Genomic DNA, 144,179 nt, shown 5'->3' on the forward strand with positions numbered 1-144,179 from the left:
CCTTTGGGCGTGTGTTTACGTCGTCTGCGTCAGTGGATCTCCGTGGGTGCGGTTGCGTCCTGTGATAATTCGTTTTACCTGTGGCTCGTCTCGTCATCACGTGGGGTTTATGTAGTTTGTCTATTTAATGTGCGTTCGCGCAGTGTCTTGTGCTCGTCGTTGTTTGAGTCTACGTGTCTCTATATGAGTGTTAAACGTGCAGTCTGCGCTATATGTGTAAAGACAAATAAAGTAACGTCTGTAGCGAACAGGATTCTGTGTCTCGTCCTTCACCCAGTCGCCAGCGTTACAGTATGATGTATACAAATATTCTTCCTGCCAGTACATTATCAGCCTCTTTAATTTTATTTAATTTCACAGAATGCAGAAGACAGATTTGACTTTTTAATTCATTTTTTATGGATGGTTTGTACATTTTTAAAGAAATAAATTGGGGTTTTTATTATTTACATCATGTTTAAATAAATTTTAATTTTGTGCATTGGATGGTAGCCCTCTTCACTCCATAATCTCAGTGCTCTCTGGAATTCCTCACAACTGTCGAAGGAGTATCCTTCACAAATGTTCTTTAGCTTTTCTTCCTTCTTGGGAGAAAACACAAATATTAGCTTATATAAAATAGTCATTACATTATAAGTCTGGCATATTGACTCTGTCATGCAAAAACCTTAATTCAAAAGGACTGTACATCTTTTGTTATACACATTCATGTCCTTTGTGTGTACTGAAACTAGAGGTCTGCGCGGGACTGCTTTTTTAATCCCGCTCCCGCCCGCTCCCGCTTGTTTTAGACCCGCTCCCGCCCGCTCCCGCCAAAAAATCGCTTGTTTTAATCCCGCTCCCGCCCGCACCTGCTTGTTTTAATCCCGCTCCCGCCCGCACCGGCCAAAAAATCGCTTGTTTTAATCCCGCACCCGCCCACCACATACACATTTCTGTCGCCCCCGCCCGCAATCCTAATATGAATTGAATTAATTAGATTTAGTACTTGAAATTTTCTTATGTATTTATTAAAACAGCAATATAGCGATGGATCGCGCTGTCCCATTTCTTACCACAGTCCAAACACATCCCGTTAGGTGACGTACACCAACACTTTCTGACATGTATCACAACAAGCCGATTTACCTCTCCATTAATTACAATGGAATATGACTTCCATACATCAGACTTTCCTGTAGTTGGCTTAATTGTGGTGTATTCGCCTGTTTTAATAGAATTTTCCACAGCTGAAACTGGTTGACCGTCTACAGCAGGGGTCGGCAACCTATGGCACGCGTGCCACCATTGGCACACCGAGGCATAGTCACTGGCACGCGACACGCTGGACCAGCATCAGCAAATATATATATTTTAATATAAATTATTATATTAATGGATTAGACTTTCGCGAGTGACCGTAGCGCGCGACTCCGCACGCACACCTCGCGCGAACGGCGGAGGCGTTTAAACTTGGCGATCGATTGCGATATAATACTTTTTGTGTCGATTTACACCTCCCCCCTCCTCGGTCAACAATTTAAACTCGCCGCCATAGTGGCACACTCATTGACTGGACATGTTAAAGTTGGCACTCCATGTCTCAAAGGTTGCCGACCCCTGGTCTACAGTCTCTGCCATTTCTGTATCAAAATGACAAAATGACGCACACTTCATGTTCACGTGATCACTTGCTTAGCCAATATTTTGAATTAGTTTATTGCTTACTTACTGAATGATTAGTTGTTTTCGTCCTGTTCCTTATGCATGGAAATCATTGCGTTGTTATTATTATAATTTTCTAGACTATTAATTTGCGGGATTTTTCTACATGTATATGTGGTCCCGTGCTCTTGTTATTCATGCTCTTTGGTCGTGTTGTGCTCTTGTTATTCATGCTCTTTGTTCAGTGTTCTACGCTTCCTGGTCTGTGAGTTCTACTCATTTCGTTGCTCAGTCGTCTGTGTTTTCTGTAGCCTGATTTTCTAGTTTGTATGCGTTTACCCCGTGTTTGGTTTAAAGTGTTCGTTCGGTGTCTTAGTTTAATTCTTAGTATCGTCATGCCTGTTTATTTGTCAAACCTGGATGGCTCGCCCGTTATGACCCCTGCCTGTTTGAACGACTTTGATCATGATCATTCCTCTTAATAAATCTCGCTCTCCTCAGCGTTTGTGTCCGCCTCCAAGCTCTGTAGCGCCAGTTAGTGTTGCCACCTGTCCCGGTTTTCACGTCGCTGTCCCGGTTTGTCCCGGTTTTCCTTCTTTTTAATATTCGGTCCCGGCAAAAAATAAAAATCATTTAATGTCCCGGTTTTCACTAGGTTAGTTCAAACGACCATTTAGACTGTTTCTGCACACTTGAAATCTGTCTTTTTTTCTCGCTGTGTCCATTTTACACCCCCCACCCGGTAACACTTTACGTTCGCCACTATTATGCTCCTATTAGCTCAAAAATATATCAGTGTTCGTTGGATAATAATTCTCACACTATTTCTTAAATATATATCTTAAAATGTAAAGTTAAATTGAGTGATGGTCCTTTATACATAACTATTAACCAAATTCTGCTTACCGTTTCCTACTGTCTCCGTTTCGGTTCCTTTGAATTTGCGCCTTTTCGCTCCCGCGCATTCATTGGTAGACATGCGCAGATGGGTTCGCTTTCTTTTTTTTAAATTAAGGGGTGAAAATAGCCTCGCTGTGTGGCAAATGCTACTTGTACCCGGGTGCAAATAGACACTCCGTTATAGGCAAAGGCTCTTCCCCCTGCTGTTACCTTGTTAATTTGTGGAACTAATAACAGACCAGCACCCTGTGATCTTAGTTGACGTGGGGGTTCATAGTAGGAAATAAGTTCCTGGAGGTATTCAGGAGCAAGCCCGTGTAGTGCTTTATATGCTAATAATAGAATTTTTAAATCAATACGAAATTTAACTGGGAGCCAATGCAGGGCTGATAGGACTGGTCTAATATGCTGAAATTTTGTAGTTCTGGTCAGAACTCTAGCTGCGGCATTTTGAACTACTTGAAGTTTATTTAGATTCCTATTTGAACATCCTGACAGTAGTGAATTGCAGTAGTCTAGTCTAGAGCTAACAAAGGCGTGCACCAATTTTTCTGCATCATCCTGTGATAATGCATTTCTTAATTTGGCAATGTTGCGGAGATGTAGAAAAGCTATCCTAGTAGTATTATCTATATATTTATCAAATGATAGGTCGGAGTCGAGTATGACGCCTAGGTTTTTGGCTACTGTGCCAGGTGCAATGGGATAGTCTGCAAGATTAAGCATTAAATTTGGAATTTTCTGTCTTGCGGCCTTAGGGCCCACAAGGAGAACTTCTGTTTTGTCCTCATTTAATTGTAGGAAGTTTAGAGACATCCAGCATTTAATATCTCTTACACAGGCCTCAATTTTTCCTAAACTGAGTTTGTCATCGGGTTTGGCTGATATGTAAAGTTGAGTGTCATCCGCATAGCAGTGAAAATTGACACCATGTTTGTTTATAACTGTGCCCAATGGTAGCATATATAATGTAAATAATAGTGGTCCTAAGATGGAGCCTTGCGGGACCCCATATTTAACCATTGTACGTTTGGATGAAATTGAGCTCTACAAACTGATAGCGATTTGTTAAGTAAGACTGAAACCATGAAAGGGCTGTGCCTGAGACTCCAACCCAGCGTTCTAACCTTTCTAGCAAGATCCTATGATCAATTGTGTCGAAAGCTGCACTAAGATCAAGAAGCACTAACAGTGATACATAGCCTTGATCTGATGCAAGGAGGAGATCATTTGTTACTTTAACTAATGCTGTTTCAGTACTGTGATGGGGCCTAAAACCAGATTGGAACTTTTCAAATGTGTTATTCCTATGCAGATATAGGCATAATTGCTGGGCAACAGCTTTTTCTATGATCTTAGATATAAATGATGTGTTTGAAATGGGTCTATAATTAGATACAGTTGTGGTCAAAAGTTTACATACACTTGTAAAAAACATAATGTTATGGCTGTCTTGAGTTTTCAATAAGTTCTACAACTCTTATTTTTCTGTGATAGAGTGATCGGAACACATACATGTTTGTCACAAAAAATAGTCATAAAATTTGGTTCTTTCATAAATTTATTATGGGTCTGCTGAAAATGTCACCAAATCTGCTGGGTCAAAAATATACATACAGCAACAAAATTTGTCAATTTTGGTGATGTAGCGAGTTGTGTCAATCAAATTAGCTTCATGTCATGGCCTCTTCACTTCTTGTAAGTGATTCTGATTGACTACAGCTGTTGACTTCTCATGAGCCCATTTAAATAGGGCTCATTTGACCCAGTGACTCAGCTACAAAAGCTACAATGGGAAAGTCAAAGGAACTCAGTGTGGATCTGAAAAAGCGAATTATTGACTTGAACAAGTCAGGGAAGTCACTTGGAGCCATTTCAAAGCAGCTACAGGTCCCAAGAGCAACTGTGCAGACAATTATACGCAAGTACAAAGTGCATGGAACAGTTGTGTCACTGCCACGATCAGGAAGAAAACGCAAGCTATCACATGCTGCCGAGAGGAGATTGGTCAGGATGGTCAAGAGTCAACCAAGAATCACCAAGAAGCAGGTCTGCAAGGATTTGGAAGCTGATGGAACACAGGTGTCAGTCTCCACAGTCAAGCGTGTTTTACATCGCCATGGACTGAGAGGCTGCCGTGCAAGAAAGAAGCCCTTGCTCCAGAAAAGGCACCTTAAGACTCGGCTGAAGTTTGCTGCTGATCACATGGACAAAGATAAAACCTTCTGGAGGAAAGTTCTCTGGTCAGACGAAACAAAAATTGAGCTGTTTGGCCACAACACCCAGCAATATGTTTAGAGGAGAAAAGGTGAGGCCTTTAATCCCAGGAACACCATGCCTACTGTCAAGCATGGTGGTGGTAGTATTATGCTCTGGGGATGTTTTGCTGCCAGTGGAACTGGTTCTTTGCAGAAAGTAAATGGGATAATGAAGAAGGAGGATTACCTCCAAATTCTGCAGGAAAACTTAAAACCATCAGCCCGAAGGTTGGGTCTTGGGCGCAGTTGGGTGTTCCAACAAGACAATGACCCAAAATACACATCAAAAGTGGTAAAGGAATGGCTAAACCAGGCTAGAATTAAGGTTTTAGAATGGCCTTCCCAAAGTCCTGACTTAAACCCCATTGAGAACATGTGGACAGTGCTAAAGAAACAGGTTCATGCAAGAAAACCATCACATTTAGCTGAACTGCACCAATTCTGTCAAGAAGAATGGTCAAACATTCGACCTGAAGCTTGCCAGGAGCTTGTGGATGGCTACCAAAAGCACATAGTTGCCGTGAAAATGGCCAAGGGACATGTAACCAAATACTAATGTTGCTGTATGTATATTTTTGACCCAGCAGATTTGGTGACATTTTCAGCAGACCCATAATAAATTTATGAAAGAACCAAATTTTATGACTGTTTTTTGTGACAAACATGTATGTGTTCCGATCACTCTATCACAGAAAAATAAGAGTTGTAGAACTTATTGAAAACTCAAGACAGCCATAACATTATGTTTTTTACAAGTGTATGTAAACTTTTGACCACAACTGTAGCACAGTCGGATCAAGATTTGGTTTCTTGATCAGAGGTTTGATAATTGCTAATTTACATGATTTGGGCATGTGACCTATTGTAATGGATGAGTTAACTATAGTTAGAAGATGTTCAGTTACAGCTGGTAATACCTCTTTTAATAACTTTGAGGGAACTGAGTCTAGTGTGCAGGTAGTACAATTTAAGGAAGAAATTATTTTCTCTAATTCTGATTTTGGGAGTGGATGAAAAGCATCAAGTTTTTCTCCCGGTATGTAATTTAAATCAATATCAACCAAACCAGATGACATACCAGTTGTATTGCTAATAAAGGGTTTTATATTTTGTCTAATATTCTCTATTTTATTATCAAAGAAATCTATAAATACATTACTAGTGAGGTTTACTGGAATCTGAGGTTCTGTGCCTGCTTGATTTTTTGTAAGTTTAGAAATAGTATTAAAAAGAAATCTAGGATTGTTTTTATTTTTCTCTATCAGTGAGGCTAAGTATGCTGAGCGTGCTTTAGTGAGTGCCCGTTTGTATTCAGTAATGCTATCCTTCCAGGCACAGTGGAATACTTCCAATTTAGTAGATCGCCATTTCCCCTCTAATTTACGTGCTATTTGTTTTAAGTTTCTAGTTTGGTCAGTGTACCACGGGGCGAGCTTTTTGGATCTAGCTTTTTTATATTTTAGTGGAGCTACTATATCTAGAGCTGATCTGCAGGTATTCTCTAAGTAGTCGGTTAGACTATCTAACTCTCCTGGATCGGATGGCGAGTGGGCTAAAGCAGTTAAGTCAGGGAGGGTTTCAATGTTGCTGTTGATGAATTTATCGAGCGCTTTATACACTGCCGAGGAGACGGGCGGGTATTTATGTTAAGGTGAAAATCGAATTTTACTAAAGAATGATCGGAGATTGCTACGGTTTGCGGGAGTATGTTTATATTATCTACGTCGATACCCAGCGTTAATATTAGATCTAGGGTATGATTTCGATAATGTGTAGGTCCTACTACGTTTTGTTTAATGCAGACAGAGTTCAATATAGAAGTAAAAGCCCTTGTCAGTGGATCCTCCGCATTATCAAAGTGTATGTTAAAGTCTCCTACCATTATTATTTTGTCACTACATACTGCTAAATTTGCTGCAAAATCGGTGAAATCGTTTAAGAAATCTGAGTAAGGCCCTGGTAGTCTGTATATTAGTTAGGGAGAATGTAGGCTACTTTTATTTTCAGATGGACTAATTACATTAATAGACTGCATCTCAAATGAGTTTGAGACAGGGCCGGAGTGGGACACTTTTTCAGCCCGGGAGTTATATGCCCAAATACTGCCCAATATTATTTTTCCCTCCCAATCGGCCCAAACTAGAGACTGACATGAGCCGGCCCATCGGGAATCCTCCCGAATCTCCCGATTAGCCACTCCGGCTCTGGTTTGAGATATCAAAGTATTTCTGATGAATTTCTAAACAATCATGATAGATTATACATATTCCACCTCCTCTGCCTGACAGTCTAGGTCTATGTATATAACTATATCCCACAGGAGTGGCTTCGTTTAGAGTTAAATAATCACCAGATTGAACCCACGTTTCAGTTAGACAAAGAATATCAATTTTCTGGTCTGTTATAAGTTCATTTACAAAAACTGCTTTTGAGTTGAGCGATCGAATATTGATTAATCCAATTTTCAGATCGGTCATATTGTAATAATTTGATGTGAAGTCTGAATATTAGTTAAAAACTTCGGGCGGACTATTTTCTTATGATTTAATTTAACCCGGGGCACAGACACAGTCTCAATCCTATGGGAACTTGGTGATGCCTCTAAGCAGCTCGCAGACAGGTTTAACCCGTTAGTCTGCGGCCTGGTCGCGACCCTGGACAGTCAGCAGCTCCTAGTGCTACTCTGCCGACTAGCTAACAGGCTATGGGCTATGCTGCAGGATAACAAGGGGGGGCCATCCCGGGTGGGGTGGACACCGTCCCTGCCTAAAAGACCAGGCTTGCCCTCGAACTCTTCCCAATTATTAATAAAGCCCACTTGATTTTCTGAACACCACTTGGACATCCAGCGGTTTAGCGACGTGAGCCTGCTGTATTGCTCATCACCGCGCCGCATTGGGATGGGGCCAGAGCAGATTACGGCATCGGACATCGTCTGGGCTAATTTAACCACCTCTTTAACATTAGCCTTAGTCACCTCTGACTGCCGCAGACGTATATCGTTGGCCCCTACATGAATCACTATCCTAGAAAACCTCCTATGAGCTAACAATCTAAGGTTGCCACTAATGTCCGGCGCTCTGGCTCCCGGTAAACAGCTAACTGTAACCGCTGGTGCCCCTACAGCTACAGCTACTTTCACGTGTCGGACTATAGAGTCTCCTATGACCAGAGTCTCCTCAGAGGGTGTAGCACTGAGCGGGGCAAACCTGTTTGACACGTGAACCGGGGAGTGGTGCTCTGGTGGGCTAGCGCTGGCGTTAGCGGTAGCTGCAGCCCTCGCTCTCCGACTACGCCGCCGAGACGTCACCCATTCACCCCGCTGTGAGGGCTCTATCGCCGGAGTCGCGGAGGGACTAGTTCTCCCTGGCGCGTCCACACCTACTACAGACCCTGTCCCTGTCTCTCTATCCCTCAATAATGAGTGGACGCGTCGCTCTAAGCTTTCCACTTTCGCCACGAGAGAATTTACTAGTTTGCACCTCTCACAAATACTACCACTATTACTGTCAGTGGCGAAAGGGTCTAGACTGAACATGCCACACTCCGAACACAGGAACAAACCAACACCAGCCATGAATGGATCAAAAACACTTACCGTGTCTAGCCGATATATAAACTTACGCTAGCTGATTTGTGAAGGCAGAAAGTTGGTCAGCGGCCGGAATAAAACCTGTAAAATGTATCTAGGAAGGCAAAAGGTAAAGATTAGCACGTAAATAGATTATTATACTTTAGAAAACAATTTCAAAATTCGCTTCGCAACAGCATCGGCAGGAAGCAGCGTCGGCAGGAAGCAGCATCGGCAGGAAGCACCTATCAAAGCCTCGAATTAGTTAATAGAGGTGGTTGGTTTTACAGTAAAACCTATATCTGTGTCATATATTGTGGCTACTCCACCTCCACGCCCTGTGATACGGGGCTGATGAACATAACTGTATCCAGGAGGAGCTGCTTCATTAAAACTTACATATTCGTCTACTCTAGCCCATGTTTCTGTTAAACAGAGTGCATTTAGTTATCTGAGATTATTTTGTTTACTATCACAGCTTTTGATGCAAGCGATCTAATGTGTAAAAGTCCTAGCCTTAGCTTAATATTGCTGCTCACTTCATGTTGATTATTTAATTTAATTTTAATTAGATTTTTAAAACATATCGCCCTGTTATTCTTATACCTGCTACGGCTAACAGACATAGTCTCAATGGTTTGGTAGTTATGGAAGTAAGTTCTACTTAGCTGATTTGCGTGGTTTGTTGTGGCAGGTCAGGCCCAGCGTAGCACGTCCTCGATGTTCCTGGAGAGGACTGCAGTGCCTAGGCGACTGGGGTAAAGTCCATCTCGGCGGTAGAGTGATGGACGCTCTCGGAAACTCTCCCAGTTGACGATGTAGTCCACGCTGGCGCTGCTACAGGTGCTACAGGTGTACAGCACAGGACACTGTAGCCCTGGCAACATGTAGGTGTTTTGATGACATCTACAGCACAGGACACTGTAGCCCTGGCAACATGTAGGTGTTTTGATGACGCCTACAGCACAGGACACTGTACCCCTGGCAACATGTAGGTGTGGTGATGGCACCTACAGCACAGGACACTGTAGCTCTGGCAACATGTAGGTGTTTTGATGACGCCTACAGCACAGGACACTGTAGTCCTGGCAACATGTAGGTGTTTTGATGACGCCTACAGCACAGGACACTGAAGTTTGCTAGAGAGCATTTGGATGTTCCAGAAGAGTATTGGGAGAATGTCATATGGTCAGATGAAACTGATTGGTAAAGACACAACTCGTCGTGTTTGGAGCACAGTGAATGCTGAGTTGCATCCAAAGAACACCATACCAACTGTCAAGCATGGGGGTGGCAACATCATGCTTTGGGGCTGTTTCTCTGCAAAGGGACCAGGACGACTGGTCCGTGTACATGAAAGAATGAATGGGGCCATGTATTGTGAGATTTTGGGTGCAAACCTCCTTCCATCAGCAAGGGCAATGAAGATGAAACGTGGCTGGGTCTTTCAGCATGACAATGATCCCAAGCACACTGCCAGGGCAACAAAGGACAAAGGAGTGGCTTCGTAAGAAACATTTCAAAGTCCTGGAGTGGCCTAGCCAGTCTCCTGATCTCAACCCCATCGAAAACTTTGGAGGGAGTTAAAAGTCTGTGTTGCCCGCCGACAGCCCCAAAACATCACTGCTCTAGAGGAGATTTGCATGGAGGAATGGGCCAACATACCAGCAAGTGTGTGCCAACCTTGTGAAGACTTACAGAAAACGTTTGGCCTCTGTCATTGCCAACAGAAGATATACAACAAAGTATTGAGATGAACTTTTGTTATTGACCAAATACTTATTTTCCACCATTATTTGCAAATAAATTCTTTAAAAGTCAGACAAAATGATTTTTTCTATTTTTTTTCACATTTTGTCTCTCATAGTTGAGGTCTACCTATGATGTCAATTACCGGCCTCTCTCATCTTTTTAAGTGGGAGAACTTGCACAATTGGTGACTGACTAAATACTTATTTTCCCCCACTGTATATATATATATATATATATATATATATATATATATATATATATGTACACAACACATTTGCCCCTCCACAACATGTAGGTGTTTTGATGACGCCTACAGCACAGGACACTGTAGCCCTGGCAACATGTAGGTGTTTTGATGACGCCTACAGCCCTATCCGGACGGGATTAGTTTTTCAGGGGGACGTCTGTGAAAAATATTTCACCCTTGTACTCAGTGATAAAACTCTTGCATCCGGACAGCAATTGAAAAAACAGGAGGACCCGCGAGTTTTTGGCTTTCTCGGTCACATGACATCGCCTTGTCACGTGATAGCATGTTTAATAATGTCACACTGCCAACTCTGATGATTCCTTTTTAACTTTTAACTTTACTACTGTTCAGTTGAGCATTTAAGATCTCCGTTTAAGTTAAGCTATTTTGTTAAACCAATACAGAAAACACATTATAAAAAATCGCTAATGAATGTAAATAGCTAAATAAATCCGTTAAATAAAATAAAATAAATCCATTAAAAAATCCAGTAAATCCATTTTCGCTCGCCGCTGTCTTTACGTGGATCTCCGTGAAAACGCGCGCCCAACGTGTAACTACGGTGCGTGGCAGTGGACATATAGCTGTTTTATTAAACGCGAGGTGATGTCTGCATGTATAAACTCAGACATGTGGATCCGGACGGGACAAAAATTACCAGACGACCACGGAGTACAGCGAAAAACAGTAGGTAATTCCGCCTGTAATTTTCTCTGAGGACGTCTGAGAAAAACACGGACATGCTCGTTCCGGACGGGATTAAAATCACAGAGGACCCCCCGTAAAAGAGAAAATTACCCCAGGACCCCCTGAGAAACTAATCCCGTCCGGATAGGGCTTACAGCACAGGACACTGTTTGTGAAATTCACCTCTGACTCCTAGTGCTACAACCACATATAGCACAATTTTTGAAAACACTAACCCTTGTAGCCCATCTAGGGATCTGGCCCCATACGATTGTAAAGCTGCTTTGTGACAACATGTGTTGTAAAAAATGCTATACAAATAAATTTTACTTTGACTTTGACTATCTATTGACCTGGCTAGGGTAGAGAGTGAGGAGGAGATGGAGACGGCGACTGGCGAGGCGTCGGCGTCCTCGGGAGTGCGAAGAGGTTCTGGTATAGCCAGCGGTTCAAAGCGGGCGTTCAGCGCGCCCTTGGAGACGAGGCGGACCCCAGCCAGTGCGCGGCAGAAAGCCAGGACTCCGGTGGCGCCCAGAAGAAGGGCAGACGCTCCCCGAGGGAAGCCATCGGGAGCAAAGCAAGCGGGAGCCCCGAGCAGCGCAACGCGCGCACGGAGTCAAGCCCCGCAGACCGGAGGGACTCCGCCGCCTGTACCGCCCGCTGCGTCTGTGCCCCTAGGACAGACCGCACCTCCGCTTGCGCTTTGGCAGGCAGCCGAAGCGCTGTCATGGCTGCCTATACCTGTCTGTTTGTCTGTCCCATTGTTATTCCCTAATCTCCTTTTCCCTCTTGTGCCTCTTGTGTTTCATGTTCCTGTGTGCGTGTTTGTGCTTGTGCCCGTGTTTAATGTTTTCTCCCCTGTCTTCCCAGGGAGGGTGTGCTAGGGCTGTTCGCGGCGGTTCCCGCCGTCGGGGGTGACTGCTCTCGGAGGCTCGTGATCCCGGCGGCTCCGGACCTGCCCGTCGGTGTTGGTTCGGGGCTTTCCAGCTGCGCGGGACGCTCCGGGAGTAGCGAGCCCCTGGTGGGGGGGTTCTGTTACGGAACAGCTCCGGACCCTTCCCTGTGGGCGTGCCGTTACATTGTCTGCGTGTTATGTCCATGTTTGTACTTCCGTGGGTGTGGGTTGTCTGTGAGCGTGTTCGTTAGTTACACCTGTGCCTTGTCTCGAGGTCACGTGGGTCTGTGTAAATCACCTATTTAATGTGCGTTCGCGCGGTGTCGTGTGCTCGTCTTTGTCTAAAGTTTCGTGTCAGCGTGAGTGTGTCTGTTGGGCTTGCGCTCCGCACGGAGCTTTCACGTCAAGAAGTGTTTAATAAACGTCTTGTGTTGCACCGTTCTCGCTCGTCGTGTCTCCTCCATCGAGCGTGACAGCGAGATGGGGTGCACTCAGATATTGTGGGGCAAGACCATTTAATGCCTTATAGGTTAACAGAAGAATTTTAAATTCAATTCGATATTTAATTGGAACCCAGTGTAATGCTGCTTCTTTAGGTTTAGAGCATCCAATTAGAAGACTATTACAGTAGTCCAATCTCAACGAGACAAAAGCATGGACCAGCTTCTCTGCATCAGCTAATGAAATTAAGTGTCTCAGCTTGGCGATATTACGTAAATGGAAAAAGGTAGCCCTAGTGACATTGCATATATGTGTGTCAAATGAAAGATCCGAATCAAAAGTAACACTTAAGCTTTTCGTGGTAGATTTAGGTGTTACTGAAAAACCATCTAGGGCAGTGGTTCTCAAACTTTTTCTATCATTCCCCACCTCAGAAGAAGGTGAAATTTCACGCCCCACGAACGGATGGCGAATGTAATTTGTTGACCGGGGGGTGGCGAACGTGATTTGTAGACGGGGGGGGGGGGGGGGTGGCGAACGTGATTTGTTGACAGGGGGCGAACGTTTTAAACATCCGGGGCTTATGAAAACTGAACAGGCTTTAAAAGCCTTGACACGTCGCGAGCAAAAATGACGTAATCGCTGTAGCTCCGCCCGTGTGCGAGGGCCTCGCGCGTTGTAGATTCGCGAGGTCGTGCACCTCTCGAATTTTGTTACTTCGCGCGCGCTGTGCCTCAGCGCAATGAACAAAATCACGTTTGCAGGCATCATACACCTTTATAAGGTGGAATTAAAGCACTTGTACGTCACTTTCAAGGTCCATTTCAATATTTCCCAGCATGTTAAACTTAAATAAGTTAAATATTTATAAATATACACAAAATGATTCGAAATTATTCGATTTTTTATCACATTATTTAATGGTTGTTTATTTTCAAAATGCCCGATCTTAACTTCTTCACATTCTCTCATGTTTCGTCCTGGAATTACAAGAACGTAATACAAGAGAACTGTTCAGTGAGATACTGTAGCTATTTGTTGTGAAACGAAGTAGTTACAATTTCAAGCATTTTCAAGTACTTTAGCCTAAATTTCAGCACATTCAAACCTGAAACACAAAGCAACATTAAAATTCATCAGGTAAATGTTCCTTCCCCTGTTGTTGAGGGGTGTTTCTTTATATTACCACATATCGTTTTCGTAACACTGCACGCGGTAAGTAGAAATGCTTCCACCGTTCGCGCAGGGTCGCGCGAGGTGGGCGGAGTGATGCGCTACGGTCACTCGTGAAAGTATAAACCAGGCTTTAGAAAGGTTCATTTCTTCCAATTGCTTGCGCCCCACCTGCGCCCCAAACTTTGAGAAACGCTGATCTAGGGTAAGGGGAATATCGGCCTAATTGCTTCTAGCAGCTTTAGGCCCAAGAATCAGCACCTCAGTCTTATCGGAATTTAGTTGAAGAAAATTAGACGCCATGCAGTTTTTAATGTCCTCGACGCAGTTCTCAATCTTGAGAGTAGTAGTGATATCATCCGGATTCTAAGATATATATCTGGTGTGTGTGCAGGGTCCTTGTCCTCTGATGGTCACCTGTCTTAGTAACGACCACATAAACTGGATTACTTGGCTATCTGTATTTTTACCACATATATGGCTCTTTCCCAATATGATCACAGTTTAACCCCCCCCCCCCCCCCCCCCCCCCCCCCACTCACCAAGGTTTCTCACTAGCAATTGGTCTTCTTCCGGTCATAGTAGGATTTACCCCTATCGCTGGACTGCTTGCTGTTCTCCTCTGCTATCTTGTATGCTTCAGTCATCTTGTGTAATCATTGTTTGTATAACCCTTGTGTGTGACTGAATCTTCCTCCCTAGTAAGTCTGAACAGCAAGTCGACAGGTTACCGAGGGTGGCGGCCATACAGTAGAAAGTAGGGGGAGTATCCGGTGGATTTGTGCTGTGTTAAATTTATGCATGAATCACTTGGGGCATGTGGTCTTTCAATCTTTCCTTTTCCTTCTCCTCCAGAGTGTGCAGCATCTGTAGTAGGGTCCGGTTAAACCTTTCAACAGGGTTGCTCTGGAGGTGGTAAGGGGATTTTCTGGAGTGGCCTATCCCCGACAGTCATCACAGTGTTTTAAAAAGCTCATTCTCAAACTCTCTGCCCTGGTCATGGTGTAGCTTGGAGGAGTATCCAATACGAGGGAAGAAATAATTAAAAATCCGTTCCGCTGACGTCTGACCAGACTTGTTTTTTGTCGCATAGGTCTGAGCGAATCTCGTAGTGGTCCACCACCATCAAGATATACCCGTACCCTCCCCAGCTGCTCTCAAGATGCATGTAATCAATACAGACAAGCTCAAAGGGTGAACTTGAGGTGATGCTACCCAGCAGGGCATGTACATGGGTCACTGGCTGCTTCTTTGCAATACATGGACACCGTCGACTGACATAGGCCTCAACATCTTTCTTCATGTATGGCCAGTAAAACCTCTCTCTCACTAGGTGAAGAACTCGCTCAGTGCCGACGTGGACCATATCATCATGGAGGTGTTTCATCACGACCTGTCTGTACTTGGCAGGGAGTACAAGTTGTCTCCGTTCCCTTGTCCGCCTATTGAGAATGTTGTCCTCTAGCCTTCTCCACTCATGCAGGAGTTTGCTGGTCACCGCACTCGCTCTGTTCCTTAAGTCCTTCGTGAGGATGGCGTTTGTCTCCTTCAGTGCTATCACATGCCTGATTAAGTCATCTTCCTTCTGTGCTTTCATTAGCTTGTCATTACTGATTACTGAGTCATGCCCAGTGACGGATGGGCATCCTTGGAAGACATGGCCAGAGCCGCGATCAATACAACATCCCTTTGCTCAGCTGCTTTACTTCCTCGACAAGTCGCATGTAGCACACCTGAAGATAATTCCTCTGTGGATTCCTGCATATAACGTCAGTCAATGTCAAGAGGGGTGAATGACGATGAGTGTGATGAGTGTGTCTGCATCACTGTTTGCCTTCCCAAGTCTGTATTTCACCTCAAACCAAAATCTGCCAGTTCCCCCACCCAGTGGTGGCCCACCGCATTGAGTTTGGCAGTGCTCATTATATAAGTCAAAGGATTATTATCTGTAAACACTGTGAAATTGGTAGCATAGAACAAGTAATCCCAAAATTTTTCACACACGGCCAACTTCAGCGCCAAGAACTCCAGTTTGCCACTGTGCAGGTTTTTTTCTGCTGGTGTCAATGTCCTTGACCCGTACCCTATGACCCTCAAATTCCCACCTTGATGCTGGTACAGGACCGCCCCTACGCCTTCCTCCTTCCTTCCTTCCTAGGGTCTAACTTTACTCCTTCCGCAGACACCAGGCGACTGACATACCTGACCTCTTGATGGAAAAGATCACACTTTTCTGGTCTGAGCTTTACTCTATGACGCAGGAATACCCTCAGGACTTTTTGGACCCCATCCAAATGCTCTTCAAAGGATTTGGCATAACAGAGGACATCATCAAGATAAGGGATGCAATGCTCATCTCTGAGAGTGTCTAACATCCCCTCCATACTCCGTTGGAATGCTGCTGGGGCATTTGATAGTCCAAAGAGGATCCGGACCCATTCATAAAGGCCCCAGGGTGTGATGAATGCGGTGTAATGCCTTAAGCCCTCCGCGATTAACCCCTGGTGGTATGCCTTTTCTTGGTCCAGAATACTGAACCATGTATAATCCCCGAGTGTGTTGAGAAGATACGAGGCAGTGGGTGCCTGTCTGCAAGGCTTCTGATTGAGGAGCCGATAGTCGACACAGAGGCACAGCATCACATCCTTCTTCCGGACACAAACGATGGGAGCGGAGGATGGTGATTTTGATTTTACTATCCACCCCTTAGCTAAAAGATCCTGAATATACTCCTTTACTTCCCAGAAGAGAGGTTTTGGTATTGCTGAATATGCCTGCTGCACTGGTATGCTATCTTTGAGATTTATGGACATTTGTAGATTTGGAATACAGCCTATGTCAGCATCAACCCTTGCAAAAGCTGCCTACTCCTCGTGTAACATCTGCCTGATGACCTCTTGGTGTGGAGTGGCCCTTCTGTTCATGCTTAGAGTTTGTTTACCCTGGGCATGTTTCTCCTAGCATTTTTCTGTCTCTTCCTGTTGTGATGCGACTCCATTGAGCCAATCATTGGTGGCCCCTTTCCAATGACCGGCACCGTTTCCCTGACACTTCTGTTTGTTTTGTACAGCCTCCTCTCCACAGATGAAGCAGTGTGTACACCGAGCCATGCCTTGTTCGACACATTTTGGACATTTAAATGTTTTCTCCCTTTTAGTCATAGGTGGGTTTTTTTCACTGTACTTACAGGTGTGCTCAGAGTTCTGGGTGGACTGCCGCATTGAGTTCACAATACTGGTTATGGCGTCTTTTTTAGCAGTTAGCTCTTTCAGTATATCCTTCTTTCTTTTAACCCCAAGAACTTCTTGGGAGTAGACACAGTCTGTTAGACCTTCCCTTCAAGTTGAGCACTGTTTACTGCCGGCTGTCTGAAGCGGGGAGTCGCCTCTAATCTGCGCTGCCTCTCATTCTCATTGCTAGTGATCTTTATCTGCCTCAAGATGGCCTCATCGGTGACTGAATTGTGTGACAGAAGTGGCTTCAGCTCACTACAAATATTGTTATATTTATGGCCCAACCCTGGATGAACAGTATGTAGGAAGACACCTTGAACAGTTTGAGGGCCATACCTTATGTCTGCATTGGCTTGTTTTGATGTGAAAAGAACCCTTTCCTTCAGCCCTATTACTCTGTAAAGGAACTGCTGTGGTGTCTCTGATTCACTCTGTTTTGTGCACATTAGTTCTTGGAGTAGTTCAGTACTGTTTTTCTCTCCTAAATGTGACTGGAGGAACATCTTCAGCTCTGCTATTGTCATATCTTCCTTGTTCATCAGCATGTCCTTGAAGTTTCCCGGTTTCGTGACCCTCAACACACTTCGGAAGATTTCAGCCTCACTAAAACCCTCTCTGACACCTTCTTCAATCTGTTTGCATATGTTATTATAAATGATGTCTAACCCCTGATCACCAATTTGACCCCCCTATATTTTGAACACTCTTCTATGTAAGTAAGAGAGGTCCCTTAAGGAGACCCTATCCTCATGTGTTGTATGAATAACTTTTCCAGATTGGGTTTTGATGTGTGAAATTTGACCGGTAGATGTCATTGACTGAACGTGATCAGGTGGGTGGATTTTTCACCAATACACTGATGAAGCCTTCTACCTAGCTCCTCATAGTCCGATAACATCTTCTGTAAGCTTATGTATAAAGTGTCATGAGTGCTGGTAGCAATGTGGGGTGGGCTGACCTGTGCCATGCTGGCAGGGCCGGCGCCAGGACATATACTGTGGGGGGGGCGTCAGAAAATTTCGAGGTGGCAAATACCTTTACCTTTATAGGAGTGTTCGTCGTGGAGGCGGATGGAGTTGAGCACGGTCTGTGATGAAGCAGCAACATTGGAGTAGCGATGCACACTATGGAGGAGTGCGCAGTAAACCGAGCACTTGTTTATTTAAGTGATCCTGGCCAGGTCGCTTTTTGGACATCGTGAGTTGTATTATCGATGGGGTTTTTTTTCCCCTTCCTTGTGTGTGTTTCCCGTGTTTTAGTGTTGTTTATAAAAAGGGGGCGTGTCAAGGAAGGGTTGGGGGACTGATATCAGGTCCAGCGGTTCTTATTGTGTGGTTTTACTTTTGTGTGTGGTGATATTAAGGTGTTTTTATATATTTAATAAGATGCAGATTGCAGTGATGTGTTACTGTTTAGCTGGTTAGAGCAGTTAGAGGTTTGGGGTGAGGAAAATCAGTTGGCTTGAGAAATCTCCAAACCCTTTCTCCTTGTTAGTGATGCATTTCCCTTTTTCTTAGGCATACTATGTGACACGGGGTCTCTGTAAAATTCCCTTAATAAAATCAGGTCATACTCAGTTGGGGTGTTGTGTGTCTTAGAGAGATCTAAACTAAATTTAAAGATCTTGACATCGGCCTAGTGGGCACGACATATACATCTCTATACTTCCACCCATATACATATATACACTTATACATATATTGTATGAAAAAGTGTATTGCCATCTATAGCACATGCTTGTCTTGGTAATGAAACCCCATTCCGCATGAGCAGAACAACATGCTAACCTGCTAACAGGCTAATCATTATTAGCATCGCTCGGACCGCACGCAAGTGGAGAACACTGCGCACTCTCGGTTAAATACCAGAATATTGATTAAAAAATAATAAACCAACACGTTAAACAGTTCCAGAGCACGAAATGTCGAACATCCTTTTATTCACAGAAATGCTGCGCTGCATGTCGGCCATTACATGATTCCTGTGCTGCACATACACGAACATAAATTCGGACTTCTGCTGACCCAATCTCGAACTACGCACGACAGTAAGCATTACCTACAGTTCCCAAATTACTTTAACAATAATATGTAAATATTTATATTGTGTTTGACCACATTACCCACCTGGGGCAGTCATGGTCCTGTTGTAGGGTCTGGTCTTGTGACTGGAAGGTCGTGGGAGCCATGACTGAGGTGCCTTTGAGCAAGGCACCTAACCCCAACAGCTCTCCGGGTGCCGGGCTAGGGCTGCCCACCGCTCTGGGCATGTGTGCACCACAGCCTCCTAGTAATCACTAGTGCGTGTGTGTGTGTGTGTGTGTGTGTGTTCTAACCACACAGATGGGTAAATGGAAAATCACAATTGACAAATATGGCACATTTCACATTTTTCATTTTCGAACAGGATAAAAATGGATGAGACACAGGAACTGTACTCGATAGCTGCAGATGCCTCTGAGGGGCGAGCCAATCGCTGCAGCTACCAGCTCGCCCCTCAGAGGCATCTGCAGCTATCGAGTACAGTTCCTGTGTCTCATCCATTTTTATCCTGTTCGAAAATGAAAAATGTGAAATGTGCCATATTTGTCAATTATTAATATTTGTCAGGCCCCAGCTCCGCCCCTGTCCATGTCATGACAGCAGCCAGAGGACCCAGGTTTTGCTAGCAGAAGTCCATAACAATTTCTCAATATCCCAATCAAATACATACCACAAATGTGACAACAATTTGAGGCTGTCATATTTATCCACCTCTGTTCTCTTTAAATGCAATATTTAGTTACATTTGCTTGCCATTGCTCTGTGGTTATCCTGAAGATATGTCAACTGTTTTAATATATTTATACTAGGGCTGGGACTTTAACGCCTTAATTTTGATTAATTAATTACAGGGAAAATAACGAACTAAAAAAAATTACGCATTTTAACGCATTTAACGCATGAGACACTTTTGCACCGTGGAATGTTTCTCAGTGCACGAGTTCTGGGCAGACAGATTATATGGACGCACAATAAGATCATGATGGAGATACGCTGGTGGATGGGAAATTTAAATATAAGAAACTTCCAGATGGAAGTACAAACACAAATAGTGTTATTTACACTTTATGTAGGAAGGAGTTCGTTTATCACAGGAGCACTTCCACCCTTCATTACCACCTCAACGCAAAACATGTTGGGGCTAACGCGCAGGTCAGTAATGATAACTTAGCTGCTAAATGTATTCCTAGTACGATAGGGTTACCAAACGTCCGTATTTCCTGGGACATGTCCGTATTTCACATCCTGTCCAGGGCTTCTTTGGACCATTAAGACTGATTAAACTTAATCAAGACTGGATTAAACTTTCGCGAGTGGCCGTAGCGCGCGACTCTACACACCTCGCGCGAGCGGCGGAGGCGTTTATACTTGACGCGTCACATTATTTGCAGTGTTGTTCGCTCTCTGTGGTCGAAGATAAAGGCTTACAAGAAGTGCTGCAAATTGCGTCAACTGATGCAAGTTACGAACTGCCATCCAGAAAGACAATGTCGAAGAAAATCCAGCAGCTGTATGATGAGGAAAGGGAAGTAAAACAGGTCATTGTGAAGAGTGCCACAAATGTGGCTCTGACTGGGGATCACTGGACCTCTGTTAGCAACAAGAATTATCTTGGTGATGATGAATGGAAGATCCCGTCATTTGCAGAGTCCTGGGAAATTAAAGAAAAAGTCTACCATCTAAAATGGTATTAAAAACATCTTCTGATTTATTTCAGTTCTTTTTATTCCTCCAATATCCTGAGCAAATCTCCCAAAATTAAACATTTTTGGTCAGAATTTCCAGTGTTCTGAAAACTGTTTGCTCTGTTTTCTGCACTCATCTATTGGTCTGTGTAGAAGACTGGTGGAAAAATAAACAAGATGTTGAAGTTTATGCTTATGCTCATTGATTCATTCATCATTCAAACTTAAATTAATATTTCTCATGTTAAATACTGAAATGTGATTAAAATGCGATTAATTTAGATTAATTAATTACAAAGATTCTAATTAATTAGATTAATTTTTTAATCGCCTGACAGCACAAATTTATACATAATTTATATATTTATTATATTTGTAGGTTTGCAGTTTCCAGTGCACGTAATGTCCTGTGCCTTGCCTGGGTTGTGATGCTGAATGCGAGGCGCATAGTCCTATTACCGTTGGCACAAACGTTATTTTATTACATACGAAAGTGCACAGACCGCGCACGTGGAACATAAACATTCACTCACTCAACGACTCTTGACAAAGACGAGCACGGGACACTGCGCAAATGCACATTAAATAGACAGACAACATAAACCCCGAGTGATGACGAGACGAGACACAGGTGAGAGCGATGAACACACTCAGACACAACCACACCCACGAAGATCCATAGACGCAGACGTCTAGACGTAGACGACATAAACACACGCCCCAAAGGGGAGGGGTCAGGGGCTGTAACATGACATGTTTTGCGGTGTGGCAGTTTGATTCTGTTCAGAAAGGGTGTGTTGGAGACAGGACCTGCCTAAGATTCATCTGGAGAAGAGTGTCCACTATCTCTTCCATAAGTGCTATGGCTTTCAGAGGCTTTCAGGAGCGCTTTGCCATTACTGTGCCACAATATCAATAGACCATCTTATCAAACCAACCTGACATATGATCTAGACTTAAAATAACATGCCAAACTCAAAGCACTGATGTCTAATGCACATTTGGGCATTCATTAGATTTGCTGATTGGCTAATTGCTAATGCACATTCGTTCTGACCCACACATGGTTAACAGAGAAGTCAATACTGTTAGCCACGCCTCTAATATAACCCACCGCACTTGCAAGGCAGTTTCTGGATTGTCACGGTTACCATGGTAATGAGTGGGCATGAGTTGCGTAGATGTACACAGTGAGAATGTGCGGCGCATCGTGAACCTGCTGGGACTGTTGTTGGTATCCGCCTACACAGTCGAAACGTCCCTTCACAAACGGTACTGGATGTTATCACTTCACGCCACTGCTGTGTGACTGTTCAGCTCAAGACTTGAGCTATTATTATATCTTTAGTGGAACAAGGTCATTGAAGCCTCCTCTCCATTAGAGGCTGTTTCCCCTGTTTCTGCCACACTCAATAGGATATAAACTGGCTGAATCACATCCCTTAAGAGCTTAGCCAAGCACGTTGGCGTGCTAATGTTTTAAACATTTACCAATGAATCCATTATGTTCAGTAAAATGAGCTGCAGATATTAAGCACGCCAAACTCTTGCAGAATAAAATAAACACTCTGTTTGGGGTGGAGTGTGTTATTATTCCTCCTTACAAACTCTTCAACATAATGAAGCCAAACTCACTGCAGCGTGACACATGGCCACAGCCCAGCAATATGCTGCAGAGATGGCTTCCCTGTGTGGTTTGGACTCCAGAAGAAATCCTGCTGTGCGTTCAAGCAGCAACGTAACGGGAGTCCAGGTACACGTCAGCACATTAGTACATCTGGGCGTCGCCCACCAGGAGCTACCTCATTGGTCCCAGCTTGGTAATGCTGTATGTTTAGGTGTATGGCAATGAAATCAGTAAACAGCAGCTGATTGGCTGTGGGAGGCTTCACTAGGACCGCCTGTTAACCCCCCCCCATCTCCCCAAGAGGTTTGTTGTGTTCATTCCTTGGGAGTGGGAGAATGAAGGATGCTTAGAACAGCTGTGAATGTGTGCGCGTATGTGTGTGTGTGTGTGTGTGTGTGTGTGGGGGGGGGGGGGGGTGTGTATATGACCTCTCACCTCAGCATGTCAGATTTAAATCCATATATATATTAAATCCATATATATTAAATCCATATATATATTAAATCCATCTCTCTGTCACCCACTAATCCTGGCGGTGGGACTTTTTACAACTGCTACTGCATGTACAGAGGGCAGGAGTGTACAATTCACAGTGATGGGGGACTCATTTGTGAAATTAATGGATCTTGAGCTGTACAAAAAGATAACATAATACATTGTGAACTAATACATCAGTTCACACAGCAAATTAAAATGAGCTAACATACTATATGAGATATTCAAATGCATGCACACGTGCACACACACACACACACACACACACACACACACACACACACACACACAAACAGAACAAAGGCAGCTGAACTCACAGTTGTGATGGCATGTGATCTCTGGAGCTTGGGGTTCTATTATTGTTCCATTGCTGGAGTGAAAAAAGTTCTGACTGACAGACCCACTCACACACAAGTTCAACCTCATGCATACACCCCTGTATGCGAGTGCATAAATATATCTTTACCTGTTAGTATGAGAGCATTTAAATAGTTTCAAAATATCCAGAAGCACTTTGTAAAGCCAGTCATGGCAAACTAACATCAGTCAACAACCTTTAACATTCAGATATGTGGATTAAGACTCAGCAAACCCTATAGCACAACATGCTTAACACTCACACTCATTCTGAGAAATGATCGGAGGTTTGCAGCCACCTTATACCACAGTACAGTCACATGGTGATTAGTCTATTTGCTACTGCGTATTATATGGTCGCCCAAAAACCCAGAAAAAGAAACCCAAATACATTTTGCTCAATGACTGCATCATTAATGCCATTCTTAGCTTCCTCACTGCAAACAATGTGAGTGTGAATTTGCATGTAACCAACATGTGAACTGGAGTACCAAACTGTGAACTCTTTATACAAAATAAATGCCCCATAGCTTATCCCAACTTAATACAAGTAACAGAAGTGTCCAGAAGTACAAATAAACAGATTCAATAAAAGTGAATTTTCAGAAAAAATACATATTTCAGGAGCTATGAACTCACCACACTTTTCCAACTCTGTGTGGCCCACAGTGACCCCTCTGGTGAGGAGAGCTTCTGGTGGAGGTGGTAGTTTGATTGAAAATGGAAATCCAGGGTTCATTATCTTAGAGAATGGTTAAAGCAGGGACAACACTAAACTTTTGTTTGCATTACCTGTGGAATTAGAGTTTAAGGATCCTTAACTAGATATACATCTTAACACGTTTGAGTTTTAAAGACCCTTAATTAGATCTGTATGAAAACACATATTTGAGTTTAAGGTTCCTTAACTAATTTAAGGTCCTTTATATTTGAGATTAATATATGTACTTGAGTATTAATGACCCTTAACTAGACCTGTATTTCAAAGCATAACTGAATTTAAGCACCTGCTAGACCTGAGTGTAAACGTATTTGTATTCAAAATTTTGAATCATTATGACATCACCACATTCATGAGCCGCATCACCATTTAGTCTTAGACCAAGATGAGAGGTTTTGGTTTAGATCAGTTGATGTTAATGATGAACTGAGTGAATACAGGACATTGAAACCAATGAAGAATCCAAAGAATGTTGAAGCTGTTATAAATGGAGAAAGGATAGAAGATGTCATTAAAGCTACGCCCATATTTCCATACATGAGTGTCACACAGTGCCACAGTGAACAAGAGTGGGTATGACAACTTAAGAGGTTCTGAATGGTTTTACACCAGTCTACAGAGACTCGCAGGGCAAGAGGGGAAAACCAGCACAGGCTATGATGGAGGAGTCAGGAAACCATGTGATTTTATCAGTGGGTGTCTTATCATCACCCTCTCACGTCCCACGGGACATCAAAACCTGGTTGTACCTATCAGGGCCAGAGCTGCTGAGTTTGACTGCTCACTCCAACCAGAACTGTTCCAGGCATCAATGTCACTATGGTAACGATGGCTTTTTGGGGGGGGGTTTGCATCTGGGTTCACTCATATCGGCTTTGCTTGTAGTAGCCTGCTATTTATTATTTTTATACTAGATATAAAAATTATAAAACCTTAGCAATTAACGCAATACATATAATACCATTATATGCATATAAGTTACTGAATCCAGCAGAAGATATTTTTAGGACTGTGAGCATTCTCGCTTATGAGTAGATCAGCATGTTTTTAAGTTCCTAGCTTCCTGCACAACCCGTTTCTCTCATTTAAATATTTACGTTATTACCATTTCCAAATTAGCTTAAATTTAAGTTACTATTAAATGGTGATTAGTCAAATAGTGGTGATCCAACCCCCCTTGCTAATGTACATATTCATACACACAGACACATAAACATTTGATCAGTTATTGATATTACAAGACTTCAGGTTCTTTTCAAGTCCTAGAAGTATCATCAAACCAGCTTAGCAAGGCTGATACTAACAGTAAATGCAGTCCTTAATATGTCCTTACCCAACAGACCATAGACTGGTGCACAGACTCATTTATATGGCCACCTTGTTGCTTTGATCTTGTCATTTGTGTCAGTGCTGCAGCAAGTGCTCAGATCTGTCCCAAAGTGATTTTGAAGAAGCTGTCCCTTAGATAAACAACAGAGCGACCCCGAGGACGTCACAAGCTCTCACAGACCACAGGGGCAATTATATAAATACAGCCGGCAAATCTGTAAGGCAATATGGCCAAACATTTACACTAAAGCCACAGCTGAAAGGGAACACGCAGGAGAGCAGAGTCTTCGGGAGGAGGTTGGATCACGTGCCAGTCCAGAGGGGAAGAAAACCGCTGTGTTCGTCAAACACAGGAACTGCGGTTGCTGTGGCAACAGGGGAATAAGGTAGCCGCTCGGGAAGAGAGCCCTAACTGGGAGGAAATGAAACTAGGTGGCTGATCTAGACATCCTCGAAGTTTTGGACTGTTCATCTTTTTACAACCATTTAACACCAGCTCCTACTTAAAGCTGCACTACTTTGTATTATTCAGTGTTTATCATCATCTGATCACTTGGGGCGACACACCCCCCTGACAGCAGAGATATTCCCAACAGCCTATTGTACGTACTGTAGATACTGTAGGTACTGTAGGTACTGTAGGTACTGTAGATATTGTAGGTACTGTAGGTATTGTAGATACTGTAGGTACTGTAGATATTGTAGGTACTGTAGGTACTGTAGATATTGTAGGTACTGTAGGTACTGTACATACTGTAGGTACTGTAGATATTGTAGGTACTGTAGGTACTGTAGATACTGTAGGTACTGTAGATATTGTAGGTACTGTAGGTACTGTAGATATTGTAGGTACTGTAGGTATTGTAGATACTGTAGGTACTGTAGATATTGTAGGTACTGTAGGTATTGTAGATACTGTAGGTACTGTAGATACTGTAGGTACTGTAGGTACTGTAGATACTGTAGGTACTGTAGGTACTGTAGGTATTGTAGATACTGTAGGTGCTGTAGATACTGTAGGTACTGTAGGTACTGTAGATACTGTAGGTACTGTAGGTACTGTAGATATTGTAGGTACTTTAGGTACTGTAGATATTGTAGGTACTGTAGGTACTGTAGATACTGTAGGTACTGTAGATACTGTAGGTACTGTAGGTATTGTAGATACTGTAGGTACTGTAGATATTGTAGGTATTGTAGGTACTGTAGGTACTGTAGGTATTGTAGATACTGTAGGTACTGTAGATACTGTAAGTACTGTAGGTATTGTAGATACTGTAGGTACTGTAGATACTGTAGGTACTGTAGGTACTGTAGGTATTGTAGATACTGTAGGTACTGTAGATATTGTAGGTATTGTAGGTACTGTAGGTACTGTAGATACTGTAGGTACTGTAGATACTGTAGGTACTGTAGGTATTGTAGATACTGTAGGTACTGTAGATACTGTAGGTACTGTAGATATTGTAGGTATTGTAGGTACTGTAGGTACTGTAGGTACTGTAGATACTGTAGGTACTGTAGGTATTGTAGATACTGTAGGTACTGTAGATACTGTAGGTACTGTAGGTATTGTAGATACTGTAGGTACTGTAGATATTGTAGGTACTGTAGGTACTGTAGGTACTGTAGATACTGTAGGTACTGTAGGTACTGTAGATACTGTAGGTACTGTAGGTACTGTAGATATTGTAGGTATTGTAGGTACTGTAGGTACTGTAGATACTGTAGGTACTGTAGGTATTGTAGATACTGTAGGTACTGTAGATACTGTAGGTACTGTAGGTACTGTAGGTACTGTAGATACTGTAGGTACTGTAGGTACTGTAGGTATTGTAGGTACTGTAGGTACTGTAGGTATTGTAGATACTGTAGGTATTGTAGGTATTGTAGGTACTGTAGGTACTGTAGGTATTGTAGATACTGTAGGTACTGTAGGTACTGTAGGTACTGTAGATACTGTAGGTACTGTAGGTACTGTAGATATTGTAGGTACTGTAGATATTGTAGGTACTGTAGGTATCAGTGGGGAACCGTCAGGGCCCTCTACGCCCTCTCAGAGGGCCTAAAATATTCTTAAAGCATTATATATATAATTATCCAATTTTATTTTATCTACTTACAGTTTGACATTCGACATCTAAACAATTACAAAAATATAAGCAAATAAAATATTTACCCGTGTCTATTCAATCTGTGTTGGAAGGTGAGGGGTTAAGTGGAAGCCTGTGAGCCTGTGTCTCCCCCTATCAGGACTGTGATGCCCGCTGTTCGTTTACAGAGGGACTGGCAGTTATAATTCAACGCAATACCAGTTTCAAATGACAGCAAAATTGACCAATCATATCTTCTCTCTTAATGGGCGGGCTTAACTGTATGATAATTTCCGCCCGCTGTGGCGACGCTAGCTGTCGTTAGCACCACCGCTAGCTAGTTTTGATTCATCCCTTTGATGTCCTCGTGCCCGTTGTTTATATATTCCGCTTCCGAGAACCACGGAGCTGTTATTTTGTTTGGAAACTTATTTTGCTTAAGACGTTATCTAGTACAGATATTATTGTTTATTGCGTTTTTAAAGCTGTACTGTCGTCTCAGTTTTTCTTTATTGCAGTTTATTAAGAAAGGAAAAAAAAAATTCGGGGGGGGGGGGTTGCGGGCCCAGGTTTAAAGGTCACGGTTCGCTACTGGTAGGTATTGTAGGTACTGTAGGTACTGTAGATATTGTAGGTACTGTAGGTATTGTAGATACTGTAGGTACTGTAGATACTGTAGATATTGTAGGTATTGTAGGTACTGTAGGTACTGTAGGTACTGTAGATACTGTATGCACTGGAGGTACTGTAGGTATTGTAGGTACTGTAGGTACTGTAGGTATTGTAGATACTGTAGGTACTGTAGATACTGTAGGTACTGTAGGTATTGTAGATACTGTAGGTACTGTAGATACTGTAGGTACTGTATGTATTGTAGGTATTGTATGCACTGGAGGTACTGTAGGTATTGTAGGTACTGTCGGTATTGTAGGTACTGTAGGTACTGTAGGTATTGTAGGTACTGTAGGTATTGTAGGTACTGTAGATACTGTAGGTACTGTAGGTACTGTAGATACTGTAGGTACTGTATGTATTGTAGGTATTGTATGCACTGGAGGTACTGTAGGTATTGTAGGTACTGTCGGTATTGTAGGTACTGTAGGTACTGTAGGTATTGTAGATACTGTAGGTACTGTAGATACTGTAGGTACTGTATGTATTGTAGGTATTGTATGCACTGGAGGTACTGTAGGTATTGTAGGTACTGTCGGTATTGTAGGTACTGTAGGTACTGTAGGTATTGTAGGTACTGTAGGTATTGTAGGTACTGTAGATACTGTAGGTATTGTAGGTACTGTAGGTACTGTAGGTACTGTAGATATTGTAGGTACTGTAGGTATTGTAGGTACTGTAGGTACTGTAGACATTGTAGGTACTGTAGGTACTGTAGATACTGTAGGTATTGTAGGTACTGTAGGTACTGTAGATATTGTAGGTACTGTAGGTACTGTAGGTACTGTAGGTATTGTAGGTACTGTAGATACTGTAGGTACTGTAGGTACTGTAGATACTGTAGGTACTGTATGTATTGTAGGTATTGTATGCACTGGAGGTACTGTAGGTATTGTAGGTACTGTCGGTATTGTAGGTACTGTAGGTACTGTAGGTATTGTAGATACTGTAGGTACTGTAGATACTGTAGGTACTGTAGGTATTGTAGATACTGTAGGTACTGTAGATACTGTAGGTACTGTATGTATTGTAGGTATTGTATGCACTGGAGGTACTGTAGGTATTGTAGGTACTGTCGGTATTGTAGGTACTGTAGGTATTGTAGGTACTGTAGATACTGTAGGTATTGTAGGTACTGTAGGTACTGTAGGTACTGTAGATATTGTAGGTACTGTAGGTATTGTAGGTACTGTAGGTACTGTAGACATTGTAGGTACTGTAGATACTGTAGGTATTGTAGGTACTGTAGGTACTGTAGATATTGTAGGTACTGTAGGTACTGTAGGTACTGTAGGTATTGTAGGTACTGTAGATACTGTAGGTACTGTAGGTACTGTAGGTACTGTAGATATTGTAGGTACTGTAGGTATTGTAGGTACTGTAGGTACTGTAGACATTGTAGGTACTGTAGGTACTGTAGATACTGTAGGTATTGTAGGTACTGTAGGTACTGTAGATATTGTAGGTACTGTAGGTATTGTAGGTACTGTAGGTACTGTAGGTATTGTAGGTACTGTAGATACTGTAGATACTGTAGGTACTGTAGGTATTGTAGATACTGTAGGTACTGTAGGTATTGTAGATACTGTATGTACTGTATGTATTGTAGGTACTGTATTGTAGGTATTGTATGTACTGTATGTATTGTAGGTACTGTAGGTACTGTAGGTATTGTATGTACTGTATGTATTGTAGGTACTGTAGGTACTGTAGGTATTGTAGATACTGTAGGTACTGTAGGTATTGTAGGTATTGTATGTACTGTATGTATTGTAGGTACTGTAGGTACTGTAGGTATTGTAGATACTGTAGATATTGTAGGTATTGTAGGTATTGTAGGTACTGACCCCCACTGATCTGACCCCCGCTGTGTTTGGATTTTGGACTTGAACCTTCTGTCTGGCCCAAAAATCATGGTTTACTTTCGTCATTTACAGCATGCCCCCACAAACAATAACACACACACACACACACACACACACACACACACACACACACACACACACACACACACACATACACACTTACAAACCTTAGCTTGCCAAGAGCTGATTCATGTTCTGAGTGCACTGGAATCCATTACCGTAAGTTTGCTCTCTCTAGACACCCTGGGAAGCTGATAGATGGTCCAGAGTGGAGGTTAATAAACGCCCCTAAGAACTGAGAGCTTCCATCAAGAAGGTTGGAGAGGACCACTCTTCCATGCTCGGCTGGAACCTTTCACTTCCACTTCTGCCTGTTAATCAAGCATTACGGATAACATCCCTTTACCCTTTTGACTCATTTCCTTGCCAAGGTTTGTTCAGAGGTTTGTTCAAGGATCGATTGCGAGCACATAAGCATCACTGTTACTGGGGGAGTGGTGCTCATGAGTACTAGAATTTTTATCAGTCATTATGCTTCAAGGAAGCCATTTCACCATTATCCACATTATCAAATCCATACTCACTTAAAACAGTAAATACTTAGTCACCTTTTACATATGAATGATAGAAACAGGTAAGAAAGCACCCTGCATTTAAGAACTGCTCGAAAGAAGCTATATCTCCCCAGAACACACAGCCAGGTACAAGAGACAACAATGTGTCCTGTGCCAAAACACTTTTTACCAAGACAGTGGAGCCGGACACACAGCTGTGGAAATTCCCAAAAAGCCAAAACACACAGCCAAGATGGAAAAGCCCTTCGTCATCTACCAGGCTGCACTACATATGTCATAGTAAGCAAATACTTTGCATGGGTATAAGCGGGAACTGCTCGATTTATCTGCTCCTCCAATGTTTACCTTTAGAGATGGCACATTTGGCAGTGTGCACTAAGGTTAGAGTGGTGAGATACAAGAGTAAGTGGTTTTGGCAGGACTCTATACAGTCAAAATCAGATCTGCTGTATGTGATGTATGTTCTCGTGGCTAATTCCTAATATAAGAAAACCACATAAAAATAAAAAGTTAACAATAATTATATATATATATATATATATATATATATATATATATATATATATATATATATATATATATATAATATATTTATATTTATTTATATATATTATATATATATATATATATATATATATATATATATATATATATATATATATATATATATATATATATATATATATATATAAAGTTAATGTGTAAATGAAACGGTGACAGCTTACGTGTTTATGTGAAATGTAGTGTTACAGATTACTGGGAACTGGGTGGCAGTAATACCTGTTAGGTGTTCAGTAGCATTCGTCGTTACTGTATCATTATTTCCCTCTGATGCACATACATAGTTGATGTTGACATTATACTGCAGATCCGGGGATGACGTCGTTGTAGTCTCGCGAGATAATGTAAAAGGAGCCAGGCGCTGTTCCAGAGGCCCCGCCCCCGCCCCGGTGCGCTGTGGGATAGTGGCGGTATAAGTGTATCTCCGTGGACGGGCGAGTGAGACGCTCACGGCAGGAGGGCATGAAGATGGCGGACGCCAAGCAGAAGCGGAACGAGCAGCTGAAGCGGTGGCTGGGCTCGGAGACGGACCTGGAGCCGCCCGTGCTCAAGAAGAAGAAGACCAAGGTGAAGTTCGACGACGGCGCCGTGTTTTTGGCCGCCTGCTCCAGCGGCGACACGGACGAGGTGCTGCGGCTGCTGGAGCGCGGCGCCGACATCAACTACGCCAATGTGGACGGACTGACGGCGCTGCACCAGGTCTGTCCGCCCGGGGGTCGCGAGGGAACACGGGGACTGTCCACACCTCCGCACCGCACACCACAAACACCCACCACTGGGTGTGTTGACCGGGCTACCTGGCCTAGCCGCGTTAGCTCCGTTAGCCGCGTTAGCTCCGTTAGCCGCGTTAGCTCCGTTAGCCGCGTTAGCTCCGTTAGCCGCGTTAGCTGGTTGGGCCCGTGTGGTGTATCTGGTGTTAGCACAGCTAGCTGTGATAGAATATCACAAACACACTCGTAGGAGGTAACACTGTGGGGTTGTGTGTGTGTGTGTGTGTGTGTGTGTGTGTGTGTGTGTGGGGTTGTGGGGGGGGGTTGTTGTGTGGTTCTGTGTTGTGGGAGGGTTGTTTGTTTGTGGGGTTGTGGGGGGGTTGTTGTGTGGTTCTGTTTGTGTGTGTGTGGGGTTGTGTGTGTGTGGGGGGGTTGTTGTGTGGTTCTGTTTGTGTGTGTGTGTGGGGTTGTGTGTGTGTGGGGGGGGTTGTTGTGTGGTTCTGTTTGTGTGTGTGTGTGGGGTTGTGTGTGTGTGTGGGGGTGTGTGTGTGTGGGGGTGTGTGTGTGTGGGGGTGTGTGTGTGTGGGGGTGTGTGTGTGTGGGGGTGTGTGTGTGTGGGGGTGTGTGTGTGTGGGGGTGTGTGTGTGTGTGGGGGTGTGTGTGTGTGGGGGGGTGTGTGTGTGGGGGGGTGTGTGTGTGTGGGGGTGTGTGTGTGTGGGGGGGTGTGTGTGTGTGGGGGTGTGTGTGTGTGTGTGTGTGTGTGTGTGTGTGTGTGTGTGTGTGTGTGTGTGTGTGTGTGTGTGGGGTTGTGTGTGGGGTTGTGTGTGTGTGTGTGGGGTTGTGTGTGTGTGTGTGTGTGTGTGTGGGGTTGTGTGTGTGTGTGTGTGTGTGGGGTTGTGTGTGTGTGTGTGTGTGTGGGGTTGTGTGTGTGTGTGTGTGTGTGGGGTTGTGTGTGTGTGTGTGTGGGGTTGTGTGTGTGTGTGTGTGGGGTTGTGTGTGTGGGGTTGTGTGTGTGTGTGTGTGGGGTTGTGTGTGTGTGTGTGTGGGGTTGTGTGTGTGTGTGTGTGGGGTTGTGTGTGTGTGTGTGTGGGGTTGTGTGTGTGTGTGTGTGGGGTTGTGTGTGTGTGTGTGGGGTTGTGTGTGTGTGTGTGGGGTTGTGTGTGTGTGTGTGGGGTTGTGTGTGTGTGTGGGGTTGTGTGTGTGGGGGTGTGTGTGTGTGTGTGTGTGTGTGTGTGGGGTTGTGTGTGGGGTTGTGTGTGGGGTTGTGTGTGTGTGTGTGTGGGGTTGTGTGTGTGTGTGTGTGTGTGTGTGGGGTTGTGTGTGTGTGTGTGTGTGTGTGTGTGTGTGGGGTTGTGTGTGTGTGTGTGTGTGTGGGGTTGTGTGTGTGTGTGTGTGGGGTTGTGTGTGTGTGTGTGTGGGGTTGTGTGTGTGTGTGTGTGGGGTTGTGTGTGTGTGTGTGTGGGGTTGTGTGTGTGTGTGTGGGGTTGTGTGTGTGGGGGTGTGTGTGTGGGGGTGTGTGTGTGTGGGGTGTGTGTGTGTGTGTGTGTGTGTGGGGGTGTGTGTGTGTGTGTGTGTGTGGGGGTGTGTGTGTGTGGGGTTGGGTGTGTGTGTGTGTGTGTGGGGTTGGGTGTGGGGGTGTGTGTGTGTGTGTGTGTGTGTGTGTGTGTGTGTGGGGTTGTGTGGGGTTGTGTGTGTGTGTGTGTGGGGTTGTGTGTGTGTGTGTGGGGTTGTGTGGGGGGTTGTTTGTTTGTGTGTGTGTCTCAATGTCGCTGTAGTTTTAATAGTTGAATTTGTCATTTGACGTTTCTGCTAACACTCCCTCAACATTTAGCAGCAGTGCTAACAACACTCCCAACACTTCACCTCTCTAACCCACTAGTGCTGCTCAGGTCTTTCACCCTTCAGTGGTACACCAGTCTAAACGGAGGCGCTTCATGTGTTGTGCACATAAACGTGAGAAACTGGAGCCGCTCCGTTTATTAATGACTCCAATGTAGTGAAGGTGAATGAAGTGGCACCTGAAGCGCTAGCTGCGTTTACTACAGCCACGTTAGTGGTGTTAGTGGTGTGTTCATGAGTGTGGAGTCTGTCCAGCGCGTCGGCGTTAGCTGCATGTCTAGCTGGAGTCTCACAACTATCACAAGTGTGTTGTGTGTGTGTGTGCGCGCTGATATTAGTGCACACACGCGTTATATCACACCTGGTGTATTTTTAGCGTCTGTGCCGCAGTCTGGATAAAATGGGGCAGATCGGCTGTATTACATCACAGCTTCCCCGCCTGAGACCGTAGAGAAACCCACATTTACCGTGTAATATGGCTGAAATGAGGACGTTTCTCTCCGGTATCTATTACCGATGTTTCTCTGAATAAGTGTATAGGTACACACGGTATGCATGTCGGGATGCACTGCCTGTGTCGGTAAACGCTGTTAGTGAGTCAGAACATATCACCATTACCTTGTCATCCGTGTAAAGTGAGATTTGATGTAAGTAGCTCCTTATAATTTTCAGTTGTAGGTTGCATTCTCAAGGCACTTGTCAGAGCTCCTAATGATGGAGTATTGATCAGGGTTAGATAAAGAAAATCTCTAATCTTATCATTTGTCCAATTAGTCAATGTTTATAGTTATTGTATCTTATTTAATTGATGTCTGTGCTACCCATCTTTCTGAGGTGAGGAATAGTGCAACACATTAGCATATTAAAATTACTGTTAACTTAATTAATGGCTTCATGCTTGTCTTGTTCAGTTGAAAGATTACTTGGATATTTTAACAAGGTGTTAAATAGCATAATTGGATTTCAGTCTCATCTGATTGTTTTTCATTTATTTAGTTTTAAAGAATTCATAGCTGTATAAATTCAAGATTGTGTGTCCTGGCTGTTTTAAAGGCAAGGCAAGTTTATTTATATAGCACCTTTCATACACAACGGTCATTCAAAGTGCTTTACAAATGAAAAGAAAACACAGAAAAATGTAAAACAATAGATTTAAGAAATTAATCACATAAAAATATATAATAAAATAACATAGAATGTAAAAAGTACAGTAAATAAAATAATAAAACATCTAAGTGTTGGGGGGGTTGGTAGAGCCAGGGTTGCTGATATAGCCAAATATAGCTTAAGTTTCCTGACCTGCTGATGGCTGCTCTGGGGAGACTGTGCCTGTGTGTGGTTGGGAATGGACATCAGGGTGCTGCTGGCCTTGTGTGGTTTGCCCTGCTGAGTTACAGCAGACGGTGTGTTGGGAGCGTGGGGCTGTGTGCAGCATGCAGACGCCACTCTTCACAACACCGGCGTTTGGACCTTAAAGTCTGTATAATTATAAAACCGTTATAAAGTAGTTATGATTGAATAGCGATTCTTGTTTCTGTTTGTCATTTCTCCATTATCCACCATTATGATGTAGTTCAGAAGAATTATGTTTTAGTTTAATGGTATTGACTGTCAGATGAGCTGTTTAACTGTGGCATTTGCAGTACCACACTGCACACTACAGTTCTGAGCCAAACAGTTCTGAGTACAGTCAGCAACTGTTGTAATCACATTTGCACATGGACGTGGCCGGCACGGAGCTCCTAGTGAATGTGCTCAGGGCTGCAGAACTGCTCAGGTGGGATGGTGTAATGACATGGGGATTCACTGATTGGTTGACACATCTGGGGGTGGGGCTTCTTGCCTTCTCTCTAGTTTCCAGTGCTCAGTACTTGAATGTCCTGTGATGTTTTGCTCACAAAAAGAAACACTAAGAGTACGAACAACCTGATCTCAGCAAACATGCAAATACTTCACTTCAGTCACTTCTACTTTTTTGAAGAGTGACTGTAGTTTACTGACAGGGTCACTTCTCCTTTAATGACGACTGACCGTAGTTTACTGACGAAGCTGATCATGTAAGAGGCAGACGCGTGGCCAACACTCGCCTCCAGGGCGAAGCACACGGTGCTCCTCCATGTTGGTTGTTGATGCTCTGTTAATGGGATTCTTTAACTTATAGGAGCATAAGCTGGGTTGGAGGTAATACCCTGATCTGGCTTAATAGCACTAAATGTGTGTGTAGAAATGAGCTTGTTTATAATTTTAAGTCCATTTCACAATCAAATGCAGTATTAAGTATAGCATATACCCATAGTGAGAGATATATATATATATATATAAAATAAATAAAATGAAATTAGTTTAGTATTTAGTCCTGCTGTGTTTCTAATGGTAGGTCACAGTGGCATGAGAAAGCTTCAGACTTGTGCTTCATAATGAGATTACATTGTGAACTAGCACTGCTGTCTGTTTCCCTTCATTTCTGTCTTTTAATAGAAGCTTGTTTCTTTTCTGTTCTCTGTAGGCCACATTGCCTTTTATCCCCAGCGGACCAGAGTCTGGCTGTAAACTCTTAAGCCTCTGTGAGACTAGAAAGTGTATTTATAGCTATCGCCATGGCCGCGCTTGTAATAATTGGATCAGTCAGTCTTTGGTTTGCCCCTGGCCCTTTAGCAGTCTAAATTCACCCCACCACATGGACATGGAGCAAGAAACCTGGAGAAACCTGCTTATCGCAATTTTTCCTGAGCCACAAATAGTATCAATAACTGTATTGAGGTTTGGTTTAAGGTGATGTTAATATTCTCATGATAGTCGCTGTTTTAAGTTTCTTTAAATATAAAAACAAAAATAAATAAATACACAAATAAGCTGCCTTGTGACATGGTGTTAAAAAAGCTTCCACACACACAGATTTGATTTGAACAGAATTAGCAGCTTAACTGCCAGTTGGAGCTTCATGAAAGAATGTAAAGCAAGCATGCAAAATTGCCCACTACTCTCACCTTGCGTGCTATCATTGAATCAGACGGCAGTAATCATATCATTAATAACAAAGATGCACGTCACCCAGATAAGAAGGCAGTCTGTGCTGCACTATTTTAGATGGTAAATGGTTCCTAATGATTTCAAAAAACCAAATAGGCCTACCACTTTATTTCCTACTAGGGAGGAAAAAGAGTGTATAGAAGATAAACTTGTAAGCATGTTTATTCTGTAACCTGTGTTGTTTCTTTCAAACATTTCCTTCTATAAACTTTCACAATTTCCTGTGTGGACGGCATGCACCCATGATGCCATTTCATACTATACTTCCATAAAGCCCTAAACTAACTGGACTGTGTAATGACTTTGTATGAAAGTGCCATGAAACTGGTGGGTGAAAGTGTAATGGGATAACCGGTAGGCATAACAGTGGGTTTGGAGGGAGAAGGTTGGAGTGATGGTGTCTCCTTGCTGCTGAGGTGACCATGGTTATCTAAGGAGGGACTGTGTGCTGGGCGCAGTAGCCTGAAGACTGATACACAAGCCAGGAAGAGGAGGTGATGTAGCGCCCACCACCACCTGTGTGGCCCTACCTGTGTAGTTGAGAGCGATGGTGCATGGTTGTGAAGAGCTGGTGGTCAGCTGGTCAGCTTTGAGCTGAAGTAGGCCAGGTCAAAAATGTCCTTATGGGCCAGTGGCTTCATCTTATTATTTTCCCTCATTTGCTGCTTTTCCACCCTAGAGTATTTTTGTACATGAAGTGTACTTTAAAGTCTAGGCCACTCCTCTCCTCTGGCCTTGGGCTTCCTGTAATGGTCAGTAAAATAAACTCAAAGGGTCGTGGGGCAGAGGGGCTGTGGGGCAGGAGGCAGAGAATTCCTCAGCTGTCTTACTGACCCCTCGCTGTCTTACTGGCCCCTCATTCCACCGGACTCTACAACAGAACTAAAACCAAAACAACGTCAGCATCCAAAACGAAGTGCTCTGCAGACATGATTGAGACTCGCTGATGTAACCCATCTCACTCATAATGTATGGTGTTTTAACACGTCCTAACTGGGACTTATTTCTTGCACTTTCCATCGACAGTGAGGATTAAAAAAGAAACTATATTTATTTCAGTATGAAAATTGTACATGTTGAAATTGTATTGTTTTGGACATGTGTCCAGACAAAATGAAAACAGCTGAAGGCTGATTGATGATCTGCTGATGTGGATGAAGGACTTTCTCCTCAAGGCCATCACCTGCACCTAAATATTAGCCTGTGCTGAAACCAGGCTGTGCAGGATGGTGCATGTCCAGGTGATGTATCATCGCTGACTGTGCAGGATGGTGGATCTTCAGAGGGTGCACCATCACTGACTAGGAAGGATGGTGGATCTTCAGAGGGTGCACCATCACTGACTGAAGGATGATGGATCTTCAGAGGGTGCACCATCACTGACTGAAGGATGGTGGATCTTCAGAGGGTGCACCATCACTGACTATGAAGGATGGTGGATCTTCAGAGGGTGCACCATCACTGACTGAAGGATGGTGGATCCTGGGGTGTGTCATCGTTGACTGTGCTGCAACTCCAGGGGTGTGTCGTCATAAGGCCACACTGTTGTGCTGATGAATATTTAGTTCAGTACCTGGCGTTACACCTGGTTTGGTGTAATCCTGTGTTTCTATAGCGCTATATAACCTGGGCACTGCTGTCCTCTCGCGACTGGAACACTGCATTTTTACAATTCCGTTTGCTCTTTACATGTTTCTCACTTGCTGTTTTGACTTTGACGAGGTTAAAGGGGTTAATGCCAACAGACGACCAGACCTTGGGCTTGCCTCATGGTACATAACACACAAGATGTTGAAAATGGTGCTGTATCTGCACCTCGCATTCGAAAAGTGGTCGTCAGTGTCGCAAAACTCTAACACACAGGAGGTTTCAGCATGGAGCCAGTAGGGAGCTTCATGTGAGACTTGCTCATCTGATCCAGAGATGTGAGACATGGAGGAATGACTCTAAAGTTGTTGAGGCTGCAGACCCTGCAAGTCAATGCAGACATGACTGTCTTCTAATTCAATAGCCGGCTCATTTATAATGTAATTAGTCACAAATGTTTAGTGCAAACATTTTTTTTGTTCATATTTATTACATTATGGATTCATTTCCAGATCGTCCCAATAACAAATATTTTGCAGGACTTTTAGCAGAAACAATATTGCTGCACAATAATTCACTATTACATCATGGAGTTACGAATGGGGATTTATGGCAGTTGCCTGATCTCCAGTGGGCTTTTCTGAAAGTCAAACGGTGGATGCCGATTTATTGCCAGGTCTGCTTTGAATTATGCGTTTTCCTTTTACACTCATTTGGCACAGAAAAGGCCACGATCCAGCATGGTATCGTCATGGTATCGTCACCAGTGCTTGCAACAGCCAAGACACTATGGTATGCGCTGTTTGATTGACTGCCTAATATTAGAAACTAACCCACCGGGTGGCCTGTAATTGGTAGGCAGTATCCCGCCAGGCATGTCTTGCCAATATGCTCATGTTGTTGTGTTTCAGAGAGGCCCTTAATCATTGTCAGGAAGTCCTGGTCTCCTTTGCAAACTTTGTGATGTGTCACCAGCTGAGATGCATGTCAGTTCATCCCCCGGTTTCTAATGTCCTGAAACGTGTCTGAGGTTCAGAACGCTCCAGGAGGAGCAGGCCTCCTGGTTCACCCGCGTGTAACTTGCGTGTGCGTTTTCTGCGGGGCTAGAGGAGGAGCTGAGCTATTTGTGGTGCGGCGGGTTCGGACTCGTTGGCCTGTGCTTTGCTGAGGCATTTGAATTCTTTAGGAGCGCTGGAGGGCCAGTAGGCCCCGCCCTCACGGTCCTAGACGCACGGCCATGGTGAGGAAGGAGCGGAGCATCCTCTCCCTCCAACACTGGGCTCGTGTCAGGACTACCTGGCCTCGCTACGGGAGATGGAGTATGTCCCAGGAACATCGCCGCAAAGCCAAATGCATTTTGTTGGGGGTTAAGGCTTTTTTTTTGTTTTGTTAGGAGTCGTTTTTGGACTTTTGACTGAATGTGCATCTGTGCACGTCCAGTGTATGGGACTCCCAGTCACGCTCTGGTAATGGACATCAGGTTTTCACACTTGACCCAAGCAGTGACAGGAGTGTGTGATTAATGGAGCCTGGTGTCTAGGGTTGGCGTTGAAACCAAGTTCTCCTGTGCGGTGACTCTCCAACGGCAGGACCAGACACCTTTTAAGCTAGTGTAGGTTGTCATCTTAGCAGGACTCGTTCACCTTTCCTACACAAACTAAATCCACTGCATTTCTGCGCCAAATTACCAGCTTGCGCAAGTCTGTGCAGAGCTGCGAGTTGGCTCACTGCAGGAATTCTCACACTTTGAGAGGCACATGTGCCCGTCATGCTTACGCTGTGCTGCTTTTACCTTTGAAACTAGGTCAAATGTAGCCGGGCCAGAGCCCTCACCAGCTGGATGCAGAACTTAGTTTCTTCGTTGGATCCGGACGCCCAACGCCCGTCCTCTTGCCACAGGCAGCCCTCCGGCCGGCTGCAGCGTGGAGTGTTGCAGAATGCTTGGTGAATGACGTCAGACCGCTTGTGTTTATGTGGCTGCTGGAGCTTTGCGTATGGCTGAAGTGTTGGTGTTCTCCTCCCCTGGTCCAGGACCTGCACCATCACACCCCCTGAAGCCAGCAGCTCTCCAGAGTTGACCCCCGCCTGAATGCTCCTGCCCCTTGCCTTTTCAAGAGTATGAATGCAGTTCACAGTAACCTTTCAGAAAGAGTTCCAGAGGATCACATTAAAAGTCCATTTATGAGGAAAAGAATGTGCTACCTCAAACTGACTCTTCTAAGATGTTTATAGAGAGGTTCAAACAAGTTTTTGGGGAAGTCCGGGACCATTTTCAAAGACAATAATTTTGCCATTTCATTACAAAATAAGAGACTTGTTTGGCATAGAGTGGGGCCCGAGTGGCGTAGTTTAACTGTGAGCTAAAGGCACCCATTTTAATGGACTCTCTACAGCTGTTCAGTACTAGTGAGATTTATTTTCTTCACTAAGAAGGCCATTCTTGTGTTATGTATTATGGGTCTCATCAGATTTGCAAATCTTGATTCTTTTAAATTCCTCCTTAATATTTAACTAGTCGTAGGTGAGAGACATATTTGAACAATTGGAAAATGCATCAACTTCATAGTAATGTTTGATTTTAAATCCCATAACATACTGCATGCACTCTGCAAGCAAGCTGCACATCGTGTGCTTGAGTGGAGTGTTGGGTAAGTGTGATGGCGGCACGGCCATCGTGTGCTTGAGTGGAGTGTTGGGTAAGTGTGAGGGCGGCACGGCCATCGTGTGCTTGAGTGGAGTGTTGGGTAAGTGTGAGGGCGGCACGGCCATCGTGTGCTTGAGTGGAGTGTTGGGTAAGTGTGAGGGCGGCACGGCCATCGTGTGCTTGAGTGGAGTGTTGGGTAAGTGCGAGGGCGGCACGGCCATCGTGTGCTTGAGTGGAGTGTTGGGTAAGTGCGAGGGCGGCACGGCCATCGTGTGCTTGAGTGGAGTGTTGGGTAAGTGCGAGGGCGGCACGGCCATCGTGTGCTTGAGTGGAGTGTTGGGTAAGTGCGAGGGCGGCACGGCCATCGTGTGCTTGAGTGGAGTGTTGGGTAAGTGTGAGGGCGGCACAGCATTCCACTGCAAGCGTCTGCACATCACTGGCTCTCGTCTGTCGTGAGACACGGTGGGACCGGACAGTCACGCTTGGTGTTTGGAGACCTGAGCTGTTGTTCAGAAGGTTCCTGCTCTGACGGCAAGACCACGTCCTACACCAGCACAAATACCCTTCATGACCTGAGGCAGGTGTGCAAGGGCCCTGACGAGACCTACATGTGTAAAGTACAGGTACCCCGGGACGGGGATTCACGTCCACCATGTAAAGACAATAACAATTCTTCTGAATTAATCGGTTGATTCATTTGATTTGTCCAACTCCTGTGATGTGGGTGTGGTGAATTTGAACAAATCTGTGGTGTTAGGAAACTGCTTAGCCAGAGAAGAACAGGAAATAACTTTTCAATGAATATTCAATAAACAAATTATTGAATATTACCATTAATTAATTGAGCTCTTGCAAGGAAAAACCATATTCTTGACAATCAGTTAAACTTGGTATTACTGTCATATAAATCATGGTGTTTGCTCACCATCATCCATGGCCAACACGTGATGTCAGCTATTGGCCCAGCTCTATCTCTCTCTCTCTCTCTCTCTCTCTCGCCTACACATAGGCCAGCGATGTCCACTGCGTGATGGCTCACTGATCAGGTGGTGTGTGCTCATGCTTCTACATAGTCCTCCAAGGCTTTGAAGTTGAATTCAGCCATGTTCTTTTTAACAGCCCTGTTGTAATTAACAGCTGTCTGATATTCTGAAAGCAGAAACAGCCCCAGGATGAGTTGCTCTAGCTGAGACATATCTTGACATGTTTTACATAGATGCCATTTTATAGAAAGGACAAACTTGGAAAGTGTGTGGAGTTTATCTGGGATATTTTGTAGAGTTTATGACAAACATGTATCTTTGGATTTATGGTTTTAGTCTTGGACTGTCAAGTTCTTGGAGAATGGAGTGATGGTAAGAATTGCTTTGGAGGTTGTGAGGATGCACAGTTGTGCAATGGAGACAGTTACTGAAGCTTTAACTTCTAATTTTGACATCAAAGACACTTGTGAATAGTGATAAAGAGGATCTATTTCTGTTTTATTAGCAGTCAATCAAAATTTGTCCTCCGCGTTTACCCATCTGTGCAGTTAGAACAAACACACACACACGCACTAGTGATTACTGGGGGCCTGTGGATCACACGTGCCCAGATTGGTGGGCAGCCCTAGCCCGGCACCGGGGAGCAGTTGGGGTTAGGTGCCTTGCTCAAGGGCACCTCAGTCATGGCCTCAGGTCTGGGAATCAAACCCACGACCCTCCGGTCACAAGACCAGTTCCCTACCACAGGACCATGCCCCACAAGTAAGTTGATCTGTAGATCTATAAATATCCACAACTGTTTTATCCAAGTGTATGTAGATATAACTGATCGTCTTTTAGAAATAAGAAGGTGTATCAGCTGTCATTAATTTTCCACTCTGATCCACATCAGCACCAGGTGTTGGTCTGCTGGTGGCTCCTCCCTGTATGAACATGTAGGAACTTCATCTTCCCATTGAGGTCCACTAAAATGGTGTTTTCACCTCATGAAAGTTCACTTCCTCTTCCTGCTCTGCTGAGCATGTGCTGTACTGTCGGAAGCCAGTCTGGTGTTTGGAGACACCTTCTAAGACCTGCCCTCTCCGGCTCATCAGTTAAGCAGTTCCTGTTTGCCCTCTGTGCTACTGTGAATCACCCCAGAACACACACTCACGTCTGCAAATCTATAACTCCTGATTCAGTTGTGTGTGTGCAGTTGATGTAGCAATTTGGCAACTATTTAGTGAGTTCTTACATGGAGTCTGGTACAGTCTAGAACCAGAGGGAACCCTAGAACTGCTCATTGTGGAGAGAACGCCCTGCTTAGTGGGTTACCAAGACCTTCCCTTCTAGAAGTAGCTCAGGCTTGGGTGGGTGTGTGGAGGGGGGTGTTTGCTAACTGTAGTATAAGTGTGCGCACACACATATCTCTCTCTCTCTCTCTCTCTCTCTCTCTCTCTCTCTCTCTCTCTCTCTCTCTCTATATATATATATATATATATATATATATATATATATATATACACACACACCACAATTAATGGTGGGGCGTTAACGGTGTTCGTTAATTTGATTAACTCTTATCGGGCGATATAAAAATTATCGCCGTTAATCTATTGTTAAAGTTCGTTTGGGAACTGGGTCAAAATGGGTAAGCAAACTATGATGACTTTCAACTTGATAGTTTAGCTCTGCTGTATTCCTACCCAAATTGCACAGTAGGGGCGAGAACGAGTTTTTAAACATGTGAATTACAAATTGTACGTGTTTTTACATGGATGCATCCACGAAGTCGCCAGGCTTGTTTCATGGAAAATTCATTTTTAGGAACGTAAAGTGTTACCGGAGCGGAGCTCGGAGCGGTCGTTTTCTGCATGGTCCTAGCGCTAGATTCATCGCTATTTAAATGTTTCTTTTTAACCGTTAAAACTGCAGAGGACCAAAACCGGCTTTTGAAAAAGTCCCCCCCCAAATTACGTCCGTGAGGTGAAATGTACTAAATGTTGGCTTACATTTCAAATATCATGTTTAGCTGAATAAACATGTTATCAACCCCTTTTAATGTACAGCATGTAGGCTTACAAATTCATGTTTAACTGAATAAACCGTTGAACACGAGTAGCCTACATTTTATTGAGCATGTTTTTTTTCTTCAAGTATCAAAATGTCATTGATGCATTTTGGAAACAGGAGATGAGCCCCTGGTCTAATGCACCCTCTGTATTAAGAAACCCTATCTCAAAAACTGACTTTTAGTCATTACTTGGGTAGCATGCATATGAGCCATTTTAATATAGATTAATCTAGATTAATTTCAAGATTTCAGTGAGATTAATCTAGATTTAAAAAATTAATCTATGCCCACCCCGTGTGTGTGTGTGTGTGTAATATAAACAAAGTTGTAGTGAAATGCACCAGGTTTCTCTGTGTGTGAGGGGTAGGGGGGGGGGGGGGGCAGAGGGCAGTCTGTGGTATCTGATCCTCCTGAGCTGCAGTAATGGGTAAGCCTATAGACTGATAAAATGACTCTGGTGTAAGGCAGGCAGGCGCTCCAGTGTTGAACCTCCCCAGAGCCGGGGAGGTGGTCCACGTCCCCGATGATGCGTGAAGCCCAGACCACAGGAAAACACAGACGGCCTTCTGCCCTCCATTACAGTGGTGAGTGAGATCGGCTTCACCACAGGCCTTCCCACAGGTTGCCGTTTGTTTCGTTGTAACCGTAATGCCAGCGGACCCCACAACCTCCACCAGCCCAGTGGCTGCCAAATATCAGCTGAAGTTCAACATACAGTTACAGTCCCGCTCCCAGGGCTCAACTTTGCTCTTTCTTTTCCATGGGAATCCCAGTACCATATATGGTCGTCAGAGCAGACTTGTGTGTTCTCCCTCTCTCTCCCTCTCTCTCAGCTGACTGACTGCCCTGCAGCACTGTACCCCTTTCTGTGGCCTCCTGCGGCAGTACGGTAACTGTTCTCTCCCCCTCTCCACTCCTCTCTCTCCCCCTCTCCACTCCTCTCTCTCCCCCTCTCCACTCCTCTCTCTCTCCCCCTCTCCACTCCTCTCTCTCTCCCCCTCTCCACTCCTCTCTCTCTCCCCCTCTCCACTCCTCTCTCTCTCCCCCTCTCCACTCCTCTCTCTCTCCCCCTCTCCACTCCTCTCTCTCTCCCCCTCTCCACTCCTCTCTCTCTCCCCCTCTCCACTCCTCTCTCTCTCCCCCTCTCCACTCCTCTCTCTCTCCCCCTCTCCACTCCTCTCTCTCTCCCCCTCTCCACTCCTCTCTCTCTCCCCCTCTCCACTCCTCTCTCTCTCCCCCTCTCCACTCCTCTCTCTCTCCCCCTCTCTTGAATACACACACGGAGCATGAAGGAATTCCTTTTGTGGTAGAGCCGGTGCAGTGTGGCTGTGTGACGTCGTGTCCGGAGGAGGTGTGTGCGGTGCAGAGCCCCCCCTGTCTGGGAGCGTCAGTGCTGGCGTGCTGCAGGGAGGGACGGGGTCACAGCTGCTCTGCTGGAGAACTCCCCCAGCCTCTCTGCCCTTCCTTTATAAGGAAGCGTATAAGAAGGGCTTCCCTCCACACAGAGCACGTTATCACAGCCCCCCCCCCCGCACAGGCGCCCCTATCTGCATCCACCACGCTGGCCCCCGCTGACTCGGCAGACGCACACGCCGGACGGGTCACCGCCTCGTCCTGCTTCTTTTTCTGGTGTTTTGAAGCGTGCCGTTGGCGTGCTTTAGACTCCAACCGTTTGATTCGATAGGAGACACATGTGGGTCCGTACGCTGCTTGTGAAATTGTTGTGGGCTGCTTTGTCTCGAAGCAGAATCAGGAAAGGGACGGAAATCCCAATTGGGTTGTGATATGTAGTACTACTGATGTGCTCTTTAGTCTTCCTGCCCCCCCCCCCCCCCCCCCCCCCTCTATCATTGGGAAGATCGACCGTGGCAAATGGGGAAACTCCTATTACTGATGAAACCAGTATTACAGATTCATTAATCTACTACTAAGAACGAGATGTCCTTGTTCAAACAGACGACTCACTGGGAAATATTGAAAGCCCTGCTGGTGTGATTGTGGCTACTACTGCCGTAGCAGCTCTGAGGTTGAGATGTGATGGTACACTGTATGATGGGAGCGTCTTATCAGATGCTCTTACAGCCTTTGTGCCCCTCTGCCAGGCCTTCTGCCCCTGGCACCAGTGTTTGCCCTATTTACTGCCCCTCTGTCGCGGGCGACCCAGACGATCAGGAGCAGCGGCCAGGTCTGGATAACTAGGGGCCGACGGGTGGTGGTGGTTTCAGGTCTGGATAACTAGGGGCCGACGGGTGGTGGTGGTTTCAGGTCTGGATAACTAGGGGCCGACGGGTGGTGGTGGTTTCAGGTCTGGATAACTAGGGGCCGACGGGTGGTGGTGGTTTCAGGTCTGGATAACTAGGGGCTGACGGGTGGTGGTGGTTTCAGGTCTGGATAACTAGGGGCCGACGGGTGGTGCTGGTTTCAGGTCTGGATAACTAGGGGCCGACGGGTGGTGCTGGTTTCAGGTCTGGATAACTAGGGGCCGACGGGTGGTGGTGGTTTCAGGAGTGTCGGGCAGATGTTTGTCTTCCAGGCTGTCTGGACAAGATCAGAGCGTAGCTGGCACGTCTCTGCGTTCTCACCACCCCACACCAGCAGGTATGCTGGACTGTGCAGGGGAGAAATGTTCCTGCTCCTTTCAGTCATTTTAAGCCCAACTTTTTCTAAACTGTCCGTTTGCGAAGCTAGAGCAGGTTTGGCTTTTACAACATTGGTATTGATCTTTTTCTTTGCTGTATCTCCTGGCATCTGAGGCTACAGCAGTTTTAGCGTTTGAAGCAATGGGACTTGTCGGCGGTGGAAGGGGCGTGTCGTCGGCGGTGGAAGGGGCGTGTCGTCGGCGGTGGAAGGGGCGTGTCGTCGGCGGTGGAAGGGGCGTGTCGTCGGCGGTGGAAGGGGCGTGTCGTCGGCGGTGGAAGGGGCGTGTCGTCGGCGGTGGAAGGGGCGTGTCGTCGGCGGTGGAAGGGGTGTGTCGTCGGCGGTGGAAGGGGTGTGTCGTCGGCGGTGGAAGGGGCGTGTCGTCGTCGGCGGTGGAAGGGGTGTGGTCAGCGGTGGAAGGGGTGTGTCGTCGGCGGTGGAAGGGGTGTGGTCAGCGGTGGAAGGGGTGTGTTGTCTTGGAAGCCTCCACTGATGCTTGTGTGCATCTCCCCCTCCAAGTGGAAGTCTGAACTACTTTATTTTTACTGTCCTGCTTTGTGTCCAGGGAATGAAATCACTCTTGCCTTTGCAATTGCCTGTGGTGCAAGTTGTGGACTAGGTTGCTTAGTCTGCTGTAAACAGTTGACTTCCATGCAAACATGGAAACTCCTCACCATTGTTGGGGTCCAGTTACATGTCTTTAAAACCCATCTATCAATGTGTATAACCCAGCCTAAACCACATGGCGATTCTTATTTAACCCTCTGCACAGATGTGTGCTCTAACTGGGCCAAAGCCTGAATTAGCTGGTGAGCCAAACATAAAGAATAGCAATTCATCAACTAATGGTGGGGAAAATCCGGTTAGAATTACATTTTATTGGTCCGATTAACTGATTAATTAATCAGCCCACCAGTTGCCCAGATAGGCCTGTCTTCATGAGAGCCACATTGGTCAGACATATTCAGAGCTCACAAGCATGAATACAAATTCAAAAGTAAATGCTACAAATATGAAAAGATCCCCCCCCCCCCCCCCCCCCACACACATTTGCTGTTTGCTAGTGGTTCCAAAGTACAGCTTGGAGCTCTGTCACACTTGCCAGAGCCAGTAATATCTACAATTGTCATTGCTGCCTAAACCCTTTAACCCCTGATCTCTACTCTTAATCAAAACCTGACTTACATGAGGTCTCTGACTATTGCTTCAACTCTTACTCACTTTTGAAGGGAGGCTCTTAATATTTGTCATGTGTTGTGTTTCATTTCAGATAAGAGAATGTAAATGTCTGAGCGTTAGCCAATTCTCATGATACTGTTTGGGGGTCACAAAGCAGCACAAATGAAGATGACTGTATTGTTTCAGTCCAGTTCTGTGCTTCTTCCTCTGGGCATCGCTGGCTTTTTGACCTGGCCTAACTGGTTGAGAGAGTTTGACAGAATTAGATGGAGTCTATGGTATGACTCACCATAGAAACCCCTGAATAAATAAATCCCTAAACCACGATGGCCGAACACTTGCTGTGTGTCACCTCTGACCCCCGCCTGTATGCCCCATCCAGGGCTTGTGCTCAGCACGTTCTGTGTGACTGCAGGATGTGGGGTGCGGAGGTCCTCTTCTGAACAGCCTCATCAATCAATCAAAATTTATTTGTATAGCACTTTTCACAACACATGCTGTCACAAAGCAGATTTACAAGGTTAACAATACTATGGGTCCAGAACCCTAATGAGCAAGCCAAAGGCGACAGTGGCGAGGAAAATCTCCCTATGATGGTGGGGAATAGGAAGAAACCTTGGGAGGACCAAGACTCAAAAGGGAACCCATCCCCCATTGGGCGGCCTGTTAGCACACAAATTACACAAAATCAAATTATACAGATGAATACACAAGTCACACACACATCACACAATCAGACTAAGTATAAGGTAACTAGAATGAAAATTCTGGGTGTTGATATTGTCACTATAAATGTGTTGTGATGAACTCCAGTTTTTCATTCCGTGTCGGAACAGCGATGCTGGTATTGTAGGCTCTGACTGCAGTGTTACTCCCCAGGTGAACCTCGGAGAAGAAAGATATGTGATGTGGCAAATATGTAACAGATTAATCAAAGGCCAAAGTAAACAGATAAGTCTTTAGTCTAGATTTAAACATTGAGACCGTGTTTGGGTCCCGAATAGAGGCAGGAAGATTATTCCACAATTGTGGAGCTTTAAAAGAAAAGCCTCTTCCACCTGATGTGATCTTTTTGATCCTAGGAACAGTTAATAACCCTGCGTCCTGCGAGCGAAGTGAACGCGCTGGGTTATATTGTTCAATAAATTCACTAAGATAGTCTGGAGCTAAGCCATGCAGTGTTTTATATGTTAATTAAAGTATTTTATAGTCGATATGGAATCTAATTGGCAGCCAGTGTAATGACGATAGTACGGGACTAATGTGATAAATTTTTTTAGTTTTCGTTAAAACTCGCACTGCTGCGTTCTGAACCAGCTGGAGTTTGTTTATCGATTTACCAGAACATCCAGCTAGAAGACTGTTGCAATAATCTAGACAGGAGGATATGAATGCATGGATAAATTTTTCCGCATCATTAGTATTTAATATGTTTCTAATTTTAGCTATGTTGCGTAAGTGAAAGAACGCTATCCGGATTTAGTGCTAGAAAGTTACACACCATTCAATGTTATCTCCTACACGATTTTACTGTTTACACCTAAATCATCGGGTTTTGTCGATAAATATAGTTGAGTGTCGTCCGCGTAGGAGTGGAAACTGATGTCGTGTTTATGCATAATCTTGCCTAAGGGTAACGTACAGTGTAAATAGAAGTGGCCCTAGGACTGTCCCTTGGACACCATATTTAACCTGCACAGATTTGGAGGTTTTATTATTAATACTTGCACATTGGAAGCGGTCGGGCAAATAAGATCTAAACCAGGAGAGTGCAACTCCTGTAATCCCTACCGTGTTTTCTAGTCTATCCAGCAAAATGTTGTGGTCTACAGTATCAAAAGCTGCACTAAGATCTAACATTATAAGGAATGAGACGAGCCCATTATCGGACGATATTGGTAAATCATTCACTACCCTGATTAAAGCTGTTTCAGTGCTGTCAATCCATCTATCAAAGTTTATTTGTATAGCGCTTTTCACAACATATGTTGTCGCAAAGCAGCTTTACAGGATTTACAAGGTTAACAATACTATGGGTCCAGAACCCTAATGAGCAAGCCAAAGGCGACAGTGGCGAGGAAAAACTCCCTATATGGTAGGGAATAGGAAGAAACCTCGGGAGAACCAAGACTCAAAAGGGAACCCATCCTCCATTGGGCGGCCCGTTAACACACACATACACAGGTCACACACAAAACACACAATCAGACTAGGTAAAAGGTAGAATTGAAAGTTCTGGGTTTTGATATTGTCACTGTAAATGTCTGTTGATGAACGCCAGGCTTTCATTCCGTGTCGGAGCAGTGATGCTGGTATTGTAGGCTCCGACTGCAGTGTTACTCCCCAGGTGAACCCCGGCATCAGTAGGGCTGTCGCAATAACCGCAATATTGTAATACCGCGATATTCACCTGCCAACCGCAGGGAATTCCAAGCAACCGTCACACCGCGATGTTCGTGTTTTCTTTTTTTCCACAAGGTGGTTCTTGTTTTACATGTAAGCCACTTCGCTGTGTGTGTGGTGGATGTTAATTACTATTTAAAAACGTTCGTATCCGTTGCTTCTGAGTGGCCTTTTTATGGAAACAATTGCGGCTACTCTGGTCGCAAAACCAAATGTGACTTCGCCAGTTTGGGAGCATTTCGGCTTTCAACCGAATGAAAAGAGAGAGCCGGACAATTTAGACGAGGCAATATGCAAAATCTGTGCGCGAAAGGTTGCTGTGAAACGGGGAAACTAAGAGAGCTTGCGCACATGCAGAGCTCGCGCTACCTGCACGAGCCCTAACGCACATCCCATCGCCTGGTGGCGCGACAACCAGGTTAGATTTCCTCTGCTTTCTAAAGTGGCCCGCAAGTACATGTGTATTTGTGCAACGAGCACACCACCAGAGAGAGTTTTTTGTGCTGCCGGAAACATTGTTACCCCACTTAGATCCTCTCTGAAACCACATAAGGTGAACATGTCCTTGTTACGTGCTAGGAAAACCAACATGATAACGCCGGACTAAACCTAGACTTTATTACTAAAGGAAGGGTTTCGTTTTCCTTCTTTTTTTAAAACTAATTCTGATCTCATGTGCTCAAGTTTTTTTTGCCTTCTTTGCACAGTGCAGATCAATCGTAGGCTATAAGCTGGACTTTGTTTCCATGAAAGAGTAAAGGAGCGTTCTTATTGCGCGTCATTAGCCTTACGTGCTCTGCATTTAACAATAAGGACAGTTTAATTTGTCCTACAACTGTGTCGGCTTTGTTATTAAAATATAATATTCTTAATAACAATTGCAATAAAACGTGTTTATAATAGCACTTAAATCAGGATATGTTTGTGAAAACAACAAAAATGGCGATAATACCGCATATCGCGGTGTGGAGCCCTGTTAATTTACGGATTATTTATTAAGTGGAAATTCTTACACCGCGACAGCCCTAGGCATCAGCACATCCACCGGCAGCCAGACCATCCCCCAGGTGCCTGCAGGTGCCTGTATCCAATCGTCTTGGGTAGAGCCATGCAAGAAGATAGACAATACAGACTGAGTGGACATGAATTTAAACCACCATTGATTTAAATGTACATAGCTCACGTGCGAGTGATCAGCATGTGGCTCCGGCAGGCTAATCTATAGCAGCATAACTAAAGGGAGGGGTTCAGAGGTGACCACAGGCATGAGGGCTCACTGAGACATTGCTTTCCAGTCAAGTCATAGTCACAAATAGTGATGCCAAGACACAGCTGGATGACAGCATCAACATCTCAGATCACCAGAAATCTCAATGTCTGGGGGCCCCCAAGCCCCTACACCTTACAAGGGGAATATTAGCTGAAGGCTTGACTAAACAGGTGAGTCTTAAGTCTAGATTTAAAGATTGGAACTGTGTCAGAATCTCGGATTGGAGCTGGAAGGCTATTCCATAATTGAGGGGCTTTAAAAGAGAAAGCTCTGCCTCCGGCTGTAGTTTTACTAATTTTTGGAACTAGGAGAAATCCAGCATTTTGGGAGCGCAAAGGGCGAGATGGGTTGTAGTAATCAATGAGTTCACTCAGATATTGTGGGGCAAGACCATTTAACGCCTTATAGGTTAACAGGAGAACTTTAAATTCAATGCGATATTTAATCGGCAGCCAGTGTAGTGCGGCGAGAGTGGGACTAATATGATCGAATTTCCTAGCCTTGGTTAGGACTCTAGCTGTGGCATTTTGTACAAGTTGTAGCTTCTTTATGGACTGTTTAGAGCATCCAATTAGAAGACTATTACAGTAGTCCAATCTCTACGAGACAAAAGCATGAACTAGCTTCTCTGCATCAGCTAATGAAAGTAAGTGTCTCAGCTTGGCAATATTACGTAAATGGAAAAAGGCAGCCTTAGTGACATTGCATACATGTGTGTCAAATGAAAGATCAGAATCAATAGTGACACCAAAACTTTTTGCAGTAGATTTTGGTGTTACTGAAAAACCATCTAGGGTAAGGGGAATATCAGCCCAATTGCTTCTAACAGCTTTAGGCCCAAGAATCAGTACCTCAGTCTCGTCAGAATTTAGGTTTTATTTAGTGCTGTGGTTCAGTCTAAATCCTGATTGAAACTTTTCATGGATACTATTTGATTGGAGATAATGGCTTAACTGATTGGAAACTGCTTTTTCTAGAATTTTAGAGATATATGGGAGATTAGAAATTGGTCTATAGTTGGTTAGAATCTCTGGATCGAGATTGTTTGTTTGTTTTTTAATCAAGGGTCTAATTACGGCGCATTTTAATTGTTTGGTCACATACCCTATGTTAATGGAGGAGTTAATCATATTAAGTAAGCGCCCTGCAATGACTGGGAATAGGTATTTAAACAGATGGGTTGGAACTGGGTCGAATATACACGATGTAGTCTTAGACGAATTAATCCGTGTTGTGAGCTTTTTGCGATATAGGATCGAAGCTATTCTGCAGGTCATCGGTTGCCATCCAGTGCTTTTGCTTGTTTGTGTTTGCACACGCACAGCTCACATCTCCATATCCATGCAGAGCATTTACTGCTCAAATTTGATTTGAGTGCTCTTCATTGTTATACAGAACGATGCGTATACACCAGCAGTGTCTGATTCTGGACCTGCACACAGTTTATCACAACTATTCCAGGTAATCATCAGTAGCATCTGCAACCTTAGTAGCATCTACATATTACAACCAAGACTGCAGTGATCATCTATTGGGGACACTGGGATGTTTTTGGTGATATCTTGGATGCTTTGTCACCGATGGGCAGGACTAGTCCAGTATGGCATTATCTTTGTTGTGACATGCAAATAAAACGGGCAGAATGTTGTGGAAAGATGAACAATTCATGACCACTCAATATTGAGTAGACTTGTCTGTGGTTAACATGCAGCTCCAGCAGGGTTACCTTTAACAGCATAACAAAAAGGGAGTGCCTGAGAGTGACCACAGTTCATCACCGCATCATTACACACCTGAGAGAACGTGCAATATGGCTGGACACCGATGTCGGCACCTCAAATTACCAGAAACATTTGTGACTGGAGTTCTCGGGCTCTGCACAGGAAGGTGCAGCAAAGCTCAAGTAAATCAGTAAGGCTTTGGATTTTTAGGACAAGGCTCCATAATCTTACTAATTCTAGGAACTGAGCGAAGCCCTGCATTTGGGACCACGGTAGAGGAGACAGGTTAGTGTACATGCTCTCACTCGTACTTCAGGGTCAAACCTTTTATTTACGTTTATGGAGTTTAGCAGACGCTCTTATCTGATCACAGAATTCATCGTATGTAATAGTACGGATAGGCCAGAATTCAAGATACCATTGAGTACTACTACTAAATAGGCATGTTGCGATAATTACATTACCGACTTATCGTATGATAATTTTTTTTTAACCGTGATCATTTTTGCTGATGTCGATAATTGGTCATTGGGTTTCCACGCAAACTTGTTAACATGAGAATAAACCGGAACTACGTTAGATTTCAATAACGTCAATACCAGTGCCTCTACACACACAGGTGGAGATGTTAGCTTGCGAACGTATTCGAGGCTAATAGGACTCGAAATAATTAGCTTTTTATCACATTGTTTAATGGTTGTTTATTATAGTGACCGTAGCGCTCGACTCCACCCACCTTAGTGAACCTCCGCGAATGGTGGAAGCATTCATACTCTCCGCGTCACATACTTTGCAGTGTTGTTCGAAACGATGTGGTAGTATAAATAAATACCCCTCAAAAACAGGGGAAGGAACATTTACCATATGAATTTTAATGTTGCTTTGTGTTTCAGTTTTGAAAAGTGCTGGAATTTGTTCGTTTCACAACAAATAGCTATCTAACTGAACCGTTCTCTTGTATTACGTTAACAAATACGAGCCTCTTGTAATTCCAGGACAAAACATGAGGGAACGTGAAGACGTTAAGATTGGGCGTTTTAAAAATAAACCACCATTAAATAATGTGATGAAGCTAATTATTTAGAATCATTTCGAGTATATGTATAAATATTTAACTTAAGTTTAACGTGCTGGGAAATATTGAAATGGACCATGATGGTGACGTACAAATGCTTTAATTCCACCTTGTTTAGGTGTATGAACCCTGCAAACATGACTTTGTTCATTGCCGCTAGCTAGTCAAGTATAAACCAGGCTTAACTCGCTATATAGCCAAAGAGATGCTGCTGTTAAATACGGTCAAAAAGAAAACATTTATAAACATGCTGCAAAGATTTGACATGCAGTATGAACTGCCAAAGAAAACCTATATCCTCAAACTGCCATTCCAACCTTATATAATGAAGTCACGCGTTCTGAAGGAGATTAGACATCTCATTTTACTCTGCCACTACATATATGTGGTCAAGCTCAAATATGACCCCATACATGAGCTTTGCAATACATTACTGCAAACTGGTGTAATTGTATTATTATGCTACTATATTATTATTGTGGCACATTGTCTTAAAGCTCCTTTGGGGAGCCCAGACGCAAGAAAAGATTCTATAATGGCACTTTAAAATGACAATATTATCGTTTATCACAATAATTTTTGGGACAATGTATCATTCTGAAAATTTTATCATGACAGGCCTACTACTAAACTACAGGAGTCCGTCATTACCTAGTGTTTTGCAAGTTTTGCCAAGAAACACAAATAACTATAGACAGACATACAATTTAAGAACAATGGCAAGTGCTATATGCTGAGTTAGTGCTCTGGTAAGAACTCAACAAACAGGTGAGTCTTCAGTCTACGCTTGAAGACAGCTATGGACTCTGCAGTCCGAGCAGCTAATACAGGGGTGGCCAACCTGTGTCTCTTTGCCTGGTTTCATGCGGCTCCCCAGCCGGTCCACACTCTCACCTGCACTAACGGTGTGTGTCGTGGCCCGGTTACCTCATCAGCTCTGAGGGCGACACACTGCTACATCTTCGTGCTGCACGGTTTGTTTACAAGCCTAGCGAGCCGCTAATACTTTTAAAACCAGCATACTGGAAAACACTCATTTGACTGTCTTCACACGCTCACACGAGTTACTAATTCACCAACTACTGGCGATCGATCGATCGCGATATAATACTTATGGACAAAAAAATTACACCCCCTCGTCAACAATCTGCACTCGCCACCCCCGTCAACAATTTACATGCCCATGTATGATGTGGCTCTTTGCCGTAACACATAAAAAAAAAAAGTGGCTCTTGGTCTCTGACGGGTCTCTGAGCTAATGGAAGATCGTTCCACCATCTTGGAGCCAGGACAGAGAATAGTCTGGAGCTTTGTCTTCCTTGAGGCGTGGAGTTTCATGCTTTGACTATGGACATCATGTAGGGAGGGGCTAGTCCATTTTTGGCTTTGTAGGCAAACGTCATAGTTTTAAATCTGATGCGTTCAGCTTTTGGAAGCTAGTGAAGAGCACGCAGCAGATCCAGTGCAGAGCATTTTAATGTGGTCAAACTTTAGTACATAGCCTAGCTTTTAAGAAAAGTTTTGGGGGTTACTGCCAATACATCAAGATTTGGTAGAATATTAGAAAATGTGCCTCTTTCACCTTTGGGTACATGAGTAACACCTTTTTTTAATTCAGAACGAGAGTTTATTTGCTCTCGAGGCTTTTTAATTATTATTTTAAGTTTATGCAGTCCATAGATTTGGGGGCGGTGAGAAATATGCTGGCTTGTCTTTCTGTATGCGGGAAAAACCCTGAGATGTTTATGCGAATCTTAACACGTAGGTTAATTAGGTGACTTGTGGGCCAGTTGGCTAGAATTCATGAACTAATTTAACAGGTGATGGTGGGCACTGTGAAGAACTGTTAATAATTTAGTTGGCTGTTTGGGTGTTGGTTGGTTAGTAACCTTGCTATACATATAGATGTAAGAATGGCGGCCTATGTGAATGACACATGTTGACAGGCGTTCTGGGGTGTTTCAGTGCCGGGCTACAGGCTGTGTGGTGCAGCTACTCCGGCCCACGCTGTCTGTACTTCCATCTGTGTGTGGGCTGCCTTCCTCTTTCTTTATGGCCTTTTGCTTGTTCTGCATTTCCAACACAAGGTTCACAGCTAATGTGACTCTCTACAGTGCACATGAATCCTGTGCTGGCTGCATGGGTTACATTACGGAGCCGAATTCTTGCCGGGTCATTTCAACTCACGAGCTGGGCGAGGACGTTGGAACACCAAGCATGCCTCGTCAAACTGAACAGTGCAGCAGTCATTTCATCAGCAGTGTGCTTGCGTGCGCATGCGTGTGTCCGAGACTGTGTGTGTGTGTGTCTGAAATGGAGCTATGGCTACTGTCATTATTCAGATGATTAGATTTTTTAACGTGTTGCAGAACACCTCTAATAAGGCATCATAAACATCTTATTATTCAAGTGTGATATAGTATCGGATCTGTAGTTTTCCAGAGGGCTCGAGTCTTTTATAATCAAGTTTTTAGTGGGGTTTTTTTTTTTGTATTTCTGCTGTAGCAAATTTGCATGGTGAGGCTGGTTTCTTCCCTTTTCTTCAGTCTTTCTAATATTCAGTCACACCGTCAGTGTGTACTGTGCTTTATTGCTAACCGCTATGTTGTCTATAACTGAGCTAACATGCTTTATACTCTGGCCCCTTTATTCAGGCACCTCCAACGCTTTTGTCCAATACATCAATGGTTTGGGTGTTGCTTGCCTCTTGCCTAGATAGATCTTGAATCAAGAATTTATGTATACCTAAATAAAACTTTTACCCTCAGTGGCTGATCTTCAGAGTAATTTTATAGAAATATGTGGACAGATTTAAAATAACAAATTCAAAATACCACAAAGTCACTGTATTATAATGAAGAGGCAGCAACATTGTTTGCTAGTTATGCTAGTGTTTTAGGCAGTATCAGTATCAGACTGGTGCTGATCACCACACATGTTGGTTGCAGCAGCTTCTTTTATTTACAGGCAAAAATATTCAGAACAAGATGAGGAAAAGTGGCTTAAGCACAGTGCTGACTTAACACTGTCGGGCTCCTTCGTGGGGACCCTGCAGTTACAGGGCCCAGAGACTGGCGTGGGCTCTGGCGTGTAGTCCACCTGTTCACTAATCCTGCACTCAGGTCTGATTTGTATTCACCAATCCAGGACAGATGTGTGTTTGTATGCAGGTGTTGAGTGGATTAGTTGATGCTCCTGTAATGGTTCCAGTCTCCTGAACTCTTGAGTGCTGTTGTGAGGTTGGATTTGGATGGAGACATTACTGTTATTATTGGTTGGATTAGACACCAGCTATCTCTCTCAAAACCACTAATCAAAGTGTATCAACATTCACTTAACTGAATTAACACAGGATCGTTTTTAACTGTGACCAGTGTTTCAAAAAACCTGCAGAGGCCCATTTCTGATGCTGTATCGTGGTACAGTCACATTGCCAAATTTCTGTTCAGATAATATAGTGCAAACTACAGCACCTGTACACTTGTATGATACAGTATAATTACAGCTCCTTCTGGGTGCATATAGGACTGTTTGCAGAATGGCATGTTGTAGTGTCCACCTCTGCAGCTCCTTTAAGACGCGTCTTCCTTTCCGGCTCCTTCATGTGTGTGTCTGGTGAATCTCTTGATGTCGCCAGTAACTCCTGCAACTTGGCAATCATGCCAAAAAATGCCCTCTAGCACAAAGACCTTAAGGCGGTAGGAGCGGTATGCTGAGATCACTTTCCCTGCTAGATAACGCGCCCTTGACTCGTCTGTTTATTTGTTAGTTTTTGGTGAATGTGTCTTGGTGCCATAGGACCTTCTGATCCAGAATTCTTTAGTCAAACCAACCAAAAACTTATTTGGCAGTTGTTGGAAGTCTAAGCTTTCATTAGCTTGCTCCCTGCTCACGCTGCTTCATTAGCTGGTTGTCTAGACCTCTGTTGGGGATGATGAGGTTCAGGGTCGTGTTAATGACCTTGAGGGAATCGTAGTTGAGGTCATACTGTACGACTGGGTTTCATCAGTATTGGTGCATCGAACGCTTTCTTCAGAGCATTGTCAGTTTTTCAGTTGCACACACCCCAATCCACAAAAACCCATGACTGCTTAGACACACAAAATTCATAGTGCCTGTCAGAGGTAGCAACTCTTTTAGCTAGCAAATCTGAGCATGACTTAGCTGAAGAAAGGCCCTGTGCCCTCTGCGAGGACCAGTCTCTGGAGTGTTTGCCGTGGCTCAGGCAGCGGGTCGGACCCCCCCACTCCTGCTCCCCTGGGTCCTAGCTGCACCCTGATAAGTGCTGAAAGGGCCATGCAGTCCACATGTCCCGCTGCGCGGTGAACGGCCCAAATTTGGGCACGGATTCCAGCCAAGCGGTCGTGTGCCCTGAACGTGAGCCTGGCCTCTCTTCTCTCCTCTGTTGACTGGGTTGTCATAGCAACCCCATTCGAGACCAAGAGGTTTAACAGGCGGGTGCTGAGCTGAGGGGGGGTGAAGGTTGTTTCAGAGACAGGAAGAGAGAGGGTTATATGGAGAGGGGGGGTTTGTATGTAGAGAGGGTAGATTTTTGTCCAATTTTATCCTTTTTTAACCGCATCATATGTGGAATCTGCTGCTTCTTAGTCCGCTCATGTAAGCGAGTATCCAGTGCTTGTGCGTGCGTATAATGGAGATATGGCTACTGTCATTATTCAAATACTTGGACTTTATTTTTAACTTGTTGCAAAATATTGCTCCTGAAGCATCATAAAATCTTAATCAAGTGTGATTGTCAAGCTGGATTAGGGTTGCAACGGTATGAGATTTTCACGGTATGATGACAGTCTCAGAAAATACCGCGGTATCACGGTTATCACGGTATCACAGTTAGTTTGTATATTATTAAAAGATACACTGACCCTTAAAGAAATTACAACAAGTTTTTTTTGTTCAATTAACTATTTATTGTAGAAACCTGCAACTATTGTATACAAAATGTCTCCTTTAAAAAAATAAGCTGTAAACATGTTTATATAAATACTGCAAAATTAGAGAAAACTAAATCATGGATTTCAGTACAATTGTTTAAGTTTAAATTATTTAATATCTGATAAACTCAGTGTCTGATCAACAACTGTTGTAAACGTCCGTTGTACTGCCAAGTTGGAATATAACCAGATACTGCAGAAAGAGAGGATTTATTTCTGACATGACCCTCACAATAGAGATTTCTATTTTAAGGCTTTCACACCAAGTCTGGTTTTAACATATGAAAAACAGACACGTTAGAATTTGAAAATGAACGCATGTAAATTAATGGCGTCTTTCACATCCAGTGAAAGCAAGGACCATAAAACGCTAGATTTATACTTTCACTTGTGACCGTAGCGCGCGACTCTGCACAGTTCTTTTGTATTACGTTAACAAATACGAGCCTCTTGTAATTCCAGGATGAAACATGAGAGAACGAGAAGACGTTAAGATTGGGCATTTTGAAAATAAACAACCATTAAATAATGTGATGAAAAAGCGAATTATTTCGAGTATATGTATAAATATTTAACTTTATTAAGTTTAAGGTGCTGGGAAATATTGAAATGGACCTTTAAAGTTACGTACAAGTGATTTAATTCCACCTTGTAAAGGTGTATGAACCCTGCAAATATGACTTTGTTCATTGCGCTGAGGCGCGGCGCGCGCAAAGTTACAAAATTCGAGAGATGCACGACCTCGCGAATCGACAGCGCGTGAGACCCTCGCGCACGGGCGGAGCCACCGCGATTACGTCATTTTCGCCGCCGACTTTAGCTTTTTTTTTTTTTGTTAAAAAATTTAAGTCTGATGCACTTTCTGTCATTCTCACCGCTGTGTTCTGAGTAGCTGAACCGGTGCGGAGTTGCGCATGCGCAGGTCAGTTTCTCCGCTGGCTTGCTTTTTACCGGTAATAAACAAACGCACATGGTATGATAACCGTGCATTTTAATACCGTGGTATACCGTGAAACCGGTTACCGCTGCAACCCTAAGCTGGATAATATAATTTAGAATCTCAAATTTTACATAGGGGTTGAGTTCTATAATTAACTATTATTTAGTCTTTTTTAGTATTTCTGCTGTAGTAAATTTGCATAATGAGGCTGGTTTCTTACCTTCTCTTTAAGTCTTTCTATTTAAAATGCAGTCACACAGTCAGTGTGCACTGTGCTTTATTGCTAACTGCCATGTTGTCTGGAGCATGGAAGAGTTCTGTGAGACCTCGAAGAACCTCAGCAGGGCCCCCCCAACCCCCCACGCTGGCAGAGAAGAGCTGATGTGGGCCGGGCAGACACGTCTGCTTATAGTTCTCCCAGAGTGCCTGACGGGAGCCAGCGGAAGGTTTTGACTGGCAGCACTGTCCTGTCGTGTGGCGGATTGCTTTAAGAATTACCTGCCAGACTTTCTCCAGGGCTTTTTGCAATTTTAAGTGTGTATGAGTGAAATGGGTTGTTGCTGCATACTGGTTATAGGTTGATACTGGTGCACTGTGTTCTGTAAAGGCCAAATCCACAGTTTAAAAGACCATTGTAATTCTGCATTGTAACCATTGACTGCTGTTTCCTGATTTACATACATTATTTTTAATATAGAAATTGCTATATTTTTATGTAATGTATTGTATATTGTACTGTATGGTGTGCGTAGTCTGTGATGCTGTACATTGGGTCTCGCAGCACAGACGTTCGCAGCACAGACGATCGCAGCAGTGGTCTGATGTGTTGTGTGTCGTCATCCCCCCCGTCTCTCTCAGCTGGGTAATCCTCCCCTCACATGGGGTGAACGCCCCAGGCCAGGGAGACATTCCTGTTTGGGAAGCTTGCTGGGGCCTCTCCAGTTACGCAGGCCAAGCATCAGACAAGTGCAGCCTTACTGGGGGAGTTCAGGGGGATGCCAGCCGCCCTGCTGCTGCTTATGTGACGGTTAGGGGGTGTCACCACAGGAAGGTGTCCACTTACCACCAGGATGGGCTGGGGTGTTTGAAGGGGTCTGGTCTTGTTTAAAACATTCAAGGATTATCAGCTGTCTGCCTCCAAGCAGAATTCTAGAAACATTCAAGGCTGAGGTTGTTGTGAACTCGACTGTTTCTCAAACTTAAAGCCGTTATTACCAAATATACACACATTACACATGGATGGTGCTACTGCGTGGTTGCTGGCTTATTTTATTTTGTATTTGTGTTGTATATATTGTGCTTGTGTGTTTGCTGATGTCATCAACTGCAGGACCTTGTAAATGCAGAAACATTTTCTATGTGAGCGGACAATGAAATGTTGCATCTAATTAATGGTTTTGAAATGCATTTTTTTGACTTTGAATGAAGTGTTTTACCTGAAGATCAGCAGAAGCACTCAGTCTTTGCTAATGGCTGAACTAGTGTTGAACGGTATATTGATACTAAAGTAGTATCGCGATACTTCGTCATTTAAAACGGTACAATACCCAATTTGCTTAGTATCGTGCTATAGGACTAAGTGCGTTTTTTTTTTTTTTTTTTTTTTTTAAGAGCAGTATTTCCAAAGAGTGCCACACGGGGGCAGTGTGTGCGTACAGCAGTGCAGCGCTTGCCTCCTCTCTGCAGAATAAGAAGAAAACGTGTAGGATGGCTGCTAATACAAGCAATATTGCGGACTGTCCTCAGCTTGTTGAAAAACTACACGCATGAAGCGAAATATGGAATTATTATATGGAATAAAATATGGATAAAATATGGAAGCGGCAGAAGTGCTGTGTGGAAATACTTTGGATTCGAAGCAGATACAGATGGAAAACCGAAGGACATGAACAAGCCAGTTTGCAAGCGGTGCTTTCGGAACATTTCAACGAAGGGCGCTACAGCCTGGTTTATACTTGACGCGACGCGAGCGGCGCGATGGTCCGCGCAACGAAAATGACGTAATGGAGGGTCTCGCGCGCTGTCGATTCACGAGGTCATGCACCTCTCGAATTTTGTAACTTTGCGTGCGCTGCGCTTCAGCGCAATAAACAAAGTCATGTTTGCAGGGTTCATACACCTAAACAAGGTGGAATTAAAGCACTTGTACGTCACTTTCTTGGTCCATTTCAATATTTCCCAGCACGTTAAACTTAAAGTGAATTATTTCGAGTATATGTATAAATATTTAACTTATCACATTATTTAATGGTGGTTTATTTTCAAAACGCCCAATCTTAACGTCTTCACGTTCTCTCATGTTTTGTCCTGGAATTACAAGAGGCTCGTGTTTGTTAACGTAATACAAGATAACTGTTCAGTCAGACAGCTATTTGTTGTGAAACAAAGTTACAATTTCAAGCATTTTCAAGTACTTTAGCCTAAATTCCAGCACTTTTCAAACCTGAAACACAGAGCAACATTAACATTCGTCAGGTAAATGTTCCTTGTTTCTTTATACTACCACATATCGTTTCAGACAACTGCAAAGCATGTGACGTGGCAAGTGTGAAAGCCTTAAAATAGAAATCTCTATTGTGAGGATCATGTCAGAAATAAATCCTCTCTTTCTGCAGTATCTGGTTATATTCCAACTTGGCAGTAAAACGGACATTTACAACCCAGGCTCAGTTTATCAGATATTAAATAATTTGAACTTAAATAATTGTACTGAAATCCATGATTTAGGTTTCTCTAATTTTGCAGTATTTATATAAACACGTGTACAGCTTATTTTTTTTAAAGAAGACATTTTGTATGCAATCGTTCCAGGTTTCTACAATAAATAGTTAATTGAACAAAAAAAAAATACTTTCTTTAAGGGTCAGTGTATCTTTTACTAATATATGTAACAAATTGTGATACCGTGATAACAGTGATGCCGCGGTATTTTCTGAGACTGTTTTCATACCGTGAAAATCTCATACTGTTGCAACTAGTCACAGGGCATCTCTGAAACCAGACACTGATACGTTTGTGTTCCTGTCCTCAACCTGCACTAAAGAATAGACAACACACACAGCTTTCTTTAAAGTGAACTCTTAACTTTTGTTATTTATTTCAGTTATTTGTCTTTTACTTGGGTATAGCCTACATTTTTTTCATATTTGGAGATGTACATGGTTACAACATGTCTGCACAGTGTGCAGTATATTTTACATATGGCATACAAATCGTTAGATAATGTAGCGTATTTTGCTGATACAAATAAACACAGTTTGACATTATATTTTGTTATGGTTTTCATAATATCGAAACGTGTATCGCCATTTCTTTTAGGCACATTGAATTATTTGGTCATATCACACAGCCCAAGGCTCTCTTCGTTTTAAGATATCATTAACCATTATTCGTATGTGTGTGTGGCTGTGTGTCTACACTATAACCACTATAACCTTTCAAGACCAGCTGTATCTGTTCAGCTGCAGCTTCTTCTGTGTACATTTACTCAACTAGACTTTTATTATGGCTGTATTCCTCAGATCTGTACCAGCCCAGCACTTCTGCAGTGATATTCTCACTACATCTGACCCCCAGGGCCAAGACAGGAGGGAATAATCTTGGGAGTATTCCTGCTCTTGTAGTCCTAGTCCAGTGTTACTGATTGCTGTCCTCTGGTGAGACCAGGCCCTTGTGTTTCATGTTGGGTGTGTTGGAGATCCTGGTGCTGATGCCTCTGCACGCTGAGTTTGGCATCCCTAGAGCTCTAATTACCAAAGTTGACTTATCTCAATATTGTGATGTCATTACAAAGGAGTGCATCTAACCTTCACACACACACACACACACACACACACACAGTTTTCCCCCCTTTGTGTTATTCCAGACATCCTTGCTATGTCTGTCTGCTCTGTGGAAACCCTGTGTGTCTGCCAGTGCTGGGGCGGAACCTGGAGGTATGGTGGGGAGTGAAGTGTTGGCCGCACAGAGGGGCCCAGCTCCGCCCCCGCCGGGCCCAGCCAGGCTCCCCGCACCAGCGGCGGGTCAGGCATCATATTCATGCGGAGCCCTTTCTCTCCTCTCTTTCAGGCCTGCATCGACGACAACGTGGACATGGTGACCTTCCTGGTGGAACATGGCGCCTGCATCAACCAGCCCGACAACGAGGGCTGGATCCCCCTTCACGCCGCCGCCTCCTGTGGATACATGGACATCGCTGAGTACGTACGGATCTGGCGCCCGCCGCCAGGCTGAGCTCCACACGCTGCCCACACCCTGCGCTCGGCCCACTGGGGCGTGTGCAGATTAGGGCTGTAACTGAACTAGCCACTTTGGGGAACTGGATCCGCTGTGACAGAGAGGAGTAATCTCTCTGGTAATGCTCCTCTTTTAGCTAGGTGTGGCAACCTGGGTTCGCTCCAGGGGTCAAATTGGGGTCAGGACCTCGGCGCCCTCTCCAGATAAACGCACAGGGCTTTAGTCTTCTTTAAAGGATGTTGTCCCTGTAGGACCAACAGTTTTGGGAGATGCTGCTGAAGATGGTTGAAGTGTTGAATGAGCACAGTGATGTCATCGTGTGCTAGTTTTGATGTCATTGATATTAAATGTTGTGTTGTGTTCTGAGTCAGTGAAGAGGGACACTGTGGTAAGATGTTATCAGAGGACATTTAAATGGGACCGAGTGGAACCAAACAGCTTCTCTTGTGTACCCTGTCCTGGATAATGGGAGTACTGGCCTGATTTGTGGAGCGTGCGTGCATGTGCGTGTGCTTTAATTCATGTACAGTTCCCCAATAGTTAAAAGAACAGCTTAAAGCTCTTGAAAACAGACTGGTTAAGAGAACAACACACTTCTGTAAGCCTCCGTTTACCTGCTGAGCCGTTCATGTCCCACTACAGAGATGTTTATTCAGTGGGCATCAGATATTTGTGCTGAGATTTACATTTTTTATCCATTACTTAACTTTAAAAGTAGTAGTGGGGGCCACTAGAAATATCCCAGTATTTCTTTGCTCAGTAGTGAAAACATTTGTACTTGCATTGTTCATGCTGTCTGAGTTGTGTCTTCAGTGTGGCTCTGGGGTTCTGGGGAGAGTAACTCTAAAAGACGGCTGCATCGTGGGTCCTCCAGTGTCCGCTGACGTGACGCCAGCACAACGGCAATGCAATCCAGAGACTGCAATCCACCACATGTTCAAAACTGACCCCAGAACAGTTCTGGCAAAAGTCTCTTTTAGCTAATCGTCGTTCAGAGGAAACAAGTGGGGTTTTGGGAGATGGCAGATCTTATGTGGTTTGTCAGCCTAATGAAGAAAGGATGCGTTTCTGGATGAGTTTGTCATTGCAAGCCTAATCGCAGCAGCGGTTCTGTGAGCACTACTACATTCACAAGGCTCAGACGTGAGCTCTGGGTACAGGACAGGGTGAGATGATGGTGGGAAAAGTCTCGTCTAACTCTTGCAGATGATCCTGACCACTAGAGCATTGAGACACATGGTCACGTCTTCAACTGTAACGAGCACAGTGTTAAGTGTCTTAACTGGTACCTCCAAGGTTAGGCCTGAGACCGCCGTGATGGTCGGTGTGGGGCGCCGTGATGGTCGGTGTGGGGCGCCGTGATGGTCGGTGTGGGGCGCCGTGATGGTCGGTGTGGAGCGCCGTGATGGTCGGTGTGGAGCGCCGTGGTCTTTGTCAGGAGAGTAAGGAAGATGCGTGTCTGCTGAAACATGTTTGTGCTGCTCTGAAGGGTTCAGGCCTCCATTTGCACTGTGCACTTTTAAGGATGCTCTTCCATCTTTAGGCATTACAGTATAGCTGCCTCACTGACCTTTGCTGGGTGTTCTACATCACAGTAAGCAGTGCTGCTTCAGACCGAGAGATTAGATCTGTGATCAGTCATTCTTTGGGTTTCTTACCTGTATCTTATGACCATTAAAGGCTGTGCTGAAGTCACATTGGAAGGTTTCAACTGTTATCTTTTATGTAATAAAGATATTACGTAGAATGTGAAAATGTGATTTGTGATGCTTGAGAATCAAACGTGGGTAGTGATGATGATGAAGATTAATCAGAACATTAACTCCTCAAACACTCCTGTGCTGCTGTAGCAACTGCTGCCATGCGGACTGGAGTGGAGCTAAGATGATCTGTGTTGTGGCACGTGTTCAGGTACCTGATCAGCCAGGGTGCGAGCGTTGGGGTGGTGAACAGCGAGGGAGAGACGCCACTGGACATCGCGGAGGAGGAGGCAATGGAGGAGCTTCTCCAAAACGAAATCAACCGGCAAGGTACCCGAACAGACAGACACACACACACACACACACACACACACACACACACACACACACGCCTGTTAATGTCTTACCCGTTACACCAACTGTATGGTTATCATTTAATTTTAAAATATTGTGGTAGCTCTTTCCTAAATTCTATTACCTTTTCCCACTTGATTTTTTTTTTGGGTCATCTTGCATTGCTGGTAATATCCAGCAGACATTATTGCTCCCCCAGCTTTGTGGTAGAGATTACGCTGACGGTTCCTCCTGGTCTCAATCCCCCATCCTCTTCATCGGCTGTCTTACCGTTTCCCCTGTTCGCTACACACTTGAGTTAATTGTCTGGAGAATATAGGTATGTTGGACCAGGGAAAACTGTGGATGACTGATGACCTAAGACTAAACTGGATTAAGTTGCCACGAGGTGGGAGTGTGTGTGGAGGTATGTGGGGTTTAAGGTGAGTCACGTGTTTGTCAGGTTAGACCCAGACAGTGATTGGCCCATAGAAAATGAACAACCTTTCTGAGCGTCTGTGGGCTCCGTCCCAGTCATATCAGGCTGCGAGTTCTGGTCGGAGAAACACCCGTTCTCACTCACATGCTCTGTAATCCAGCTCATTGGGGTCATACATCATGTCCACTTAACTCACGCTTGTGCAAAGTCACGAAGCATTTATTAAATCTCCTGGCAGCGACAGATCATGCGCGAAACTTGCGTAATGGAGAAATGTGATCCACTTACTTGGCCCCTTTTTGATGATCTTGAAGTAGCTAGAAAGATTTTCTTCCCCTCTATTTTTGGCCATCCTGGAATGAAGCGGTGGTAGTGGGAGGGACGGCCGGCACCGTGGCTCTGGGGCCCGGGTCACCGCCGGGCCACCCTGCCCTCCACGACCCAGACGCAGCAGGTGGCATAGACTCTCTGCTGTGACACGGCAGGGACGGAGACACCAACATGCCGACTTCGCCCACATGCTAGTAGTAACCTTGTGATCTATTCTGCCCCAGCCTGACTCATATGGGTCACACCCCATGGTACTTTAGCTAAGTAAAGGTTAGCTAGCACCACCCCAGCCTGTCTCTCCACTCAGCTCCTCTGAAGCCCTGCAGTGATCTCTGCTCCAGTTTTGAGTCACGTGTGTCATGTATGTTGACTGTGAGCTTTACTTGCCATTAGGACTGGGCGGTATATCGATTGCTTGTTCACACCCAATGTAAATGACCAGTATTTATTTACCTCGGATTCTAGCATTGCCTAGGCATTTCAGCACAATGGATTCTCCTCTTACCGTTTTTGGCACAATTTACTTCTTTATGCTATGATTGCTATGCTTTTTATATTAAGAAATATATTTTTGAATATTTCTAGGAACAGCAGAGCACATTTGAAAATGAGTTTGCCATTTGCATCACGTTGAATCATGGGATTGACTTAGTAGCTGAGAATCCCATTTGATGCGCACTTAAAATTTGGCCAGTTTAGGACATCTCAGTAGGCTACATATTTAAGACATCTTAAGAATTTGGACAGCCTGTGTATCAGGAGCACTCACACTATGAGGTGAAACACTGTCTATTAAGACTACTCACTATGATTGGGGACACACTGGGACACAAGCACTGACTAATGTCATGCTGGGACACACACACACACACACACACACACACACACACACTGACTTTATTTTTGAGCAATTTCTCACATACAGCTACATGAATCTACATCTGAATGTCAGTAAAGTTGTCTGTGTGACATTTTAACCTTTACTCTGAAGTGTGTTTTTGTTATTACCTGAAGGAAAGAAACTATTTGCATTACAAATAGTGATATGCCAATGAATAAGGATTTTTTGAAAAAGCAGTTTCCAGTCAGTTGAAATGAGTAGATCAGAAATGTGTTAAACTTTTGATATTTATTGCACATCAACAGACCAGTGCAGCATAAAATCCTTTAAAATCCCAAATCTAAAAAAAAGAAAACTGTGCGCATATATATATATATATATATATATATATATATATTAGGGCTGGGAATTGATTCAAATTCCAAGAATCGATCCGATTCCGATTCTGAAGATTAAGAATCGATTTAATCCGATTTAATCGATTCGATCCGATTCAATCCAATTCAGGGTTTAGTGTTATTAAAAATGTATTTGAGCTGTTTCCTGACTATGTACAGAAGCAACATGTTAAAACTAGTATTATGTCAATATTAATCAGCAAATAGTTACTGATAGTTGGTAGTTACTGATGGCTGGAAGACTGATGAAAAGGGTCATCATAAATTTACCTTCAAGAAAGGTAATCCAGGACAATAAACAGAGGGCATCTTTGAGGTGTCTATATCTGCAACAGTGGACTCCTACTGGGACACTAACCAGTGCATTATTATTATGATTGAAATAATTAAGAAGTCACCCAAAAGCTGTTGCTACCAAATGCATTTTTATTTTTAAAGTGCTCACACTTAATAAACTGAAAGTATAAAATGTAAACGTGTATTTTTCTTTAAAGTGAGATTATAAGAACAGAACTGTCACGTTACGGTCCCGACCCCTCCCTGTTGGGCGTGTGTTAACGTTGTCTGCGTCTGTGGATCTCTGCGGGTGCGTCTTGTGATAATCCCTCACCTGTGGCTTGTCTCGTCATCACGTGGGGTTGATGTGGTTTGTCTATTTAATGTGCGCTCGCGCAGCGTCCTGTGCTCGTCGTTGTTTGAGTCACACATGTTCTATGTAAACGTGTTTTATGTGCGCTGTCTGCGTTTCGGTAAATGTAATAAACGTAACGATTTGGAAAGTGCAAAGGATTCTGTCTCGTCCATCGCCTTGCGCCCAACGTTACAAGAGCATTTTTAACTTTTTTAAACTGTAAAAACACTGGGTAAACGGTCAGTGACACGGACTAATTGTAAATAGTCACTGACACTGGATAAACTGTCCTTCTGTTTTTAGATTGCCGATTTGACTATCGTCGTTACCGTCACTGTCCGACGCCATGTTGTTTTACAGTTAGTTAGACCGAGCGCGCCTGCGCGAATTCAGTGACGAGGCGGGGGTAAAAGTTAACTAAAAAATCGATCTTTGGACGTACGAATCGATTATCAGATCATCATATGCGAATCGATTCTGAATCGGAAAATCGATTTTTTTCAACACAGGCCTAATATATATATATATATATATATATATATATATATATATATATATATATATATATATATATATATATATATATATATATATATATATAAGTATATAATATAGTGCATTTACATCTATCAAGTTTAATTAAATTCTGTCAACCTGAGACAACTGGTTTGTTCACAACAGAAGTAAACGTAACAATAAAACCTCTATCCTTAATTAAATAAATCAAATACCCAGTCTGGTAGACATTCAGGAACTTCAAGTATTTTCTTAAATAATGTTTATATCACCACCTTGAAAATGATCATTTTTCTTCGGCTTGCTCCTGACTCGCCATTTCTGCCTCTTCTCCGTTTGTCGTGTCACTGGTGTGCTTTGGCGCGCATGTAAAAACACTGGCTCTGATTGGCTACCATAATGCTGCCTTAGCCAATCGCTTACTGACTTGTTAAGTTAAGTTAAATAGGTGTACGCCGAGAACTGTGACCTATCGAGATCTGTTACTTCTCACTAGTCTGGGCAGCGGTCCGCTCGCATTACTGTTAGTATATCAATATATAGTAACGCACCGCTTTTAATGACCAGTAACGTCAACGGCGTTGTAACGACAGGAAAAGTAATTAATTATATTATCCCGTTACTGACAAAATGACGCCGTTACTTTTTAACAGCGTTATTCGTAACACTGGTGATGATACTGATATCTTAGGCAGTGCATCACACAGATTTCTTCTGGAGGGGGAATTCAGTCACTATTTCAAAGGAAGTGGTGAATGAATATTCAGATGTAATTAGGTGAATTTCTGTAAAGAGATTAGAGTCCAATTTGCTATAAATAAGTATTTTCATGGATGTAACCTGTTGAGTTATTCATTCAGTGATTCACTTGAATCATTGAATTATCTGATGCCTAAATTGTAAATCCGAACACATCCAGCCGTCGTGTTGCATGTGATATCTGACCTGTGAGTGTGTTGGTGTTTTGAAGCAGCCACTCCCCCATATTCAACACTCTTCCCTTCTGTCAGTGTTCCCCACTCCAGTCAGGTGTCGTGTCCCGCACGCTGCCGGCCAGCTAAGCGCAGTGGAAATGTAATCCTTGTCTCAGTATGCAGATAATGTGGGAGCCCTGAAGCTGGAGGCCTTGGCTTATTCGGTGGGCTGTAACCATTCCTGCTCCTTCTCCCACTCCAGAGGGTCTAATATGGGGCGTGATTTGTGTCATAATTACAGTTCTCATCACACTGTTGTGCCCTTTTAGCGCGCCGCCCAAAAAGCGTGTGGTGTAAGTGCTGCGGCTTAGCCGACGCCCCCGGAGGAGAGGGATCAGCGGCAGCTGCGGTGGTTTACGAGGGGGTCCGATAGACATGGTTTGTTTGGGGAGCAGAAGCTGGTCCACTACTCCCATGCCAATCTTCACACCTAGCTTCCAGCGATGGTGCTGTGGTCTTAGCACGTCAGTTATGCGCCATGAGCTCTGTTCAAGAAGATCTCAGAGAGAACAGCAGATGCAGAGGAAATGCAATATGGGGATAGCAACCGTGTTGCTCTCCACTGTAGGGGCCGTGTGGTGAGACGTGAACATTGCTGCTTTACTCTTGTACTTCGTGTGATGGGTGCAAGTGCTTTAGCAAGTGATCCTTTAGCAGTGAAGAGCAGCAGGCACTAACTATGTTGAGGTTACCATGCCAACCACAGGGTAAAAATGATGTAGTTTCCAGTTATATGTGGTGTCCAGCAGGCTGTTGCTCTGCTGGCTCTGCGATCGTGAGTCAGCCAGTAATTGGTGTGCTATGTGATGGTGAGTCAGCCAGTAATTGGTGTGCTATGTGATGGTGAGTCAGCCAGTAATTGGTGTGCTATGTGATGGTGAGTCAGCCAGTAATTGGTGTGCTATGCGATGCTCCGTTTTCAGCATCCACTGGCTGAAGGATTTTGCCCCCCTCACCAGACAATGAGATGTTCTGTTTTAGAGTAGATTGTCTGTTGCAGTGGACTGCAAGTCCATTAGTATCAATCAGTTAGTGTCCTTTGTGATCAGTGATTTTTGTAAAAATTGGCTCTTATCTGTGTTCTTACTGCTAATAAGAGTTTTCCTATGCCTGACTATGCTCTGTGGGCGTGGGCCTTGTGTAACTGCGTCTGTGCTAAAGTTCATCTTAAATATTTACAAGAATACTTCTCCCAGAGATGCTAATCTGACTGCCAGTGAAAGGAAGCCACACTCCGCTTGGAGCAAATGCAGACGTAATGCTAAGAGTTCCCATCACCACTGATGACTCCTCTAAACAGCACTATGTTTGGAGTATTCCACTGGATGTGTAATACTGATCGTGCATGAGGAGGTGTAAGGTACAGACACCATCCTATTCTGGCCATTTTTGGCTGATGTAGCAGTGATGAGCACCTACAGGAGTTTGCCTCCTGGAAAAGGAAGCGTCTTGCTCCCAGGGACAGGGCTGCAGCTCTGTAGCTCAGACGCCTGGTGTCTCCAGCAAGTGCCTGATGAGCAGACTGTCTCTCCCCATCCCTCCCTCTCTACCCCATCCCTCCCTCTCTACCCCATCCCTCGCTCATTCTGCAGGCGTGGACATCGAGGCGGCCAGGAAGGAGGAGGAGCGTATAATGCTGAGGGACGCGCGCCAGTGGCTCAACAGCGGTCAGATCTGTGACGTCCGGCACACCAAGTCCGGAGGCACCGCCATGCACGTGGCCGCTGCCAAGGGTTACACGGAGGTTTTAAAGTGAGTCGGCGGAGGTAGTGGGCCTGAGGCGGCTGGGCTGGTTGGGTGGGAGAACACCGTCGTCTTGGTACCTTGCAAAGTGGAACTTTGGGCTTCTGTGTGCCGTGCATTTTCTCATTGGTTTGGGGGAATGTAAATGATGTCCGTACTCCGTACCAAGACCGTGGTCCACAGTGGAGCAGTGGCATATGGAAGCTGCCTGCCTCACCCGGTGTAGCGTAGGTGGATTCCTCCAGAAACACTGCAGGCAAATATGACTGATCCTTCATCCTTCATGCACTTCCTCGCTCACAGCAAAACCTGCCACTATTCTCTCATTCATAAGGGCTATAGCAGAAATTGCAGGCACCAGATTGTAGGCGTATTATCCAACATACACACACACACACACACACACACACACACACACACACCAACACATCATCAAAATGCTCATCATCAAAATCTATCGGTTTTGTAAATGGCATTATTTAGATTCTAACCCAACAATATATTGTGCAGCTGTAGTTTGGAGCTAAGGTGGTTTGCTTAGCATGTGTGGTTTATAGCCAGAGCTGCCACAGGTAGAGTGTAGCGTTCTTGTTCTTACTCTCAGCTAGGTCCAGATGGCATCAGAGAAACCAAGACCCCCCCAGATGAACCTCATCACTGCTCTTCTGTGGCTCTGGCTGTTTTCAGGCTTTTAATCCAGGCAGGGTATGATGTAAATATTAAAGACTACGATGGCTGGACGCCCCTCCATGCTGCTGCTCACTGGGGGAAAGAGGAGTCCTGTAGGATCCTGGTGGAGCACGTGTGTGACATGGACATGGTTAATAAAGTGGTACGGTCCCCCCTCACACCCACCTTCACTGTGTAGTGTGAGCGAAATACCAAACCTGCAGATACACATTTATTCATTCCTTCACTCCTTTGCATTGATATATTTATTATATGTGGACGTATTTTTGATGTGCGTGTGTGTGTGTGTAGGGCCAAACAGCATTTGATGTAGCTGATGAAGATGTCCTTGGTTATTTAGAAGAACTGCAAAAGAAGCAGAATCTGGTATTTCTGGTATTTTTACCTCGTTGAATGAGACGCCAACCCCTGAAATATATACATTAAATGTGATTTATTTAATTTATTTATTTCACGTTGTCCTGTAAAGCGCATGTTTCAGAGATTCATGGTTATTGTGTTGTAATTGAATTTTACTTCATTCTCCACGTCCGTCCCAAAGGGACTGTGGCGTTGAACGTTGTAATTCCTCGATACCTGTGGTGTTCTTTCAGCTTCTGAATGAAAAGAAAGACGTTAAAAAGTCTCCATTGATAGAAACTACGACTACTGGGGACAACAATCATTCTGTGAAAGTGAAGAGGTAAATAATTAAATTCTGTGGGAACCATCTTCACATAAATGACGAACATCGTGTTTAACACGTTGTGATACAAGGCGGTCAAGCCAGATGTGAGTTCAGAGCACAGCGTTTAACTGGTGGCATGTGCGCCTGCTTTAGTGAAACACTTCTACTTGAGACTGAGAAAAACGCTCCACACATCGACACTCTGGAACGAGAGAAGGTGGATGAGGAAGAGGAGGGAAAGAAAGACGAGTCCAGCTGCTCCAGTGAGGAAGAGGATGAGGAAGACTCGGAGTCTGAAAATGAAGCAGGTGAGTCTGTCCCTGCTGCTGTATGCTTCTAATGGAAGGTCATGAAATTCCTGCCGTTTGGTGTCAGGACTGTGAAATGTGTAGTAGTATCACTATAGTAGTGATCAACCATTGTGTTGAGTAGTGGGGTTAATTACCACTGTGTTAGGAGTGTGTGTTGAGTAGGGGGTTGACCACAGCTGTGTTAGGAGTGCGTGTTGAGTAGGGGGTTGACCACAGCTGTGTTAGGAGTGCGTGTTGAGTAGGGGGTTGACTACAGCTGTGTTAGGAGTGCGTGTTGAGTAGGGGGTTGACTACCGCTGTGTTAGGAGTGCGTGTTGAGTGGGGGGTTGACTACCGCTGTGTTAGGAGTGCGTGTTGAGTGGGGGGTTGACTACCGCTGTGTTAGGAGTGCGTGTTGAGTGGGGGGTTGACTACCGCTGTATTAGGAGTGCGTGTTGAGTAGGGGGTTGACTACTAGGGCTGACGGCAAATAATCGATTAATCGTTGGTCGACCAAAAAAATTACTAGTCGACCAAATTCCATTGGTCGATTGGTCGCAGGGAAAAAAAGCTGCGTCTCGTCAAAGGGCTTTTAATTTCAACGGCGTGACAAAGGAAGACGTGACACGAATTTACCGTTGGTGATTTGTTTGACAAGGACAGCGCTGGACATGCGACCTGTGATTATCGGCAGTGGTGAGGGATTTAAAAATCTAATTGAATGCCTCGAGCCCGGATATAGCCTGGTTAGACGTGAAACAGTGATGCACACGGTTAAGAGCAAATACAGCAAAACAAAACAAACACTTCAGGGCAAGATCGAAAACTGTAAAGCACTCAGCTTCACAACGGATATATGGACTAACCAGATGGAACGTATGACGGTCACAGCGCATTTTATTTCTGATAACTGCCGACTGCATTCATTCGTGCTAGGAACTAAAGATTTGGGAGTGACCCACACAGCTGCTAACATAGCAGAGCGACTCCGCGAAATAATGGCAAAGTTTAGAATCCCCACGGGAAAAGGGTCGCTCTTGTACACGACTATGCCGTGAACTCTTCGACTGTGAGAAGAACTGAGCAGATAACCGAACTAGTGTTTATATGAACCAGGAAACATTGTTAGTCACACAAGGTTACTCCTGGCGTTAGTGGTAAATGCGCATAGATAGGGAAATTATTTTTGGAGGGGGGGGGGGGGGGGGGGGGTCGATTGGTCGATTAGTCGGAGTAAATGACGACCATTGGTCGACCAAAAAAATCCTTGGTCGTGGACAGCCCTATTGACTACCGCTGTATTAGGAGTGCGTGTTGAGTAGGGGCTTGACTACCGCTGTGTTAGGAGAGCGTGTTGAGTAGGGGGTTGACTACCGCTGTGTTAGGAGTGGGTGTTGAGTAGGGGGTTGAATATCGCTGTTAGGAGTGCGTGTTGAGTGGGGGGTTGACTACCGCTGTGTTAGGAGTGCGTGTTGAGTAGCGGGTTGACTACAGCTGTGTTAAGAGAGCGTGTTGAGTGGGGGGTTGACTACAGCTGTGTTAGGAGTGCGTGTTGAGTGGGGGGTTGACTACAGCTGTGTTAGGAGTGCGTGTTGAGTGGGGGGTTGACTACCGCTGTGTTAGGAGTGCGTGTTGAGTGGGGGGTTGACTACCGCTGTGTTAGGAGTGCGTGTTGAGTGGGGGGTTGACTACCGCTGTGTTAGGAGTGCGTGTTGAGTAGGGCGTTGACTACCGCTGTGTTAGGAGTGCGCGTTGAGTAGGGCGTTGACTACCGCTGTGTTAGGAGTGCGTGTTGAGTAGGGGTTGACTACCGCTGTGTTAGGAGTGCGTGTTGAGTAGGGGGTTGACTACCGCTGTGTTAGGAGTGCGTGTTGAGTGGGGGGTTGACTACCGCTGTGTTAGGAGTGCGTGTTGAGTGGGGGGTTGACTACCGCTGTGTTAGGAGTGCGTGTTGAGTAGGGCGTTGACTACCGCTGTGTTAGGAGTGCGCGTTGAGTAGGGCGTTGACTACCGCTGTGTTAGGAGTGCGTGTTGAGTAGGGGTTGACTACCGCTGTGTTAGGAGTGCGTGTTGAGTAGGGGGTTGACTACCGCTGTGTTAGGAGTGCGTGTTGAGTAGGGGGTTGACTACCGCTGCTTGCTAACTCAGCCTTTTCTCTTTTCCCTCCCCAGACAAGACCAAGTCATCTGCTCCTGTGAGCAACTCGAACAGCACAGTCCCCGCCCCCATCCCAGTCCCCGCCCCCGTCCCCGCCCCAGTCCCCGCCCCCACACCTGCACCTATCCCCTCGAATATCACTGTCTCCTCCCCTTCAAGCCCTACCAACCAGGTGACAGGCCCCACCTCACCTGTGAAAAAGGTAGGCACTTTGCAGTGAGTGGCAAGCCCTTCAGTGCTGTGCTTCAAGCTCTGGACAGTCAGTCTTGGTGGAGGTGTGGTTCTCTGTCCGCTGTGCTTCCTAAGTGCTCTTTACATTTGCTTAGCGCAGGAGTTTTTCTTGCATCAGGTTTTTCAGAACTTGACATGTTGAGTAAAACATTTTGGGTAACTTTATATATTTGGGTAAATATATGTGTTAAATGTCCTTCCTATCAACCACGTTCAGTGTTTTGTTTTTGAAAAAGACATGAGGAATATGGCCCCATCTATGAATTCTTGTGTGACTGCTGCCCTCTACAGGGTTTAAGGGGCAGCTGCACTAAACTGAGAACACCTCAAACACAATGGCAGCAGCCACTCATTCCGAGTAACTGTTCAGTGATTACAAAAACCTTGACTGTTTCGATTCAAGGTCCAGGAATGAGTTACAGGGCTTTTGTCACAAAATCTTATAAGCAGTGTCTCAGTCCAGGCCCCCTGTGATTTGATCTCCTAACAGTCGTTTGTGTGCAGCTGTGCAGTGTTGCAGGCCCTCTCGAACCTACAGCAGTTAGACCTCTTCTAGACCTTGAAGTCTCACATTGATCTTTTCTGGTTCCCTCTCACAGACCTTTCAGGTCAAGAATCCATTATGTTTGTCTAAAGAGGTGCTTTCAGCTGACTGAATTTAAGACACATTTGTAATGTAGTGTCGATTTTTGTAATGTGGTGATTTTTTTGTAATGTGTTAGATGAGTGTTTAAAAAGTCCCTTAGGTGAAGTCTTTAACACTGTTGTTTGGTGGTAGAAGTGAATTCTGAGGAGAAATGTTTGTTTAGCTTGTTTATTGCTCCTGTGTCCCCTGTCTACCTGACCCCTGACAAAGTAGGCTAACGTTGTTGGGCTAATGTGAATTCTGGTGTCTCGTTGGAGAAGGACCAGAGACGGTACTGTGTGCCTCAGACTTTTCCTCCAGCCACAGGAAGTGGCCTTGTTCTCTACTGCTTTTTAAAATTCACCTTCTCCTCGCTTCCTCTTCATCTGCCTGCTTTTCAACATAATCTTTCTATACCTTTTATATATACTCTCTCTCTCTCTCTCTCTCTCTCTCTCTCTCTCTCTCCCTCCCCGTCTTGGATGGCTTTAGTCTGATATAATTACTGCCCTTTTGCCCGTGAGGGAGACTGCCTGTCCTGCATTGTGGCGCCAAGGCTTACGAAAAACTGGCATTTCTCTTGTGCCCAAAAAAGCAATGGTGAGGCCTCGGTGTGTTCTCGCGTTTGTGCTTCTCGCCCAGCTAGGCCAACTAGCAGTGCGACCCCCACCTGCCCAGACCGCAGTGTGCCTAACGCAAAACCATAACATCTCCACTCCTCCCCTCTCGCTGGCATGACGTGTAGTGCCGTCAGTCAGCCTTGGTCATGGTATGCATCCTGTCACGGCGTGTTTTGCCAGGTCATGTTTGCTGTTCTGGAGTACCAGAATCTGGCGGTACTGCTGTTCGTTCCCAGGCTGCTGTGTTGTGTGTGCTGGTTAACGTGGGCCTAACTGGTTGAATAGATGTGTATTCATTTACTAAGACTAACATTTCTAAAAACGGGGATGTGTTTGTCTGCACATGCTAATTGGAGCCAGAGTGTTTGGAGAGATAAAGGAACCTGTATAATCCAGTGGTTTTCATACGTGTCGGACGTGATATCCCTCATCTCTGCGTGTTCGCCTAGAGGTAGGCGGGTGTCTGCTTGATGGATCAGTCCCACACCTGCTCTCCAAGTGGTCTGTCTGTCTACTAGATCTACCCTACCTGCTCACCTCGCACGCTAACGGTCTCCATCTTGCTGCCGTTAAAGCTAACGAGCTGGCACCAACCAGTTCGAGTTTTATCTGGAGTACCCCTCCAAAATAAATCTGGTTTTCCTTCTCTTTCCTCCTCTCTCTCTCTCTCTTTTTCTCTCTCTCTCTCTTTCTCACTCTCTCTTTTTCTCTCTCTCTCTCTCTCTCTCTCTCTCTCTCTCTCTCTCCCTCCCCCATGTCTGCGCAGGGGGTAGCACCTGCTGGGAAGGTGTCGCCCAAAGAGGAGGAGAGGAAGGATGAGTCCCCGGCGTCGTGGAGGCTGGGCCTGCGCAAGACCGGCAGCTACGGAGCGCTGGCCGAGATCAGCGCCACCAAGGAGGCGCAGAAGGAGAAGGACGTCAGCGGAGTGATGCGCTCTGCCTCCTCCCCGCGCCTCTCCTCCTCCCTGGACAACAAGGAGAAGGTGGGCGTGGCCTCCTCCCCGTGCCTCACCTCCTCCCTGGACAACAAGGAGAAGGTGGGCGTGGCCTCCTCCCCACGCCTCACCTCCTCCCTGGACAACAAGGAGAAGGTGGGCGTGGCCTCCTCCCCGCGCCTCACCTCCTCCCTGGACAACAAGGAGAAGGTGGGCGTGGCCTCCTCCCCGCGCCTCACCTCCTCCCTGGACAACAAGGAGAAGGTGGGCGTGGCCTCCTCCCCGTGCCTCACCTCCTCCCTGGACAACAAGGAGAAGGTGGGCGTGGCCTCACGCTGGCCACACTGCCTCTGGTGGTACAGATGATTAGCGCTACCCTGATTTTATTCTCATTCTTAGGACTCCCAGTCCAGGTCCAAACTATCAGGAAACCTCCCAATATTGTAAGATGGTCAGTGATTGGATGGCTGATATGGGCAGCAACCAATGACAGAACTAGGAAGGGGGAAAAATTAGGAGTTGGAAGTACTCATTTAAAATATTTACAAAAACACTTTCTGACTGGGTTTTTTTTTTTTTTTGCATGACTGATTGGTTTAGCTCAGCTTTTACCTTTTTCTTCACACTTTCTACACACACACACACACACACACACACACACACACACACACACACACACATTTTCTCTTATCCTGTCGCACCCGAACATGACACTTAGGCTGCACTCTTGTGATGGCCTTCGGTCTCCGACACCCAGAGACTCCCTGATTTGCGGTCTCGTCTGAGCCGCTTGTGTTTGTCCACAGGAGAAGGAGAAGAGTCGCCTGGCCTACGTCACCCCCACTGTTCCACGCAGACTCGCCAGCACATCCGACATTAACGAGAAAGAGAACAGGTGACATGGGGGGGTGTGGCTGGGGGCGGGATTTGGGGTGTGGCTGGGGGCGGGGTTTGGGGTGGGGCTGCCTGTGCACGCACACGCCACTGATCGCACCCCCTGCTGTTCACTGCTGTGTTGCAGCGTGAGAGTCATTATGGGCCTGAACACAGCTGAGCACATGAGCCTCTGTCCATTGTTATACTGGAGAGGAGGCAGCTGCATAATGTGGTGTAAAATTATCAGTTCTGAAGTGATAAACATACATAGACTAGTGGGCAATACTAGTCCCATTATGATCACAAATAACAATTACATATAAATTCTGCTTTGTCATTGATGGAGGTTTAAGGTTTATCTTATTAACAAACAAATGCCTGGTGAGTGTTACTATGTACTGATGTAAATAGAAGGTTTTAAAAATGCGCTGGGTGAGACTTGCACCACCTAGGATGAGAGGTTACACACACACACACACACACACAGAGGTATGTGTGTATTCATACCTAATAGGATGTGGCTGGCAGGTTCTCTGGCGGACAGGTGCCAATGTAGCCTCTGGTTTCAGGGACTCTGTGACTAGCCTGGTGCGTAGCGGCTCCTACACGCGGAGGCGCTGGGAGGAGGACCTGAAGAACAGCGATGGAAATGCTTCACAGAACCGAACGTCCAGCTACCAGCACAGGTTAGCCGTTACGATGACGCCTTCGCTGGTTAGCCTCTACACAGGAGGAGTAGTGGAATGTGTGTTTAGAGCCAGGTGAAGGTTAGCCCTCTTCTAGAGCCGAATGCAGGAAGCGGGTTGGTTGTCTTCTAGAGTCACCCGTGTGTTTTTTAGAGCACTCTTCTAGAATCGGATGTAGGTTAGTCGTCTGCTGTAGCCAGACATACTTGTGAACTACTGCCATGCATTTGAACATACACTGTTAACTAGTGCTGGGCAGTATGACCAAAATTCTATATTACGGTATTTTTCAAAATTATATCGGTTTCACGGTATTTGCCGGTTTTCCCCCCATGTGTGATGTTAACGGCATTGATTACGAAAAGAATTACTGTAGTAGAGTGATTAAGAGTACACTATTACACTGGTAGAAAAATGTCTCCACTTAAGTATTGTGGCGTGGTGTAGGAAGAAGAAACAGGAAACCGATCCCTTTTAACACAACGAGGCTCTATTTTAATTGCCTTAGCGGCGTAATCACGCATGAAGCCGTGATCACACAGAACAGACTCAAACTCAAACAGCGCATGAGGGAATGGCATTAACAACAGGACAACACACACACGGCAGGGAACAACTCATAGTACAACTACATAAACCAATAAGGGAGGACTCAAGCTACATAACACACGTAACCAAATACATAACTAATAAATACATGCACCAACATTACACATAACAGGAACAATACCAGAGCCGTAGGGGCTCATGGGAAGTAGCGCCGTCCCCCTTTGGACCGACGCTACAGTATTCCATGTAATACAGATTTGCATGGCCTCACATGATCAGTTTTCAAATGGTAGCACTAAAGTAGTGAATGACAGTTCATTCACTACTTTCACCACATATAGCATGACAGTTGCAGTAAAAATACAAAACCTTTTTTTTTTTATATAACTTTTAATGTGATAAAAATCGAATTATTTCGAATCATTTCAGCCATATGTGTATTTGTATAAATATGTAAATTAAGCTGAAGGTGCTGGAAAATATTGAAAATGGACCTTGAAAGTGCCATACAAGTGCTTGAATTCCACCTTGTAAAGGGGTATGAACCCTGCAAACACAGCATTGAAGAGCGGAACGCGACCTCGACATGCCACAGCAGAGCCCCCGTGATTGCTACCCGTATTTTCCAGATTATAAACCGCTACTTATTCCCTCACGCTTTGAACCATGCGACTTATAATGAGGTGTCGTTTTTCTGTAGATGTTTCTTCACCCGTCAGGGGTGGAGCAGAAAGTTAATCAGGTGGTAGGACAAAGTTGTAAATCAAAGAAGTGCTCATTTTCATTTAACTCATGCAACCAGCAGGCACGACAGAAACTTTTTCAAACGAACGTGTTGTGCCGAATTCAGACTCCCCTCGTTTGCACACGCATAAAGACGCTACAGATGATATTCAGGAGATACAGTGATTATAACTTACTTCATTGAGCACTCTAGTTTTCTCCTAACTAGATATTTAGACATAATACTGCTGTAATACTGCGAAGTCGTGGTCAGAGGTGAACTTCGGCATAGCCAGTGTGTATTTTATTTAAAATAATTAATACCCTTGAGCCACTGTATCTTTGGACATAGATAATGCCGTTTGCTGTGATGAATAATTAAAGTCTAGCTCTTATTTATGCATAGAAACGTAAATCGACAATATAATCTTTAGCGTCTTTATGCGGATAAACGAGGGGAGTCGGAATTCGGCTCAACACCGGCTGACAGCCAAAACTGTTGCACATGAAATGCTACAGACACCGTTCAGAAACTGATCAGTTCAGTTAAATGTATTCAGTACAGTAGATATATGCGGCTTATAGCTTAGCGGCTTTTTTGCTTATAAAACATTTTCCATTCTTTGTTTAACATTGTAGGTGCAGCTTATATTGAGGTGTGCTGTATAGTGGAGAAAGTACGGTACTTCCTGACAACAGACACGGCTCTCTTCTTTGGCAAAAGTTCCTTTGGGGCATCATCTTTTACTTCAATGTTTGGTAGAATTTGTGGTTCAGAACGTCCCTCGTTTTCAGCAAGCTAGATTTGTGCTCTATTGAATGTTTGCTTAGCGGCGCAGCAGTAAAAAGCGTCCCGTGAGAAACAATTAACGACTGGGCTGCATCCGGTGTGGCTGGTTTATGAAAAATTCTTATGATAACAAAAATAAACACCTGTTTTCGGTGCGAACCGGTATACCACCCAGCACTACTACCAACTACCCCTCAAATGAGGGAACATCACTGTTTCTTCTCAACCATTTATTATCTTAAGCAGTGGTTCTCAAACAGGGGGTGCAGACACTCATGGGACGGGGTCACGAAACATCCTGCACTCGCTGGCTTTTATTACAACGGAGATGCATCAGGATGCTCCATGACATCACCCTGAAGATTCTCCTTCCTTTTGCTTCTACGTATTTGTCTGAGGCAGAGGTTGATTTGAGGCTGTGTTTATCAAACATTGCACCATGAATTGAGGATCTTTGCAAGGCAAAACCTGCCAGCTTCTGTAAGAAATACAGATGATATAGCTACTTTTAGGCCTTGTAATAATAATATTAATAAGAACAATAATAAAGCATAAATTGGTATCAGACATCTGGTGCCAATTCCCAGTTATAGCAATAGCCCAGTACAGTGTTGAACCGTACTTACTGGCCATGGTTCTTCACTACACAGACAAATGAAAACATGACCGTAGTATTAAAAACACGTCTATAACACTGTTGTCATCGCGTCTACTAGGTGCAATGTACCTACACAACTTCTGCTTCATTTAGCTACCAAATGAGTCAGTTAGAAGTCCAAACATCACAATTCGTTCACAAATGGCAGCAAATTATAAATAGCTGGACACTTATTTATTATAAACATATTCGCTGACAATATCCTGCGATTCCAGGGCTCCAGACTAACTTTTTGCACCAAATTTTTCAACTGCATCACATTTAACACCGCATTTAACATTAGAGTTGTTTTTAGTTTTAGTTGACTAATTATCATTAGAATTTAGTTGACTACAATATAATTGGTCATTATATACACTTGCACAAAATGAAATTTATTAACCAGTTACAGAATATTATCGTTTGTATGTGCAATATATTAAAAAACTGATTTCCAAACAACTTAATTGACCTGAACTTATTGAGCATAACAATAACAAAACATTGAAGATAGGCCCGCTCTACCTGAAAACATATGGAGTTTATGAACAATACATATTACATTTTATATAAAACGGTGTTCCGTAAAAATAACAATGCCATAGCCCGCAGATGTCATTTCATTTCACTTCGAGTTTAATTTCATGAGTGGCCACAGTTCACAGGCTAGTATGGTCTTCCTGGGTTTTGTGCGATGTGAAGACGTTAGTTCTGATTGGACGGTTACCCGGTTTGTCCCGCCTCTGTGTACGCTAAAGTAGTTACGGTTGGATCTCTTAACTTATCCCTACCTTTCTCAAAATAAATCAGGTCTGATTGGATGTCGTCGCTGGCCAGTATTTTCGTCTCGTTTTATTCGTTGTCGAAAATGTCCATTAATTTAGTCATCGTTTTTATCCCTTCATATAGTTTTTATTTAGTTTTCGTCATGAAAAAAAGGTTCGTTGACAAACTGACAATTTATTCGTCAACGAAATTAACACTGGTCTGTTGTTGAACCACAGAGACTTTTTCCCATCGAACAGCTAGTCGCATCGGTGCGTCCTCAGATATTTTTTTTAGTCGCACCATTGAGAAATTAGGCCGTGCGTGCGACTAAATTGGTCACACTCTAGAGCCCTGGATTCCATCCTTTCCACTTGTAAAACCTCATGGTAGCTCTGCTAGGAGCTGCTAACTAGCTAGCAAACGAGACACCAACCACGCAGAACTGACGCACGAGGTCCAACGAGAATACCCTGAGAGCATTTGGAGCACGCCCCCACCATTATATTTTGAAATATGATTGGTTGATTAAACTGCCAGTCCATAATAAAAGCTCTCTTAATGTAAAAGGCAAGGGTATGCGACAGATCAACAGAAGTGTCCGAGTCCAAAGCATCTTCAGAAAAGGCTTTGAAGGCCCTGAATGTTTGCCACTGGCCTAGTAAAGATAATAGACCTACCTGCCATTACTGATGATAATGATAATAGTGTAGGCCTATATGATAATAGCCTAGCCTAGGGCTGTGGGGGTGCAACTGCATTGAACCAGCTTTGGGGGAAGGGGGGCCCTGCTCTAAAGAATAATAATGCTTATATGAGAAATTAATGCAGAATGCTGCCTGCTGCACTCAGCTGGTGGTACGAGCCGGTTGCCCCCGCTGCACTCAGCTGGTGGTACGAGCCGGTTGCCCCCGCTGCACTCAGCTGGTGGTACGAGCCGGTTGCCCCCGCTGCACTCAGCTGGTGGTACGAGCCGGTCACTGCTCATTCCCGTCATTGTAACACACACCTGTGCTTTGACCAGTGAGGCCATGAGGTCATGATGGCACTGCTAACAGGGCCTTGTTCTCTTATGTTCTCCCTCACCTTTCTGGCCACAACTGTACACATTCTAGAGTACGTGTTTGTTTGTCTGTTTGACTGTGGAGTGGAATCAGGCGTAATCGTGTCTTGGAGGTCTAATAAGTGTAAACGATAAAATGCTGAAGCATTTGGCTCCTGAGTTTGCGATATCATTTTGCGTCTTTTGAAACCCAGATGTGAATGTGTTTATCTTTGTTAATGTTTTTGTATATAGATGTGTGTTTGCGTGTAGAATGGTGTGCACATGTGTGTGTGTGTGTGTGTGTGTGTGTGTGCTCACGCTTGCCTGTGTGTCCTCCGTCTGCTAACGCTGTGTCCCGGGCCGGTCACTGCAGCACCTCTCACACGCTCACGCTGGGCCGGACGGCCCGCGCAGACCTGCCGGCCAAGTCCTCCTCCGCTTCCAGCCTGGAGCCTAACAGCTGCAGCACTAAGGCCTGGCAACCGCCTTCCTCCTCCTCCTCATCCTCCTTCTACCAGTCTTACAGCATTCCCCGCAGGTATCGCCCCTGCTCCCGCCCCCCACACCACTCACACATGTGCGAGAGAACACACACACGCGTGCGTACATGTACTGACACTGCATGTGGCCACTGCCTACTTTTGACCTTTGAATTGGTCTTTCCTGACTGAGTGGGGTGGGTGGGTGGATGTGTGTGAGATTCTCTTCATGATGCTTGTTAGATTTGCTGATGAATGAATGTTTAACTCCATGTTCATGGGGGATGTGTGGATGTATCTGTGTGTCTGGCTACATTTCTCTGATGTCGCTCCTGGTGCGTGGGTCTCCTCCGACTGACCTTCTCTCCACTGTAGTGGATCGTTTGGAAGAAGACAAGATGATGCGGTCACCTCCACTAGCTCCACTTCTTCTGTCACTACGACGACCACAAGCACCACATCCACTCTTACCTCACCTACAGGTCACCGCAGTCTGTTTTCCAGGTACACACACCCACACCTGAGACAACACCTAAATTACCTACACTGTAAAAAATTTCAAGTCTCACCAACTAAAAAAATCTTAGTGACCCGTTGCACCTAATTTTTTTTAGTTGGTCTAATTTAAGCTCTGCAAATTGCAAATTTTAAGTTCTGCTGACAACTACAGAATTCAGTCTAATTAAAGAAAATAAGTTGAGCCAACAAAATGTTATATATTAACCAAATACACCTAGTGAGTCCAACAAAATGTTTTATGTTGTTCCAGCTACAATTGTTTAGTTCAGGTAATTATTCATTAGTATCCAAGTTGTCTGAACTATACATTTTATGCTTTATGAAGTACATTTAAAATATACAGAATATAATTAAGTAATTGTGCATTTTATTTGCATGTTAAAAAGTAAACATAAAATATTACCAAACAGGCATATGAGAGCTGCTTTATAAATGTAATAAAAATTGAAACGTCGTCGAGTCAGGAGGACAAGAATGAGCCATGACACAAACGTTAGCTCAATGCTAATTTATTAGCAATATGCTAACGGCAAAAACACACCGGTTCTAAGGGAGGGGGGACACTAACACGCATACAACACACATCCAGGGAAACGGGAGAACTGACCGCAGAGCTGTATGTGGTTGGAAATAGTATCTAAAAAAGTACTTAATTAGAAATCGATTGGGCTTCAGCAAATGCTTAATTACTACGCAGATCTAGCTAGCTAAGTAGCTAACGTTAGTCCGCATGCTAAGTTTGCCGACGTGAGGTAGTTAAATTCCAAACGGACAGTTAACGCGTGACGGTTAATTAACCATTAATCGGTAGCTTGTCCTTGCCAACCACAACAGTATTAACACTAGCATTACTAAACTCATAGCAAAGTTAAAACACTGAAAAACAACTTGTTGGCTTAGCTCTAGTTTTGATAACTATACGTTTGGAAAATATGTTGAAATACGACCTAGTTCAAAATTCAAACTCAACAAACACCACCAAGTTAGTTGTGTTAGCTTAGTAAAGATCCACATTAACTTCACTCAGTGAAGTCCTCTAGATAAATGGTGAAACGCTGGGTCTTCATTTTAGTTTTGGTGCAGAAGGCGCCAAGAAAATCTTCTCTCGAGCATGCGCATTAGTTTCACCACTACCACTATTGCTCGCCCAACACAGTTTTTTACTTTGGACTTGACATGTTGACTGAGAACCATAATGCTCATTCACTGAACACAAAATATTAAGTAGAATGGTAAAAATGCAGCAGCTGATGGCACAACTCGTTTTTTGTTTTTGGAGTAACTATTTTTATGTTTCATGCTTTGCCCACATACATTTTTATATTCACAGAAGATAAGCAAACAAAGATTTTTTACAGTGTAATCATGGCCTAATCATGTGACTTCTTAACTACTGTGTCCTGTTAACTCTGCGTGTGTGTGTGTGTTCATGCAGGTATTGGTCGGAGGACAGTGCAGAGAAAGAGTCAGCGGCTGTCATTCCTACAATCAACACTGTAGCCACGACCACCTCCACTACTGGGACCGCACTGGGCTCTGATGGCAGGGAGAGACGCAGGTACACACACACACACACACACACACACACACACACACACACACCGTCCACTTTATTAGGTAAGACCCCCTTTGCCTTCAGAACTGCCGTAATCCTTTGTGGCATGGATTCAAGGGACTACAAACATTCCTCAGAGAGTCTGGTCCATACTGACATGACAGTATCACACAGTTGCTGCAGATTTGTCAGCTGCACATCCATGATGTGAATCTCCCGTTCCACCACATCCCAAAGGTGCTCTATTGTACTGAGATCTGGTGACTGTGGAGGCCATTAGAGTACAGTGATCTCATTGTCATGTTCAAGAAACCAGTCTGAGATGATTTGTGCTTTATGACATGGCATGTTATCCTGCTGGAAGTAGCTATCAGAAGATGGTACACTGTGGTCATAAAGGATGGACATGGTCAGCAACAATACTCAGGTAGGCTGTGGCGTTGACACGATGCTCAATTGGTACTAATGGGCCCAAAGTGTGCCAGGAAAATATCCCCCACACCATTGCACCACCACCAGCCTGAACCGTTGATACAAGGCAGGATGGATCCATGCTTTCATGTTGTTGATGCCAAATTCTGACCCTACCATCCGAAGGTCACAGCAGAAATAGAGACTCATCAGACCAGGCAACATTTATCCAATCTTCTGTTATCCAGTTTTGGTGAGACTGTATGAATTGTAGACTCAGTTTCCTGTTCTTAGCTGACAGGAGTGGCACCCAGTGTGGTCTTCTGCTGCTGTAGCCCATCCACCTCAAGGTTTGATGAGTTGTGCATTCAGAGATGCTCTTCTGTATGTCTCAGTTGTAGGGCTGCCACAAACAATAATTTTTATAGTCGACTAAACACAGATTAATTTGTATGATTAGTCGACTAATCGGATCATGTGTTGATTGTGAATATAAAACATACAGCTTATCACACTAGAATGCAACTGCTATTATATAACCATTAGATTTGAGCTATATGCTAAATAAAAATACAGTTAAGATCATAGTTCATTAAATCTTTAATGAAATATGCATCTTGTTGCAACAAACAATTATTAAAATAAGGATAAGGCACTGGCTTAAACGACAAAAATAAATACATTAATAAAGACATTTTTTTTTTTTTTTTAGGTTTTTCTTTCTTTCATTGGTCTCTGGCATCAAACTAGATCAAATTAGATAGGTACCTGAAACTAAGGAATTATTCACAGAAATAAAAGTTTCGGTCTCACTGACTGGCTAATGAAACAAATCGCCATCACTAATGTTAAATTTTACAGCCATCAAGATGAGCAAGGACTAAGTTAACGCTCTGTTTATGCTAATTTTAGCAGCTAACTAAAATTGTGACATTGTCACAATCAACCACAACATGCTTCAGGTGCTCGTACATCGTGGTTGTGCTGCCGTGGAAGGAAAGTTCTGCACTGCACTTGTTTCTCTTTCATTTTCTTTAAGTGATCCCACACTTGAGTTACGTAGCCGGGTAGTCATGATACCAGAGCCTGTCTGTATAACGTCCTGGGATGTCATTTTCACCACTGCACATGTGCGTCAAGGAAATAGAAAGGCAGACACAGCAATGAAAACCACCGTAGCAGTTTGGAGAGAAAAAAAAGAAAAAAAAAACCCCAGACGCATTGACTATTTTAATAGTCTACATTAGGGATGCAAATTATCGATTAATTCATTAATCGTTAGTTGACTGATCTTATCGATCGACTTTCGATTAATCGATAAGCGGCGTTTTTCACCTGAATTTCAGTGTTTCAATAGGGCTTTTAAAAATATCAGCTAAATATACTGCTCAAAAAAATTAAGGGAACACTAAAATAACACATCCTAGATCTCAATTAATAAAAATCTTTGAAATCAGTTGAAAATCTCTCATTTCTACCTGTTGTCTGTTCCATTTGCACAAGAGCAGTTGAAATTGATTCACAATCAGTGTTGCTTCCTATCTGAACACGAAGTGTGGATGACTTGGAGTTACATTGTGTTGTTTAAGTGTTCCCTTTATTTTTTTGAGCAGTGTAGTTAAAACACTTTGTTCAAAAAGTATATATTATATTATGATAATTATATTGTATTATATTATATATTGCTCAAGTAATTATGCATGAGGAAATTTTTATGGTATAACAAAATACATTCTTTCATTTTAAAAAAGGAATAAATTAAGGACTGGCTCAGTTCAATTTGAAACATTAGACATTTAAAAAAATGTTTTAAAAAAAGAAGAAATTAAATAGAGAGCCAAACAGAATATTATTGAGCCCATGTTTGGACAATGTTTCTAGCTTTGTAGTGAACACATCCTGTAACGCGACCGGAGAGTGCCCAAGTTTCCACAACATCATTGAGCTTGTCAGTTAAACTGTCAGCGGTGTGTCTATCCGACATGTTCGTCGTAATCAGCACTGCAGATTTTAGCTGCCAGTTCTCGTCAGTGTAGTGGCACGTCACAGTAATGTAACTTTCTGTTGTTAGAGCCGTCCAACAATCTGTTGTAAGGGCTACAGTAGTAGCAGTAGATAGCTTTGTTTTTAGCTCACTCGTATTTTTTTGTAGCGAGCTTCGAAAACGCTCGCCTTCCCAGTGTAGCTGTGATTTTAGGTTGACCAGGTGCACTGGTGATATGCAGGACAGCTGCATGCATGGTGTTCAAATGATAATTGAGTGAGCTAGTGGAACTGTTGTACTTCAATACCGCATTACGCACAGAACATTTGACTTCTTAGCCTAAATTAACAATGTTGAAATTGTAGCCACTACTACTCCTCGCAGCGAATTCCCTAACAGACAGGCACTTGGCCCTTTAAGTGACACTGGGAGAGCGGCGCCTGCGCGCGCCAGGGGAGGGGAAGAGAACAGTGCTATTGTTTGAGTTGCGTGGAAAATAAAGTTTCCCTCCTCGGGATTTTCTGGATTACGCAGTTTCTGCCTCGTTTCCCGAACACGCTTCAAAATGGTCCCACACCGCACGTCTTTTCGCCCGCTTCATTTTGTTTTCCACTCTGGTCTTTCGCGACACGTGTTCACCTCTCGTTCTTACGCTCTGTTCAAGTTAATACAGGAGCGCTCTCTAATGATTAATCGTGATTAATACATTTTGATCGAGTAACGTCTTAATCGACAATTAATCGAAAGTCGATTAATCATTTGCATCCCTAGTCTACATAATCGTGACTAGTCGACTAATCATGGCAGCCCTACTCTGTTGTAACGACTCGTTATTGGTGAAGTTATTTGAGTTACCGTTGCCGTTCAATCAGCTCGAACCAGTCTGGCCATTCTCCTCTGACCTCTATCATCAACAAGGCATTTGCACCCACAGAACTGCTGCTCACTGGATATTTCCTCTTTTTCGGACCATTCTCTGTAAACACTAGAGATGGTTGTGCAGGAAAATCCCAGTAGATCAACAGTTTATGAAATACTCAGACCAACTCGTCTGGCACAAACAACCATGCCACGTGCAAAGTTACTTAAATCACCTTTCTTCCCCATTCTGATGCTCAGTTTGAACTGCAGTAGATTTGTCTTGGCCATGTCTACATGCCTAAATGCTAGGGGTGTGACGAGATCTCGTGTCTCGTGTCACGAGATCTCGCGTGATATAACTCAGCGAGATTTCTCGTCGCGTAAAAAAATCTGTCTTGCGAGGTTTGTGATCCAGCAAGCAGCCAGAAAATACAGATATTACAATTGAAAATGCACCCGCTACTTTAAACTCTAGGAGCAGTGGCAGCACAGTGGAGTGTTGTGGAGTGTTGTGGAGTGTTGTGGAGTGTTGTGGAGTGTTGTGGAGTGTTGTGGAGTGTTGTGGAGTGTTGTGGAGTGTTGTGGAGTGTTGTGGAGTGTTGTGGAGTGTTGTGGAGTGTTGTGGAGTGTTGTGGAGTGTTGTGTACGATAAGCTGAGGCAGCGCAGCTCATCTTGGCAACGCGATCGCTCTTTCTCACGCTGTACATTGTTAGTTTATTTCTTTACTATATTTACAATTTAGCGTATCTAAATCTAGGGTCATGCTTAACGACGGACTTTTCAGTCTCTAACCCCGTCGTTAAGTGGGGACTCACTGTAATATTGTTTGCGATTGAAAAAAGGATAAATATTTCATTTTATTTATTTTATTTTAACTTTTATGAAATTTTATTTTAATTTCAATTTGTAGAGGAAGTTTATTAAAAGTTCATGCTTAAATCATGCATGTTAAGTTATAATAAAACATTTCATAATGCATGTGTAAGTTAAATAAAAGTTTGTTGTTCAGTCATATAATTTGTTATTTTAGTGTTCTTAAAATCTCCTTTCGATCTGGTGAACCCAATATCGTGTCTCGTCTCGTGACCTGAGTGTATCGTCACACCCCTACTAAATGCATTGAGTTGCTGCCATGTGATTGGCTAATTCTACGATTGCATTAATGACCAGTTGGACAGGTGTACCTAATAGTAATAAAAGTGGCCGGTGAGTGTACACACTGTTTTGCAAGTTTTCCCACCTATAAACAATGGAGGGGTCTACTTTTTATTGTAGGTACTATTCACTATGAATGACAGAATCTGAAAGAAGAATCTGATTTTTTTCATAACTAATTTGCATTTTAGTGCATGAAATAAGTATTTGATCACCTACCATCTAGCAAGAATTCTGGCTCTCACAGACTCATTACTTGTATTAACTGCACATGTTTGAACTGTATTAACTGTTATCTGTATGAAAGACACCTGTCCACACATTCAATCACACTCATTTACATTTATGGCATTTAGCAGATGCTCTTATCCAGAGTGACTTACAAAAGTGCTACGTAGTTGCTTGGAATCTCCAAGGTAGAATAGATGGTCCTGAACACAAGGTACTCTACGCTGGAAAAACCACTAGACGAAAGTCATATGATAACACTCCAACCTGTCCACCATGGCCAAGTCCAAAGAGCTGTGTAAGAAGACCAGGGACAAAATGGTAGAACTGCACTAGGCTGGGACAGGCTGCAGCTTGGTGAGAAGGAGACTAGAAGATTAGAAGATGGAAGAAACACAAGATGACTCAAGTCTTCAGTCTCCATGCAAGGTCTACAATTCTGAGAAAGGTCAGGAATCGGACCAGAACGACATGGGAGTACCTGACCTGAAAAGAACCGGGACCACAATCTCAAAGATTAATAACATTAACATTGTGGATTAAAATGTTACGTGGCACGCGAGGTCCCCCTGCTCACGCCAGCACATGTCCAGGCCCGTTTGACTGTGTGTGTGACCCAGAGGCATGAGAGAAAGGAGCTTTTTGGAATCATCTCCACTCGCCGTGTTTGGGAGATGAAGGATGAGCACAGCCCCAAGAACACCGTCCTAACCGTGAAGCTTGGGCGCCGGACAGCATGCTTCCCAGATGCTTTTCTGCACAGGGGACAGGACGACTGTACCGCAATGAAGGGAGGATGCACGGGTCACGAGAACTTCCAGCATGACAATCACCTGAATAACACAGCTAGGGCCACTAAGGAGCGACTCCGTAAGAAGCATTTGAAGGTCACCAGCCTGTCCTCCAAACCTGAACTCCATAGTAAATCTGAAACTGTGTTGACCAGTGACGGCCCTGAATCCTGCAAGATCTTGAGAAGATCTGCATGGAGGAATGGGCCAAAATCCCTGTTGCAGTCTGTCCAAAGTAAATGTGTAAAGAAAAATGTCAATTGTGATTTTTTTTTTTTCACCGCAATCGAAATTTGTCCACTCCACTTTTTACCCATTTGTACAGACACACACACACACACACTAGTGGATACTAGGGGTCTGTGGTGCACACATGTCCAGAGCGGTGGGCAGCCCTAGCCCAGTGCCCGAGGAGCAGTTGGGGTTAGGTGCCTTGCTCAAGGGCACCTCAGTCATGGCCTCAGGTCTGGGAATCAAACCCACGACCCTCCGGTCACAAGACCAGTTCCCTACCACCAGACCATGACTGCCCCTACAAGAAACATATGACCTCCGTAATTGCAAAAAGGTTTCAAACAAATATTTCTCAACAGTGTGTGACTGGTTGTAAAAGTTGTGTATGCTAATTGTAAAGTTATCTTGGATTCCTTGAAAGACGGTGTAACAATATCAGTTAATTTAGTGGTTTAGATTATTTGGTATGATTTGTAATTTTTAAATTACCATGCTATAGGAAAACTATACGTTTAAAACTGTACTCAGACCACACGTCTATCCAAGCTTTGAATAGAACAAATCAAATCTGTATTTTCTTTTTAGTCTGTGAATGAGCCCTGATGAGCATTAATGTGTCTTTTGTTTCTCTTCCCCGTCCCCATGAATCTAAACACACAGATTGTTTTGTCTAATGCTTGTGATGTCAGACCATCATAACATGACGGCTGTTTGCTAGAAGTGATCATAACCAATTATAGTAAATTTTAACATTCTGCAGTTGGTGCAGCTGAATCATCGTTACATCAGTGCGTTACGATGGAAGTGTGGATCACTGAATTATGGTGATAGTTCTTGTAGTCAGTCAGCAGTTAGCGCTCCTGTCTCTGATCCTTGCACGTTTGGTTGGTGTTGTGCCTTCTGTAACCCAGCTGTGTAGTAACAGCCACGTGGGTCCATGTCTGCACTTGTGCAGGTCTTACCTCACACCTGTGCGGGACGAGGAATCGGAGTCTCAGAGGAAAGCCCGATCTCGACAAGCCCGCCAGTCCCGGAGGTCCACACAGGCAAGTGCCACATCTACCCTGCTGCTGTCTGGACACACACACACACACACACACACACACACACACACACACACACCAGTACATTACACTGTGTCCAGGTCTGTTCTGTAATCAATGTCCAGTTCTGTAATTTAATGTATACCAAAAATGTTATTAGGTTATGGTCCAAACCATGTAACCTCTGTCTCTGGACTACACCCCCCCCCCCTCACTTCCCCACAGGGCGTAACCCTGACTGACCTCCAAGAGGCAGAGAAGACTATTGGCCGGAGTCGCGTCACACGTCCCCGGGAGGAGGAGAAACAGGACAAGGAGAAGCAGGAGGAGAAGAAAGAGGTTGAGGCGAAGGAGGATGACTATCGGTCACGCTACCGCAGCTTTGAGGAGGTGAGATCGGCCTGCAAGAGAATCAGTGGGAGGAGCTGTAGATGGTCAGTGGGCGTGGCTACCAGACCTGCCCCCTCTGCCTTCACACCCTCTTTTATATTCCTAAGAAATCCAGCAGTGAAAGCAAAGTTTGAATGTTAGGACTGTTAGTGTCAGAGTATCTATGTGATGCTACATGAATCTGTTTCAGCCTCTTGTATGCTGTTATAAAGCAGCGTCTTCTGTAAGGCAGTGTCATGGTTGATGGTGTGTGTGTCTGCAGCGCTACCGCACATCCTCCTTGAGTTCCTCCTCCACCACTACGGCCTCCACGCTGCCCTCGTCCTCCGCCAGCTCTTCCTCAATCTACACAACCTCCTCTTCACTGAACCGGCCTAGCAGCCTGACGGGCATCACGTCCACCTACAGCCGCTCCAGTTCCGCCCGCGAGGCTGATAAAGGTACCAGCAGAGCAGCGGCCACAACCGTTACAGAGCAGCGGCCACAACCGTTACAGAGCAGCGGCCACAACCGTTACAGAGCAGCGGCCACAACCGTTACAGAGCAGCGGCCACAACCGTTACAGACCACAACCGTTACAGACCACACCCGTTCCAGAGCGCAGCGGCCACACCCGTTACAGAGCAGCCTACAAGGACACTGCACCAACTGGAACAGCCCACGAGGCATTTTCATGTTCTTTTGAAAAGTTTATACAATCTTTTAATATTGGAAGGAAATTTCAGCTTTATCTCAGAGCCCTAGCTTCTGTTCATTATGGAGTTTTTTGTTTCTTACTGCACTTTATGTGCAGTGTGTGTTCCACGGTGAGAAAATGATTAAAGCTAAAACAATCATGATGTATGCTTCCGGAGTTAATATCAAAATAAAAGTGTATTTATTGGCTTCTAAACTCCTTGCTCTAAACTCAATGATTTACACTCATTGTGTTAAAGCCAGAATTGTTGGCAACGTAATGACAGCACTCAACGATACAAACTGGTTTTGTTAAGTGAGCCCCCTCATGGCTAACCTTCACGATGTCTTTGAAAATGTAGTTAAAGTTTTTGGTCAAATGATGTGTACGGTTATTGCTCTCAACACTTCAATCAGGTCTCTGTAAACATGACTCTGCATTTGGGTCTTCTGTTGGAGTTTTGGATCTGAACAGAACCTGTGATACAACTGATAGGGTCAGCTTGTAGATGATAGCATCTATAAAGTGTAGTACTTAAGTGTGTGTGTACATGTGCGCACCTGCAGAAGCAGATAAGAAAGAAGAGGAGAAGGAGGGGGAGGATAAGTCTCAATCCCGCACCGTACGGGACCGCCGACGACCTCGAGAAAAACGCCGCTCTACAGGGGTGTCTTTCTGGACTCAAGATGTAAGACACCTACGCACCCACACACTCCAACCACACACGCTCCAACCCCGCGCGCTCCAACCACACACACACCCACACACTCCAACCCCACGCGCGCTCCAACCCCGCGCGCTCCACCCACGCACTTAGGGTTGCAACGGTATGAGATATTCATGGTATGATAACCGTCTCAGAAGATACCGCGGTATCACAGTTTGTTACATGTATTATTAAAAGATACACCAGGTATCACCAAATGGCGGACCGCGGTCCGGATCCGGACCCGAACGCCGTCCTGTCCGGACCCAATCACATTCCTGATTAACTGGATACGGACCCAAATGCCAAAAAATTTTTAACGGGAGACTATATTTTAAACCGGAGAATTTATTTTCAGACGAGTGTTACGTTCACCGCCCATTTGAGTGTTACGTTCGCCCCCCCGCTCAACAACTTTCGTTCGCCACCGCGGACCCGGACCTAAGGTCTGAGCTATCTGCCAAAAATGGACCGCGGAAAGATTTAATTGATTACCCCTGAGATACACTGACCCTTAAAGCAACTAAAGGTTTTTTTTGTTCAATTAACTATTGTAGAAACCTGGAACTGTTGTATACAAAATGTCTCCTTTAAAAAAAATAAGTTCTACACCTTTTATTTTGCAAAATTAGATAAACCTAAATCATGGATTTCAGTAGGCCTACAATTATTTAAGTTTAAATTATTTAATATCTGATAAACTGAGCCTGGGTCAGTGTCTGATCAACAACTGTTGTAAACGTCCATTTTACTGCCAAGTTGGAATATAACCAGATACTGCAGAAAGAGAGGATTTATTTTTGACATGATCCTCACAATAGAAATTTCTATTTTAAGGCTTTCACACCGAGTCTGGTTTTGTGAAAAACTGGCACGTCAGAATTAGAAAATTAATGCATGTAAATTAATGGCATCTTTAACGTCCAATGAAAGCAAGGACCTTAAAAAGCTAGTTTTATACTTTCACTAGTGACCGTAGCGCGCGACTCCGCACACTTCGCACGAACCTCCGCGAACGGCGAAAGCGTTCATACTTGCCGCGTCACATTCTTTGCAGTGTTTTCCGTAACGATATGTGGTAGTATAAAGAAACACCCCTCAAAAACAGGAAGGAACATTTACCTGATGAATTTTAATGTTGCTTTGTGTTTCAGGTTTGAAAAGTGCTAATAAATACGAGCCTCTTGTAATTCCAGGATGAAACATGAAGGAACGTGAAGATGTTAAGATTGGGCGTTTTGAAAATAAACAACCATGTGAATAAATGTGAATAAAAAGCAAATTATTTTGAGTATATGTATAAATATTTAACTTAATCAAGTTTAACGTCATGGGAAATATTTAAATGGACCTTGAAAGTGACGTACAAGTGCTTGAATTCCACCTTATAAAGGTGTATGAACCCTGAAAACATGACTTTGTTCATTGCGCTGAGACAAGGCGCGCGCGAAGTTACAAAATTCGAGAGGTGCACGAACTTGCGAATTGACAGCGCGCGATGCCCTCACGTACGGGTGTAGCCACCGCGATTACGTCATTTTCGCCGCTGATTTTAGTTTAGCCTTTTTTTTTTTGTTGTTAAAAATTTAAGTCTGATGCACTTTCTGTCATTCTCACCGCTGTGTTCTGAGTAGCTGAACCGGTGCGGAGTTGCGCATGCGCGGATCAGTTTCTTCGCTGGCTTGCCTTTTACCGGTAATAAACAAACGCACACGGTACGATAACCGTGCATTTTAATACCGTGAAACCGGTTACCGCTGCAACCCTACACACGCTCCAACCACACACTCCAACCACTCATTCCAACCTCGCACCCACACACACACCCGTTCCCACACGCTCCCACACACCCGTTCCCACACGCTCCCACACACCCGTTCCCACACGCTCACACACACATGCGTATGTACGTCCCTGCACATGGCAGTGACGCTGGGTGTTTTGTGGTTGTGTGTGTATTCCAGAGTGATGAGAATGACCCGGAGCAGCAGTCGGACTCGGAGGAGGGAAGCATTAAAGGAGAGACTCAGGTATGCGCGCTCTCGCTCTCGCACATGCACACAGTACATTTACATTTACGGCATTTGGCAGACGCCCTTATCCAGAGCGACTTACATTTTTATCTCATTTTTTTTATACAAGTGAGCAATTGAGGGTTAAGGGCCTTGCTCAGGGGCACCTCTGTCTGGGAATCGAACCTGCGACCCTCCGGTCACAAGACCAGTTCCCTAACCGCCAGGCCATGACTGCCCTAGTGCCCAGAGTAATGCCCTCTCTCTGTCTGCCTTTGTAATACCAGAGTAATAGCGTAGGTGTGTGTGCAGGTTGGTATGTGTGGGTGTGTGTGTACAGCATGTCTGATTTGCTACGCAGCTTTCCGCTCCATCGAGCTCCTGCACGGGCGTGATGCAAGAGAGCTGTATCCTCCTTCCACACACTCCCCTCTCCACCCTTACACCCTGGACACTTTGGGGGGGAGTGTCCACCCTGGACACTTTGGGGGGGAGTGTCCACCCTGGACACTTTGGGGGGGAGTGTCCACCCTGGACACTTTGGGGGTGGAGTGTCCACCCAGGCTCGACCACTCCACTAGGGAAGTGCTGACTGGGAGCACCTGAATCAACATTAAGTGATTCCTGCTTCTTTTAGCATACATAACATCTGTTCCCAGATCAGCAGTAAGAACCAATGTCTGTGTAAATCCTGGGAAGACACAGGAGCAGGTGGGGTGTGAATGCGGCCGTGCGGTGTCATGGCACTGGTATGAGCCACTGCTGTCGTGTGTTTGTATAAGAGCCAGGGCCAGATAAGGGAGTGCTGCAGATTACCCACGATGCCCTGTGCTGTGCAGAGAGAGAAACAGACCAGCCACACTGGACCAGTGGAATGGAAGCAGTGAGAGAGATAGAGAGATTTAAAGGAAGAGCTAGAGGGAGAGAGGAAAGAACAAATCAAGTAAATGAGAGAAGGAGAGAGACGGACGAGGTGAGTTTTTGGTGACTGCTGCATTCGGAGTTCTTTCGCAGAGTTCTTAGGAACGTGTAGTTTCAAAAATGTTAATGATTGCTTTCCTGCTTTACCCTGATGGTATTCTTGATACTAACCCGTCTATGCTAGCATGAAACTCCTCTGCACAAGGCTGAAATGCTGTTGGTGGTGTGCCTGAATGAAGAGTGTTCACCGTTCTCAATGCGTGCTCATTTATTTAGGATGCGTGGTGTTTTTTTTGCATTTAGCGAGCTGTTCTACTTCTCTCCAGAGATCTATGATGGTGCTGAGGGCAGTGTTCTTTGGTTTGCTAATCTTAGCAGCTGTTCCCAACGAAAGACTGATGTGTGTAATGAGGGTGTTATCAGAACTTCTGAGAACTGGGTGTGGCAGTAGTGAAGCAAGAATAGGAAACGGCCCATCACAGATGGGTAGAGAGAGAGAGAGAGAGAGAGAGAGGCTTACAGACATGGGGCAGAGAGAGGCAGGCTTACAGACATGGGGCATATTTGCTATTTATTTTGGTGAAAAAGTTCATTTGTCTTCTACTTCTTTTGGGGACAGAGACACAGGAGACACAGAAGACCTTCCTGTACATGTATCTCAAACTCTAGACATCAGATGGTCTGAATAAGTTAAATGATGGTTTTAAACTAGGGTGAATGCATTGTTGTAACCTTCATGTGTGTCTTCCTCTCCACAGAGTGACAGACTGTCGAGGTACGTGTCCCCCGTGAGCCCTCGCTCACCTCTGAGCACTAATGTTGCTGCTCGTCTCCATGTGGTGTTTTTAACTCGGGGTGCACCTCTCTCATACGCCAATTAATACCATCTGCTCCAAATGGAAACATTTATTGGACATATTCATTCTGATGCTTCATAGTCTAATTGGACAGTGATTTACATCATATGTTTTGTGATTAGACTTGTGTGGGTAATAAACATGCCCGCCAGCCTGTTGCTGTGTGCAGTTCTATCAACATCCTCATTGGTCAGTTTCTCACCACAGTACTACAGTTGCCTGGGTGTTTATGGAGAGTGGCGGAGTACTCAGAGTGCCCAACACCTCCGCCACCTCCGTCCCCTCCACCACCGCTAGCATCCCCTACACCACCTCCAGCATCCCCTACACCACCTCCAGCATCCCCTACACCACCTCCAGCATCCCCTACACCACCTCCAGCATCCCCTACACCACCTCCATCCCCTCCACCACCGCTAGCATCCCCTCCACCACCTCCAGCATCCCCTCCACCACCTCCAGCATCCCCTCCACCACCTCCAGCATCCCCTACACCACCTCCAGCATCCCCTACACCACCTCCAGCATCCCCTACACCACCTCCAGCATCCCCTACACCACTGTGGGATTACTGTGGTCAGACACTGACCAGCGCAGTGCAGATCACTGCCTCTGTAACTACCACACCAACGAGTGCAGCTGTGAGACACACAGTCACTTTAGACAAATGTGTGTGAATATGGTGTAATTCTGTAACGGTGAGTGAGTGTTTCTCTCGTCTACTCTAGCGCCTCCTCTCTCGACCGTTACGAACACTTCGACAGCCGCGCACAGCGCCAGACCCGTCGGCCGTACTTGCGTAACGACAAAGACGACGCCACCGATTATAAGAAGGTGCGCAAATTCTGTCCTCTCGTTCAGAATAACGTAGGGATGTTGCTGCTAATAGAATTAATTCAGGTCGTAGTTCAGGTTTGTTGTTTTTTTCCTGAGTGCACCTCAGGACTAAAAGCTTTTCTGATTTCTTTGTTTATAAAGAAGAAAAAGTACAATGTTCAGCCCCAGCATATTAGTCATTACGGAATACACATCATATAGAGGAGCTAATACTGTAGGACAGTAAGAGTTAAGGACACTACAGGTGTACCAGCAGGGGGCGTTAGAGGAGGACTGTGCCCACTCTGTACCCAGGTGATGTCCTCTTTTTTGTGTTTAAATGGTCCAGAGTTTGAGTGTATTCTTGTGTGTGTTGGTTTGGTGGTGTGTGTGTTCAGCTTTATGAACAGATCCTAGCTGAAAACGAGAAGCTGAAATCTCAGTTACGTGACGCGGATCAGGAGCTGACGGACCTGAAGCTACAGCTGGAGAAGGCCACGCAGGTGGGTCTTCCTCTCCTGCCCCTGGGTGCACTCAGATCTGACCCTTCGGTTTGAATTCATCCTGGGTCTCAGGTGTAACGAAGTCTGAACAACTCTGAACATATCAGCACATATTATTTAATTAATAAGGGGATAAAAGACCAGTGGTGTCTAAGAACAAAGTTTGTAGAGTTACTTCTAGAACAGGGATGTAAGGAGCTAATGACTTGATCTAATGTGACGTGATTGTGTGTGTTGCAGAGACAGGAGCGCTTTGCAGACAGGTCGCAGTTGGAGAGGGAGAAGAGGGTAAAGATGTAGCTACACTCTTACACCCCCACCCAAGTCTATTTTAAGTCGTGATGATGGGACTTAATGTCCTTAAAGAGGTCATGGATAAATATTCACTGCCCCACTGTGTACCACATGGTAGCTCTGTGGTTTGGATCAGCGCTGCTCATCCCGGGCTCTGAGCTCCCAGTGCCGTCTGCTCTCACTGAACGTGCTCTGCTGAGCACAGAAGTGTCCTCTAGTGTGACGACGGCCACACTGCATTCTCAGGCAAAGATCATCAGATATCAGCACTCACACCTCTGTGCTGTGTTGACATGAGAAGTCTCTCAAATGCTCTTCCTCATATATCCTGGCTCTGACGGCTCCTGCCTGAGGTTGGCTGGGTGAGGCTTGTCTGGAGCGGTGCTGTGGGACTCCAGAGGCTGAGCTGAGCGGCCCTGATCCGGGTCGACATTCTGTGTCCTTGTACATGTCTTCTGATTAGGCACCTTTATAATGCCTCCCCCACTCGTTTGTCTGAAGGTTGATGGCAGGTCTCAGTACCAGCTGGGTGCTATGGGTAACGTCTAACCAGAGTTTATAGAGTTTTACTGCTGTTGGCTGAATCACATGCCTGTCACAGCCGAAGGGGTGGAGCGAACCCCATCAGCCAATCACAAAAGCCCTACATCACTCCTCTGCGTGTGTTTTAATGTGTTGTCACCTTTGGGTTTGACAGTGGTCAGAGTTTGTGTGTGTAGTGTATCTGAAATGTTTTTCTGTCCATTAATAATTCTGCATGTGCTGTGTGTGATGTATGAATCACTTTTGCATGAATGCTTTTTCACGTTTGGTTTGTTAAAATAGTACAAACATACAACTTGTGGTGATGGACCTGATAATCCTGAATCCAGACTTTTCTCACTGTTTTGTCTGCCGTAAAAAAAAAAAAAATTGGTACTTGTGTGCCACACTACTTAGTCTTAATGAATAGCGTAAATTGTAATAATAAATAATACTAATGTTATTACTTGCATTGTTTGGTAATATGAGTAATATCTGACCTGCTGCTCTGCGTTCTGCTGTGTCTACGTTTCCTCTGCGTCTCGTTGGCCGTGCGTCTGCCCTACGTCTTGCCAAGCTCTCCCTTTGCTCGTGGAACTCGTGGGGGTCCCGCCCCCCCAGGGTCCATCGAGCGAGTTTTCCCAAAAGATGCGTTTTCCGGAATGTTCTGTTGGAGCTCTGCTTGGTTGCATGTACTTCACGTGAATTCACCTCCTTCAGCATTGTGTGTGTATGTCTGTTATTGTAATGTGAAAAGGCCGTGTGTGTGTGTGTGTGTGTGTGTGTGTTAATAATGTGAACAGGTTTTTGTTGTATGTGTAGATGTGTGACTACGTGTGTGAGATACAGAACACGACTGACTGTTGTACGTTGTCTGTAGGAAAGAAGAGCTCTAGAAAGAAAGATTTCTGAGATGGAGGAGGAACTGAAGGTACTCAACACACACACGCACACACACACACTTTAAAGGAAGTGTGTATTTTTTTCTCTGTGTTCTGTTATTGTGTCTGTGTTAGTGACGGGCCCATTTGCCCAGGACACCCTTGATTCTTGTCGATGCTGTAAGTAAAGTGAAATGGGACCAGTGGACCACACCACACATGCCCCCGTGTGGAGTGTCTGAACTCCCCCACTGAGCGGGCCAGAGTCAGGCTGGGCCAGATGTACCCACCACCCCCCCGTCTTGTGCGTTTTGGTGTAGAGGCTGGCACACATTGCGTGTTTGGTTCCAAGAAAGTGTGTGTGTGTGTGTGTGTGTGTGTGTGTGTGTTTTCAACTGAAGGATGTCTGTGCCATTGTAGACATGTCTGTTCCTATAAGTGTAACCCCGTTAACCCTCCTCTAAACCCATGAAACTGCTCTCCACCCGTCTCCCTCTCCTCTGCACCCGTCTCCCTCTCCTCTGCACCCGTCTCCCTCTCCTCTCCACCCGTCTCCCTCTCCTCTCCACCCGTCTCCCTCTCCTCTCCACCCGTCTCCCTCTCCTCTGGTCTCTTGTGTTGCTGGTGCTCTACACATCTTCCATTTCTCTATTGTCATGTATGTTCTCCATTCTGTTTCACTAACTGTATATACTTTGTCTTTAATGTCTGTCCACCTTTCTGCTCTCTCTCTCTTTCCCCTTTCCGCTTATCTTCCTTTCTCTTTGTTCTATTAATTCTCTCCACCTCATCTCTCATACTCCCTTGCGTACCCCATCGTTCTCTCTCTCTCTCTCTCTCTCTCTCTCTCTCTCTCTCTCTTTCTCTCTGTCTCTTCCCCTTCTCCCTCTCCGTTTCTCTCTCTCTCTCCTGTAGAGCCTCCCCGAGGTTAAGCAGGTGCGCTCCCTGAGGCAGTATAACGAGTGTTTGCAGGCGGAGAACAGGGCGTTGGCCCGCGTGCTCTACAAGCTCTCACAGGGCTGCAGACACCTGCCCGCTACAGACCTGTAGGCCCCGCCCCCAACTCCCCCACACCCCCTTCTCATTCAGCTCCGCCCACGCCCATAGACAGGCAGGTGTCGGCCTCTCTGCAGTTGCTCTACTCTCAGCAGCTGCATTTCTACCACAATAGGAACCTTTTACTTTTTTCCCTGCAGTTTCCTGTATTGTACAATTATTATTACTGAGAAATATGTCATGAAAGTGCTATTTATTTACTGGCTGGGTTCATTATAATATAAAAGGCATTGTATACACAGCACAATACATTTTATAGGCGTAGTTTGCATATCATTGCGTCTCTTGGGAAGGTTAACTTCAGTTCCACTACTAGTAGTTAATATAGCCGAATCGTATTTTGCTATTTCTTAGTAATAAATTGTACTTCTGAGTAGATTTGTTTTCTGGAGTGCTGTGAAGTGTAGCTCCGTTTGGACTGGACTGGCTTCTTGCATGAATTGCTTGACTTTCGATGGACTTCTGTCTGGATGGTTTTTTTTTTTCCATTGTAAATCTCAACCCCCAACAGAACCTCTAGTGCCCGGGGCTGGGCTGCATGGCTTCAGTGTACAATATTCATGCTTTCTACACTCAAGAAGCATTATATTTAGTCCCACTTATGGGATCATAATACAAAATGACCCTCGATGCCACTGAATTCAAGCCAACTGGCTTCAAATACATTGTGTTCTTCAGATAGTTTGAAGCCACCTCACTCTCACTCTGGTCGCTTTGATGCGTGCACAGGTGTACGTGCACATGTGCCTGCACCTAGACACAAACGCCCAAACAAATAGTTCCACCAGACCTGTGATTGTGGAGCGTCCTGAGCCCAGTCTGGAGGAATGTCTCGTGTACACACCAGCACTGATCCGCCCAGTTCCTGAGCCCATATTTTTGGCCTTTTCCACCTTCCTGCACAACAAAGCCAGGTAACTCTCTGACTGCTGTGATGACGTGATCAAGTCAGAAACAGAATCCCATGGGTTGGGTGATCTGAGGACTTGGTACCCGCACTTCACAGCTAGTGTGAATAAGCCGAATGAAGCTCTAGATGTTGATAGCATTATGGATTGATGCAACATGGTCGGCGACAGACTGCTAGAGAGACACCGACATGGATTGGAATTTTGATGGTACACATGGTGGGAGGGTCATACATATACAAAAATATGTATATTTGTGTATAGAAGCCACATCACCTACATTTCTGACACAGTTGACTTAAACTGAGCTGCTGTGATTGGGAGAACACCAGTGCTGTATTTACAGACTCAGTCAGCTCTGGACTAGTCTCTCTAACACACACCGTGTTTATAGGCGTCAACATCCCTGAATGCTGTGTGTATGTGCGTGTCTGGACGTATGTACGCATGTCTGTTTTGGTATGTAAGAGAGGATTGGAGTTTGTCTTCTGATGCATGGCTGGTGTTCTTGCAGTGGGATTGAGCTGATTTAGATTTGTAGTTTGGGCTTTTGTGTGATGAGAGTGTCTGATCAAGTTGTGATCAAATTAAAGACCATTAGTATCTACAGCTGGGCTTGACCATTGCCCAGATGTCAATGTTTTCACACTCACTCTCATTCATTCTCATTCTCTCTCTCTCTCTCTCTCTCTCTCTGTCTCTCTCTCTCTCTCTCTCTCTCTGTCTCTCTCTCTCTCTCTCTCTCTCTCTGTCTCTGTCTGTCTCTGTCTGTGTGTGTGTGTGTCTCTCTCTTATATGCTCTCTCTTCCTCCTCCTTTTGTGTTCCAGATGCTACCAGACTTGAAGTCAGACAACCAGAGACTAAAGGATGAGAATGGTGCTCTGATCAGAGTCATCAGCAAGCTGTCCAAATAGACCCCCCCCCCCCCGTCTGAGGGTATTACACACTTAGATATTATTACAACAGACATCAGTGACAAGACGGCTCCTTTACCCTGGTCACCAAACACCACTTCTTGCTCTCTCTCTCTCTCTCTCTCTCTCTCCTCTCTCTCTCTCTCTCTCTCTCTCTCTCTCTCTCTCTCTCTCTCTCTCTCTCTCTCTCTCTCTCTCTCTCTCTCTCTCTCTCTCTCTCTCTCTCTCTCTCTCCTCTCTCACACACACACGCTCTCTCAGTCCGTGCTCTTTCTCTTGCTCCAGTCCTCCATGTATGACTCTCGTCCACTCCTCCTCCCTGTGGTGCGGGGGGCCCATGGCTAGCTGCAGCACACTGCACACACAGCAGCAGAGTTTACAGGGCGGGGAGAATGATGTCGCACGGCCATGGAGGCGTGGTGGGGCCAGGAGGAACCCCCCCAACTACTTAACCAATAAGCCTTAGTTGTACATAAAAGGATGAAAAGCCCACTTGCGTCAGTTTCTCTTGGCTGTCCCAAAAGTTACTTCACACCTGATTTTAGTTGTGCCACAAGATTTCTTTTGTTTTTGTTTTTCCTTATTACCTTTTTTTCTTCCTGCATAGACATGATGAAGTGCAGCTCTCCCTCTCTTGGTGTTTCTCTTTCCATCATCTCTCTCTCTATCTCTCATCTCTCTCTCTATCTCTCATCTCTCTCTCTGCCAGAAGTCTCGCTCCCTTTTCGGTGTTTCTCAGCAGCGGATTTCCCAACATTGAGCAGTGTTGCCGCACACACCCCACTCCTGACTCCCCTCCCCCTTTTGTGCACGCGCACACACACACACACACACACCCCTCTTCACCGAACCCTGGCCCCTCCCGCCAGCCCCAGTCAGAGGGAGACGTTTCCCTGGCCTTGATCAGGTGGACCTGCTGGAATTTAAGCTTTCACTTGAATGTGCAATATGAGTATATTTCTTTATCAAATGCTTTAAAGATCAGCCCATCACGAGTAGACGTTCACTCGCCTGTTTCTGCCTCCATCGCTCACTCCCCCTGCCCCACCCCTCTCCTCCTTACGTTTGTAGTCTAGATGGGTTTTATACTCCACATCCCTAGCAGGTACGGAGTGACGCTGTATATACCTGTATGTATTGTTGGAGACAAGCACATGGCATGCGATGATTCTTCTCTGTCTGTTACTGTTGAAATATACCAACTCCAGAGGACAAAATGAAACAAAAAAAGTGTGTTTTAACTTTATCTTCTTCTTTTATAGTCTGAAGACATGGAGTAACAGTAGCGTTTCCCGCACATGGGGGACAGCTACGGGTGTTCAGTGCATTCTTTCAGTTTTAAAGAAAAATATTCACCGTAATTGTGACATAAGAATAATATAATAACTTCACTTCTTTCACACGTTGTATACCGTATCTTTGGAAGAGTGCTGTTCCCCTCCCCCTTTTGCTATTAGTCTAAGCTGAGGTGTTGTCACTAAAAGAGAACCCTAGGTATCGCTGAGGTGTTGTCACTAAAAGAGAACCCTAGGTATCGCTAACCCCTTCACCCCACACTGCCCCCGCCCCCCCCCCATTTTTATTTTTGGTTGTTTTCTTCTACATTGTCTACATGCACTGTTAATGCCATGACAGGAGTCTCGTTGTCCATTTTTAGCGATCTTTGCCACCATATCAGATGATGTGTGTGTATTGGAAACCAGTTTAATGCATTTCAGTGGCCTTTTAAAAATACTGTAGTGGAGAGATGGAGAAAAGCCACTGTCTCCTCTTTGGTTTTAGGATTTTTTTATGTTTTTTTTTTTTTTATATATATATATATCCCATCATCTTGTAAAATAGACGTGTGGCTTCCTACATGCAAGCTGTGCTGTGACTACCAACCACTGAGAATTCATTAAAATAAAGTTGTAAATTGTAAAAATCCCTAAAGCCCCTATCCAGTTTCTTAATATTTAGTGCATGGGTTAAAGTTCTCCGTCACCACGACGGATTTCCGTCATTCGATTTTTTTGGGGGAAATAAATCCGTCAAATCATAATAATAAACCACACGCGCGCGTGCTATCTGTTTTGAGGAAATATGATTCTCTCACTGGATCATCAGCGCTGGATGGATGACGGCGGTGTCATTTGATTGACTTGCGGGTCATCCCGCCTTCTGAATTTCGGACATTACGTAGTTACCTCCCTCCTGCCTTAAGTCCAGTTTGTTTTGGTCAGTTTGTTTTCAACTTGTTTTGTCATGCCGAAGACATTGCATGGTTACGTGGCTCGGGACCGAGGAGGACGGCGTCAGGATAGGCTAATTATATAAATTATCGTTATTTATATTGAATAATATCTCCACTGATCACAGACTTTTCTTCATTTAGCTTTAATACAGTCGGAGAAAAAAGGTGCATTTTTCATCCATTTAAAATGTCATTACTTTCATATTTCTAAACCAATCTTAACATGGATGGTGTTGTTCTGTTTGTATAAAGGCTCTATCCAGTGGTGTGAATTTGCCATTTTTGGACTTTTATTTTTTTTGTAACATGCCTACTTAAAGCAGCTAATCTTATTGCTTATGTTTTTGCGATAGTGAATCTGATAAAAACAAGAGAGCTTCATACCTTTTAAAACTCACCAGGATTCACTAAATTTGAAGAGGACCCCCAGATAACTCCATTATATAAACCAGGGTTGCCAACTTTTCAAGATCACTTGGAGTGAGATTTGAACCTGGAGGGGGGTGGCGAACATTAATTGTTACCGGGGGGGGGGGGGGTTGTAAAATGGACACAAATTAAGTATTATATCGTGATCGATCGATCGCCAGTGGTTGGCGCCAGAGCGAACTAGTAACTCGTTGAATCATAGATATGGATCAGAGGTAAATAAACTAGATTATTTTTCGGCGTGAGAAATCGGAAGTGTGGCGTGAGAGCGTGTGAAGACAGTCAAGTGCGTGTGTCTCACGCACAATGCGTGAGAGTTGGCAACCCTGATATAAACACTTATGTACATTTATTGCTCAGGTGTTGCATTTTGTCCCTTCATAGATTCTCTCTTCTCTCTTTACACAGGCTGTTTAGATTAATATATTTTATAAATGTGTTTACTGCGTAGAATTAAGCAAAAGAGGCTGTGTCCCAGCTACACCACATTTTCAGTAATGGCTGGCATTTTTTGCCAGGAAAAAATTTCAGTCAAATGAAAATTTCTTGCTTTAACCTATGATTTAGTGTCAGAAGGGAAAATTAACATCTTGCACATTACTGCTATTTGAATGTTTTTTCTATATTTGTAAATATGGTTTGCAAGAACTTGAGTGTAAGGTTGCTTGCAGTTTCACTTGCTACCACTAGGCGGGACTGTGGAGTTCAAACATAATACCATTGTATTTCTTTAGAGGGGGGAAAAAAACATTTTGTGCATTAGAAATGCCTTATTTTGAGTTTCTGAAAGAAATTAAATCTGTGCCCCATGTTTTTTGGAATAATGGGCCCATCAGTGTGATCATTACTAGATTTTGATGATGGGTCCTAAGAGGAAGGTAAGGTCTATGGTGAAGACACATGAATTTAAATACAATCCATAAATGAACTTGCACTGGAAAATGTATTCATACAAAAGGACAACCAAACAGGAGACATGTGTAAAGCAACACAATCACAAAATCTACATCTTTCTCATTAATACTGTTGTCATGCAGTGTGAGGGGGGAACTATTAAATAAGCAAATAATTTTTGCCACAGCTGTCCCTGTGTACCTTTAATGGCCTCCAGATGTATCTAAAGGACCGGTGTGATGGTACAGTGGCTGTTAGTCCATTACAATTAAGGGAGATTTGCAGATTAAAGCCAACTGAAATCCAGCAGATTTGGAGTGAAGAGGCTGTCTTTGGCAACCATGTGTGAAGTTATTTCAATTCGTAAAATTCAGTATTTATTTATTTTAAATAAAGAAAATGCTGCTCTAATGTGACCGGTTCAGTTATGCAGCCATATAAGTTTGTGCTGCACAGATCAAACTCTTAACAGGGTCAACACCCAAAGCGGAACTAGAGGATTTAAAGCCCCTGTCTCTGACAATACTTCTCCATGGAGATACAGGTCTTAAAGTCGACTCTGTTGCAGTATAAAAGCATTATTCTAGGAGTTTTGTTGGTCTTGCTTTTTGTCCTGGGGGTTGTGGAGTTCGTGTCTTCATGTCTGGACACTGTCCATTTGTAAAACTTTCAGCTTCCATCCAACACGATAGCAGCGCTGTGACAACACTTCCACCCCTGAAATCATGCTCCCCCTTACCACCACCATCTTATCAAGCCCCAAGCTGCATTATGAGCCGTGTTGGCGATCCAGAGCTTTTTCCAGAAGTACGCAGCGTCCTGCGGTTCCCGGCTGATAGACCAGCTTGGCAGACGCAGCAGTCTGTTGCTCCGATTGTTTGGGTGGTGTGCAGTAGGGTTTTTCTAACAGACTCTTGTGTTTCTAGCCGACTTTTGCTCATGCATGCCCCCCCCCCCCCCCCCCCCCCCCCCCCCCGTGAACACATTCCTCCAGTGCTTAATCAGAAGCCGGACCAAAGAAAATATAGATGAGCTCAGCTGGACAGTGTCCCAGATAACGTGTGGGTGGAGCTGTGTTAATGACTTTGGTTTAAGCTATTTGTGTTCCAGCAGGAAGGATATCTGGATTCGACGGCTACTTCACTGCTCCCCTTGACTGATTGCTGAAATATTAATACAAACTGAATTGCATGAAACAACTAGATTGGCGCAAGACCCTTTATACAATTTGTTGTTCATACTTGTTTTGGTTGACCCAGAAATATCAGATTAGGTTAATATGATGTCTGAGATTTGACTTGGATGTTGAAGTGTGGCGTGTTGGGTAAGTATTTACTGAAGTCCACAAACTGCTGGAGAATTGCTGTAAAAGTTGTGAGAAATCCTCATTCCTGTTTTGGTTTCTTTACAATGAAACTTGTAAATGATTGTCTAAAACAATTAAAGGTTTACATATGCTGGTGAAGTACTACAGCACTTGGCCATTTAAGTGTTTCCCTGCACAGACACATCCAGTGCAGCTGGGTGTGGCCTAGTGCTCAACAGAGGAGCTGGCCCAGCTTATTGGGTAGGAGGCGTGGCCTAGTGCTCTCCTCTCCTCACATGGTCATGTTACGTCGTGCAGACACCATGTCAGGACTCTCCACGCACTTTCATCTATGACGTTGGGATTTCATGTGAGCAGCAGCTGGGAGGCGATCCTTCCTGGTGGGGTCTAGCAAAGTTTTGGTAATTTGGGCTTTTCTATTGGGGTTCATCGTGTGTTAAATGATGCAATATCGACATTCTCTAGTGCAGAAGAATACAGCACACAGCGTTACATGAAACTGGATTTTCTTGGCAATACAGGCCAAACAAACGCTATTCAAATTGTTTAGCTGTTGCACTCTTGACTGTTCACACATCTGCCCAAGCTGTTTACAAATCTGCACCACTATAATATGCTCGTTAACAAACATCTGCAATGTACAAGGGATCAAAACAAGTTGCTTTTCTGTCCAGTCAAATGAACAGAGCAGCAGGCAGAGTCGATCAGTTACAACACCGGCTCGCCTTATCAAAGACCTCCTCAGCCCAGCAGATGGCTTCATACAGATGGTACAGTTATGGGTGACCATTGGATGATTGAGGGAAAAGAAGCGGCACAGACTGAGAGACCAAATATTACCACACACAACCAAGTATAGCCAAAATTTAAAACTCTGGAAAACTGGGCATTCTGGAGAAGCTCTAGAATGCTACATTTTTGCATTAAGCTTTTAAAGCCAAAGTCAATTTATTCACGATGCCCACTGTCACAAAGCAGCTTATGCCCTAGACCCCCCATACTCAAACCGCGGGCCACATGCGGCCCGCGGGCTATCTATTTGTGGCCCGCGAGCTGTTTTGAAAAGTGTTTTTTTTTTTTTTTTTTTAAGGAATTATTTTTTTCAATCGCGCTATATGATCTTATTTTGAAATCGCACACCGCAATCAAGACGATGCCGTGGATTGCCTTCTGGTATGAGAATGTCTATCCATTGTCCATTGCAATGGATGAATGAGCTGGGGTGGAGTAGCCACGGTATTCTTATAGTTGTTCTCAATTTGGTACATTTCACTCATGGTTTTCATTGGCATCACAACAAGGGCATTTCTCAAAACAGTGCAAACAGCTCAATGAATTAAATTAAAAAAACTCAGTGAAATACATGCAAAAGCACATACTTCACTCAGAATCCTTTGTTTTTGCCTCAAAAGCAAATATTTAGGTCAATCAATTTCAGGGGCATCAAAATGTCTAGTCTGTATGCCAGGGGTGGCCAACCCGTCATAGACCAAGAGCCACTTTTCTTACTGTGTTACGGCAAAGAGCCACATCGTACATGGGCGAGTGTAATCTGTTGAGGGGGGGAGGGGGGGTTGGCGAGTGTAAATTATTAGCTGTGAAGACAGTCAAATGCGTGTTTTCCACTACTCTGGTTTTAAAAGTATTAGCGGCTCGCTAGGCTTGTAAACTAACCGCGCACCACGAAAATGTAGCAGTGTGTCGCCCCGTTTGTGCAGGTGAGCCCGCGGACCGGCTGGGGAGCCGCGGGTTGGCCACCCCTGCTGTATGCCATTGCCTATGAACAAGGCAGTCAAAATTTAGTCATGTTGTCAGTGCAACTATAAGTCACAGTGAGAGCAGACTGTAAGTATATTTTGAAGGAAACTGGCTAAGCTTTTAGTTTCAAGAATGCCAACTTTAATTTCAGGGTTGCCAACTTTTCAAGATCGCTTGGGGGGGTGGCACTGGTGAGTGTAAATTGTTGACTGGGGGAGGGGGGGCAGCAAACTGGACACAAATTAAGTGTTATATCACAATCGATCGATCGCCAGTGGTTGGCGAATTAGTAACTCATTGAATCATAGATGTAGATCAGAGATAAATAAACTAGATTTTTTTCTGCGTGAGAAATCGGAAGTGTGGCGTGAGAAGACAGTCAAATGCGTGTACACGCTCATTGCGTGAGTTGGCAACCCTGCAAAATAGTTCACTTCGGGCAAACCTATGGAGATGGACCCTCCTACCTCTTCCTCTGTTTTGACCCCTCAGCCTTACACCACAGTCTCTCACTCCTCTTCTTGGCTGTTCACCCTGTCTTTCCATTATGAGACTTTGTGACACTGCAGTGTTTAGTGTCTATAAATGTTTCCCTCTTACAGTAAAGGTTCATGAGACGCACCTCTGACCTAAAGTTGAGACCATTGGTTGATCTAAACCTTTACAAATTCCCTTTCTTACTGTAGCTGAATGCCAAGATTCACCTGCAAACAATTTAATCAAGTTAGGATAAATTACCAAAATGCAACAAAAAAATAAAAAGAAGAAAAAAAAATTATGCCTGAAAGATTATGACAACATGTTCAGCACTTGCATGTAATGACCTAACGCCTAAATGTTTGGGAGGGTAAGACAATTCAACAGACAATCTGTGGAACACATTTTGATAAACATGACATAAGCAATTGATCATGCAAAAAACAATTGTGCACGACCATTTGCAAAACATACAAAAGCATTTGCAAAATGTGAAACAATGAGAAATGCAATTATGATGTGCACAAGTGACAAGGAGATGTGGAGATTGAATGAACAGTTTTGAGAATTTCAAATTCTCATTCTCAATTTTGAACTGAGAAATGAACCAAATCGAATGAGAAAAACTAAGTACAAAAGTGTGTAATCTAGGCTATCACAGAAAAACATTGCCACAGTATGATGCTGCTCCCAGCATACTTGATTTTAAAGATTGAGTTAATGAAGGTACACTCACAATCTGCTTTCCTCCATACACACGAATTTGATATTTAAGTTTTTATCAGATGAGGATTTTGCTTCTCATGGTCTGGGATTTATTCCGATGCTTTTTGGGAAACTTCAGTGTTCCTTTTCTTGAGGAAGCTTCTCCCTGGCTGCTGTACCATAACGGCCTGACTGGTGGAGTGATGTAGTAATGTCTGTCACTCTGTATGGGGTTCAGTCTCCATAAAGGAACTCAGGATCTCATTCATGGCGACAAACTTATTTTTCATTTATTTGTTGAGTAAATTGATCCAACACTAAATTGCTTTGTTGGGGAAAATACATGTGAACAACAAGAATATCACCTCATTTAAAGGAGTAATTAAAGTCGGGGGTTTAAGTCATTGACAGCAATCAGATGGGAGTTTAGTAGGCGGTCGTCTGTAGCAAGAACATAAATGTGGGCCTTCTCTATCAAAGTCTTCATGGATTTATACAAGTAAGGAAGTCTTGATATAAACTTTGGGAGGACTGTAGTGTTATTAAAGCTAGAATGGCCTTTACCAATCCACTGTGAGACTGAAGACCTACAAACGAAGGAAAACAACACTGTTAGTGACCCAGAGAGGTCGTTTAAAAACCTTACTTCAATGTCCATGGGGACCATCTGAGGATCTACAGGCCTCTCTTGCATCGAATAATTGAGTAACGCTGCTAGCCAGTGTTTGCGAGTGCACCATCAGGTGAACACTGAACAAGAATAGTGTGCATGGTTGAACAGGAAGGACCATGTAGGTGACACGGAAGACACAACAGTTCCTGAGTGGTTGACGTTCTTGCTGCTAAAGGTACACCAGATACTGAAAGCATGGGTTCACATGCACAAAATGTTGGATAAGTTTGCTAAATAAATTAAAGGATATTTGTTTTGTGGTGTTCAGACCATATATATTAAAAAGACTATATATCAATTTTTTAACTGCAGCATGTGGTAAAATTGAACAAGGTTTTAAGGTGTGAGAAAAACTATAGTATTGAACCAGACTTGAGATTATTAACAAACTTTTAACAATATTATTCAATTAATAATAAACAGATTCAAGTTTATTAATAGAGCAGGAGTTGGCCACAAGACCTACTTTAAAATGCATGTCCTATTATGTGTGCCCAAGTGAAAAGTTAAAATTGAACTAAAAGTGCAGCTTTGGTAATGTGTAACTTTTAAAACCTCCTTAAGACAGTAGAACTATGAGAACGGGAAACCACCTAACTTAAATCATCTTAACTCTCCAAACCACCTAACTTAAATCATCTTAACTCCAAACCTGTCAGGCAACTTCTGTCAGAGGACATTGTCTCCACGGTGATGAGGCAGAATTCGGAATCTAATTCCACAAGAGGGATCAGACTCCACTGATATATTGCTCTAAATGCAGTGTTGAGTGGTAAGTGGAGCGTTAGAAGGGGAACAGTGTTGAGTGGTGAGTGGGGCGTTATAAGAGGAACAGTGTTGGAGTGGTGAGTGGGGCGTTATAAGGGGAACAGTGTTGAGTGGTGAGTGGGGCGTTATAAGGGGAACAGTGTTGAGTGGTGAGTGGGGCGTTATAAGGGGAACAGTGGTGAGTGGGGCGTTAGAAGGGGAACAGTGTTGAGTGTTGAGTGGGGCGTTAGAAGGGGAACAGTGTTGGAGTGGTGAGTGGGGCGTTAGAAGGGGAACAGTGGTGAGTGGGGCGTTATAAGGGGAACAGTGTTGAGTGGTGAGTGGGGCGTTAGAAGGGGAACAGTGTTGAGTGTTGAGTGGGGCGTTAGAAGGGGAACAGTGTTGGAGTGGCGAGTGGGGCGTTAGAAGGGGAACAGTGTTGAGTGGTGAGTGGGGCGTTAGAAGGGGAACAGTGTTGAGTGGTGAGTGGGGCGTTATAAGGGGAACAGTGTTGAGTGGTGAGTGGGGCGTTAGAAGGGGAACAGTGTTGGAGTGGTGAGTGGGGCGTTAGAAGGGGAACAGTGTTGGAGTGGCGAGTGGGGCGTTATAAGGGGAACAGTGTTGAGTGGGGCGTTATAAGGGGAACAGTGTTGAGTGGGGCGTTATAAGGGGAACAGTGTTGGAGTGGTGAGTGGGGCGTTAGAAGGGGAACAGTGTTGAGTGGTGAGTGGGGCGTTAGAAGGGGAACAGTGGTGAGTGGGGCGTTAGAAGGGGAACAGTGTCGAGTGGTGAGTGGGGCGTTAGAAGGAGAACAGTGTTGAGTGGTGAGTGGAGCGTTAGAAGGGGAACAGTGTTGGAGTGGTGAGTGGGGCGTTATAAGGGGAACAGTGTTGGAGTGGCGAGTGGGGCGTTAGAAGGGGAACAGTGTTGAGTGGCGAGTGGGGCATTAGAAGGGGAACAGTGTTGGAGTGGCGAGTGGGGCGTTAGAAGGGGAACAGTGTTGAGTGGGGCGTTATAAGGGGAACAGTGTTGAGTGGTGAGTGGGGCGGTAGAAGGGTAACAGTGTTGAGTGGTGAGTGGGGCGTTATAAGGGGAACAGTGTTGAGTGGTGAGTGGGGCGTTAGAAGGGGAACAGTGTTGGAGTGGTGAGTGGGGCGTTAGAAGGGGAACAGTGTTGAGTGGTGAGTGGGGCGTTAGAAGGAACAGTGTCGAGTGGTGAGTGGGGCGTTAGAAGGAGAACAGTGTTGAGTGGTGAGTGGGGCGTTAGAAGGGGAACAGTGTTGGAGTGGTGAGTGGGGCGTTAGAAGGGGAACAGTGTCGAGTGGTGAGTGGGGCGTTAAAAGGAGAACAGTGGTGAGTGGGCGTTATAAGGGGAACAGTGTTGGAGTGGTGAGTGGGGCGTTAGAAGGGGAACAGTGTTGAGTGGGGCGTTAGAAGGGGAACAGTGTCAAGTGGTGAGTGGGGCGTTAGAAGGGGAACAGTGTTGAGTGGTGAGTGGGGCGTTAGAAGGGGAACAGTGTCGAGTGGTGAGTGGGGCGTTAGAAGGAGAACAGTGGTGAGTAGGGCGTTAGAAGGAGAACAGTGTCGAGTGGTGAGTGGGGCGTTAGAAGGAGAACAGTGTTGAGTGGTGAGTGGGGCGTTAGAAGGGGAACAGTGTTGAGTGGTGAGTGGGGCGGTAGAAGGGTAACAGTGGTGAGTGGGGCGTTATAAGAGGAACAGTGTTGAGTGGTGAGTGGGGCGGTAGAAGGGGAACAGTGTTGAGTGGTGAGTGGGGCGGTAGAAGGGTAACAGTGGTGAGTGGGGCGTTATAAGAGGAACAGTGTTGAGTGGTGAGTGGGGCGGTAGAAGGGTAACAGTGTTGAGTGGTGAGTGGGGCGTTAGAAGGGGAACAGTGTTGAGTGGTGAGTGGGGCGTTAGAAGGGGAACAGTGTTGGAGTGGTGAGTGGGGCGTTAGAAGGGGAACAGTGTCGAGTGGTGAGTGGGGCGTTAGAAGGAGAACAGTGTTGAGTGGTGAGTGGGGCGTTATAAGGGGAACAGTGTTGGAGTGGCGAGTGGGGCGTTAGAAGGGGAACAGTGTTGGAGTGGCGAGTGGGGCGTTAGAAGGGGAACAGTGTTGAGTGGCGAGTGGGGCATTAGAAGGGGAACAGTGTTGGAGTGGCGAGTGGGGCGTTAGAAGGGGAACAGTGTTGAGTGGGGCGTTATAAGGGGAACAGTGTTGAGTGGTGAGTGGGGCGGTAGAAGGGTAACAGTGTTGAGTGGTGAGTGGGGCGTTATAAGGGGAACAGTGTTGAGTGGTGAGTGGGGCGTTAGAAGGGGAACAGTGTTGGAGTGGTGAGTGGGGCGTTAGAAGGGGAACAGTGTTGAGTGGTGAGTGGGGCGTTAGAAGGAACAGTGTCGAGTGGTGAGTGGGGCGTTAGAAGGAGAACAGTGTTGAGTGGTGAGTGGGGCGTTAGAAGGGGAACAGTGTTGGAGTGGTGAGTGGGGCGTTAGAAGGGGAACAGTGTCAAGTGGTGAGTGGGGCGTTAGAAGGGGAACAGTGTTGAGTGGTGAGTGGGGCGTTAGAAGGGGAACAGTGTCGAGTGGTGAGTGGGGCGTTAGAAGGAGAACAGTGGTGAGTGGGGCGTTAGAAGGAGAACAGTGTCGAGTGGTGAGTGGGGCGTTAGAAGGAGAACAGTGTTGAGTGGTGAGTGGGGCGTTAGAAGGGGAACAGTGTTGAGTGGTGAGTGGGGCGGTAGAAGGGTAACAGTGGTGAGTGGGGCGTTATAAGAGGAACAGTGTTGAGTGGTGAGTGGGGCGGTAGAAGGGGAACAGTGTTGAGTGGTGAGTGGGGCGGTAGAAGGGTAACAGTGGTGAGTGGGGCGTTATAAGAGGAACAGTGTTGAGTGGTGAGTGGGGCGGTAGAAGGGTAACAGTGTTGAGTGGTGATTGGGGCGTTAGAAGGGGAACAGTGTTGAGTGGTGAGTGGGGCGTTAGAAGGGGAACAGTGTTGGAGTGGTGAGTGGGGCGTTAGAAGGGGAACAGTGTTGAGTGGTGAGTGGGGCGTTAGAAGGAACAGTGTCGAGTGGTGAGTGGGGCGTTAGAAGGGGAACAGTGTTGGAGTGGTGAGTGGGGCGTTAGAAGGGGAACAGTGTTGAGTGGTGAGTGGGGCGTTAGAAGGGGAACAGTGTCGAGTGGTGAGTGGGGCGTTAGAAGGGGAACAGTGTCGAGTGGTGAGTGGGGCGTTAGAAGGGGAACAGTGTCGAGTGGTGAGTGGGGCGTTAGAAGGGGAACAGTGTCGAGTGGTGAGTGGGGCGTTAGAAGGGGAACAGTGTCGAGTGGTGAGTGGGGCGTTAGAAGGGGAACAGTGTCGAGTGGTGAGTGGGGCGTTAGAAGGGGAACAGTGTCGAGTGGTGAGTGGGGCGTTAGAAGGGGAACAGTGTCGAGTGGTGAGTGGGGCGTTATAAGGGGAACAGTGTCGAGTGGTGAGTGGGGCGTTAGAAGGGGAACAGTGTCGAGTGGTGAGTGGGGCGTTAGAAGGAGAACAGTGTCGAGTGGTGAGTGGGGCGTTATAAGGGGAACAGTGTTGGAGTGGCGAGTGGGGCGTTAGAAGGGGAACAGTGTTGGGTGGTGAGTGGGGCGTTAGAAGGGGAACAGTGTTGAGTGGTGAGTGGGGCGTTATAAGGGGAACAGTGTTGAGTGGGGCGTTATAAGGGGAACAGTGTTGAGTGGTGAGTGGGGCGTTAGAAGGGGAACAGTGTTGGAGTGGTGAGTGGGGCGTTAGAAGGGGAACAGTGTTGAGTGGGGCGTTATAAGGGGAACAGTGTTGAGTGGGGCGTTATAAGGGGAACAATCAATCAATCAAAGTTTATTTGTATAGCGCTTTTAACAACTCAAGTTGTCGCAAAGCAGCTTTACAGGGTTTACAAGGTTAACAATACTATGGGTCCAGAACCCTAATGAGCAAGCCAAAGGCGACAGTGGCGAGGAAAAACTCCCTATGATGGTGAGGAATAGGAAGAAACCTCGGGAGAACCAAAACTCAAAAGGGAACCCATCCTCCATTGGGCGGCCCGTTAACACACAAATACACAAGTCACACATAATTCACACAATCAGACTAGGTAAAAGGTAGAATTGAAAGTTCTGGGTTTTGATATTGTCACTGTAAATGTCTGTTGATGAATGCCAGGCTTTCATTCCGTTGTCGGAGCAGTGATGCTGGTATTGTAGGCTCCGACTGCAGTGTTACTCCCCAGGTGAACGCCGGTATCAGCACATCCACCGGCAGCCAGACCATCCCCCAGGTGCCTGCAGGTGCCTGTATCCAATCGTCTTGGGTAGAGCCATGCAAGAAGATAGATAATACAGACTGAGTGGACATGAATTTAAACCACCGTTGATTTAAATGTACGTAGCTCACGTGCCAGTGATCAGCATGTGGCTCCGGCAGACTAATCTATAGCAGCATAACTAAAGGGAGAGGTTCAGAGGTGACCACAGGCATGAGGGCTCACTGAGACATTGCTTTCCAGTCAAGTCATAGTCACAAATAGAGTGATGCCAAGACACAGCTGGATGACAGCATCAACATCTCAGATCACCAGAAATCTCAATGTCTGGGGGCCCCCAAGCCCCTACACCTTACAAGGGGAATATTAGCTGAAGGCTTGACTAAACAGGTGAGTCTTAAGTCTAGATTTAAAGATTGGAACTGTGTCAGAATCTCGGATTGGAGCTGGAAGGCTATTCCATAATTGAGGGGCTTTAAAAGAGAAAGCTCTGCCTCCGGCTGTAGTTTTACTAATTTTTGGAACTAGGAGAAATCCAGCATTTTGGGAGCGCAAAGGGCGAGATGGGTTGTAGTAATCAATGAGTTCACTCAGATATTGTGGGGCAAGACCATTTAACGCCTTATAGGTTAACAGGAGAACTTTAAATTCAATGCGATATTTAATCGGCAGCCAGTGTAGTGCGGCGAGAGTGGGACTAATATGATCGAATTTCCTAGCCTTGGTTAGGACTCTAGCTGTGGCATTTTGTACAAGTTGTAGCTTCTTTATGGACTGTTTAGAGCATCCAATTAGAAGACTATTACAGTAGTCCAATCTCTACGAGACAAAAGCATGAACTAGCTTCTCTGCATCAGCTAATGAAAGTAAGTGTCTCAGCTTGGCAATATTACGTAAATGGAAAAAGGCAGCCTTAGTGACATTGCATACATGTGTGTCAAATGAAAGATCAGAATCAATAGTGACACCTAAACTTTTTGCAGTAGATTTTGGTGTTACTGAAAAACCATCTAGGGTAAGGGGAATATCAGCCCAATTGCTTCTAACAGCTTTAGGCCCAAGAATCAGTACCTCAGTCTTGTCAGAATTTAGTTTAAGAAAATTAGACGCCATCCAGTTTTTAATATCCTGGACGCAGTTCTCAATCTTGAGAGTTGTGGTGGTATCATCTGGATTAGAAGATATATACAACTGAGTATCATCTGCGTAGCAATGGAAGCTAATACCATGCCTACGAATGATAGTGCCCAGTGGTAGCATATATAATGAGAATAATATGGGGCCCAGTACAGATCCTTGTGGGACACCATACTTTACTTTAGAATGCTCAGAGCATTCGTTATTTACTAGCACAAATTGGTAACGATCTGTCAGGTAGGACCTGAACCAGGAGAGTGCTTGACCTCTTATGCCAATGAGTGTCTCCAGTCTATTAAGTAGAATATTATGATCAATGGTGTCAAAAGCAGCACTGAGGTCTAGCAGTATGAGAAACGAAATGTGTCCTTTATCAGAGGATATTAAGAGATCATTCAGTACTTTAGTTAGTGCTGTTTCAGTGCTGTGATGAGCTCTAAATCCAGACTGAAATAACTCTAAGACATGTTCTGTCTGTAAGAAGGAAGAGAGTTGTGAAGAAACTACTTTCTCTAAAATTTTGGATATGAATGACAGATTAGAAATTGGCCTATAGTTGGACAGTTCTTGGGGGTTAAGACCAGGTTTTTTAATTAGCGGCTTGATGACTGCAAGTTTAAATGAACTGGGAACGTAGCCCAGGCTCAGAGAATAATTTATTATAGTAAGCAACGGTTCTACAATGCTGTGCAGTAATTCTTTAAGTAGATGGGTTGGTACAGCATCTAGTATGCATGTGGAGGGTTTAGCAGATTTCACCAGTGAAATAAGCTCCTCACGACCAATTGGGGAGAAGGACTCGAACAGGGCATCAGAGCTGACCAGACAGCTGTCAAGGTGCATTGGCATGTTGACAGGCTCTGAGATAGCACTACTAATGTTTTCCCTAATTTTATCAATCTTATCATTAAAGAATTTCATAAAATTGTTACTGCTACACTCTAGTGAAATAAGAGAATTGTTTTGTTCATGACTCCTCGTAAGGCTGGAAACAGTTTTAAAAAGGAGTCCTGAATTGTTTTTATGTTTTTCTATTAAGGCCGATAAGTATAAGGACTTTGCCATATGGAGGGCATGCTTATATTCAATAAGGCTGCTTTTCTATGATAGTCTATACACTTCTAACTTCATATTTCGCCATTTACGTTCCAGGATCCGCGCGGCTCGTTTGAGGCTACGCGTGTGCTCATTGTACCATGGCGCTATTCTTCTCTCCGTGGCTCTCTTATATCGTAGTGGTGCAACTTTGTCTAAAGCTGTACGAAGGGAAGTCTCGACGTGCTCGGTGAAACGCTCTAGTCCTTCCGGAGCTACAAGTGGATCAGTGTTTGTCAGACCCGGTAAAATATCAGTGAGCGCGGCTATGGTGCTGGGTGTTATAGCTCGTTTAATTTGATAGCGGGGTGGCCGATGAACACAGTCAGTTAAACACAACTCGTATGTTATGAGGCTGTGGTCAGAAACAGCCTCACTCTGAGGAAGAATTGCTAAACTGGATATGTCAATACCAAATGACAAGACCAAGTCTAAAGTATGACTACAGTTATGCGTAGGACCCACCACATTCTGAGTGATACCCATTGAATCAAGAATTGCTTGAAAATGAATGCTAAAAGAGTCACACCGATTTTCAAAATGGATATTAAAATCACCCACTATAATCACCTTATCGGCTGATAGCACTACATGAGACAGGAAGTCTGACAACTCCTGCAAGAACTCAGAGTATGAACCAGGGGGGCGGTAAATAGTAATTAACATAAACGACTGTGACTGTTGCTTGTTAAATTTGAAACATTTGATACAGTGAGAATGAGGTGTTCAAAAGAATTAAACTTGAAGCCAAATTTTTGAGAAATGCCTATATCAGAGTCATATATTGTAGCGACCCCACCTCCTCGACCATTTGGACGGGGGTTATGGACATATCTATAGTCAGAGGGAGAAGCTTCATTTAGGGCCATATAGTCGTCTGGTCGGGTCCAGGTTTCCGTCAAGCAAAGCATGCATAGATCATGATCGGTAATCATTTCATTAACAAGCAATGCTTTAGATGACAGGGATCTAATATTTAGTAGTCCTAGTTTCAGATTTAAACTGCTCTCTGAGGGAGCATAGTTGAATTTAACATTGATTAAACAGTGTTGAGTGGGGCGTTATAAGGGGAACAGTGTTGGAGTGGTGAGTGGGGCGTTAGAAGGGGAACAGTGTTGAGTGGGGCGTTATAAGGGGAACAGTGGTGAGTGGGGCGTTATAAGGGGAACAGTGTTGGAGTGGTGAGTGGGGCGTTAGAAGGGGAACAGTGTTGGAGTGGTGAGTGGGGCGTTATAAGGGGAACAGTGTTGAGTGGGGCGTTATAAGGGGAACAGTGTTGGAGTGGTGAGTGGGGCGTTAGAAGGGGAACAGTGTTGAGTGGGGCGTTATAAGGGGAACAGTGGTGAGTGGTGAGTGGGGCGTTAGAAGGGGAACAGTGTTGAGTGGTGAGTGGGGCGTTAGAAGGGGAACAGTGGTGAGTGGGGCGTTAGGGGAACAGTGGTGAGTGGGGCGTTAGAAGGGGAACAGTGTTGAGCAGTGAGTGGGGCGTTAGAAGGGGAACAGTGTCGAGCAGTGAGTGGGGCGTTAGAAGGGGAACAGTGTTGAGTGGTGAGTGGGGCGTTAGAAGGGGAACAGTGTTGGAGTGGTGAGTGGGGCGTTAGAAGGGGAACAGTGTGGTGTGGTGAGTGGGGCGTTATAAGGGGAACAGTGTTGAGTGGTGAGTGGGGCGTTATAAGGGGAACAGTGTTGGAGTGGTGAGTGGGGCGTTAGAAGGGGAACAGTGTTGGAGTGGTGAGTGGGGCGTTATAAGGGGAACAGAGTTGAGTGGTGAGTGGGGCGTTAAAAGGGGAACAGTGTTGGAGTGGTGAGTGGGGCGTTAGAAGGGGAACAGTGTTGGAGTGGTGAGTGGGGCGTTATAAGGTGGGCAGTCATGGCCTGGCGGTTAGGGAACTGGTCTTGTGACCGGAAGATCGTGGGTTCGATTCCCAGACCTGAGGCCATGACTGAGGTGCCCTTGAGCAAGGCACCTAACCCCAACTGCTCCCCGGGCGCCGGGCTAGGGCTGCCCACCGCTCTGGGCACGTGTGATCCACAGCCCCCTAGTAATCACTAGTGTGTGTTTGTGTGTTCTGACTGCACAGATGGGTTAAAAGCGGAGGACAAATTTCGATTGGGGTGTAAAAATCACAATTGACAAAATATGGCACATTTACATTTAAGGGGAACAGTGTTGAGTGGTGAGTGGGGCGTTATAAGGGTAACAGTGTTGAGTGGTGAGTGGGGCGTTATAAGGGGAACAGTGTTGAGTGGTGAGTGGGGCGTTAGAAGGGGAACAGTGTTGAGTGTTGAGTGGGGCGTTAGAAGGGGAACAGTGTCGAGTGTTGAGTGGGGCGTTAGAAGGGGAACAGTGTCGAGTGGTGAGTGGGGCGTTAGAAGGGGAACAGTGTTGAGTGGTGAGTGGGGCGTTAGAAGGGGAACAGTGTTGGAGTGGTGAGTGGGGCGTTAGAAGGGGAACAGTGTTGAGTGGGGCGTTACAAGGGGAACAGTGTTGGAGTGGTGAGTGGGGCGTTAGAAGGGGAACAGTGTTGAGTGGGGCGTCAGAAGGGGAACAGTGTTGGAGTGGTGAGTGGGGCGTTATAAGGGGAACAGTGTTGAGTGGGGCGTTAGAAGGGGAACCGTGTTGAGTGGTGAGTTATAAGGGGAACAGTGTTGAGTGTTGAGTGGGGCGTTAGAAGGGGAACAGTGTTGAGTGGTGAGTGGGGCGTTAGAAGGGGAACAGTGTTGAGTGGTAAGTGGGACGTTAGAAGAGGAGCAGTGTTAGAAGGGGACTCAGACACGGTCTCAATGTTTAAAACTTGACTAAAGACTCATCTGTTTACTTTGGCCTTTGATTAATCTGTTACATATTTACCACATCACATATCTTTCTTCTCCGAGGTTCACCTGGGGAGTAACAATGGGGGGGGGGGGGGGGCAGTCATGGCCTGTGGTAGGGAACTGGTCTTGTGACCGGAGGGTCGTGGGTTTGGATCCCAGACCTGAGGCCATGACTGAGGTGCCCTTGAGCAAGGCACCTAACCCCAACTGCTCCCCGGGCGCCGGGCTAGGGCTGCCCACCGCTCTGGGCACGTGTGATCCACAGCCCCCTAGTAATCACTAGTGTGTGTGTGTGTGTTAACTGCACAGATGGGTTAAAAGCGGAGGACAAATTTCAATTGCGGTGTAAAAAATCACAATTGACAAAATATGGCACATTTACATTTACAACAACTGCAGTCGGAGCCTACAATACCAGCATCACTGCTTCGACACGGAATGAAAACCTGGAGTTCATCACAAGACATTTACATTGACAATATCAACACCCAGAACTTTCATTCTAGTTACCTTATACTTAGTCTGATTGTGTGATTTATTTGTAACTTGTGTATTCATCTGTATAATTTGTTTTTGTGCAATTTGTGTGTTAACGGGCTGCCCAATGGAGGATGGGTTCCCTTTTGAGTCTTGGTCCTCCCAAGGTTTCTTCCTATTCCCCACCATCATAGGGAGTTTTTGCTCACCACTGTCGCCTTTGGCTTGCTCATTAGGGATTTGGACCCATAGTATTGTTAACCTTGTAAATCCTGTAAAGCGCTTTGTGACAACATGTGTTGTGAAAAGCACTATACAAATATATTTGATTTGTTGGAGTAGTAAGTGGGTCGTTAGAAGAGCAGCAGGGTTTTGTGCTGCACGACAAAAAGCGCTGGTGGAACGTTTGTCTTTCTCATTTGTTCTTCCACAATCAGGAAGAAAAATGCAAAGCATGCAGTAGTGTGACCCCAGTCTTTAGATCACAGGCTATTTATAGACTTTAGTCCCTGGGCTGCACCTTTGCCCTTCACCCAGTTATCGCCCGTCTGTTTGGAGATGGGAGGATACTGAAAGTGTCTTAGAATGCAAGTCACTCACTGCAAGTCACCACATACTGCTAGTGCTAGCTAGACAGTCCAATAAAGAAAACAACAGCCAGTTTTTCATTTGCCTGGAGGCTTTGGGCGACGTCTCAGCAAGCCAAACCCTGAGAACCAGTCTGACTGTCCTATATTAGTGTTATAGTGTACACTGGAAACAGCTGCTGTGTTAGAGCCTTAATACTTTGAAAACACCTAAATCCTAAAATGTTAAGCATACCCAGTGTATCTTCACTAACTGCCTTGTTATAACAGTAGTTGGTCATCATCAAACAGCTATATTTCTGAAACAAACTGAAACGTTGCAGTTCTATTGACGGTTGTCATGGTACAGATCAGAATAAACCAGATTAGAATAAAAGGCTCCATCTAAGAGCGGTAAAATCTGAGTTTAACGAACTTACCACATATGGTGGTTTTAATTACTATGCGCTTTTCTGCGTGACCACTTTTTAAAGTCGCTCTTATCCAGAGCGTCTGCTAAATGTCGTAAATGTTACTGCAGTTTGCTTACAATTATTTTTTATCACATTAAAAGTGTTACTAAAGTTCCTACGTGAACGTGTAGGTGTGAAGGAGCATTACCAGGTCAGCAGATAGCCTACTTCACATATTTATGAGCTGCTGTAACACACACTAGTCTGTCGCTTTATCGAGCTCATTCAACTGGATTTAAGTAATTCTGCTCGCAGCGGCTACTTTAAAACTATCCTGCTAACATCAATCCAGCTTACACTTCAAGAGTGATAACGTAGGCAGGTTTATCCTCAACTAAATAAGTCAAAAATATCACACAGCGCTTCTGTAGAGTCGCAGTCCGGTGGCGGAACAGCAGCGCTAACCGAGGTGAGTCATTCCTGCACCGGGACCACGAACCTGTTCAACAGCCTCGCTGGACAAAACATTCGCCTTGAATTTTGGATGCACACAAAAGTATCTGTCGACACACAAACAAGGTAAAATCAGGACCAAAAGTTTTGTTACGCAAAGCGACACGTGAAAAAGTGGAATTATCTTCGCATTTGGTCAGATATCAGAGTTTGTGTGGGAGACCCAGCCGTGTTTCTCATGAACTAAACGGGCAGGACCGACCAGTTCACCTCCAACACACACCAAGGTAGCAGGTGAGCTTTAAATTGTACTTTCACCGTGAACTTTAGTTAGATTAGCGGATTATTTGTGTTTTTTGGATTAACAGCAGTGTTTTTTAGATGTGTCTTTTGTGTATGTGTTAACTACACTTCAGTTAGAGGCTTGGACCATCGTGTGAGTTAACACAGACGATGTAATTGACGTTTTAACACGCACACAAACATTTAGATAATGTAATGATGTTTTTAACATTTAGATAATGAAACGTAGTTTCTTCTCACTGTAGTTTACAATGAAAGTTTAATGACAGGAAGGTGCTGTGCTTATTTTCAGACTCACCTACTGTGATACGGTCTTCTACTTTGGAGGAGTGTGGCGAGTTTAAGGTAGTTTAACTCATTAATGTGGCGAGTTTGAGGTAGTTTAACTCATTAATGTGGCGAGTTTGAGGTAGTTTAACTCATTAATGTGGCGAGTTTGAGGTAGTTCAACTCATTAATGTGGCGAGTTTGAGGTAGTTCAACTCATAAGCAGCAAAACCGGGTCTGACTCCGTAAGAGTGAACATGGCATCTGGGGGATTTAGATCAAATGCCGCCACGGACTTTTTAGAGGAGTGGAAAGCTAAACGTGAGAAAATGAGGGCGAAGATGTTAGGAGACATAGCGGCTGCCACCGGGGTCTGTACTCCCGGACCCGCCGGCTCTCCCGGGACCAGCAGCGCGAAAAACGAACCGCGAAGCTCCGCAGCGGAGGTTAACAACAACCCGGAGCGAGGGAGCTGCGTGTCTGACCCCGTGACTCGGTCGTCGTCCTCGCCCGCTCTGAGGAGGCCAGAAGACGAGCCGACACCGGGCGTGAGGGCCACCGATACGGCAAGTTTGAAGAAGGTTTCGCAGCCGGTGGCTGCGAGTGCCCCGCAAACGGAGCCCGAAGCCGGCTGCGATGACCGCGCGAGAGAGAGTCCGGTGCCCGGGAGAGAGAAGAGGAGCTCTGGCCCCAGCGCCAGGAAGGGCAAGGGCCAGATAGAAAAACGCAAGCTGCGGGAGAAGCGCAGGTCAACCGGCGTGGTCAGCATACCGTCCAACGAGGTAAGCTTAAGAAAACCTGTTTTCATTTGAAAACTAGAGTAAAAATAAGCGTGGACCCTGGCGTTCAGAAGAGCGTGTGTGAACTAGGTGTGCTGTAGGAGGAGCGGAGAGGCTTGTGTAGGTCTCTGAGATCCTCACAGTGGTTATTCTGATGTGGGAAGCTTCGTCCTGAAGGTTTTTCTGAAGGTCCTGAAGGAGCAACAGGTTCGTTTTAGAGATTCGACCCGCAGCCTTATCGTGTAATGGAAGACAAGAGGTCGAGTTTTCTGCTAATGTGCTTCTATTATGTAAATATTTAGGCCCATACATCAGAAAGAACTTACAGTTCCCAATTTTTTTATCCTAGGCATAGCCTAAACGCTTATGTAAGCTTTTGGTTGGTAAACATTGACTTTCCAGAGTGACCTTTCTGGGGCGTGTATGGTTTTGTGTTTTTGTAAGTGAAGGGATGACCAGGAACATGTCTGGTTTTCAACTTTTGTTGCTTTTACTTTATTGCTTATGTTTGAGTGTATATAATTGTTGCATGGATTAGAATCAGCAATTGTATATCATGCAGTTATTTTCTTTTTGGTTTTATAGGAAAATATCAGGTTTATGTTATAGATGGTGCATATTTTTCATCCTTGCATTCCATCAGTGTGCCAGGTCAGATTTGCTCAAAACACCCTAATTCATCAGAGTCGTGCAACTGAAGTGGAAAAACAGTGGAGTCTACAACGCTGTCTACATGTGATCCAGCTGCCTCGTCTTTCAGACCCACAATTCTCCCTTACCAAACACATGCCAGAAATTTGCTCCAGGCTGATTGTGTTTTTTCCCCAACTGATCCCAAAATAGCTCTTAAATAATTAAGGGTAAAAAATAAAGACCTCACAGTTATGTTGTGGTTTATCTAGGATTTCTAAAGGCTGCCTGACTGCTGAAGTTGAGAGAAGCTTCCAGTAGTGTAGCTCATGTGTAGGTCCTGATGCCTGGAGTGAGACGTTGAGACAGAGCAAAGAAATACGAGTGTTACTCTTGTATCACCTTAGACCTAATTCTTTGTGTGTGTGTGTGTGCGTGTGTGTGTGTGTGTGTGCGTGTGCATGAGAGAGACAGATTGAGACGCTCAGCTTGGTTATTAACTGCTGTAGGCCACATTTTCATTCTAATCAGCCAGACATTATCAGATTATCCAAGTACAGTCTGATGGGCTGTATTTATTAGTGCCTAATCATTGGTATATTAAAGCCATGAGTTTCCTCATGTGGCTGTCAGACATGTTTCTGCTGCCCAGTCTGTGTCTCCTGCTCTCTTAAGGCTCTCAGGCACGTAACCTATAGGGTGGTTTCTTTTGAGGTGTTACAAGGTACTCGGGCCTGGTGCCTATGGGGCAGTTTCTGTTGGAGCCTAACTGGCGTTTTCCTCGCCTGAGCACATCCTGTCATTAGCCTCTCCTCTGTGCCATTCCTAAGTAGCTTGGGAGCTGGGTTGAGGCCAGCCTCTAATGTTAGGGTTCAGGAAGGAGATTAAACAGTTGCCAAGCAAGCACACGCATGCCTGACTGCTCTCCGGCCCTCGGAACTGCAGGAATGAAAAATGCCAATGGTGTGGGAGCTGCCGAAGCATTTCTGGAGCTGTCCCTTTCTAGAGCTGTCCCTTTCTAGAGCTGTCCCTTTCTAGAGCTGTCCCTTTCTGGCTTTACATTGGCCCTAAAGTGCCTCTGCAAGTGTGGGATGGAGCACGAGAATGTTGATTGATGTTTTGCATGGCTGAAGCAGTCAAGATGGCCCGATTAGAAAGTATGTAGACAGCAGACGAAATGGAGCTTTTATGATTTTTTGGGACTAATGTCAAGTCAAATTTATTTATTGTGCTTTTTACAACACATGTTGTCACAAAGCAGCTTTACAAGCGAATGGCGGAGGCGTTTACTTGCCGCGTCACATTCTGTGCAGTGTTCTCCAAAACAATATGTGGTAGTACACTAAAAAAAAATAACTCATTGGATTAACTCAATTGAATTGTGGGCAGGATTTCCACACATCAACTTTGTGTAGCCTCAACCCAACATAAATACCTCCATGGAACACAACGTAATTGAGTTGGTCAAACCCATATTCATTAAATGTAGCCACAACAATATACATATATTAAAAGGCCTAAACTGATTTAAATTTATGCAATGAAACTTCAGTGTTGAAGTCAAAATAAATTTATTGCCCCCCCACCCCACTTCAAACACAAAACACAAAATTTGGTTGTTGTTTTTATTGTTATTATTCAAAACAGCAAAGAGCACAACTCTGCCCAACCAGAAGCACCATGTGCCGTTAGCCCTGAAGTAAAAAAAAAAAACAAAAAAACACAAAATCCCTTCAACCATTTCAATATTTCAAGCAAAGAAAAGAGGCACTCAGGCTGGAGGCAAAGCCAGGCCACTCTCATTTATCGTTTGTGTGTCTGAGTACATCTGTCTGTCTGTGGGTGTCTCTGTCTGTCTGTAGGTGTGTGCGTGTGTATGTGTCTGTCTCTCTCACTTGGTTCCAGGTGATAAGTCTGTACACTACAAAAATGAAATCCAAACAAGCTTATTTTTCTAGTTTCAAGTAAAAACATCTAGTCAATTTTAATTTAAGTAAAAACTAAAAAATTAAAAAACTAATAACTAGTACTTTTCAACTAGAACTTTCTCTTTTCAACAATTTAAAAAATCAAACCAAGAAAAAATGGTGTGCATGTGTGTGTTTGTATGCGTGTGCTGGTGAGTAGTCTGTAGCAGGGCACTGGCATGGAGCATCCTGCTTTGAATGTGACTTGCCAATACACCAAAAAGCTGAAGGTGGATATTGTCATAAGCAAATAGCTTGATTTTCACATTGTTTGTCTCCATCCAGAGTCATGAGAATCTTCTGGACAAATCTGAACGCACAAATATCTTCAATCAAGTCTAAATACTCTACTTGAAACTATAAAAATACGCTTGCTAAGATTTCACTTTTTGCTGTGTAGCAGGGCATTGGCATGGAGAATGCTTTCAACATAAATTACCAACCACATAGTAAATAGCAAAAAAAGATAACTGTGTGTGTGTGCGCGCGCGCATTGGTCTCTGGTGAGTAGTCTATATAAACACTACATTTGTATGGACACAAAAGTGCTCGCCACATATCAAAAATTACAAGTGTGTGTGTATTGGTCTCTGGTGACAAGTCAGGACATTGTAGCAGGGCATTGGCATGGCACTCAACGTTATCTGGCTCCTGATGCTGTAAATCCCCATGACTGTGGCTGTGATGTACCCTTCTGCCTCCTCAGTGGACTGAACAAAACAGAACAAGTTTAACAAAAGCATTAAGAAATCAAAAAGTTATAAACTACAGTGTATAACAGAACTGAGTACACTCGTCACATTTTTGCAGATTTGCAAGTATATCTTTTCATGGGACATTAAAGAAATATCACTGAGAATGAAAAGCAGTCAGCGTACAACGTGTATAATTCTTCAATTTATTGTTCCCTCAAAATAATTAAAAATACAGCCATTGATGTAAAAACAATGTCATCTTGGTCACACCATTGGCTAGAGACTTCAATGGAAAGAAGAAAAGTTAGAAACTAAGAAAAGTTTCTTAGTCGGCACCCCCACTGTATACCATCTCTTGGAATGCACTGCTGCTTGTGTGAAAACCCATAATTATTACAGGACAGGTAAGATTATACTACATAATAAAGAACTGAGACACTTACCCCATACTCCTTGAAAAACGCATCTGGGTCTTCATTTAGATAGACAACCAGGCTGCGCAGGACGCACTCCCTCCTCACGTCAATGTCACTAAAAGATGAATGACAAGACACAAACAATAATGCCAGTTAAAAACATTCACAAATCCCCAAATGATCGTGCAATTGCCCACAACTGATTTGTGCCTCAATAATTTGACCAAACCATTGATTTGACCATTGGTTGCAGTTCCTGACTATACTGATACAGACTCTTATTTGGTAAGAGTGAACAGTTTTGTGAAATACCAGTTGAGATATGAGTAGTGAGCTGTTGTATAGAAGTGAAAGATGGCCTTGCCAAACAGTCTTTTAGTTTTAAGAATGCAATTGTCATTTCTGGAAATTAGCCAAATCAGAGGAAAAAAAGATGTCATGTAATCATACTAACCGAATCGGCCATTTCCAGGAAGGGCTTGATCCTTTGTCCCTCAACACCTCCTTTGCTCTGGAGGACCTGCATCAGTTTCACTGTGAAGTTGTCAAACTGGGAGAGGAACTTGGATCGAAGTGGTTTGGTTGTGACTCGCAAGAACTCTGCATTTACCTGGAAAAAAAAGAGAAAGACTTACTTGTACTGCCATTAATAAATGGAAACACTGCTATTGCAAAATACAAATGACAGCCGTTGATCCCCCTGGAAAATAAAAAGCACACACGCGCGCGCACACACACTTGCTTCACTCTGCTCAAAAAGGGCAGGCAATCGGTTTTTGAAATGCTCTATCCTGGGCTTCTGGTTCAGAACTTCTTGTCGTCTGTAGAAGGTTTTCTTCATCTTGGCTTTTATTACAGCTTTGTTGTCACGTTTGGCCACTTCTGTCAGCAAAGCAATTCGTTCACTCTCCAGACTGTCTTCAGTTTCACCTTTGGGATGTAGTGTAGGCTAATTTAATTCACTTCAGCGTTTCTAGGCTTTTTCGGACTGTTCGGATTTTCGTACCAATTACAATATGTTTAGGCAAGCTATTTTCGTTCATTCAGCAAGAAAACAATAAAAAGAGTAAAGTAATAAAATATTGTGTTTGGTGTAGCTAGTGAATCATCGTATTTTGGTCAAAGACTAAAATGGGTGGGAAGACATCCCATAGCTATCTAAATTACCAGTCTCTAGCTAGCTAACTAGCTACCTATCTAGTGAATTAATTTGGCCAACAGTAGGTTGTTAGCCATTTGTACAGCTTAGTTAAACTAACAAAAATTCCTTGTGTGCATTTTATTACCTTAAGACCAGTATATTGTATGTGTAAGTACAATGAACCTGACAAACCAAATTATCAGACTCTCTAGCTAGCTATCTAGCTAATGCTAACTTGCTAAAATGCATCGACAAACCAAGCTAAAGCTAGTGCTAGCTAGCTAGAGAAGCTGATAATTTGATTTTTTTCAGGGGTCTTGTACATATACATTGATCTTAAGGTTAATAAAATGCACAAGATGACAGTTTTATTAGTTTATTTAAGGGAACTGCGCAAAAGGTGGAACTGGCCGATAGGGGTACGGCCGGTAATAGCTTTGCTATCTAGTTTGGTTTGCCCAACCGCTTTATTACGGTCTCTCTGGCATAGTCATAACTCACAATATGACGGTCATTTGACTCTTTAAAATATCTGCTTCATTAAATTAACTTAACAATACTTGTTGAAAGACTAAACACTCACAAACTATAGTTGAAATCCAAAAAAAAACTCAAAATGAATAGTTGGCGTTACTAAAAAGTGTAAGTTATAACTTAAAGGCTAAATATTTTTTTTTGTGTGTGTGTGGGAAGGCGCATGCGCACGAGAAGGTCCCGAATTGAAATGAACTTATTTGTATTAGGTTCATGAATGATGGGTAAATGTATTGTGTTGAAACAATGATATCTAAATGCATTTAATATTTAACCAATTTGTTTGAGTAAATCAAGCAAAAACATAATGTGGCACACCAAAGGAGGGCTTGGGTCATTTTTTTGAGTGTATAAAGAAACACCCCTCAAAAACAGGGGAAGGAACATTTATCTGACCAATTTTAATGTTGCATTGTGTTCCAGGTTTGAAAAGTGCTGGAATTTAGGCTAAATACTTGAAAATGCTTGAAATTGTAACTACTTCGTTTCACAAATATCTGTCTGACTGAACAGTTCTCTTGTATTACGTTAACAAATACGAGCCTCTTGTAATTCCTGGACGAAACATGAGAAAACGTGAAGACGTTAAGATTGGGCGTTTTGAAAATAAACCATTAAATAATGTGATGAAGTGAATTATTTCGAGTATATGTATAAATATTTAACTTAATTAAGATTAACGTGCTGGGAAATATTGAAATGGACATTAAAAGTGAAGTGCTTTAATTCCACCTTGTAAAGGTGTATGAACCCTGCAAACATGACTTTGTTCATCGCGCTGAAGCTGAATTACAAAATCCGAGAGGTGCACGACCCTGCGAATCAGCAACGCGCAAGGCCCTCGCGTGAGGGTGGAGTCACCGCGATTGTCATTTTTGCTGCGCGGACCTTTGCGCTGCTTGTGCCGCGTCAAGTTTAAACCTAGCTTTAAAGCACTTCTACGGCACTTTCAAGGTTCATTTCAATATTTCCCAGCTGACTCAGGTTCTCTCTAAGCTCGGTTTCTGGAACGGAAAACCCTGAGTTTTCGTTAACTCTGAGTTTACTTACCCGGTTTCGTCACTGAATCCGCTTTCTGGAATTACCCCCCTGTTCAGTCAGCTATTTGTTGTGAATCGAAATACAGTCACAATTTCAAGCATTTTCAAGTACTTTAGCCTAAATTCCAGCACTTTTCATACCTGGAACACAATACACAATTAAAATTCGTCACATAAATGTTCCGCCGTTCGCGGAGGTTCGCGCGAGGTGTGCGGAGTCAACCTTAACTTGTCGCTGATCACCTACAGTGTTTCTCGCACAGCTCGCACACACACACGTACGGCCACATGGAATTAACACAAACGTAGCGCTTTCAAAATAAAAGCGTCAGTTGTATTTCACGCACGACGCATGATATTTGTTTCATTTATGTTGTAATTTATGATTGGCCTCTCGCGGGCCGCACAGGGACGCACAACAGGCCGGATGTGGCCCGCGGGCCGGAGTTTGCCCAGGTCTGGTTTAGAGCATCCAATTAGAAGACCACTACAGTAGTCCAATCTTGACGAGACAATAGCATGGACCCTTCCGTCTAAAGCAGGGGTCACCAACCTTTTTCAAACTGGAAGCTACCTCTTGGATACCAATTATTGCGGAGGGCTACCAGTTTGATACATTCGTGGTGTATTACAATTGTTGAGCGGGGGGGTGGCGGCGAGTGTCGATTGTTGTGCGGGGGGCCTGCGGGCGACTCATGACGTCCTTGGGGACCATGTTGGTGACCCCTGGTCACTTGGATAAAGGTGTGTTACTGCATGTAGTGTGTGTGTGTGTGTGTGTGTGTGTGTGTGTGTGTGTGTGTGTGTGTGCGCGCGCGCGCTTCTCTGATTGGTTTGTCAAGAAATTGTGAGTGTTTTTGCATGTTTCTCTTCCTCAAAGTTCTTCCTGAGGTTCCTGTTGTCATCTGAGGCCTGTAGTGAATTCTGGGCTGCGGTGTGGTGCGGTGCGGTGTGTTGGGGTGCGTTGTGGTACGGTGCGTTGTGCGGTGTGTTGTTGGGGTGTGGTGCGGTGTGGTGCGGTGTGTTGCGGTGTGGTGTGTTGCGGTGTGTTGGGGTGTGGTGCGGGGCCAAGTTTTCCCATCATGTGCTCCATGACACCGGCTGCATCGTTCCCAGGGCAACGTCTGCCAACATGGCTGACCTGCGTCTCACCTCAGTCAGCAGGATTTAGGGGAGATTCTTATCAGTGCCGGCAGTGTGGGCGACACACACACCCGCATGCTAAAGGCCAGTTAGTCACATTGTGTGTGTGCGCGCGCATGTGTGTGTGCGCGCGCATGTGTGTGCAAGCTCATGTGCATGTGTTTGTATACTTTGATCCCGCAATTTCCCCATTGCGGGACTAATAAAGGTTTATCTTATCTTATCTTTTTTAATTCCTTCTAGGTTTGTTTGTTTTTGTCCATCATTAATACCCATTTTTTTCAGTGTTCTGCATGGGGTGTTTTGGTTTATGCATCTATGTATATGCTTGAATGTAAACCTGGTCCAGCCTTTTTGCGTGTGTGTGTGTGCGAAAGAGCAGGCGAGCACATCTTTGTCTGTCATCCAGCATGGTTGTGGTCCGTCTTCCTTTCAGAGGGCTATTAAATTGCATTTGACAGTTTGCCCACTCTTACATTCATCACAACACGTTGAGGATTGAAAACGGAGGTCTTCTGCTAGATTCTTCTGGTGTGTTTCCATGTTAAACTTAAGAATGCAAACAAATGTACCTAATTCTGAAATATATGCTTGTACCATGTAACAAATTTTTGTAATGCACATTTTAGAATGGCATGGAAACCCCAAGAGCCATACCAAGGTCTAGATGTAGCCATCATTCCTGCTTTGTTTTCTCCTAAGCCACAGTCTGCCATAACTAACCCTCATGTTGTGGTTGGAGTAATGTCCACATACAGTTTATTGTGGCATCTTGCTGAAATAACGGAGAATGTTTTCCTCAGAGGGACGCAATGTTTTAGTAAATGGTGGTCAACTCATGGGGTGAGTGAGCACAGAACACTGAGTGTGTCCTCACACTCTGAATGAAGAGACTAGTACCACTCATGCTTGTGCTGACTGTGTTTACAGACTGTATAGCTCTTATAACCAAAAAGGAGAGACTCACTTTCTCGCTGTGAAGGACTTCTCTTCTGTGGTCTACTCAATACGTATACAGTGTACATGATGGCCAACAACCCACACCTCTACACATAAGCGCCAGGCTTTTCTAAGTGCTTTCATGTTGTCTGCATGCGTCTGTACTGTCTCATGACAACGATGAAACACTCACATGTGCTTGGGACGCATTACATAGAACTTCTTGACTCTCTGGTGGCCTTTTCATATATCTGCTCAGTCTTTGCGTGAATGTGATCCAAATAAGTGCATGTGCAAAGCAAACAAACTCTGAGGAGGGTCACTCCCTAGAGAAGATATGGTTCAGCGTACTCGATGAGAGTTTCCTCCATTTGTGTTTCACAGCCACGCATCATGGTTGCTGTTAACGTCAGCTGTGAAACTTGCTGACTGCAGTCAGAACCCGAGCAGTTTGTGTACAAATGTGGTCCAGAGAGGAGGCTGTTTTCAGACATACAGCGGGAATTAATTTCACATGTGAAAGCATGTTATTTTGGCGGAGGGATACTACAGGGGCTGAATGTTGCAGTGTGTGCGACGTGGTTCTTGCAGAAGTGTGTAGTCGCTGTGTTGGAAGCGTGTGAAGTCAGTGAGCAGCGCATGAGGTCATTCGCCAAGATCTCCAGTTCCTTAATCATGTGACACACACATCTCTGGCGTAACATTTGTATGGGCCTTCTCATTCTTTCTGCTATGAGTGTTTCTTCTTGTGAAAGATGAAACAATTGAAAGGCTGAAGTGAGTTTGTGAAGCAGTGATCCTGTCCAGAAGAGATGAGCTTGGGCAACTTGTGTTTGAGCTCCATGAACTGCTCACATGCTGCTTTGCATTAAACAGCTGCGTTTCAGTTGTCTGTGATGCAGACAGAGCCGTTGGAAAATTAATAATTCACTAACGTGTTGCATTAAACATGCCATTAAAATGAGCTTTAAACCTCTCCCTATCATTACCTGCTCATGCACTTCCTGTTTATACGTATTCCAGTCAAGTCCTCTATTGTGACCTAAATCACTCTCCAAAACCGTAAATAAGCTTATTTGATTTGGAATAAAGAGGAATGAATCTTGTACATCTTCAAAGCACCCTGGTGGCGTCCATCTTGTTCCATCACTGCCGGATCATTCATATCAGATCTACTGTGAGGGCCACAGTGGGCCCCAGGCGGCGTCGCCATGGAGATGGACTCCTGCAGACTCTGCTCTTTCATGGCCTTTGTTCTCGACTGGCACTAGGACCCAGCAGACTTGTTACTCACCCTATTAACCCTATTAATAGATGTGTGTAAATGAGTGCTTCCCACTTTGATACAGTTCACATGACCATTCTCGCTCTCATTTAACTAACCTACCTGCTTGTGTGTGTAGGGGTTATAGTTACGAGATTTAACTAACCTACCTGCTTGTGTGTGTAGGGGTTATAGTTACGAGATTTAACTAACCTACCTGCTTGTGTGTGTAGGGGTTATAGTTACGAGATTTAACTAACCTACCTGCTTGTGTGTGTAGGGGTTATAGTTACGAGATTTAACTAACCTACATGCTTGTGTGTAGGGGTTTTAGTTATGAGATTTATCTAACCTACCTGCTTGCCTACAACCAAGGATGGAAATAGGTGCAGAAGAAGGATTGACATGCATAAAACTTCTAAAATATCTGACTCCAAATTATAAGAATATAAAATAACTCACTTCTCAAATAGATCAGTGCAGGTTATAGAATATGTTGGGTGGTGTGTTGGGTGGGTAAGGTATTGTGTTGGGTGCATTCTCCGGAGGATAAGTATAAGTGGGTAAACAAAAATTTGTGCAAGGGTGTAAAGAAACTGCATTAATCTTTTCAAGTTTCTGTAACCGTTATATAATTCATCATAATATCATTATTATATATTATCATTATATCGCTTACTGAATTGAATGATCTTTTTTAAAGCTTTAAACCATGCATGGTCTTTTTCTTACTCTACTCATTATGAGCTGTTTTATGTTGATGAATAAAACACATTTGAGAAGAAAGGGAAAAAAAATGTTTTACAGTTTCATGGCCTGCAGTACATGAACTGGCAGGCTCTTACTATACAACTGTTTTCTTACATGACATCTTTCCCTCCGTTTTGTATTGAAGGTGTTCTTGGGAGATGACTGAGGCTCCTCCCCCTGCGTCTCGCACCGACCCGGTCCCGTGCTGCTTTTGTGTCCTTTTATAGCATGCCGCTTTAATAATGCATGGTGTGTTTTTCTTTTTAACAGCTGGAATGGGGCTTTACGGTCTGAATGAAAGCAAAGAATGAGTAATTACAAGGGGTGGTGCTCTCTTTACACGGCTGTAAGTCTTTCTCCAAACAAGGTCACATCTAGTCCAGATTCCTCTGGGATGGCGTCATGCAGCTAGGTAAGCAGCAGACAGCAGGCCTCCTCCGTCTTTCACTTTATCCGCTTCATGTGCTTGTGTTTTTTTCCCTTAGAAACATTCCAGACATTGTTTTGGTCTTGTGCATCCTGTTCAGGGTGGTTGAGTATTTCCTTTGAGGTGTAGTGAGTGAGAGCAAGAGGTTCAGGTGAACGCTGGAGAACTGCCTTCAGGAGGACGGGCAGAACCTTCAGACAGCTGGGGATGATGGTGACACTTGTCCTGGAGACTGGGTCAGTGTTTGGGGTGTTTGTACTGGAGGGTTTGTCCAGTAGGTCTGGAGCTGAGGGCTTCAGGAAGCACTTGTTTCCTGCAACGTTTACCTCCCGACTGTTGAAACGATACTAGGACAAACCATTACATGTGCCATTACATGTGGGGACAGATTGACATTGTGGCACCTGCAAATTTGTGGCCTTTACAAATGGGGTTTGAGGCGCGGGGGGGCAGGAGTTTGGTGGGGTGATAATTGCCCGACGTGCTGGATCAAGGGAAATGTAGAAATGTGCAGCGAGTGTGTGAGGTTCTGGAAACCAGCACTGACCGCCTCAGACCCAGCAGGTTCACCGGGCCCCAGCACCTTCACACAGGTGTTCACCCAACCTCGTTAAAAGGCTGATTGCTAAAGCAGCCATTTATTCGTCCCATTTAACCAGCACACTTGAGCAAAAAAGACATTTAAAGAAAAAAGAAAGAGAAACCAAGAAAATGGTCTGTTTTGAGCAGGCAGTCATGTCTTCCTGGGTGAGCTAACGTCTTTTGTTTAGCTGGTTAATCTTTTTGGACAGCGCACTCTGAGATGTGGACAAAGACGACTTCACTGGATTTGACACCTTGCTTTATGCTCTTGAGTGAGCTGATCATTAAGAGAAAAATGTAATTAGAGTTGTAGGCTTGAACTGTGCTGTGATTTGCATTGAAAAATTTTTTGTATTTTGTTATGTTGGAAAAACCGCGACATGGGTGTGGTTCATATCTGTGGATGGACTGTTTCTTTGCTGATGTACTTCCCCCTATGTCATATGTAGACACGGACTCTATAAATACCCGTGTGTGTGTGTGTGAGTGTGTGTGTGTGTGTGGGGACAGGGCATTGTTTGCATGAGAAATCTCTCTCTGCTTCGTCAGCAATGGAATGACGCAATTGTCTGAACTGGCTCACCACTCATTAATTAGGGGTGGGAATCGTTTACTATCTCACGATTCGATTCCGATTTTGGGGGCCACAATTCAATTCAAAAATCGATTTTCGATTCAAAATGATTTTCGATTCAAAAAACGATTTGATTTATAAAAATGTCTGCTTAAGTCTATAAAATCTGCATGATCTACTACAGTCTGCTTTGCAAGACAGAACGACAAATACAGAAAATTAAGTGTCTTTCACATTTAATTAACAAAAATTAAGTGCTTTGGTAAAATAAAATGGTTTTTGTTGTTACCAAAATTCTTGAGGTTTATTTTGCGAGCTGTCAGGGCTGGCTCGGATGCAGTTCCCCCAGCCGTCGCTAGGGGCACCAGTCAGTCCCAGACTAAACCGGTAACCGTACGTTCTCAGCCAGTCTCTGCTTTCTCTGTGATTGCTTATCGTTTAATGGTGTCTCGCCACCTCTCTCTGTTATGCTTTCTCTTTACTTATTCGAGTATCTCATGTGTCGCTTTCTGACCCATCTCAAGTTTTCCCAATCCTGTATGTCTTCCTATCCGTTTTGCCTTTATTTTTGGGAAGGGTTTTATTTTGCTGCAGAGTTTTTTGCCAGTTACTTCTGCTGGTGTCCTTGGTTTCGTTTTCGCGTTGCATTTATCCGCGCTGTTTTTTAGTTACTGTTGCTGTTTTGTTTCTTCCTCCCGTCTCACTACGGTTGAGTGTTATTTTTCACGCGTTGTATTTTCCGCATTGGTTTTTTGTTTCTATTTACTCTGTGCCCTCATGGTTTTGCTTTCTATTCTCTTGCGCGTTGAGTCTTCCGTGTTTTGTTTGTTCGTTCTGGGTCGCTGTGCGCGTTTCCCTCTCGCTAATACATTTGACGAGTGTCAAACGTCTTGCTCTTGCGAGCCGGCACTTGGGTCCATCCTTCTCTATATTATTTCTCACCCTTCTCTATATTAACGCTCCCGTGCTCACCGCGTTACACAAGCTTTGCACACGAGCTACATTGTGTCCAGTTCGGTCTTCCCCGGCATTCGGTAAAAACCAAAATGAACCCATATTTTTGCCTTAAATGAAGACCGGACAGGTTGAATATCTCTTTCCTCCATGTGTTTTGAACCTTTTCCGCGCATGAGTGTGTCCCAGAACATGCTGCGTAAAGTCTCGCGTAATTTTGTAATTGCGTAACGCGAGACTTCACCACGACTTAGAATCGATTTTGGGACATTTAAAATCGATTCTGAATCGTAGTAAATGAGAATCGATTTTTGATATATGAATCGATTTTTTGGCACACCTCTATCATTAATGCACAGGAAGCACCTTCAAACAACACGCGTCCATCTGACCTCCCGCTCTCTGGACCCGTGCGTGTGTGCGTGTGTGCGTGTGTGCGTGTGTGCGTGTGTGTGTGTGTGTGTGTGTGTGTCCACATGCGTGTGTGACTTCTTTTCAGATCAATACAGGCCTTTGGTGTCCGTGGGAAGCTTGTTAGTGTGGTATGTGAAGACATGAAGGCAACAGTTGTGTAAGATGTTAGGAGATACACAGCAGCACACCTGAGACCGACACAGCGGGACGAAACCTCGTGAGCTGCTTCAGGATCAGGGTAGACATGTTGTCTCCTGGAAGGTGATCACTGTCGGGGTGATATTTTATTACAATAGATACACAAACATAAAGCACTAAAATGGTTGAATATAAACCCAGTCTTGGAGCTGCTGGATTAATGGTGTTGAGCAGTGTTCGATAAATCTAAAGCCTGTTGTAATTCTTCTGCTCTTGATGTGGGTGCACCGTTCCATGAGTGACACGTGAGCATGTGACACACCTAGGGCATTGTGGGTCTGGTCACTTGTGATCCAGCCTGCTGGTACACCTGTGTTCCCTTGGCCCCGCCCCTGGCTCAGGGGTTTCTACTGCAGCAGAAAGTGATGGAAATAACACCTTAAGGCTGGGCGATATGGAGCAAAAATAATATCTCGATATTTTTTAGCTGAATGGCGATATACGATATATATCTCGATATTTTTTCTTCCCAAAAGGTAATAACAAAGAGGCAGTAATAAGTCAAATCTACGTACCAAATGAGTTGCGCGAAGAAGAGAGGCAGGACAGGGCGGAAGATGTTAAAAGAGAAACTCAAGTAAATTCACTATTCACAGTGTTGTGCGTGACCGAGTTCAAAAGAACGCGTTCATTGAACACGCTCATTTTTTCGTGAATGTTGAACTGAACGCAACACATTTTTTAATAACTTGAACGTGAATTAGTTCACATTATGTGTCATGAACGGTAGACATCACTGTAAATGAACGTTGGAATTTGTTTCCATTGAAAACTGAGTGACATCTGTTTTCTCTTTTGAAACGCAACGAGAGAAAGTTCCTCCCTCCTGTATTCTCGCTGGTGCCGCTTAAATCATGCATCACCAGACAGAAATGGTTTTGACATTGTGTGCGCAATGCATTGTGGGCAACGTAGTTTTCCTTGTTCTTGTTACGCCCCTCTGTTTCAGCTGTTCCGTGTTAGCTTGTCTTAGTTTTACAAGTGTGTGTGTGTATTGCCTATGTCCAGACTATACCTTGAGGGATCATTGTCGTTTCTTTAGCTCCTAGTTGGTGTGTATATGTCCAGACTATACCTTCAGGGATCATTGTCGTTTCTTTATCTCCTAGTTGGTGTGTATAGCCTATGTCCAGACTATACCTTCGGGGATCATTGTCGTTTCTTTATTTCCTAGTTGGATGTGCACAGTATTCACGCCTTATCTGTGATTCGTGGTTTTGATTAGCTTCGTGTTTGTGTATGGTTAAAGTCTCTGTTCCATTTTCAGGTTCGTAGTGTTTTAGGTTTTCAGTTCATGTTTGGTCTCCGTGTTCTCTAACGTGATATCGTGCCTGGCAATACATGTATGTTCTGTTAGACTTCATGTTCATGTATGGCCGTTACTTGCTTCCCGTGTGTTTATTAATGTCAGTGTATGTAACAATTAGTTGTACTCTTGTGTTTGGTCTAGTTTTGTGCCCTTGTCATTTCCGCTGCCTTTTAGTGTATTAAGCGTTAGTTCTCTATTCATCATGCCACGTCATTCGCGGTCCACTCGCGTGTCGTCTGCAACTGTAAGATGTGAAATAAAATCTAATGAGATTGTACTATCTACTTCGCATTTGTGTCTGCCCCTTGATTGCGCAACAGCCAAATCGTGAAAAAAGTATTTGAATATCTCACGAAAAAAGTAAAATTAACTGAACTTTGAACGTGAACTGTTCATGAAATACTTCCACACTACTGATGTAGCTCCTCGTTTAGGAACTAAATCATTCAGTGTGAGCACTGCTGCTCTCTCCGCTGTTGGCCATGTTTATTTTGCGCGCTGCACGCACAACCTGCGTCCTTGCGTCATAATGTTGCAATATAGCGAAATCCTATCGAATAAAGAAATGTACCGGTATTTTTGTGAACGATATTATATCGCCCACCCCTATAACACCTGAATCGGAGAGAGCCAGTGGGTGTAATGGTGATCTCTCTTGAGTGGGTGTAATGGTGATCTCTCTTGAGAGGGTGTAATGGTGATCTATCTTGACTGGGTGTAATGGTGATCTCTCTCGACTGGGTGTAATGGTGATCTCTCTCGACTGGGTGTAATGGTGATCTCTCTTGAGCGTTTGAGTTTATTGTGCCATGCAGTCCTGTTGGTGTGAGCAGCCGTGAGTGTATTGAGCATGTTGAGTGTATCTATGCCGTCGCCAGATACTTTCAACCAAGCGCTGCCGAAAGTGCAATGAAGCCGGCAGAGCCGTTCAGTTGCCCCAGTCACCCGGGGTTGCCCCAGTCACCTGGTATCGCTGCTGTCTGACGCTCTCACTCCTCCGTATGCAGACTGTCTTCCCTTCAGTTCCTGTTCTAGTCCAACGCACAGTGCTGGGTTTACTGAACTCATGTTGGCTGCTACAGGTATGATGGTGGGGATTAGGAAGAAACCTCGGGAGGACCAAGACGCTAAAGGAAACCCATCCTCCATTGGGCGACCTGCTAGCACAAGTCCGTATTTGTGGACAAAAAGTAGTTCTGTAGTTATAGTCGTGGTTCTAGTTCTCTGGCCAAGTAGTCACAGTCCCTTCAGTGTAGATGGTGAGACTCTGGTAGGAGCTAGCATCAGCACGACCTCTTGCTGCAACGGCTCATCCAACCCCGGCATCAGTACATCCACCGGCAAACCAGACCATCTCCCAGATGCCTGTATGGTAGAACCATGCAACCAAGATATAAAATAGAGGTTGAGTATGTGAACATCAATTTAGACAACCATCGATTTAAACAAACACACAAAGCTAACGTGCCAGTGATTAGTATAAAAAAATAACCCCCCCCCCCTCTCTCTCTCTCACACACGCGCTCTCTCTCTCTCTCTCTCTCTCTCTCTCTCTCTCTCTCTCTCTCTCTCTCTCTCTCTCTCTCTCTGTTGATTACTGAACATGAGGAGTGAACGTTTCAGCTGGTTTCATTCATCTTGTATAGTTTTCCTACTGTGCACTGCAGCTGTGGAGTCTGACTGGGGTTGAGAGACCAGCAGGACTCTTCATGCCGGGCGGGTTGTTGCTTGGTTGCTGTCAGGCTGGCCACGTCCTACATGTGTGCAGGTGCTGCGTGATTTCATCTGTCAGGGTGGTGACGGCAACCAGGAGGAAGACATCACTCCCTCTTCTCCACCTGCTTCTCCACATTCTCCAGTGCTTTGGCTAAAAGGAGATAACAGTAGTTGTAGTGATCTGCCCGGGTCAATGCTAGTGTGGCAGGCCTCATCCACCCTCGGCCCAACAGTCACCCACTGCCTCGTCCAGTTGCTGTGAATATACATCTCACGTTCTAAGACGTTATGTGCTTGCAAGGAAATATGAGGTGAAGTGATGATGACAGGCAGGCTTCACACGAAGACAGAGGAATGTCACTTGAACGCTTTGTCATACGAGACTGGCCGTAAACAAAAACATTAAGAACATGTGTAAACAAGGTGTGGCCTGCTGGCAGGTTGAGGATTGCTGGCTCTCGCGCCCTCCCTGTCCCCGTGCCACTCCCACTAGTCCTCATGGAACATGATACTACCTGATGTCTAACCTTCACATTTCTGAGGTGAGGTGTGGGGGCAGGTGTGAGGAGCTGGGGCAGGTGGGCGGGGGCAGGTGTGGGGCACTGGGGCAGGTGTGAGGAGCTGGGGCAGGTGGGCGGGGGCAGGTGTGGGGCGCTGGGGCAGGTGGGCGGCGCT

The 144,179-nt window shown here is 44.6% G+C and overlaps 3 protein-coding genes and 1 long non-coding RNA gene across 13 annotated transcripts in view; 3 read left to right on the forward strand and 1 right to left on the reverse strand.

Annotated features, from left to right (window-relative positions):
• The first annotated feature begins 31,206 nt into the window (after positions 1-31,206).
• On the forward strand, positions 31,207-104,994 carry ppp1r12a (protein phosphatase 1, regulatory subunit 12A). Of its 5 annotated transcripts, none has more exons than XM_076989778.1 (27): positions 31,207-31,525; positions 63,918-64,048; positions 65,997-66,115; positions 71,840-71,999; positions 72,678-72,822; positions 72,972-73,046; positions 73,274-73,362; positions 73,501-73,655; positions 75,809-75,996; positions 77,143-77,250; positions 78,037-78,258; positions 79,011-79,099; positions 79,650-79,766; positions 84,649-84,813; positions 85,130-85,258; positions 86,709-86,831; positions 93,449-93,539; positions 93,762-93,926; positions 94,189-94,366; positions 95,169-95,290; positions 97,273-97,338; positions 99,000-99,016; positions 99,806-99,932; positions 100,313-100,417; positions 100,658-100,705; positions 102,114-102,164; positions 103,030-104,900. In XM_076989778.1, exons 1-27 carry the CDS (start codon positions 31,289-31,291, stop codon positions 103,162-103,164), a joined length of 3,357 nt encoding a protein of 1,118 aa, XP_076845893.1. In that variant the 5' UTR covers positions 31,207-31,288; the 3' UTR covers positions 103,165-104,900. The 5 variants fall into 5 exon arrangements, with proteins under 5 accessions (XP_076845893.1, XP_076845891.1, XP_076845889.1 ...); XM_076989776.1 differs by lacking the exons at positions 77,143-77,250; positions 103,030-104,900 and adding exons at positions 101,213-101,249; positions 104,907-104,994 and having other exon boundaries at positions 31,210-31,525; positions 78,037-78,252; positions 99,827-99,932; XM_076989774.1 differs by lacking the exon at positions 77,143-77,250 and having other exon boundaries at positions 31,210-31,525; positions 78,037-78,252; positions 99,827-99,932; positions 103,030-104,994.
• Positions 39,147-44,280, forward strand: LOC143491072 (uncharacterized). 2 transcript variants are annotated; one of them, XM_076989753.1, is made up of 2 exons: positions 39,147-42,712; positions 44,137-44,280. In XM_076989753.1, the coding sequence occupies exon 1, from the start codon at positions 40,592-40,594 to the stop codon at positions 41,090-41,092; it is 501 nt and encodes a 166-aa protein (XP_076845868.1). In that variant the 5' UTR covers positions 39,147-40,591; the 3' UTR covers positions 41,093-42,712; positions 44,137-44,280. The 2 variants fall into 2 exon arrangements, with proteins under 2 accessions (XP_076845868.1, XP_076845867.1); XM_076989752.1 differs by lacking the exon at positions 44,137-44,280 and having other exon boundaries at positions 39,147-42,381; positions 42,512-42,944.
• Positions 104,995-125,267: 20,273 nt separating the features above from the next.
• pawr (PRKC, apoptosis, WT1, regulator) overlaps positions 125,268-144,179 on the forward strand; it is an 84,340-nt gene continuing 65,428 nt past the window's right edge. Inside the window, exons 1-3 of one of the 5 annotated variants that reach the window (XM_076989757.1) lie at positions 125,268-125,588; positions 125,663-125,756; positions 126,058-126,814. In XM_076989757.1, the coding sequence (XP_076845872.1) occupies positions 126,290-126,814 (525 nt within the window). In that variant the 5' untranslated portion in view covers positions 125,268-125,588; positions 125,663-125,756; positions 126,058-126,289. Of the gene's footprint in view, positions 125,757-126,057; positions 126,815-144,179 lie in introns of all 5 variants that reach the window. The other 4 variants (XM_076989759.1, XM_076989758.1, XM_076989760.1 and 1 more) reach the window with 4 other exon arrangements.
• LOC143491078 (uncharacterized) lies at positions 129,539-131,402 on the reverse strand. Its single transcript, XR_013125079.1, has 3 exons — positions 130,974-131,402; positions 130,547-130,634; positions 129,539-130,118 (listed from the first exon to the last, which is right to left on the reverse strand). It is a non-coding gene; the product is annotated as an uncharacterized LOC143491078 (long non-coding RNA).

The sequence above is a fragment of the Brachyhypopomus gauderio genome, unplaced genomic scaffold (assembly GCF_052324685.1).
Source record: "Brachyhypopomus gauderio isolate BG-103 unplaced genomic scaffold, BGAUD_0.2 sc70, whole genome shotgun sequence".
Lineage (NCBI taxonomy): Eukaryota > Metazoa > Chordata > Actinopteri > Gymnotiformes > Hypopomidae > Brachyhypopomus > Brachyhypopomus gauderio.

Bases quoted from the DNA above. Each gene is read 5' to 3' on its own strand.
- LOC143491072 (XM_076989753.1), top strand. From the start codon at position 40,592: ATGCACTCTGCAAGCAAGCTGCACATCGTGTGCTTGAGTGGAGTGTTG.
- ppp1r12a (XM_076989778.1), top strand. From the start codon at position 31,289: ATGAAGATGGCGGACGCCAAGCAGAAGCGGAACGAGCAGCTGAAGCGG. The intron at 85,259-86,708 runs GTACACACACCC...GTGTTCATGCAG, and splicing joins CACCGCAGTCTGTTTTCCAG to GTATTGGTCGGAGGACAGTG. The intron at 95,291-97,272 runs GTAAGACACCTA...TGTGTATTCCAG, and splicing joins TGTCTTTCTGGACTCAAGAT to AGTGATGAGAATGACCCGGA.